This window comes from Carcharhinus amblyrhynchos, chromosome 33 (assembly GCF_965287045.1).
Source record: "Carcharhinus amblyrhynchos chromosome 33, sCarAmb.v2.hapA, whole genome shotgun sequence".
NCBI classification, from domain to species: domain Eukaryota; kingdom Metazoa; phylum Chordata; class Chondrichthyes; order Carcharhiniformes; family Carcharhinidae; genus Carcharhinus; species Carcharhinus amblyrhynchos.
In genome coordinates, this window is record NC_137356.1 from 12,266,675 (window position 1) to 12,410,853 (window position 144,179).

Consider the following 144,179-nt stretch of genomic DNA (forward strand, 5'->3'; position numbering starts at 1 on the left):
TAATAAAAATTACTATGATACTTTATCGTGAAACAGGTTGAAGATTGGAGCATCCCTTCCCAGGGCGTTGAAACTGTTCAGCGTTAACGTGAACTTTTGTTTCTGGTGATACATTTCTAAATTAGTAATTCCCAAAAATCCATAGTAATCAGCTCAGAATTGTAAAGAGCCCTCACAACCCCACCCTGTGACTGAGAACAAGTCCCAATTAAACTCCCAGTCCCGACAGTACAACACAATTAAACTGGCACCAAATTTTGATTTGCCAAGTTCACCAAATCTATGTTATAGTTTAATCAAATACCTTCATAACTCGACAATGTCGCAAGCCAGTAGCAACTGGTCAGTGAGAAATTCAAAATAACCAGCTGCATTCGAGAAAGTGGGAGGGGGAGAGAGAGTGAGAGAGGGGTGGGGGTAGAATCACAGTCACTTTTCCTGTTTATAGCATCCATAGAATCATAGAGCCCCTGCAGTGCAGGAGGAGACCATTCAGCCCATCAAACCTACACCAATAACAATCCCACCCAGGCCCTATCCCCTTAACCACACATATTTGCCCTGCTATTGCCCCTGACACTAGGGACAATCTAGCATGGCCAATCAACCTAAACGCCACATCTTTGGACTGTGGGAGGAAACCCACGCAGACATGGGTAGATTGTGCAGACTCCACACATACAGTTACCCAAGCTGGGAATTGAACCCGGGTCCCTGGCGCTGAGAGGCAGCAGTGCTAACCACTGTGCCAAGGTAGGAGCTTGAATATTCTTCCCCATGCCCCAATCCGCCCAGCTACCACCAACCACTCCTCCTGCAACCTGAGGTAGGAGTGCGGAGGAAAACAACTGAAGAGTTACGTTCTTTGCATTCAAGACATCACCCCTGTTTAGGATTGGAATCAGGAGCTGCAGTGGCAGTGTGGAGATTGGTTCATTAACTGAGCGGGGGGATGATATCAACAGCGAGGGGGTGGGGGGTGGAGAGGGCCAGGGTACCAACAGCGATGGGGGGGGGCAGGCAGTGATACCAACAAGAAGCGGGGGGGCAACAATACCAACAGTGAAGGGGCGGGGGGGGGGGGGGGGGGGCAATTGAACTGTTTGCCACCATTTGCCCTGTCTTTATATATAAACATTCCTGTCACTGCAGCTCCATCAGACCGCCTCCTTGTGGCACCCCTGGAGTTTGCAGGCTCAGTGGCCCCGATTCTGAAGGATCACCAACTCCAGCCAACCCAGCCTGAAAGTCTCGCAACATCAGGTTAAAGTCCACAGATTTATTTGGAATCATGAGCTTTTGGTGCGCTGTACTTTAACCTGGTGTTGAGAGACTTCTTATTGTGCCCACCCCAGTCCAATGATCTCCACATCAAACCAAGTCTTATATCCTAGAATCCGTTTGACTTCTCTCCTCCATATTGGCATTACGAGTGAACCCTTCCAGTACATAAACCTCCCCACCCCCCCCTCCCCCCCCCTCCCCCCCACCAGCCCCCAGGAGCACCGGCCAGCAAAAGAGGCTACTCAAACCACACCAGTCAGAGAGATACAAATTTAAGGCCTCTCCCCTTTTGATCTTTAAGGAAAGGATTGGGATAGGATCCCAGAGCGCTGTTTCCTGAAATCCCACAAAACAAAATAGGATTTCAATTATACAATGGGGCCTAATTCCACCATCCAGCAGGCAGTGATACTGAAAGATACTGTAGATCAGGGGTGAGATTCTCGTGCACTACAATCCCTTGGACATTAAAAAGCAACATATCATAATCAAAACTCATTTCACTCTATACAGGCACCTCCTCACACATAAGGTGTGGGAGCTGAGGTGGGGGGGTGGTGGTGACTTGGGATTAAAAAAAAAGGACAAATGCAGCCCCAGTAATGTGAAAAAGTGACTTTGTTTTCCAATCTTACATTCCAGCCTGCGTTGATAGATTGTCCAGTGACTCCTACACTCGCAGCATCAGTCTGATTCAATTCCCATACCTACATGGTCTTCTGTAGATATTCCCACTCTCCGATTCCGTACCCCAGGGCTTGATTGAGGGATAGAAAGGCCCTCTCAGCAGCTCCAGGGTCAGAGGGGATTGGTCGCAGAAGATATCCGAGGGTCCAGTGGTTTAACTGGTCATTCCCATTCCACCAGCCCCAAAAAAGCAGAAGTGTTTCTTGGACGTATGTCGTGTGGTCGGGAAAGCACCAGTGTTTACTGTGAGGGAGGAGGTGGCGCCAGCCCAAACACTGCAGGCTTTATCGTCTGAATCTTTGCAGCTATGTGTGGGAGGGAGAAAGAGACAGAGAGAGAGACACACAGAGAAAGAGAAAGAGACAGAGACAGAGAGAGGGAAAGTGAAAGAGATAGAGATAGAGAGAGAAAGAGAGAAGGGGAAAAAAAAGAGGGGAGAGAGAAGGGGAAAAAGGAGAGAGAGAGAGAAAGAGAGCAAGAGAAAGAGAGAAAGAGAGCGAGAGAGAGAGAGAGAAAGAGAGCGAGAGAGAGAGAGAGAGAAAGAGAGCAAGAGAGAGAGAGAGAAAGAGAGAAGGGGAAAAAAAAGAGGGGAGAGAGAAGGGGAAAAAGGAGAGAGAGAGAGAAAGAGAGCAAGAGAGAGAGAGAAAGAGAGCGAGAGAGAGAGAGAGAGAAAGAGAGCAAGAGAGAGAGAGAGAAAGAGAGCGAGAGAGACAGAGAGAGAAAGAGAGCGAGAGAGAGAGAGAGAGAAAGAGAGCGAGAGAGAGAGAGAGAGAAAGAGAGCGAGAGAGAGAGAGAGAGAGAGAGAAAGAGAGCGAGAGAGCGAGAGAAGGGGAGAGAACAATTGGGAGAGAGAGAAGAGGCACGAGAAAGAGGGCAAGGAGAGGGTGAGAAAGGATCAGAAAGAGAATGGGTGAGAGAAAGAGACAATTGGGCAGATAGGAAAAAGAGAAAAAAATTATTTTAATGTAACATTGACACCATCATAATACAGTGACCAAAACAAGAACTGTTAACAGCTTTTACTGACGCAACAAAAATCAGACATTATTGAGTAACAGAGAACACACAAAAACCAGACAAGACGGGCAGGCTAATGTGTGGGGTCTGGACTCCATATAACCAATTTAATGAACCCATAAAGTGTTGATGTGCGGACACATGAGAGCAAATAGGAACGTGCGAGTGCACACACACATGTGCGCACGTGCATTTGAATGTGCATGTGTGAGAATGGGTGCATGCACATGTACATGTATGAGTGTATGTGCCTGCGTGTTTGTGCAGTATCTGTCTTGGCGGAAATGCCCTCACAGTGTCTGAATGCTCCATTAACACTCACTGTCTGGATTCATGGTGAAATGTCCTTGTTTAACTCACTGCGGCGCTCCCAGGAAACTGAACTGTCAGTAATTTCAGCAGAGGAGAGAGAGATGAGTGCAACTAGCTAGCTGGTTCTCCATGGCATGCTCATGGATGGTCTACAGCAGAGGTGTGATATTGAAATGTTCAGTAGCTGGGCTGTCTCTTGCATGCTGTTTATAAATCTGGCTGCATATAACTGACCTGTAACTTCTGCACTGTTGTAATGCAGGAACTGCAATAGTTTGTGCCCCACAATCTCCCACAAACAACAATGAGACAACGATCAGTTAGTGTATGTTAATGATGTTGGTTAAAAGGATATAAATTGGCCCAAGATATCAACACAGGAACACTGGAATTAGGGGCAGAAGTAGGCCATTCAGCCCTTCGAGCCTGCTCTGCCATTTAATCAGGTCATGGATGATCTCTCCCTGATCTCCAATCCACCTCCCCACATACTCTTCGGGTCCCCTTATTTATCAGAAATATATCTATTTCCTTCTTGAAACCATTCATTGATTCAGACTCCACTGCGCTGTGGGGCAGCAAGTTCTACAAATTCACCACCCTCTGTGAGAAGTCGTTCCCCCTCATCTCAGTTTTAAATCAACCGCCTCTCAACCTATACCTGTGACCTCTTGTTGTAAATTGCCAAACAAGGGGAACCAATTGGTCTACATTTACAAGGGCAGGACAGTGCCAGGGATTCAGGTTTGATTCCTGGCTTGGGTCACTGTCTGTGTGGAGTCTGCACGTTCTCTCCGTATGCTCCGATTTCCTCCCACAGTCTGAAAGACATGCAGATTAGGTGCATTGGCAAGGCTAAATTTTCCCTCAGTGCACCCGAACAGGTGCTGAAGTGTGGCGACTAGGGAATTTTTACAGTAACTTCATCGCAGTGTTAATGTAAGCCTACTTGTGACTTGTGTAATGTAAGCCTACTTAGTAATGCCTCTTAAAATTTTATATGCTTCAATCGGATCCACTCATCTTTCTAAACTCCAGGGACTAAAAACCCAAACTGTCTAATCTGTCCTCAAACATCAAGAATTGTCCATTCTGCTTTAATATTTTACATCCACACAACAGGGCAAAGATGGGTTTAGAATCTCATCAACACAATGGCACCTCTGACAGTGCAACATTCCCTCAGCATTGTACTAAGATATCAGCCTAGATTCAGTGTTCATTGTGCTGATGGGTGGGCCTTGAACTCTCAACCTTGTGGATGGGTAAGTGACTTTGTCCCGAGACTCTCTTATGTTGGTAACAGACTGTGTAGTGGGCCAAGTATAGACTAAATCACAAGGTTTCCCACGCAGATAAGTGAGTGCTGATCTGTCCCACTTATCCCATACTGAAGAAAGCAGCTCAGAGTTTGTCCTCTTACCTCATCATCCACCAGCTTCCTCTTCAATAATGCTTCTTTTGCCAAGTCCTGCCCAGAAAAGAGAACAAAGCCATTCACAGATGTATCCACTCTCCCTTTCCAGCTACTGATTGTCTTGGTAATACCCAAATTGAGCTATGCCAAAACGGTCCACCCCATTCACTCTAACACTGAGACATACTTGGCAAGATGGCACAGTGGATTAGTGCAGCCGCCTCACAGTGCCAGGGACCCTGGTTCGATTTCCAGCTTGTACACTGTCTGTGCAGAGTCTGCACGTTCTCCCCATGTCTGCGTGGGTTTCCTCCGGGTGTTCTGGTTTCCTCCCACTTGCTGGTTAGGGTGCATTGACCATGCTAAATTGTCCATCAGTGTCAGGGGGACTAGCTAGGGTAAATAGATGGGGCTATAAGGATAGGGCCAGGTGGGATGTGAGGGACACCGAGGGGAGGGAGGAGTGGGTGGGACAGAGCGAGGGACACGGGGGCAGAGGGAATGGGGGGGAAGGCAGGGGATGCAGAGCAAGCAGCAGGTCCAGGTCACGGAGGGATTTAAAAAGGAAGGTTGAGAACGTTTAAATTGAGGTGTTGCCATAAAAAAGGCCCATACAGATCAGCGCTCACAGGGAGTGATGGAGGAACCCAATTTGATCAGAGTTACGGAGACAGGAAACAGGGCTGTGAATACACTCCGGGAACGTTGTTGTTAAAATCGGAATTACAGGTCACTGCTGCGCTTCTCATATTAATTCTCACATTTATCCCATAATTTCACCACTGGAACTGAACCCCAAGCAAGCATAACCCGTCAAAGAAAGGGAATTTCTTCCAACAGAAACCTTATTCTCGGTACATTTCCCAAGCACAATGACCAGATTCCCATCACTTACCCGATTCCCTTCGGTACCTAGTCGCTTAGCTGCGTCTGTGTAATAGTGTACATATCTCTCCAGCTGTGTTACATATTCTGCAAGTAAACAAGAACAAAAATGAAACATAAATAAGTTATATACATGGAGCAAACTGGGGGCCTTGAACACAGATCGAAACATCTGTATTAGCTGGCGCAGGAAAAAGTCCTGTTTGTGAAACTTGCTTCAAACACTCCCAACTGCACAACCCCCAGTGATAGTCCTCCAACACTGGACGAGGCACTTTGTGCTGTTTCAGCAGTGGATTCCTTCAGGAATTCCTTCCGTGGAGACTGAACAACCACTGGCCAGGTCAATTTCAGGAAAACACGGCGCACGCTATCCACCCTGACCTGCAGCGCTGATACAGGAAATCAGGTTAAAGCCCAACAGGTTTATTTGGAATCACGAGCTTGCAGAGTGCTGTTCCTTCATCAGATGAGTGGAGGTTAGTTCACAAACACGGCATATATAGACAAACACACAATTGCAAGATAATTACAGATTAGAATGTGAAGAATGGTTGGAATGTGTTTTTGCCGATATATATTGTGAACTAACCTCCACTCGCCTGATGAAGGAGCAGCTTTCTAAAAGCTTATGATTGCAAATAAACCTGCTGGACTTTAACCTGGCGTTGAGACTTCTTGCTGTGCCCACCCCAGTCCAATGCTGGCAGCTCCACATCACAGAAAATCAGGGATGCAGTTATAACTGGAGAGGAAATATATCAGCAAATGCTGGGAAAACTCAGCAGGTCTGGCAGTATCTGCGGAGAGAGAAACAGAGTTACTGGGTGCGATCTTTCCAGCCTGCCGCATTGCACAATTGGCACAGTGAGCCGGGAAGAGGTTTTTGCGCGAGCAGCTTTAAGTGTCATCATGATTTGGAGCTCCAGGGCACCTGCACAACGGCACCGTGAGCAGTCTGCAGCCGGCTTTCACAGCAAGCTTAGGCTCCAGCCCCTTGTCCCCATACTAGTGTGAAATTCTTGACTGCCAAAAAAAATTGACAAAAGTGCGAAAACAATGCGTGGAGTAGCCTGCTGAAAAAAAGTGAAACTCTCCAGTTTTTAGACTTTATTGGGAAGATCTTGCCCAGCATCTGAAGTCTCTATGACTCTCACAGAATCCCTATACTGCAGACGGAGACCAGTCAATCAAGTCCACACCAACCACAATCCCACCCAGCCCCTATTCCCATAATCCCTATTTACCCTGCCAATCCCCCTGACACTAGGGTCAATTTAGCATGGCCATTCCACCTAACCCGCATCTCTTTGGACTGTGGGTCCAAACACCCAGAGGAAATCCATGCTGGCACGGGGAGAACGTGCAGAATCCTCTCAGACAGTGACTTGAGGCTGGAATCGAACCCTGGTCCCTGGCACTGAGGCAGCAGCGCTAACCACTTTGCCACCGTGCTGCCCTGACTACACCAGTTAGCAGATAAAATCTGACCCAAGGCCCAGGAGGAACAAGGGCCAAAGTTGTCCTTGAGCTGTTTTCTATTTATATAAATATTTTAAAGCATAGCTTTGTCTGGGATATAAATGTCTGGCAAGTTTTGCTGCTGAAACGAGTTCCCAACAATTTGCAGTTTGCCCAGCAAACACAGAGCCAGTGACTTGACTTACTCTGGGCAATCGTCCATCAGTTAGTCATGCAGCAAGGACTGAGAGAGGAAAGGAAAGGGGTGGAGGAGGGGGAGAAATTTCTTTGATTTGATTTATTATTGTCACGTGTTGGAATACAGTGGAAAGTATAGTTTCTTGCACACTATACAAACAAAGCATACCGTTCATAGAGAAGGAAAGGAGCGAGTGAAGAATGTAGTGATAGGGTCATAGCTAGGGTGTAGAGAGAGATCAACTTAGTGCAAGTTAAGTCCATTCAAATGTCTGATAGCAGCAGGGAAGAAGCTGTCCTTGAATCAGTTGGTATGTGACCTCAGACTTTCGTATCTTTTTCCCAAAGGAAGAGGGTGGAAGAGAGAATGTCTGGGGTGCGTGGGATCCTTAATTATGCTGGCAGTTTGGCCGAGGCTTGGGAAGTGTAGACAAGTCAATGGTTGGGAGGCTGGTTTGCGTGATGGATTGGGCTACATTCACAATCTTTTGTAGTTCCTTGCAGTCTTGGGCAGAGCAGGAGCCATATCATACAACCAAAAAAAATGTTTTCTATGGTGCACCTGTAAAAGTTGGAGAGAATCATTGCTGACATGCCAAATCTCCTTAGTCTGCTGAGAAGGTAGAGGAATTCACCAATTCCTACAGACACACCATAGGAAGCATCCTTGCCAGATGTATCGCAGCTTGGTATGGCTCCTGCTCTGCCCAAGACTGCAAGAAATTACAAAGAGTCGTGAATGAAGCCCAGTCATAGAATCATAGAAAGAGGTCACTCAGCCCATCGAGTCTGCACCAACCACAATCCCATCTGGGCCCTATTCTCATAATCCCACACATTTACCCTGTTAATCCCCCGACACTAGAGTCAATTTAGCACGGCCAATCAACCTAATCTGCACATCTTTGGACTGTGGCAGGAAACTGGAGGACCAGGAGGAAAGCCACACAGACACGGGGAGAATGTACAAGCTCCACACAGACAGTGACCCGAGGCTGGAATTGAACCCTGCTCCCAGGCGCGGTGAGGCAGCAGTGCTGACTAGTGCTGGCCGTGCTGTTCCAGTCCAATCCATCCAGTCCAGTCCCATCTATTGACTCTGTTTACACTTCTTGCTGCCTTGGGAAAAGCAGCCAGCATAATCAAGGACCCAACGCACCCCGGACATTCTCTCTTCCATCAGGAAAATAATAGATATCTGAGGCCACGTACCAACTGACTCAAGAACAGCTTCTTCGTGCTGTCATCACATCTTCGAATGGACCTACCTTATATTAAGGTGATCTTTCTCTACACCCTAGCTATGGCTGTAACACTACATTCTGCACCCTCTCCTTTCCTTCTCCCCTATGTACTCTATGAACGGTATGCTTTGTTTGCAGAGCGCGCAAGCAACAATACTTTTCACTGTGTCCCAATACATGCGACAATAATAAATCGAATCTTCCAACATGTTGCACAGTCTCAGCCTGTCACGAAGCATTCTACAATTGAAAAAGAACACCTGGAAACGTATTCACTGTTCTAAAGTAGGAAGCACAGCAGCTAACCTGGAACATAGCAAGCGCGCGCACAAAGCAACACGATAGCGGGCATCAGTGGGATCTGCTTCCCTCACCTTTTAGGACTCCAGGCTCCCTGCGATCCAGCTGTGATTTCTGCCACTGGATGCGCTGAGAGATCTCCCGGTGCTGCTCCAGGAGTTCTTTCGGAGGAGCTTTGTGCTCCTGTTTGTACGCATGGATCTGTAAACATGAACGAGACAACACTGAATCAATTCTCATAGGACTATGCTCCATCTAAATACATCGGTGCAAGTTCATACAACCCATTTGACAGCACAGTGTTCACATGATAGTGGGGACAGAAGCCAGAATTCTACCCCTGTTAAAATGGAATGTCTCTGTTAATCATAGAATAGAATCATAGGATCCCTATAGTGTAGAAGGATCGAGTCCCAGGCCCCATCCTCGTTACCCCATGTATCTACCCTGCCTGTCCCGCTGACACTAAGGGGCAGCTTATCACATCATAGATCCCTACAGTGCAGCAGGAGACCATTTGGGCCATCAAGCCTGTGATGACCACAATCCAACCCAGGCCCCATCCCCATAACCCCGCATATTTAACCTGACAATCCTCCTGACACTATGGTCAATTTAGCATGGCCAATCCACCTAATCAGCACACATATGGGAGGAAACCGGAGCACCCAGAGGAAACCCACATAGACACTGAGAGAACGTGCAGACTCCATATAGTCACCCAAGGCTGGAATTGAATCCAGGTCCCGCGCTAGAGGTAGCAGTGCTAGCAACCTGAACATAGAATAGAATCCATAGAATCAGAGAGGCCTGACAGTGCAGAATAAGGCTGTTCGGCTCATCGAGCCTGTTCCCTCCACAATCCCACCCAGACCCTGTCCCTTAGCCCCATGCATTACCCTGCTAATCCCCTTGACACAAGGGTCAATTTAGCATGGTCAATCAACCTAACCCAAACATCTTTGAGTGCAGGAGGAAACTCACGCAGACATGGGGAGAATGTGCAAACTCTGCACAGATAGTGACCCCAAGCCAGAATCGAACCCAGGTCCCTGGTGCTGTGAGGCAGCAGTGCTAACCAACCGGAACAAAACCTATTAGAATACGTATCAACAGAAAGTTATGAGCATAGAATCCCTACAGTGCAGAAGAAGGCCATTCAGCCCATCAAGTCTGTACCCAATGCTCTGAAAGAAAGTCTTCCCCAAGCCCACATCTTATTAAGGTGGAAAGTCAAGCTGAGAAAGAAGAGGGATATATTGCTCTGTGTCCACCAAGAACGAACTGGACAAGGACGAAATGCATCCAGCCTGCCCCTTTCTCACACAGAGGGCATGAACACAGCATCCCTCACAGGGACCAGATGCTTGCCTTCGAATGGGAGCTGATTAAATTTAACATTACTGCTGGTAAGAATTTGCTGTAAGGAATTGATCCAAACCTAAAAAAGAAAATGCTGGAAAAGCACAGCAGGTCTGGTAGCTTGTTTAAGTTCAAGTTTAAATTTATTTGTGTCACAAGTAAGACTTACATTAACGCTGCAATGAAGTTACTGTGAAAATCCCCTAGTCGCCGCACTCCGGTGCCTGTTCGGGTACATTGAGGGAGAATTTAGCATGGCTAATGAACCCCAACCAGCACGTTTTTCGGACTGTGGGAGGAAACCAGAGCACCCGGAGGAAACCCACACAGTCACAGGAAGAATGTGCAGACTCCACACAGTGACCCAAGCTGGGAATTGAACTCGGATCCCTAGCGCTGTGAAGCAGTGGTGTTAACCACCATGCCATTTGCAGAGAGAGAAACAGTTATGGCTTTGGGCCCGTGTGACTTCTTCAGAGCCACTCAAATAACCATCTCGTGAAGCCCATTCACAAAACCTTCGACAGTGCAGGAGGGTAGGATAAGAAAGGGTCCCTTCTGCTCCCCATCAATAGTTTTACTCCCTTTCTTTCCTGCTTCATATACTGGAGTGTAGCCCCACAGGCCAGGCTGTACTCGGGTACTTTATGTAAGACCAGGGACTGGGAGCAGTGGGCTGTTTGACCACTTGGGGCATCACAGCTGAACTTAACCAATTCCTTGCCCATTATCCTTATACAGAGCAGGACCTTCGCTTTAGAGTATGTTTCGGCCAATAGCCACGAATATCTGTAGGCTCCCCCTCAGCATCTAAATTTGAGGCCCTTTAAGGGATTTTATAATTTCCTAAATCAGTTCCATTTAGGAGTTTGCCGTATCCTCTAGCTTCCAACTGAGTGATGACTTTCAGAAGAATATAATCGTGCTTTGTTTTTAAAGTGATCCAGCCCATAACTCCCTGTTTCGAAATCAGGTTAAAGTCCAACAGGTTCATCTGGAATCACGAGCTTTCGGAGCACTGCTCCTTCATGGATGGACTCACCTGATGGAGGAGGGGCACTCCAAAAGCTTGCGGTTCCAAATAAGCCCGCTGGACTTCAACCTGGGGTTATAAGACTTCTTACTGTGCCCACCCCAGTCCAAAGCTGGCATCTCCACATCATGTTTTGAAATCAGTTGGGGGTTTTTTCAAAATATCATTTGGGAGGAATTTTGGCCCAAGACACGTGGAGAATTCTGTTCTCCATAGAGCCGTTTTGGTTTTTTTTAAATAAACAGTAAGAAGTTTCTCAATTTATGGTCGATTCTGCACACTGGAAGTAATTAATAATTCTGGAGCTAGCAGTGCCTGTTAACTCACTCCAAATGTGAGAAAACCACACTACTTTCAGACTTCACTCACCTTCCTTTCTATCCGCTCTTTGTCAAACTTCAATATGTTGAAGCTGTGAAGAGAGAAGGCCGATTTGCTGCAAATAACAAAAAGAAATACTTTTAAATCGGGTGAACAATTCGAATGTGTAAATAATTACGTATTCACTTAGTTGCCAGTTCAGGGTCACCCTTTACGGTGGCACAATGGGTTAGCACTGCTGCCAACGCCAGGGATCCGGGTTCAATTCCAGCCTTCGGTCACTGTCTGTGTGGAGTTTGCACATTCTCCCCGTGTCTGCGTGTGCTTCCTCTGGGTGCTCTGGTTTCCAAAGGTGTGCAGGTTAGGTGGATTGGCCATGCCGCTTAGTCTCAGGAGGATCAGCAGGTCAAATACTATGGGTTACGGGGATAGGACCTGGGTGGGGTTACGGTCGGTGCAGTCCAGATGGGCTGAATGGCCTCCTTCTGCACTATAGGGATTCTACAGATTCTATGATTTGCTTCCTGGCTGCAATCTCAAAAGTCCCCTGAACGTTAGAGGAAACCGGAAGTGTTCACAATACGAGGGATTTGAGGAAGAGAAGGGAAAAGGGGATGTCAAAAACCTGGGGGAGAAAGGAGGGAAGATTTGGGAGAGAGAGCTTAATTTCTAGTTGAGCAACATCAGTGACCTCAGCAGGCCAGCCTGACAGAGCGACAGGGGAGAGGCAGTGGTGCAGTGGTATTGCCAGTGGACTCAATGCAGAGGCCCAGGACAGGATCCAGGTTCAAATCCCATTCAATAAACGTCTGGAATTAAAAGATAACCGTGAAACGTTGAAAGGAAAACCCATCTGGCTCACTAATTTCCTTTGGGGAAGGGAAACTGCCATCCTCACCTCAGTTGGTAGCGCACCAGATATAGGAGCAGAATTAGGCCATTTGGCCCATCAAGTCTGCACCGCCATTTGATCACGGCTAATAAATTTGTCTACTCCACTTTCCCTCCTTTTCCCTGTAATCTTTGATCCACTTACCAATCAAGAACCTATTGCTCTCTGTCTGAAATACACTCAATGACCTGAACACAGATAGATGGGTTCTTGTGGCAATGAATCCCATAGACTCACCACCCTCCAGCTGAACAAATTCCTCTTCATCTCGGTTCTAAAGATTCTGAGGCTGTGCCCTCGGATCCTAGTCTTTCCTCCTAATGGAAACATCCTTCCCACATCGACTCTATCTGGGCCTCACAGACAGGTCGTGGGTTCGAGCCTCACTCCAGAGATTTGAGGACAAACCCCAGGCTAACACTTTGGTACCACACTGAGGGAGTGCTGCAGTTCTTGAGGTGCTACCTTCAGATGTCTAACTGTTGAACCCACCAACCCGGTCACGTGGATACAAAAGAATCCAGCGCACTCAGAACAGTAGCCATCGCAAAAAAAGCATTTCTGTCTTTTTAATTTTATTGGCTTCTGAGGAGGCAATGAATAAGAATGACAGCAAGGAACAGGCTAACTGACAGAGATCTCAGCGATGCCGCAAAGCCTTGTGCCCAGACCTCCAGTTCAGCTCCGTACCCCCACTGCAGACGCGTTCCTTTTGGATTCTTTCCGGTTGTATTGCAGCTTGGTATGGGCTCCTGCTCTGCCCAAGACCGCAAGAAACTACAAAAGGTCATGAATGTAGCCCAATCCATCACACAAACCAGCCTCCCATCCATTGACTCTGTCTACACTTCCCGCTGCCTCAGAAAAGCAGCCAGCATAATTAAGAGCCCCACACATCCCGGACATTCTCTCTTCCACCTTCTTCTGTCGGGAAAAAGATACAAAAGTCTGAAGCTCCGTACCAACCGACTCAAGAACAGCTTCTTCTGTGTTGCTGTCAGACTTTTGAATGGACCTACCTTGCATTAAGTTGATCTTTCTCTACACGCTAGCTATGACTGTAACACTACATTCTGCACTCTCTTGTTTCCTTCTCTATGAACAGTATGTTTTATCTGTACAGCGTGCAAGAAACAATACTTTTCACTTTATGTTAAGACATGTGACAATAACAAATCAAATCAAATCAAAAACTGGGTGCATTTTAAATAAATCAGCCATGGGCTCGGCAATACACAAACAAACGTTTTATTAAAATCCAAACATACAAAGATTGGCCTAACAACTCCAGTATTTTTACATTAAAATATCAAATTTAAATCAGCGTTAAACAAGTCAGTTATCGAAGTGGTTTAATACAATCTGACTCAGGCTTAGTTGTCAGATTACTGACGATTTACATAGTAACGGCATCTGTTTTCCTGCGTTTTATCCCCACAGAGTCTAACTTAAACTACTGGCTAAAACCACACATTTTTCTTTAAATTTGATGGATTGCGTCTACGGTATAATAAGGGAGGTTAGCGCTACAGACTGAAACACATTCCCTGTTTCAGGCACCCACTGTCTGCAGCATACTAGCCCAGGACAAGTCACAAGATAGACTAGATAGAAGCCCTGGTCTGGGGCAGTGGACCCATACAGACACGCACAACCCAGACCCCTACCCCTCTGTCAGGTACAGACACACACACACACACACACACACACACACACACACACACACACACACTGCCCGAGTCAGGTACAACACGAGTCTCTCAAACACACACACACACCTCCTATAGTCAAGTACAGCATGGGTCTCTCACACACCACACCCAAGTCAGGTACAACACAGGTGTCACACACACACACCACACCCAAGTCAGGTACAGCACGGGTCTCATACACACACTACACGCGAGTCAGGTATAACAGGTCTCTCTCTCTCACACACACAAACACACACACACAGTCCAGTATGGCACAGGTCACCCCACCCATCCCCCCGCCTCACCCCTCCACACCACCAGTCAGACAGGCAGATAGGCGCACGTGTGCACGCACACACCCATCAGAGTCAGGTATAGCACATGTTGGATATGTGGCCAGGTGAAACAAAGATCAAATAAATTGAGAGGCTTTAAAACACATCACAGGTCAGAGTTAAAATGACGATGTTGAAAGCATTATGTTTTAGAACTACAGCTCTTGGTTTGTCAAAGTGAACATGAGCATTTGGGATGGTAACACAGCATTTCAGGTAAATGATGGTCTTACGATGTATGCTAGAGCGTCTGATAGTAAACTCGGAGGTTTCATTGTGAAAGGTCAGCGGGGGGGGGGGGGGGGGGGGGGGGGAGAAAGAGAGAGAGAGAGAGAAAAGAAGGGAGGGAGGGAGGGATTATTTTATTGAAGTGAGGTGCTGGATGTTTACAGCTGGGGACAATGGCAGCTGCTCCTAAATCCACGATCCAGAGACTCTGAGTCTCCCAAAACCCAGAAAGGTGTTATCGCTATCATTGTAAACAGATGCTGCCCCTTCCTCTGGGAGATGAAAAGCAGCAGCGGTGCTCAGAGAGAATTGATTAACACTCAAATGCTTTCTGCTTGCATCCAATCTGAGTGTTTCGATTCTCCTCTCCCTTGCCATGGGGAGGAGGCCAGATTGCAGGTTTCATTATAAACCTCCAGATGGAAGGGCAGTTGCTGTTTTTAGTCATGTATAGCCTGCAGCTGACAGTGGGGTTGGAGAGTAAGAAGGTAGCATAGTACCTTAAGTAGAGAACATGCTCCATAGATACGGGGAGAATGTGCAGGCTCCACACAGACAGTCACCTGAGGCTGGAATTGAACCCGGGTCCCTGACACTGTGAGGCAGCAGTGCTAATCACTGTGCCACCTTGATTTGGTTGTTTATAAAGTGCAAGCTGCCTACAAAATGTCAATCATGTTTAATTAAGAGTATTTTGTCTTTAGTTATTGATAAAGTAAAATGTATTTTCAAACATGCAATCCTAACATGTTTTCTTTCAGTCAAGTTCAGATTTCTCTTTAAATTATTATAGAACCCCTACAATGCAGAGGCAGCCATTCGGCCCATTGAGCCTGCACCAGTTCAAGTCTTACCCAGGCCTATAACTCCATGTATTTACTAGACTAATTCCCCCCAAGTCTACACACCTTTGGACACTAAGAGGCAACTGAGCGTGGCCAATCCACCTAACCTACAGGGTAGGCGGCAGCACGGTGGCACAGTGGTTAGAACTACTGCCTCACAGCACCAGGGTTCGATTTCCGGCTTGGGTCACTGTCTGTGCAGAGTCTGCATTTTCTCCCCCCACCTGTGTGGGTTTTCCTCCGGGTGCTCCTGTTTCCTCCCACAGTCCAAAGATGTGCTGGTTAGGGTGCCTTGGCTGTGCTAAATTCTCCCTCAGCGTACAGGCACTGGAGTGTGATGACTAGGAGATTCCACAGTAACTTACTTGTAGTGTTAACAAAAGCCTACTTGTGACATGAATAAACTTTAAAATAACATCTTTGGACATTGGGGGGTAATTTAGCATGGCCAATCCAATAACACACACATCTTCAGACACTAGGAGCAATTTAAGAACAAAGAAAAGTACAGCACAGAAACAGCCCTACGGTCCTCCAAGTCCGTGCCGATCATGATGGCCTACCAAAAAAACCTTCTGTCTTTATTCGGACCGTATCCCTCTATTCCCTCCCTATTCATGTACCCATCCAGATGCCTCTTAAATGTTGCTAATGTTCCTGCTTCCACCACCTCCTCTGGCAGCACATTCCAGACACCCACCCCTCTGGGTGAAAAACCTCCCCCGCACATCTCCCTTAAACTTTCCCCCTCTCACCTTGAGCCTGTGCCCCCTTGTAATTGACACTTCCACCCTGGGGAAAAAGCCTCTGGCTATCCATCCTGTCTATGACTTAAAATCTTGTAGACCTCTATCTCCCCTCAGCCTCCGTTGTTCCACTGAAAACAATCCTAGTTTATTCAACCTCTCCTCATAGCCAACACCCGCGAGACCAGGTAACATCCTGGTTTGAATATATTTAAGTCACGGGTAGATAGATTTCTGATAGACAAGGGAATTAAGGGTTATGGGGAGAAAGCCGGAAAATGGAACTGATCCACTTCAGATCAGTCATGATCTTACTGAATGGCGGGGCAGGCTTGATGGGCTAGATGGTCTACTCCTGTTCCTATTCCTTATGTTCTTATTATCTTCGGACACTAAGGGGCAATTTAGCATGACCAATCCATCTAACCTGCACATTTTTGGACTGTGGGAGGAAACCAGAGCCTCCAGAAGAAACCCACACAGTCACGGGGAAAATGTGCAGACTCCATACAGACAATGACCTAAGGTGGGAATCGGATCCAGGTCCCTGGCGCTGTGAGGCAGCAGTGCTAACCACTGTGCCACTGTACTCCCTACAGTGCTTATGGATTCAGATACATGACCAGGACAGGTAAAGCACACATTAAAAAAAATGCACACCAGATCCTCTCTGTTGCTTCAGCGGGTGAAGAATGCACTGCCCCAACACACCATGTGTAACTATCTCCTGCATCAACCATCTTAAGGTATGAATATGATATTGGAAATTTGGAGGGGTTTAGTGTGTAGGGATAAGAATACCAGAAGCTAGCTATTAACAGTGATAACATTTTCCACATTTATTTCATCCCTTTGCTGAGTTAAACAAACTTGGAACTCAGATTACAGATCATGGCAACAGGCAATGGTTAAAGCTACAGCCCTGGGCAGCAGAAGCAGACTTGACCCTGGACACATGTGGTACATGGAATTTAAAAAAGAAAAATATCGGGAAATAAAGACAACAGAATTTTTTAATTAGAACCAGTTTTTGGCTTAGCTAGCAAGGGCTATCAGATAACACGTAACTCAAGTCAGTCTGTCTCCAATCAAATCACCGTTCAAAAAAGAGTGATTGGTGGATCTGTGTTTAAGTTTTAAGTTTAAGTTTATTTATTAGTGTCACAATTCGGCTTACATTAATACTGCAATGGAGTTACTGTGAAAACACCCTAGTCGTCACACTCCAGCGCCTGCTCGGGTACACTGAGGGAGTATTTAGCATGGCCAATGCACCCTAACCAGCATATCTTTTGGACTGTGGGAGAAAAGAATCACAGAATCCCCAGAGTGCAGAAGGAGGCCATTCAGCCCATCAAGTCTGCACCGACAACAATCTCACCTAAGCCCTACGCCTGTAACCCCACATATTTACCGCGCTAATCTCTCTAACCTATGCATCCTGGGACAACAAGAGGCAATTTAGCACGGCCAATGCAGCCAACCTGCACATCTTTGGAAACCGGAGCACCCGGAGGAAACCCACACAAACCGTGACCCACATTGGGAATCGAACCTGGGTCCCTGAGGGGCAGTAAGGCTAACCACTGTGCTGTCCCCAGAGGAATCCCATGCAGACACGGGGAGAACATGCAGACTCCACAGACTCCCGAGTCGGGAACCAAATCCAGATCCCTAGCACTGTGAGACAGCAGCACTAACCATTGTGTTTTAGTCCAGAGAGAGAAAAAAATGCAGCCCCATGATCAGCAAGGGCCCAATCACTAGCTACAGATCTCCATTCTGAAAAACACCCTTCCACCGATAATCTGTCTTCTACAACCAAGCCAGCTCTGTATTCATCCAGCCCACCCTGAATCCCATGTGATTTTAGCTTTTGTATCAGTCTGCCACGTGGGACAATGTCAAACATCTTACTAAAGTCCAAATAAACTACATCCACGATGGATTAGCATGGCCAATGCACCCTAACCAGCACGTCTTTGAACTATGGGAAGAAACTGGAGCACCCAGAGGAAACCCACACAGACATGGGGAGAACGTGCAGACTCCGCACAGTCGTGGCCCAAGCCGGGAATTGAACCCACTTCCCAGTGCTGTGAGGCAGCAGTGCCAATCATTGTGCCACTGTACTCCCTGCAGTGCACATGGAATCAGATACATGATCAGGAGAGGTAAAGTATGCATTAAAAAAAAATGCACAGGACAAATCAAAGTGCTTCACAGCCAGCCATGTACATTGTGAAGTGCAGTCACCATTGCAAAGTGCTTGGTCAAAAGAATATTCAACCTTTCTCCCTGCTCATTCTCCTCGTCTTGGTGCTCAGTAACTGGGCGTTAACACTGAGGGTGCGAGGGACTGGGATTAATCTCGAGCTTAGCGGCAAAGCCAAAGCTTGGGAGTCTCCACTGAGCCAAGCAACATTTTCCTTTGTTTTGATTATAAATTAAGCGTGGGCCTCCAGAGCGCATTTGGAACACCGACTGACTAATGCAGTTGGTATGGCTGTGGTCAGAACTGAAGACTCGGGGTTGGGTCCAGCAGTAATGCTGTGAGGGTGGAACACAAGGTACATAGAAGCACAGCAGCTTACGACTTTGTAACTCTCCGACTCCAATTTCTGTTTCAGTTTTTAAAGAGTAAAAGCGCCTAATACTGTGGACTCAAATTGCGAAGAGAGACACGCACAAAAATCAGTAGATTACAAGGCCTATCGAGCCTGCTCCACCATTCAATATGTTTTATTTTGGTCTTGAATTCCCATTTTCCTGCCCGCTCCCCATATCCCTTAATTCTCCAAGACACCAAAATCTGACTATGCCAGCCTTAAACGTACTCAAACAACGGAGCATTCACAACCTGAGGTAGAACGATTTGGCAATTACTCTGGTTACTCTGCCATCTCAATGGAACTCAGAATAATCCATCCCGCCTCCCCCTGTTTACCTCAAGGTCTGCTTTTCTCCTACTTTTTAGTGTCGCTTAGGTTGCTTTTAATTAACCACGATGTAAAAAGATTTACAAGGACGTTACCAGGAGTGGAAGGTTTGAATTACAAAGGAGAAAGCAGCACGGAGGCACAGTGGTTAGCACTACTGCCTCACAGCGCCAGGGACCCAGATTCAATTCCTGATTTGGGTCACTGTCTGTGTGGAGTCTGCACGTTCTCCCCACGTCTGCGTGGATTTCCTCCGGGTGCTCCTGTTTCCTCCCACGGTCTGAAAGATGTGCTGGTTAGGTGCATTGACCCGAACAGGCGCTGGAGTATGGCAACTAGGGGAATTTCATAGTAACTTCATTGCAGTGTTAATGTAAGCCTTACTTGTGACTAATAAATAAACTTTGTTTTTACTTTTTCTCTGCAGTGTAGGAGGACAAGGGGTGACCTTATAGACGTCTATAAAACAAGGAGGGACATTGATCATGTGACTAGCCAAAGTCTTTTACCCAGGGTAGGGGAGTCCAAAACTAGAAGGCATAGGTTTAAGGTGAGAGGGGAAAGATTTAAAAGAGACCCGAGGGACAACTCTTTCACACAGGGGGTGGCGCGTGTATGGAATGAGCTGCCAGAGGAGGTGGTAGAGGTGGGTACATTTAAAAGACATTTGGATGGGGAAGGTTTAGAGGGATATTGGGCCAAACACAAAACGGGACTAGTTTAGTTTAGCAAACCTGGTCGGCATGAGGAGATTGAACAGTTTAGGTCTTTACTCTCTGGAATTTAGAAGAATGAGGGGAGATCAAACTGAGGTATACAAGATGATAAAAGGTATGGATACAGTAGACGTGGAGTGGATGCTTCCTCTTGCGGGACATTCTAGGACGAGGGGTCATTGTCTTAGGATAAGGGGCAGCAAATTTAAAACAGAGTTTAGGAAAAACTACTTCTCCCAAAGGGTTGTGAATCTGTGGAATTCACTACCCCAAAGCGTGCTGGATGCTGGAACAGTGAGTAAATTTGAGCAGGAGTTAGACAGATTTTTAATTGATAATGGGTTGAGGGGTTACAGGGAGAAGGCAGGAAAATGGGAATGAGGAGCATATCAGCCAGGATCGAATGGCGGAGTGGATGGGTTGAAAGGCCCTAATTCTGTTCCTATATCTTATGAACTCGTGGACGAGATGGGCTGAAGGGCCTGTTTCCGTGCTGTATATCTCTATGACTTGCTTCCTTCCCTGATATTATTCTCTTCTGTGAGAACCAAGTGTTAAATACCCTCGCACTGCTTTCTGTTTATTCACTATCCTCTGCTCTCAAGAGTTCCAGCTTGTAATCAACAATCCTCTGATACGTTTGCAGAATACTAGATTACACCCAAGACCTTTTCTATACATTTTCCTACAACAGGGACTATACTTAATCTGCTGTAAAGCACTTTGGGATGTCCCTAGATGGTGAAAAGTGCTTCATCTCAATCCTCCTCTCCTTTGTACATCAGCCCCTGCATCAATCCATAGCATTTTGCTTTCACTGCACCTTGCAACGCAGAGATAAAGTAATAAAAGCAAATTACTGCAGATGCTGGAATCTGAACCAAAAGAAAAAATGCTGGAAAATCTCAGCAGGTCTGGCAGCATCTGTAAGGAGGGAAAACAGCTGGTGTTTCAAGTCCAGATGACCCTATGTGAAAGCTCTGACAAAAGGATACCTCTACTTAAAACACCAGCTCCTTTCCCTTCTTATAGATGCTGCCAGGCAGAGATAAAGTATGCATGAATTGTGGCAAGCTCTATTTTTAAATTCAACGCTTAGACACAACCCAACAACAACCTGTACTTAAGCAGCATCCTGAATGTTGGAGGATGTACTAAGGACATGGTTAGACAGGTTAATTTGGATGAGATGTTAGAAGGACTGAGAGGTGACATGATGAGGTTGAAGGAGATCTTTCTGGACTCGTGACGCAGATAGTGAGAGACTCTGGCTTGGATGTTCCGGTGATGTCCATGATTATTCCCACCACAGGCAGGACTGGAATATCCAAGCCACACTCTTCGTCGTGGACGGGTCTGGAAAAATTTGACAGATGCAATGTCAATTGATTTCAGGATCAGAAAATCCTGGCCTCTGCCATGAAATATTGGGAGTGCAGCGATGGGGAACGGGGTTCTTGCGAGGGATGCAAAAAGAATGCACGTAGAATGGAGTGGGGGGGCGGGGCGAACAGCTGGAGAGGAAAACAAGTAGCATCCTTAGAATGTCCCTTGGTGCTGATAATGGAGTTATACAGTCAGTGGCAGAACCCTTAAGAGTACTGATAGGCAGAGGGATCTGGGTGTACAGGTGCACAGGTCACTGAAAGTGGCAACGCAGGTGGAGATGGTGGGGCAGCACGGTGGCACAGTGGTTAGCACTGCTGTCTCAGTGCCAGGGACCTGGGTTCGGTTCCTGACTTGGGTCACTTTCTGCGCGGAGTCTGCATGTCCTCCCCCTGCCTGCGTGGGTTTCCTCCGGGTGCTCCAGTTTCCTCCCACAGTCTGAAAGACATGATGGTTAGGTGTACTGGCCATGCTAATTCTCGCCCCAAACAGGCGCTGGAGTGTGGCCACTAGGGGATTTTTACAGTAACTTAATCATAGTGTGAAAGCCTACCTGTGACAAATAAACAAACTTTTAACTTTAGTCAAAAAGGCATACAGCCTGAGTTTAAAAATTGGCAAGTCACGTTGCAGCTTTATAGAACCTTAGTTAGGTGCCCTTGGAATATAGTGTTCAATTCGGGTCACCACACCTCCCAGGAGGATGTGGAGACTTTGGAGAGGGTACAGAAAAGATTTACTAGAATGTTGCCTGGTACGGAAGGCCTTAACTCTGAGGAGAGGTTGGAGAAACTCGGTTTGTTCTCACTGGAACGATGGAGGTCGAGGGAGTGATCTGATAGAAGTCTTCAAGAATGTGAGGGGCATGGCCAGAGTGGATAGTCAGAAACTTTTTCCCAGGGTGAAAGAGTCAAATTATTAGGGAGCATAGGCTTAAGCTTTGAGGGGCAAGGTTTAAAAAAGATGTACAAGACAAGTTTTCCTGCAGAGGGTGGTGGGTGCCTGGAACTCACTGCCGGGGGAGGTAGTAGAAGCAGATGTGATAGTGGCTTTTAAGGGGCATCTTGACAAATACACAAATAAGATGAGAATGAGAAATATGGTAGCTGGAAGGGTAGGAGAGGCTTTTAGTTCAGTCGGGGCAGCACGGTTGGTGCAGGCTTGGGGGGGCTGAAGGGCCTGTTCCTGTGCTGTAATTTTCTTTGTTTTATCTTTGAAGTGTAGTTGTTATGGAAGGGGGCATTTCAACCAAATTATACACAGCAGGTCCCACAACCAGCAAGGAGCAGATAATCCGTCTTTCCAGCGATACTGCTTAGAACAATTATTTTTTAATTTGTTCATGGGATGTGGGTGTCGCTGGCGAAGGCAGCACTGATTGCCCATCACTGAGGGCATGTAAGAGTCATTGCTGTGACTCTGGGGTCGCAGGTAGGCCAGGTAAAAATGGCAGATGTCCCCCCTCCCCCACCGACCGATCAACACACACACACACGAGGAATTTGAATTCTTGGAAACAGGAAAGGCAATGGAGATAAAGATAGGGGAGCAATGACCTGGTGTTACAACATACTGCAGCATTTAACAGTTAAATACTTTACAATGTCCCATTCTTCAATTATTAGTTCGGTTTGCTGGAAAACAAGGTGCAGGGATAAGGAGAAACCATCAGGGAGAGAGGGGGGGCAAAGAAATAGTGCAGAATTGATGGGCTGAATGGCTTTCTTCTATATCCGAACTGCTGTAATAAAGTTTCAGCCGGGTGTGCAACCTACTGGTTAGGAAAGACTCTTTCAAGATTAGGGCAGGGTAAGGCAGACGGAGAGTCTGGGGAAGAGGTTATCAGCAGGGGTTAAACATGGTGTTTTGTGGAGGCGGGCTGGCAGAGAGAAGGTGGTTACATAATTGAGGGATAGAGTTGCGCTTCTGATAATATGGAGCAATCACGTGGCTAGATAACTAATCTTAATGTTCTAAGCCTCACGTGACAAAAAGATTCTGGGGAGCAATTCTCAGAGGCTTTTCCCCAGGTGGAAGTGTCAATTACAAGGGGGCACAGGTTCAAGGTGAGAGGGGGGAAGTTTAAGGGAGATGTGTGAGGGAGGGTTTTCATGCAGAAAGTGGTGGGTGCCTGGAACACGCTGCCAGAGGAGATGGTGGAAGCAGGCACATCAGCAACATTTAAGAGCCATCTGGATGAATTAGGGAGGAAACAGAGGAATACAGGCTGAGTAAGGGCAGAAGGGCCTGTGAAAGTGTTGTTTTTTTTGTTCTATTGAATTCAAATCTAGGTACCCAGCTAATAAGTTTAATGAACTAGCAGAATGTAGAAACAGAATGTCTGTAGCACTCAAATCTTTGTTATTTGTGTAGAAAACTAGTATTTTTAAACTAATTTAAAAGGTCCCTGGATCTGCACCTTGAGTGCTGCAAGTTGCAGGACTATGGGTCGGGTGCAGGGAGATGGGATTAGAAAGGGCACCTGGGTATCTTTGGGTTGGCAAGGACAAGATGGACCAAATGGTTCCCTTCTATGCTGTATGATTTCTACGGTTAAACTGGAAACACCACAGTATAAAAATAAAGTATTGCCCAATAAATATTTCTCATGTGTCGGTGCAGATTCAATGGGCTGAAGGGCCTCTTCAGCACTGTATGATCAAATGAATGGTTTTGCCACTGAAGATAGCACCAGGGACTGAACCTGTCACTTTGCTGAACCAGATGGTGAAGTGTTCAGCAGATTTGTGCAGAAATCACAACACATATTACTGAAACACTGTCTAAACTTGCAAATCTTAGCTGTTTGCTAACTACTAATTAAATCATATGCAAACAAGAATAGTAGATAAACGCTTCTATATTTGTAGCTATATCAAAATGACAAATATCTTCATCTTCCATTCTTGCCTGGAAGGTTTATGGCCAGACAAAGCAGTCGCATTGTAAAGGGTAGTAAGGTGGTTAGCATTGCTGCCTCTCAGCGCCAGGGACCCAGGTTCGATTCCCGGCTAGGTTCGCTGTCAGCGTGGAGCCTGCATGTTCTTCCCTTGTGTGCATGGGTTTCCCCCCACAGTCTGAAAGACGTGCTGGTTAGGGTGCATTGGCCATGCTAAATTCTCCCTCAGTTTTCCCGAATAGGAGTGTGGTGGCTAGGCAAGTTGTAACTTCATTGCAGCCTACATGTAAGCCTACTTGTGACACAAGAAAATAAACTTTATACGAAATTATAATTCTCAAATGGCTAACTGTGCTACTGGACCAAAAAAAAACCTTAGGATGCCAAGGAGAGAAGTCACTATTACAGTTGGTAACGGCCAGTGAAGATGATTTTGAGACTTCTGGGCTTTACGTACTTCACTTCAAAAGGGAGATTTTCCTGTCTTCCTTTTCCAGCTCCGATTTGGAGTCTTGAACAGAACCATTAACCTGTATCCTCTCTCTCTCTCCAGAGGCCGGCTGCTCTGCTGCACATGTCCAGGACTTCCTGTTGCAATTTTTCCCCACACCGGTGCAGGTACATGATATGAAATAAATATATAGTACACTTCATTTGGACTACAGAGAGTGTAGTGTCAGGATTTCTGTTCTGTTCTGAGGGATTTCCAGGGTTGAGGAGCTTCCTTCATAGGCCCCAGATTGAAACTTTAAAAAAATATATCAAAGCAATACAAAAATATGTTTTTTGTTAAAGAAAGACACAGGACTTGGTACGGAGGTCTGCAGGACAGCTGGCTCAGGCTTTTGGTTGCATTAAATTAAAGTGCAAATTGAGGATCTGTAAAGGAAATGCAAAATTAAACATGAATAGCCACTGAAGAGCCAAGGATCTAGAGAACTAATAAATAGATAATTTTCTCTTTAACAGCCCAGATTTCCCTCGGGGGCGGGTGGAGGAGGAGGAGGAGGAGGAGGAGGAGGAGGTGGTGGTGGTCTTGGGTAATTGGAATGGTGTCTCTAGAGTGCAGCAATCCTTGAAGAGTGCAAACGGGGTTTATGCAATCAGTGACTTAACACCATTAACTCGGATTCACCCCATTCCCTGAGGCTTTTGAACCACTGTTTACAGTGGAACAAGAGTAAGTGAGTGGGGCGGCACAGTGGTTAGCACTGCTGCCTCACAGCACCAGGGACCAGTTTGAGTGGCTGTGTGGAATGTACAGACTCCCCAAGTCTGCGTGAGCTTTATCTGAGTGCACTGCTTTCTTCCTGCAGTCCAAAAGACATGCTGGCCATACTAAACTCCCTTAATGTCCAAAGACGTGCAGGTTAGGTGGATAGTGTCCAAAGATGTGTAGGTTGGATGGATTGGTTAGGTCAGGTAATGGGGTTAGGACAGGGGACCGGGCCTTTGTGGAATGCTCTTTCAAAGAGTCACTGTAGAATTGGATTGAATGGTCACTTCTGTACTGTAGGGATTCTATGAATCCTTCAGCCCCTAGAACCTGTTGTTAATCAGATCATAGCAGATTTTTTTTAGCTGCAAGCCTTGGTTCTGTAATTGTAGAAACATTTCAGTAGCTATCAGAGTCCTGTCCCCGATTAGGCAAGGGTAATTACGCGAGCATTGGTGTTCTATTAGAGGGGGTATTTTCACAGAATGGGGACTCATCCCCATTCAATAAAAGCAGCAAGAGCAAGTTTATTTTATTGTTGCTCGCCGACAGCCTGGTGATGAAAAGAGCAGGTGGATATTTGATTCTTTATTGTTTTTAAAGATGAAAGACGAAAAATAACAGTTTGAAACACAACAGACCTGGTTTTTGAGAGGTGCTAAGTTTCAATAGGACAGGAAGGAGTGAACTAGACCACTTGTGTGTGGATCTTGTTTTCACTTATTATTGCCATATGGCCATTGGCAGAAACATTAAAACTGACTCCTTACAGATGTCTGAAGGCCTGAGTTTAGTTTTCCAACAGTGAGATGTACGACATTATGTACTGACGCAAATCAGCTCAAAAGGAATGATAATTGTACATCTGACTTTCCATCAAGAAACAAGATTAGTGCCACAGGTCGTGCTTTGCGGTCAGAAGATGATTTTCAGGTAATTTTATGCATTTCGTTCAGACACCGTCACACCTGCACCTACAAAACGTCACTAACTGCACCTGTGACCCATCTCACAAAGATCACCACTCAACAACTAGAACTGGATTTGAACCACAAATTTGGAGATTCTGACTAGCCCCTCAGGCAGCTCGGATACCTAGCTAGCAACAAATGACTTGTCTAGCAGTTGATAAGTTTTTTTCTAAAATTATATCGTAAAATCAGTTAGGGTCTATAATTTGTTAAGGGGTCAGTTTAGCTCTGTTGGCTGGACAGCTGGTTAGCGATGCCAACAATGCGTAAATGACCAGTCCAGGAATTAAGGTTATTCACAAAGGCCTCGCCTTCTCAACCTTGCCCCTCGCCTGAGGTGTGGTGATCATCAGGTTAAAATCACCACCAATCAGCTGGCCCTCCCAAAGGTGGGACAGTATATCAAGCACAGGAACAGGCCCTTCAACCCACAATGTTGTGCCAACATGATGCCAAATTAAACTAATTCCTTTTGCCTGCCCTTGGTCCATATCCTTCTATTCCTTGCTATTCATTTGCTTATCTAAAAGCCCCTTAATCACCCCTATCGTATCTGCCTCCACCACCATCCCTGGCAGTGCGATCTAGACTCCTACCACGCTGTAAAAAAAAAACTTGCTCCTCATCTCCTTTGAACTTTCCCCCCTCTCGCCTTAAGTGCGTGCCCCCTAGTATTAGAATTTGGGGAAAAAGATTCTGTCAACCCTATCTATGCCCCTCATAATTTTAGACTTGTGGGACTTTGGCGACATTACTTTATAATTTGTTAAAAATCATTGCTAAAAGACAGAACGTACATGTTTGCAAGGTAGTATGGAACATAAGGTAATACTGCAAGGTAATATGGAAAGATACAAAACAGAAGAGTCGGCCATTTGGCCCTTCAAACCTGCTCTGCCTGTTATTTTGATCATCAAATTCAATATCCTGATCCCCCCTTCCCCTCCCGTGTCCCTCGATCCCTTTAGCCCCAGGGCTATATCTAATTTCTTCTCGAAATCACACAATGTTTTGGCCTCAGCTACTTTCTGTGGGAGTGAGTTCCACACACTCACCACTTCCTGGGTGAAGAAATTTCTCCTCACCTCAGTCCAGGGGCGGCACGGTGGCACAGTGGTTAGCACTGCTGCCAGGGACCCAGGTTCAATTCCCAGCTTGGGTCACTATCCGTGTGGAGTTTGCACATTCTCCCTACGTCTGCGTGGGTTTTCTCCAGGTGCTCCGGTTTCTTCCCCAGTCCAAACATGTACAGGTCAGGTGAACTGGCCATGCTAAATTCTCCCTCAGTATACCCAAACAGGTGCGAGGGTGTGGTCCCAGCACTGACCCCTGAGGCACTCCACTAGTCACCGGCTGCCATCCTGAGAAAGACCCCTTTATCTCCACTCTCTGCCAGTCAGCCAATCCTCTATCCATGCCAGGATCTTGCCCTTAACACCATGGGCACTTATTTAACAGTCTCCTTGTCAAAGGCCTTCTGGAAATCTAAATAAATCACATCCACTAGTTCTCCTGTATCTAACTTCCTTGTTACCCCCTCAAAGAACTCTTAACAGATTTGTCAGACATGACCTCCCCTTGACAAAGCCGTGCTGACTCAGTCCTACTTTATCATGCGCTTCCAAGTACTCTGCAATCTCATCTTTAATAGGCCATTTAGTCCCTTGAGTTGCTCTGCCATTCAATAAGATCATGGCTGATTTGTTCATGTTTTAATTCCACATTCCCCATGTACCTCCGATAAACTTTAATTCCCTTGCCTAACAAAAATCTGTCCACCTCCACCTTAAAAATATTCAGTGACTTCATCTTTACAGCATCTGAGGCAGAGAGTTCCAAAGTCCTAGCCTGTCCAAGTCCTTCTGCAGCCGCCCTTGCTAGGGCAAATCAGTGCAAGAGTTAAATAAAACATGAGGAATTTTCCCATTGTGTCGATTCTGCCAAGGATGAACCCACTGGTAATAAGTTTACAATCCACGCGGACTCTAAGAGCGTGTGTGTGATTAAGATCTGGCCATTGACTCATCGCTAAAGCTTTAAAACAGCACACTGAAAAGAATAATAAAACCCCTCCAATATCACGGTAGCCCAGTGGTTAGCACTGCTGCTTCACAGCTCCAGCGACCTGGGTTCCATTCCCAGCTCGGGTCACTGTGTGGAGTTTGCACATTCTCGTGTCTGCGTGGGTTTCCTCCGGGTGCTCTGGTTTCCTCCCACAGTCCAAAGATGTGTGGGTTAGGTGAATTGGCCATGCTTAAATTGCTCCTTAGCATCCTGAGAGGTGCAGGTTAGAGGGATTAGTGGATAAATGTGTAGGGATATGGGGTACAGCCTGGATGGGATTGTGGTTGGTACAGACTCAATGGCCTCTTTCTGTACTGTAGGGATTCTATGATTCTATGATCATGAAATACAAAAACAGCTGAAAATACTGCAAACAGTTAGTTAGCTTCATAATTGAGACAGAAAAACCTTGAAGATTTGTCTAGGGCACACTAAGTTCTAAGAAAGATAAACTTGTTTTCTCTTTCAGATGTAGACTGGCCACCTGTGCATCTAATTCGTTTCCTTCCAATATAGACAAGGCTTTGCTGGAAAAAGACACATCCTTTTCACCTTGCACTCAGACCAGGACACTTCACAAGAATATCAACAGTAAAAAAGAACAACAATTTATTCCACACGAGATGTGTGCGCTGACTGGTTGGCAAGCGGACTCTTGGTTGGTTGAGGCATTGCCCTTGGCCCTGCCCAGTTTGAATTTGAACACAAGCTCTGTAGTTAATTGGGGAATCTCAGCAGGTCTGGCAGCATCTGTAAGTCATGATGTGGGTATGCCGGCGTTGGACTGGCGTAAACACAGTAAAAAGTCTGACAACACCAGGTTTTAGTCCAACCTATTTACTTGATAATATACTCGCAAGCTTTCGGGTTAGCCCCTTCGTCAGGTGAATGGAGAGTTCTGGCCTCAGACAGAGCATATAAAGCACAGACAGTTTGTCTGTGCTTTATATGCTCTGTCTGAGGCCAGAACTCTCCATTCACCTGACGAAGGGGCTAACCCGAAAGCTTGCGAGTATATTATCAAATAAATAGGTTGGACTAAAACCTGGTGTTGTCAGACTTTTTACAGCATCTGTAAGGACAGAAAAGAGCTGACGTTTTGAATTCAGGTGACCCTTTGTCAAAGTCTCTGTCAGCTTTGACAAAGGGACGTCTGGACTTGAAACGTCAGCTCTTTTCTCTCCTTACAGACACTGCCAGACCTGCTGAGATTTTCCAGCATTTTCTCTTTTGGTTTCAGATTCCAGCATCCGCAGTGATTTGCTTTTACTTGGTAGTTAACCGTTGCCATGACAAATGCCCCAGGGAACATCTCTTACCCAGAGTCCGTTAGCTGCTTCTTTCTCACGCAGTACCAATTGTAGCTCCCCTTACTACTGGCATTTTTTGCAGACCACCCTGATGAGTGCAAAGCTTTGCCAACATGCCTCTTTTTACCAGCAATATTTAAGCTGTGCACCACAAAGTTTGGAAATACAGTAGGATTTAATCTGGATGGAGGACAAGACTGAAATACTGTTAGAAGGGGAGAGCAGCGAGATTCGTCAGGTTGCTTTATCACACCAGATGATTAATTACTTCACTACTCAAGAAAACAGGATGTTTCCAAGCACCATTGAGTTCCTGAAGCTAGCGGAAGATACACAAGCTCTCTGTGCAGTACTGGCTCAACATACTGCAGATTTTTAGCTTGCAACTCCCAATTACTCCCCTGCTGCACATTTCCCTCTGCTCCAATAAACCATGCTAGCATGAGTGGAGGCTGCACAAATTTGCTGCTAAGGTTTGATGTTTTGTTCCAGCTTCTCAGAGCACACAATCTCGAGGGTCACAAATAAGTTTTTCAAAATGGGACTCCCAAAAGGTCCAGAAATCTCCAAGGCAAAGAGAGAGCGGTTTTCATGCTGTACAGATGCTGTCAGACCTACTGAGATTTTCCAGCATTTTCTGTTTTTGTTTCAGGTTCCAGCGTGCACAGTATTTTGCTTTTATTGGAATGAATCCCATGATAGAAATGCAGTAAGGAACGTTTCAGGAATGGAGGAATTACACTTTAAAAAGATTCGCTGGCACAGTGGTTAGCACTGCTGCCTCACAGCGCCAGGGTTCCAAGTTTGAGTCCCGGCTTGGGTCACTGTCTGTGTGGAGCCTGCACATTCTCCCCACGTCTGCATGGGTTTCCTCCGGGTGCTCCAGTTTCCTCCCACAGTCCGAAAGATGCGCTGGTTAGGTACATTGACAGTGCTAAATTCTCCCTCAGTGTACCCGAACAGATGCCAGAGTGTGGTGACTAGGGGATTTTCACAATAATTTCATTGCAGTGTTAATGTAAGCCTACTTGTGACACTAATAAAATGAACTTTTAAAAAAAAGTATTCTTTCCACTGTTCACAATAAAAGTATAATGTCCTGAGTTGAGAAAAGTATTTGGCCCATCAAGCTTGCCCTAATGACAGCCAAGAGCTTCAAGTTTCTAGGTCAGATTACCAACGACCTGTCCTGGTTCCTCTGTGCTGACACTATAGTTAAGAAAGCCTACCAATGCCTCTACTTTCTCAGAAGACTAAGGAAATTTGGCATGTCAGCTACGACTCTCATCAACTTTTACAGATGCACCAAAGAAAGCATTTTTTCTGTTGTATCACAGCTTGGTATTGCTCCATCTCTAACTAAGATCGCAATAAAATACAAAAGGTTGTAAATATAGCCCAGACCATCATGCAAATCAGTCTCCCATCCACTGACTCGGAAAAGCAGCGGGCATAATCAAGAACCCCATGCACCCTGGACATTCTCTCTTCCACCTTCTTCCTTTGGGAAAAAGTTACAAAAGCCTGAGGTCACGACTCGAGAACAGCTTCTTCCCCACTGCCATCAGACTTTTGAATGAACCGACCTCACATTAAGTTAATCTTTCGCTACACTCTACACTCTGCATCCTCTCTTTTCTTTCTCTATGTAAAATATGCTTTGTCTGTATAGTGCGCAAAAAACAATACTTTTCACTGTATACTAATACATGTGACAATAATAAAATCAAATGAAATGCCAGGATGAATCCTCAGTAATGAGCTTCCTTTCACCAACAATACAACTGGACACTCCTGGCAGCTCAACCCCAGAACAGGTTTCTCAGATGTTTGATTTGACTTCCAGAACCAACGGAAGTGCAAGCCACTTTCACAATAACACATCAGTCTCCACTATGCCAACTCCTTCTGTACTCCCCACCCATCTTTGTTGGTTAGTTGCCATATTTTAGATGATGCGATGCCATCGCTGTCCCCGATTCGCTCCTACACCCCAAGTGTATTAATGTGGCACTGAACTTACCTTCCGCCAACGACCTGCGGAGCATCCCGTCGTTCCTTTGGCTTTGGGACTGCAATCTGAAAGGAAACAAGTTTGGCTTTAATGACCTTTCCCATAGTGAGCCTGCTAACCCCAATCTCTCACACATACACAAATCACACTGTTGGAAAGCTCAGTGATGCCAGTCTAAGCCTGCCGTTCCTCACACGGTATTGAGATGCCATGGTTGGACTGGGGTGGGCACAGTAAGAAGTCTCACCACACCAGGTTAAAGTCCAACAGGTTTATTTGGTAGCAAATGGCACTAGCTTTCGGAGAACTCTCCACTCACCTGACGAAGGAGCAGCACTCTGAAAGCTAGTGGCGTTTACTATCAAATAAACCTGTTGGGCTTTAACCTGGTGTTGAGAGATTTCTCACTGTGTTTACCCCAGTCCAACGCCAACATCTCCACATAATAAAATAGTCTTCCACAGAGTCAGTGCAGACTTGATGAGCCAAAAGATCTCCTTTGCACTGTAGAGATTCTAGATTTTAGTCACAGTAATAAGCATGCATATTTTACTGCCTTGGCATAGGGTTCTCGACCCCAACTTTAAACAGAAGAGGCAGCCAGTTACATTATTCAATCAGCTCGACGCAGGAGTTAAGACGTGCAGTCACATGGTCAACACTGAGCGAGCAATGACACCATCCCCATTCAACATGCAAACCACAGGGCAACAGAAGTCTTCATACATACACTGGAGCATTACTTATACAGATAATCACAGTGCTCCCTCCCTCTACCTCCTCTGCAGGTGGCAACACACATTGGCTGCTACATAGAGCCTTGATGATGCAAACGTCGAGGGGGTGGGAGTGGGGGATTTTCCACTCCTGTTTTCTGCAGAAAACGGTTTATACCCAGATTCCCCATTCCGACTCTCCACAAACCACCCCCCCCCGCAACCTACGACCTACAGGAACCCTGATGTTGAATGAATTTAAAGATCATCATCATCAGGCCTTTATAGCTGATGGTATCTCACCACCCACCTCACCCATTCACCCTACCACCCCCACCGCCATCTTGCCTATACCCACCCCTCCCCTTTCCCTTCCATCCTGTCCAGTCCCTTCCCCCTGTTTTCCCCTTCTCTTCTCCCACCTGGTTCTAACCACCTCACCCCTTTTCCCCCGTCCACTCTCCCTTCCCCCCCCCATCCCACCCTTCCCCCTCCCCACGGCATGTTTCCATCCAGTGCGACACTCCGTTTAAAACATGAGAAACCACCCCCCCCACCCCTCTATGTACATTGCTACCCAGTGGCCCTCAGGGTCAGTTGAAATGAACACGCCACCAGTGTAACTCGCAAACCGTACCACAGGTAAGCTCTGTGGGTCAATGACCAGCCACTTCTCGGTCACTTTCTCCAGCTGCTGGGTGCTCAGTGGCTCTCTGATCTTGACAATCACCTCCAGCCGGCCTCCTGTGGTCTTCCTGCCATCCAAAACCTGGGGAGAATTTAAAATAGGTTTTAAAAACTATTCAACTAGCTACATTAATAAAGATATATTCTGCAACATGCCGGTCTAACATGATGGAGATCAAGAGGTCACAGGTATAGGTTGAGAAGTGGTAGATTTAAAACTGATACGAGAAGGAACAACTCTCACAGAGGGTGGGGAATTTGTGGAACTCACTGCCCCATGGTTTCTTAAGTTTATTTCTTAACGTCACAGGTAGGCTTACATTAACACTGCAGTGAAGTTACTGTGAAAATCCCCGAGTCACCACACTCTGGTGTTTGTTCGGGTACACTAAGGGAGAATTTAGCACGGCCAATGAACTTAACCAGTATGTCTTGTCTTTCGGCCTGTGGGAGAAAACCAGAGCACCCGGAGGAAACCCACGCAGACATTGGGAGAACGTGCAGACTCCGCAAAGACAGTGACCCAATCGACCCAGCGAGAATCGAAGCCGGGTCCCCGGTGCTGTGAGGCAGCAGAGCTAACCACTGTGCTGCCCAGCACGGTGGAGTCTGAATCATCAAATGGTTTTAAGAAGGAGATAGACATATTTCTGATTAGAAAGGAGTTAAAGAGATATGGGAAACAGGTGGGGAGGTGGATTTGAGACTAGGGAGAGATCAGGCATGATCTGGTTGAATGACGGAGCAGGCTTGAAGAGCTGGATTTGCCAACTCCTGACCCTCATTCCTATGTTCCAAACTGATTGCGATGGGATGGGTGATCGCCAGTGAACAAAATTTCAAAGCAGAGTGGAAAACAACTAAATGGTATGGTGGCACAGTAGTTAGCACTGCAGCCTCACAATGCCTGGGATCTGGGTTCAATTCCTGGTTTGGGTCACTGTCTGTGTGGAGTTTGCACGCTCTCCTCATGTCTGCGTGGGTTTCCTCCCACAGACTGGAAAACGCACTAGTTAGGTTGATTGGTCATGCTAAATTCTGCCTGTGTTGGGGAATTAGCGAGGGTAAATGTTTGGGGTTACAGGAATAGACACAGGGTGGAAATGTGGTCAGTACAGACTAGATGAGCCGACTGGCCTCATTCTGTACTGTAGAGGATTCTATGGTAGATCTGGAGGGTGAAGAAAACAGAATCATGAATTTCCACTGAAAACCTCTTCACTTGCCAGGCCAGCATGAATTATTTGGCTGGAGTTATTTGAACAACACTGATGGAAGTGATTTCAGTGCACTGCCAGCAAACACAGTGACGTTGTCCTGTAGTTGGGCTGTAGATCAGCCTGTTCTCTCCCTTAGCCTGCATCTCACTTACCCATCCAAAAAAAAAACCTAATTAATATTCTTTCCTGTCAGTCCACGTGAATGCTTTGGAATATCTTTTGTTTGGACAGCGAATTCCACTGACTGCGATCAGAAACTTGCGGGAAGGGAAGCCGGACAGGGAGGAATGAATTCCAGCCGGCAGGCCAGGAGAGCAGCCTGGTAGCAGCAGGCCAGCTCACTGATTGCCAGCCTGAGGGTACTTCAGTACATACTGCCCCTTGTGAAGGAACACATGTGGTAGCCAGTATTTCATTGCGAAGGTTGCCACATCTAATACCATAGAATCCCTTCACTGCAGAAGGAGGCCATTCAGCCCATGCACCAACAACAATCCCACACAGGCCCTATTCCCGCAACCCCACATATTTACCCTCATCCCTCTAAACTACACATCTCAGGACACTCAACCTAAACTGCACATCCGTGTGTGGTTTACAATGCAGAATCGCTGAGCAGAAAATGGTAGCAAAGTTCTGCACACAAGGATGGCCTCAACTGAGATCCAGGGTTCATGTCACATTATCTGTACCCCTATGCAAATTCTTACTAACTGTCCTGGCTTGAGATAATTCAGTAAGAAGTCTCACAACATCACGTTAAAGTCGAACAGGTTTATTTGGTAGCACAAGCTCCTTCTTCAGGTGAGTGAGGAGTTGTGTTCACAAACAGGGCATATATAGACACAAACTCAAATTTACAGGATAACAATTCACATCTCTTTAACCTGTGCTTAACCCTCTCTCCACTTCCATTGTCTGCACCTGTAAAGACTTGATTACCTGTTAAGACGCACATTCCATACATTAGCTTGTAATTGAGTCTACAGATATGTGAACTCAACTCTCCACTCATCACGAAGGGGCAGCACTCTGAAAGCTTGTGCTACCAAATAAACCTTTAACCTGGTGTTGTGAGACTTCTTACTGTGCCTACCCCAGTCCAACGCCGCCATCTCCACATCATGGCACATCTTTGGATTGTGGGAGGAAACTGGAGCACCCAGAGGAAACCCACACAGACATGGGGAGAACGTGCAAAGTCCACAAAGACAGTGACCCAAGCAGGAAATCGAACCTGGATCCCTGGCGCTGAGAGGCAACAGTGCTAACCACTGTACCACCGTGCCGTCCCTTCTAAGAAGATCTCCCCGAGCTCCAGTCTAATCCCAGTTTCTAACTTGCAATTGACAATGAAACGGAGTCACCTCTCAGCACATCTCCTTCACAAAGTTTCAAACTCTCTCACCTCCAGGATTTCTCGAATCTCGCACTGCGACTCCAGTTTCTCCAGCTTAAGCTGAGCTGTTCCCACAACTCGGTCATTCTTGAAGAGACCCCTGTTAAAGAAAGAAGAACAGTGTTGTTAGTTCTCCTGCTCCCTGTCACTACAAGCAGGCTATCAAGTAAGGAGGCACAGTAAGGCGAGTGCTGGAGTTACAAAAGGGACGTGGACAGAGTAAGTGGACAGTCAAAATGGACAAGTGGAGAACAGCTAGATCATCCAGTCTACATTCATGAATGACAAAAAGGAATCATTTTAATGGCGAGAATTGTGGAGAAGCAAGAGATTTGCATCAGGAGCAGGAATGGGTTACCAAAAAGATAGTGGATAAAGGCAAATTACTGAGGATGCTGGAATCTGAAACCAAAAAGGAAAATGCATCTATAAGGAGAGAAACGAGCTGATGTTTCAGGTCCAGATGACCCTTTGTCAAAGCTTTGATTGTAACACAATATTCTGCACTCTCTCATTTCCTTCTCTATGAATGGTATGTTTTGTCTGTATAGAACGCAAAAGACAATACTTTTCCCAAAGGTAGAGGAGTCTAAAACTAGAGGGCATAGGTTAAGGTGAGAGGGGAGAGATACAAAAGGGTCCAGAAGGGCATTGTTTTCACTCAGAGGGCGGTGAGTGTCTGGAACGAGCTGCCAGAGGTGGTAGTAGAGGCGGGTACAATTCTGTCTTTTAAAAAGCATTTAGATAGTTACATAGGTAAGATGGGTATAGAGGGATATGGGCCAAATGTGGGCAATTGGGATTAGCTTAGGGGTTTTAAACAAAAAGAGCGGCATGGACAAATTGATCCGAAGGGCCTGTTTCCATGCTGTAAACCTCTATGACCTCTATCTATGTATGTTAATACATGTGACAATAAATCAAATCATTCAGGAATGAAATCAGGAAGCTTTTATTCTATGTACACACAGGATCATGAAAACTGCAACTTTCTCATAAGATGATCAATGTGTTCTTGTTAGTGGATGGTATCAAGGGCTATAGATCTGGAATGTAGGAGAGGCTTAATGGCCTACTCCTGGGGCAACACGGTGGCATAGTGGTTAGCATTGCTGCCTCACAGCACCAGGGACCCAGATTGGGTCACTGTTTGTGTAGAGCTTGGACATTCTCCCTGTGTCTGCCTGGGCGTCCTCTGGGTGCTCCAGTTTCCTCCCACAGTCCAAAAGACGTGCTGGTTAGGGTGCATTGGCCACGCTAAATTCTCCCTTAGTGCAACCCAAACAGGTGCTGGAGTGTAGCGATTAGGGGCTTTTCACAGTAACTTCACTGCAGTGTGAATGTAAACTTATTTGTGACACTAATAAATTAGCTCTAAAGTTAAAAGTTGTTCCTATAGCTGGCAGTGCTGCCACTGACAGACAAAGCAATCTTCCCCAGCAGGTTAGTGGGAGGGAGCAACCAAGTGGACACGTCCTCCAATGTTAGTTGTTAAGATGACAGAATAAAAAAAAATCAACTCCACAAATGATGAGGTTCTAATGTTTAAAAACCCACTATGCATATGGTGCCATTCTCAAATGCAGGCAGAATGGTAGGGGCAGAGGAGAAAGGGAGAATGAGGATGAAGCATGTCTCACTTCATATCACTGCTCCCAGCTCCAATTCAACCAGACTTCCCACCTCTCTGGAGCCAAAGTGTACACAAACTTCCGACACGATATGAAAGGACAATGGAGAATTGATTTTCACAGCCTGTAAAAAGTGTCAATATCCACTGCTGTTTGGAATAAAACTTAATGTGAGAGAGGGAAAAAGAGAGAGAGAGAGAGAGACGCGTGAGAGATGGTCTTTCACTGCGTCACAAGAACTGCCCTCCCCTGTGATTGGCCTGGCACCGTAGTAAAGTCTGTTCAAGAGCTGTACCAAACCAACAGGTTAATTCCTAAAACAAAACTCTCCGGGAAAATAGAGCAGTAAATAAGAGAAACTCGTACCCTTTATGGAGTATTTCAAATTTAATTCCTTTGGTCTGTACCACTCGTTTGAATGCACGATGTCCGCGGTTGATGTTCAGCTTGAACTGCTCCTTAAATTCTAGTTAGACAACAAGAAGTGATTATTACAGCACTGCTCGTGGTCACCATTATCTAGACCCTAGTTATATCCTAGCTATGACTGGAACACTATACTCTGCACTCTCTCGTTTCCTTCTCTCTGAATGGAATGTTTCATCTGCATAGCGCACAAGAAACAATAATTTTTACTGTATACCAATATATGTGACAATAATGAATCAAATCATTTGGCAGCAAAATACTCACTCAAGCAAACTGCTGTGTTCCAAATGTCCCTGTCACCACCATTTGCCGTTTTGAAGCAGTTACTCAATTTTATGTACTGCTCACTATCACTGCGTCTCCCCCCCCCGTCTCTGCTCCACCACCACTCAGCTTTGGTGGTTATCCAACCCATCCTCATCAACTCTTGTTCTGAGTCAAGGGCAATAGATACAGTGGTTAGCATTGCTGCCTCACAGCGCCAGGGACCCAGGTTCAATTCCAACCGCGGGTGACTGCCTACATGGATCATAGAAGCCCTATAGTGCAAATAGTAGGCCATTCGGCCCATCAAGTCTACACGACCACAATCCCACCAAAGCCCTATCCCCTTAATCTCCTTGACATTGGGATCAATTTAGCATGGCCAATCAACCTAACCCACAAATCTTTGGACTGTGGGAAGAAACCAAAGCACCTGGAGTAAACCCACATGACACAGAGAACGTGCAGATGCTGCAGACATGGAGTTACACCTTCTCCCCATGTCTGTGTGGGTTTCCCCTGCGTGTGTCAGTTTCCTCCCACACTCCAAAAATGTGCAGTTCAGTTGGATTGGCCATGCTAACTTGCCTCTTACTGTCCCAAGATATGTAGGTTAGGGAGATAAGCCATGGAAAACATGTGGGTCACAGGGTTAAGATACTCTGAGAGAGTCTGTGCAGACCCGATGAGCCAAATGGTCTCCTCCTGCACTGTAGGAATTCTAATGATTCTTCTACAACTTCATTCTAAGGCAAGCTATTTGGCCTACATCCTCCTCCAAATGTTTATTTTTATTCATTCATGGGATATGGGTGTCACTGGCTGGCCAACATTTATTGCCCATCTCTAGCTGCTCTTGTACAGAGAGCATTTGAGAGTCAACCACATTGCTGTGGCTCTGGAGTCACATGTAGGCCAGACTGGGTAAGGATGGCAGATTTCCTTCTCTAAAGGGACATTAGTGAACCAGATGGGTTTTTCTGACAATGGTTTCATGGTCATCAGTAGATTCTCAATTTGATTTTTTTTTATTGAATTCAAATTCGTGGCGAATTCAATACGTGGCGAAAAACTGCAGCAGGCGACGGTGCAGAGGGACCTCGGGGTCCTTGTGCATGAGTCGCAAAAACCCAGCTTGCAGGTGCAGCAGGTAGTCAGGAAGGCGAATGGGATGCTGGCCTTCATAGCGAGGGGGATTGAATATAAAAGTAGGGAGGTCTTGCTGCAGCTGTATAGGGCATTGGTGAGGCCGCAGCTGGAGTACTGTGTGCAGTTTTGGGCGCCGCACCTGCGCAAAGATATTTTGGCCTTGGAGGGAGTGCAGAGGAGGTTTACTAGGCTGATACCGAAGTTGAGGGGGTTGAGCTATGAGGAGAGGCTGAATAAACTAGGCTTGTACTCGTTAGAGTTTAGAAGAATGAGGGGAGATCTCATTGAGACGTACAAGATGATGAATGGGATGGATAGGATAGAGGTGGAGAGACTCTTCCTGCTCAAAAAAGACAGTAGGACTAGGGGGCACAGCCTCAAGATAAAAGGGGGGAGTGGTTTAGAACGGAGTTGAGGAGGAACTTCTTCACTCAAAGGGTGGTGAATCTCTGGAATTCTCTGCCCGTTGAAGTGGTGGAGGCTGCCTCGCTAAATATTTTTAAGAGGCGGGTTGATGGGTTTTTGATAAGAGAGGGGATTAAGGGTTATGGGGAGAGGGCGGGAAAGTGGAACTGCGCCACGACAGATCAGCCATGATCTTATTGAATGGCAGGGCAGGCTCGAAGGGCTAGATGGCCTACTCCTGCTCCTATTTCTTATGTTCTTATGTTCTTAAATTCCACCATCTGCCATGGCGGGATTCAAACCTGTTGGATTTTAATCTGGCGTTGGGAGACTTCTTACAGATTTTTATTGGATTCAAATACAATTCAAACCTAAGTCCTCTATTCTCTGGATTACTAGCCCAGTGACAATACCACTTATTCCATCATCTCCCCACTGATATCTATTGTGGCAGCAGAGACCCCGCCTCCATCACACATCCCAGCAATCTGATCAAAAGGAAAGACATTCCTTTAAGAACCTGGAAACATTCTAAAGCGCTTAATGAAGCACTTCCTGAAATGCCGCCTCTGTTGTAATGTTGGAAATGTGGTATTGCCAGTTTTAACACAGCAAGCTCCCACAAACCATAATATGATAAACAGACCCTCTAATCTAGTGATGTGGGCTGAGGGACACTGGAGAGAACATCCGCAAACTGTGCCACAAATTCTCTCACATCCACTTGACAAGGCAAACAGGACCTTGGTTTAATCTCATCCAAAATCCTGGCTAATGAAATGCTTTCTCAGTGCATCACTCAAGTATCAGCCTAGATTAGTTGCTCAAGTTTCTATAGTTGAGTGTAAACAGAGCTCTCTCACCCATACTGGCGGCACGATGGCACAGTGGTTAGCATTGTTGTCTCAGTAACAATAACCCGGATTTGATACTGGCCACGGGTGACTGTATGGAGTTTGCACATTTATGGAATCCCTTCAGCGCCATTTAGCCCATTGATTCTGCACCGACTCTCTGATACAGCATCTTACCTAGGCCCTATCTCTGTAACCCCACACGTTTACTCTGCTAGTCTCCCTAACCTACAATCTTGGGATGCAAAGGGATAACTTAGCATGGCCAAAGTACCAGGCCAGCACATCTTTCAGAAGCAACTGGAGCACCCAGAGGAAACCAACACAGACACACGGAGAATGTGCAAACTCCACACAGACAGTGACCCAAGCTGGGAATCAAACCCAGGTCCCCAGCGATGTGAGGCAGCAGTGATAATCACTGTGCTACCATTCTCCCAGTGTCTGTGTGGTTTTCCGCTGGGTGCTCCAGTCTCCTCTCACTATTCAGAGATGCAGGTTCGGTGGATTGGCCAGGCTAAATATGCAGGGTTACGGGAATAGGGCGGAGGGGAGGATTGGGATGGGATGCTCTTTCAGAGAGTCGGTGCAGACCCGATGGACTGAATGGCTGCACTGAAGGGATTCTATAAACGTTACCCACTGACTCACGGAACATGATCCAGACTGGTAAACCGGCCACATGACCAACACAAATCAACAAGCAAGTTAGTGCCAGGTTTGAGAGTTCACTTGGCAGCTCTCCTGCCCCACATACCTGGGCAGTTTGTGTTCTTCACCACGTTGGTTTTGTCTTTCTGTGCTTCTTCCTGTGGAACAAAGTAAAACATACACCATAACTTGTAGCAGTGTACAGGGCTCAAGAGAACTAGGGCATAAACTTATTAGAACTGAAGCTGTGACAAGGACTGATAATCCTTTTAGTTTCATAAAAATAAAGCAAAATCCTTTGGCCCAAACCTCACAAACTAAATAAAAGCCAAATGAAGATTAAATTTAAGACAACAGAAGAGGTTTACTAGGATATTGCCTGGCATGGAGGGCATGAGCTATGAGAAGTTGGCGAAACTTGGTTTGTTCTCACTGGAATGACAGAGGTTGAGGGGAGACCTGACAGAAGTCTGCAAGATTAATGAAGGGCATGGACAGAGGGGATAGTCAGAAGCTTTTTCCCAGGGTGGAAGAGTCAATTACTAGGGGGCATAGGTTTAAGGTGCAAGGTTTAAATGAGATGCACAAGGCAAGTTTTTTTTTTACAAAGAGAGAGTGGTGGGTGCCTGGAACTTGCTGCTGGGGGAGGTAGTGGAAGCAGATAGAACAGTGACTTTTAAGGGGCATCTTGACAAATATATGAATAGGATGGGAATAGAAAGATATGGTCCCAGAAGAGACACAGTGGAACAGCATGGTGGCACAGTGATTAGCACTGCTGCCTCACAATGCCAGGGAACCAGGTTCAAATCCAGCCTTGGGTCACTGTCTGTATGGAGTTGCACATTCTCCCTGTGTCCACATGGGTTTCCTCCCTCAAGTCCAAAGTTGTACAGGTTAGGTTGATTGGCCATGCTAAATTGACACTAGTATCAGGAGGATTAGCAGATCAAATATGTGGGGTTATGGGAATAGGGCCTAGGTGGGATTGTGGTTGGTGCAGACTCGATGGGCTGAGTGGCCTCCTTCTGCACTATAGGGGTACTATGAAAAAAAGAGGAGGGGGTTTTAGTTCAAATGGGCAGCATGGGTGGTGCAAGCTTGGAGGGCCAAAGGGTCTGTTACTGTGCTGTAATTTTTTTTGTTCTTGCATTTATATAGTAATTTCAAAATAGTAAAATATTGCAAGATATTTCACTGCAAACACTGAGCACGTATGGACAGGTAACCCTACACAAGGGCACGTACGGACAGGTAACCCTACACGGAGATATTTGCGCAGGGATCCCTACACAGGGAGATATTCAGGCAGGTACCCAACAGCTGGGTCAAACAGCTTTTAAGAATCAACTTAGAGAGAGAGGCACAGAGGTTTGGGAAGAGAATTCTACTGTTTAGGATCTAGGCAACTGAAAGCACGGTGCCAATGCTGGAGCTAAGAAAATTATGTATGCGCCAGAGACCAGAATTGGGAGGGGCACAGAGGTTTGGGAGGATTGTAGGGGCTGGGGAAGGTGGAGTTGCAGAGAAAATAATGTTTTTCTCTTTTCATTCATAGGTTTTAAGTCGGTCCACCTCATGTCCAACGAGGGGCATACACGCGATGGGTCGTACTGGGGCTGCTCTTGGTTGTTCGAGATTGGCCTAGTGCTTCATGTCGTTAGTGTGTGCCTAAACTTGGCAAGACGACAGCTCAGTGACTATCGCTGATTGCTGTGCAGACACATGGATTTGGGGCGGTGTCTGTGGGAGTTTGCGCATTCTCCCTGTGCTTGCGTGGGTTTTCTCCGGGTGCTCCGGTTTCCTCCTGTGAGCAATAGGTAAAGATGTTGTTAACATATATATTTGTAGAGCATAGAGAAATAGCTTGAAGTTAAATAGATTGGATATAGTTAGGCATATTGATAACCCACTTTATGGAAACAACTGTGAGTTTAGTCACAAACATAGGACATAGGGTTCGATGCTGCTAACACAGCAATAATTAGGGATAATAAAAAGACTGCCTGTAATGTAGAGATAACATCAGAGATGTGATGTGCAGTGAAGCATACACCACATCCTGCAGGAATGTAAGAGGCCCATGTTATAAAAAGCAAATGGTCTGCAAGATGTGTTGTTTATACAACTAAGCATAAAAGGGGGAAGGGGTCACTGAGATAGTCGGGACAGCAGTGATTAAGTTGGCAAAGGATTGATTACTGCCAATCTGAACTGGACATGTAACAGTATTGGATAAGATGGATGAGTTTGCTAATGCACTCTTGTGATAACAGGAGACATTGTTAGATGGGATAGGAACTTAGGGCACCTCGAGCCAATAGGAGAATGTCAACACATAGATGGGACAGGGACCACCAATTAGGAGAGAACATCACATTGCAAAGCCATCACAATGCTTGTAAAAAAGGTATAAAATGTGCTGTAAATCTATGTGAGGTGTGCCTATTTCGCTAGACACCCGGTCTTGCAAGAACGTCAAATAAAATCTTGCTCCTTCAGAACTTGACTTGACTAAATTGTTTAACTGTGAGCTGTGTTTCTCACACTTCCCACACCCCAAAGATGTGCTGTTAGGATGATTGGGAGGAATAAATTGTCCCTAAATCAGTTTCCCTCAATCTGGATGGCCATAAAACATTAGACAGGGGTCGTGGGGGGAGAGGGGGACTGGTGGTGTTGAGATGGTGGCGCGGGCTTGTTGGGCCGAAGGGCCTGTTTCCCGGGCTGATTTTGTTCTTTGTTCTTTGTAAAAGAGAGTGGCCATGGAAAAATTTGAAAACTAGGACGAGGACTTTCAAGTTTGACCGTGAACTCACCTCCGTCAGTGAGCACAGGTGGCACAGTTGTTAATGCTGCTGCCTCATAGCGCCAGGGACCCGGGTTTGATTCCCAGCTTGGGTCACTATCTGTGTGGAATCTACACGTTTTCCCCCTGTCTGTGTAGGTTTCCTCCCACAGTCCAAAAGATGTGCTGGTTAGGTGCATTGACCAAGCTAAATTCTCCCTCAGTGTACCCGAATAGGCGCCAGAGTGTGGCGACTAGGGGATTTTCACAGTAACTTCATTGCAACGTTAACCTGAGCCTACTTGTGACACTAATAAATAAACTTTACTTTTAGAAGTCTGCGTCATTAACCTCCTTCTAAAAATACTCTGCTCTTTGTTCATTCCCAGAGCTGCTCTCTATTGTGGCTTGTCTTTCCTTGCTATTTTTCTCAGTGCTCTTTGTGGAAAGCTCTAATGTGATCAGTGAGTGTCTGACATTCAGTTGAACCCTGACACATTACATTGCAACATTAAGCCACAAGCCATGCACCGCAGTGACTGTGTGGAATACACTTTGTGGCGTGGTCCCCCCCCACCCCCCACATCACTAACTAACATGCCTACTACCAACTTATTCTTCTGTGGAGTGAAAAAGTGAAACTGCTTTCTTCAACCTGCACTTCTCCCAAAATTATGCAGAATTCCAAATCAAAATTACCTACCAGCTACACTACTTCCTGATTTACCTTGCCCACTACCCTATGCTGCTCAGTTCAAACGGGAGCCTCTCCCTTGGACTTAGACCTTTCACCCAAGTTGCCAAAAGGGCTGAATTCGTGTAATAAGCTTCTTACCGAGTTTGGGAAGGCAAATTCAAACTTGACAAAGGCATCAAGGTCATGTGCTGCAACACCTAAACAGAACATTAACTGGTCGTTATTTATACAGCAATGGGTCAGTAATGTTAAAAAATAAATTACACCCCCCACCCCCATATCTAGAGGTACTGGTACACACTAGTGCTCAAAACTCATGCATCACTAGTACAGCTGCTGCAAGGAAAACAGTGTTAAAATGAGCTTTTCACTGTGTGTGTGTGTGTGTGTGTGGGGGGAGAGTTGTTACAGAAGTAAATTCCTCCCAGAAACTGCAGCGAATCTGTTCTGGATCGGATTGTAGCATCGCGCACATCACAGCAGAGGCTCACTGCCTTACAGGCCCCACAGACAGTCTTGTTTATGGGTGGCATGGTGGTCAGCACTGCTGCCTCACAGTCCCAGGGTCCCAGGTTTGAGTCCCAGCTTGGGTGAATGTCTGTGTGGAGTCTGCACGTTCTCCCTATGTCTGTGTGGGTTTCCTCTGGGTGCTCCCGCTTCCTCCCACAGTCCAAAAGACATGCTGGTTAGGGTGCACTGGCCATGCTAAACTCTGCTGCAGTGTCCCTGAACAGGTGCTGGAGTGTGGCGACTAGGGAATTTTCACAGTAACTCCATTGCAGTGTGAATGGTAGCCTACTTGTGACTAACAAATAAAAATAAAACTTCTGACAACTGACAATGGTCAATTCATCAGAAGATTTTAATTCCAGATTTTTTTCTGAATTCAAATTTCACCATCTGCTATGGTGGGATTCAAACCCAGGTCCCCAGCATTAGCCTGGTCTCTGGACTCTAGTCTAGTGACAATATTACTACTCGTCCCTGGAAATGTTGGACTCCTGCCTACTACTAACATTGTGCAGCCGACATGGTAGTTTAATCTTACTTGCGGACACTTCTCAGTCTCCTGGCTCAGCAGTGGGCCCTACACTCAGAGCAAGTTATAGAAGTTTAGAGTCAGAGGGTAACAGCATGGAAACAGGCTCTTCGGCCCAACTTGTCCATGCCGTCCAGTTTTTAACTACTAAGCTAGTCCCAATGGCCTGCTTTTGGCCCATATTGCTCTATACCCATCTTGCCCATGTGACTGTCTATAGAGTATTTGAGGGGTTGGAAAATTCTCGGCCTATTTCATTACCTGAAGGAGGCGATAGGTTGATTCCTTTGACGATGTGAAGGATCATGTCACTGTTTGTGAGATTGGGAAAAATCCTGGAATAAAAGAGAAAGGTATTGAATCGTATCAGTGCGTCAGTACAGCTCAGCTACGAGGTTCTGGATGTCTCGATCAGAATCGAGCTGAGGAACTTGGGCAGACCCACAGTGTGGTGATGCTAATGCTCTCATTCAAAAGAAATGTTAGACCAGTGAACTACTGACCCCACCCAGAGGTTTGGGTGGACATTAAAGATTCCATGTGAACACTCTCAGAAAGTCTTGGCCTACATTTTCACCTCTGTCAGTAAAACCTGAAAACACACCTCTGGTCATTCAAACCACTGCGGTTCAGAAACTGAAAGGTACATTGAAGAATTTTGAACTGTTTAATCATTTATTATATCTAGGAATCTTTCTAATATAATAACCCAGCAATCTAGGATATTTTGCTGCAATTGTATAGGGTGCCAGTGAGGCCATACCTGGAGTATTGCGCACAGTTTTGGTGTCCTTATCTGAGGAAGGACGTCCTTGCCATAGAGGGAGCGCAGCGAAGGTTTACCAGGCTGATTCCTGGGATAGCAGGGCTGTCATGTCATATGAGGGACTAAATTGGTTAGGATTATAGTCACTGGAGTATAGAAGAGAGAGAGGGAATGTTGTAGAAACTTATAAAATTATAACAGGATTAGACAGGGTAGATTCAGAAAGAATGTTCCCGATGGTGGAGGAGCCCAGAACTAGGGGTCATAGTCTGAAGATAAGGGGTAAAACCTTTCAGAACTGAGGTGAGGAGAAATTTCTTCACCCAGAGAACGGTGAATGTGTGGAATTCACTCCCACAGGAAGTAGTTGAGGCCAAATTGTTGTGTGATTTCAAGAAGAAATTAGATATGGCTTTTGGGGCTAAAGGGATCAAAGGATATGGGAGAAAGGCAGGATCAAGATATTGAATTCAAAGATCAGCCATGATCAAAATGAATGGCGGAGCAGGCTTGAAGGGCTGAGTGACCTCCTCCTGCTTCTAGCTTCTATGTAATCCAAGCAGTATACTGCATCTGTATTGCTATTAGCATGCAGGTGTAAAAAGTTCACCTACACAACAGGCGAAAATGCAATTCTGCACCCTTACTAAACTCCAGCACATTGCTTAGAATCATAGAACCCTACAGTGCAGGCACCAAGTGGCATATGAGAGGCAATAGACAGGGTGGATAGTCAGAGACTTTGTCCCTAGGGTGGGAGTGCCAATTATAAGGGGCACAGAATCAAAGTGAGGGGGGGAAGTTTAAAGATGCGTGGGAGAAGCTTTTCACGCAGGGAGTGATGGGTGCCTGGAACGTGCTGCCAGAGGTGGTGGTGGAAGCAGGCACATTAGCAACATTTAAGAGGCATCTGGATGGGTACATGAATAGGGAGGGAATAGAGAGATATGGACTGAGTAAGGGCAGAAGGTTTTTTTTTTAAGTTTAGTTAGGGCATTATGATCAGCACAGGCGTGAAGGGCTAAAGGCCTGTTTCTGGGCTGCACTTCATTGATTTCATGGTCTTCAAGTCCACATCAAATCTCCAACAAGAGCATCTTGCTAAGGCCCCATCCCTGTAATCCCAAGTATTTACCCCACTGATCCATTTAACCTACAGATCTTTGGATATTAAAGGGCAATTTAGCACGGCCAATTAATCTAACCTACATACCTTTGGACTGTGGAAGGAAACCGGGGTACCCATGCAGACACAGGGAGAACGTGCAGACTCCACACAGACAGTGACCCAAGCCGGGAATTGAACCTGGGCTCCTGGCACTGTGAGACAGCAGTGCTAACCACTGTGCCACCAAGCTTGTACTACACAAACGTGCTACTATGTTCCCCTTTACGAAGCCTCTTATAGCACTGGTGAGATGGCGCAGCAGGTTTAAAGGCACCAATAGAAAAGGCAGATTTGCAATGCTGGCAATACTTGGTCAGATTTCCGAGAAAGGGGTCACAACCACTCCAAATTTACTCGGTGTCATCACTGCTGAAGACAAACCCAGTACAGCAAGACTCCAACGAGAGAGAGAGAGAGAGAGAGAGAGAGAGAAAGGCAGAGAGAGAGAAATGTGTTAGTAAGAACATAAGAACTAGGAGCAGGAATGAACGACCTGGCCCCTCAAGCCTGCTCTGCCATTCAATAAGATCATGGCTGATCTTTTTGTGGACTCAGCTCCACTTACCTGCCCGCTCACCTTTACTGTTCAAAAATTTAATCTATCCTTGCCTTAAAACCATTCAATGAGGTAGCCTCAGCTGCTTCATTGGGCAGGGAATGCCACAGATTCACAAAGCTTTGTATGAATAAGTTCCTCCTCAACTCATTCCTAAATCTGCTCTCCCTTATTTTGAGGTCATGTCCCCCTTGTTCTAGTTTCACCTGCTAGCGGAAACAATCCCCCTGCTTCTATCTAATCTATTCCCTTCATAATCTTATGTGTGATAATTGATCGGTTTGAGCTGATTTTGTCATGACGAAGAACATTGGAAGGACACCAGGAGGACTGCCTTCTGTTCTTTGTTTTGTGTTGCCTGATATTTAGCATCTTGCTAAACCGCAGAAAGACATGTGTTTGACAGCACACCCGGGATAGTGAAAGTAGATCCCCTCCAGATGGGGAGGTTAGATCAGACTATTTGTCCATGTCCTGGAGCGGAATTCATTTGTTTATACTAATTTAGAATGGTTAAGTCTCCAACTCCCCAAATACTGTTATTTATATGAAATTATACATTGCTGCAAAGTCAGCCTAAGAAAATTTTAAAATTTTTACAAACACGAAATTTAATGATGTCCATGGCTTAACCGAGCCTACTGCACATGTCATCGCTGCTACTCACTTTACTACTTGGAAGGTCCGTTCCTCGTGGTGGTACTTGGGCAGAGGGTAGCCTTGGGCATGCGCCCTCTTCAGAATTTCAATGTTCTTTTTACAATCGTCTGCCATCTTCTCAAATCTTCAATAGCAAGCACACACAATGATTGCTTGATTAAAAACTGCTCAGTCTTTGACATAAATATGGTGTGGAGATGCCAGCGTTGGACTGGGATGGGCACAGTAAGAAGTCTGACAACACTAGATTAAAGTCCAACAGGCTTATTTGGAATCACAAGCTTTCAGCATGCTGCTCCTTCCTCAGGTGAATGCGCACTCACCTGATGAAGGAGCAGCGCTCCAAAAGCTTGTAATACCAAATAAACCTGTTGGACTTTAACTGGTGTTGAGAGGCTTCTTACCTAGCCATAAATGTCCCGTTTATATCAAACTTGCTACACTTGAGCCGCTTCCATTGAATTTTTAAGTTACTCAATCAAGGCAGCATCATGAGGATTCAAAGAGTGGGATTCTCCCCTCACTCAGGTTGGGGGGGGGGGGGGGGGGGGGGGGGGGAAGAGAGAGAGAGAGAGAGAGGGAGAGGGAGGAATGATGCATGCCAAGAATTGGTTTTACGCTGGTGTGAATTTCCCGTGGGATGTTCAGCCAAAGTTGCCCCACGATGCCAGGAAGAGCCATGCCAAACGCCTGCTGGCAAACAATGGCAAGCTGTCTCCAACGTGGGAAAACCCGCTGCGGCAGAACTGGAAAACCCGCACTCCACGTTTCACCCATTGTTCATGGATTGCCACATCGAGTAATATATTTACAACTCACTCCGGATAACAAAGGTTTTAAATCTTACGTAGACAAGAGGTTATCTGCACTCACTTGGTGGTCTCCGATACGCTTCCAAGGTGGGTGTATTGCTTGGAGTACTGCATACACGTCTATCGAAAGATACATAACACAAGACTATTAACAGGCCAAGTGATCAAATGGACGCTTCTCCCAAATACAGGTGACTTGAGTCTCCAGTAAAGTTCCCATTATTGCAGTGAAAGTGGATGTGAACAAAATAGGCTGTACTTCTGATTGAAACATTAAAATACTGTAGTACCTCATCCACTACATTCTAGTAATAATAGAACATTTACAAGTTTGCATGTTATACATATTGCTGCTATAATGCAGAGGGAAGATACTTGTTGAAGCTGCTCTGTATTTCCATCAACAAAAAACAATTCATAGAATCCCTACAGTGCATTCACCTCATTGAGCCTGCGCTAACAAGAATGCCAGCCAAACTCTATCCATCCCCATAACCCCACGTATTTACCCTGCTCAACACTCTGACATTAAGGGGCAATTTAGAATGGCTAATCAGCTTAAACCACACATTTTTGGAGTGTGGGAGGAAACCGGAGCACCCAGAGGAAACTCACGCAGACATGGGGAAAGTGCAGCGTAAATATGTGGGGTTACAGGGATAGGGTTTAAGTGGGATGCTCCATTGCGCAGACTCAATGGGTCAAATGGCCTGCTCAAAGTTTATTTATTAGTATAACAAGTAGGCATACATTCACACTGCAATGGAGTTACCAAGAGAGGCCCCTAGGCACCACAGTCCAGACCTGTTCGGGTACACTGAGGGAGAATTTACCATGGCTAATGCACCTAACCAGCATGTCTTTCGGACTGTGGAAAGAAACCGGAGAACCCGAAGGAAACCCACAGACACGGGGAGAACGTTCAGACTCTGCGCAGTGACCTGAGCTGGGAATTGAACCTGGGTCACTGGCGCTGTGAAGCCGAGTGCTGACCACTGTGCCACCTTCTCTGTAGGTATTCTGTTCTATGGTTCTATCCAATCACTGCCCTGAACGGGGATCATCATCTCTCTCTGCTCCCCTCAATATCTTAAAAACTTCAATCAATTCAATTCGCCAACATTAAGGACATTTAAATGGTCATTGGATAAACATATGGATGATACTGGAATCGTGTAGGTTAGATGGGCTTTAGATTGGTTTCACAGGTTGGCACAACATCGAGGGCTGAAGGGCCTGTGCTATGTTTTAATTCGCTCTGTAAACTCTTCAAGTTCCAAAGAGTACAACACTGGTTTATTTAATCTCTCCTCACAGTTCAACCCTGGGAGTCCAGATAGCATACTGAACACTTCAAAAAATCGCTAAATGAGTCAAAATTCGGGGATTAGTGAGTCAAGTGCTATGTGGATGGATGTGTTTACATGGGTCGTGGCATAATCAAACCAATAAGGAAGTGCTACAGATCATTCCAAAATATGTCAGCTGTACAGGTTAATCTGGACATTTATTAAGAACAGATGGTCTAAGTGCATTTACACAGGGAACAGAGCCCAGGATACATCAGGAAGATTAACAGCTTTTACAGCACTTAAAGGAATGAAAGAGGGAGCCGTATTAACTTCATTTTAGAATCTTTGCCACAAATTCAATTAGAATTGCAGTGTTTCAGGATGGCAGCTCACCACCACCTTCTCAAGGGCAACTAGGGACAGGCAATAAATGCTGGCCAAACCACGTCCCAGGATTGAATAAAGAAAAATAATACTCGCTTACACAATCACCTCTCTCTGCTCAGGTTCCATGCCACAAGAGACTACCATGGACTTCCATGTGTTGGTTCATGGTTATGCCTGATCAGGTACGGAAGCCCTTTGCCTTTGGACTGACTAGGAGACTCCCCTCACACTCTTATCATTTGTCATTGGCTATTGAAAGGATTTGCCTGTTGACAATCTAACAGTATGGGCATGCTATTAACACACCTTCCATGGCTATCAAGCCCCAGAGTTAGACTCTACCTCAGATGGTGACACTACCTCTGCACTGTAAGGTCTTCCCAATATTACCCTATCGTTTTAAAGAGACGTAGCCTTTGCTCAGTGTTGCTGCGCGTGGGGTGGATTTACCTCGTACTGTTGCTTCAGCACTTCCATCAGCTGGCCGTACTGCTCTGCAGTTTTCTGGGGGACATGCACTCCTCGCTGCTGCACCAGCACAAAGTCCTCCTCGTTTGCCGGGGGCGCGGGCACCTAGAAATTCAAGGGGGTGTCACAAACAGTTAAGCATCTCTTGCTTTTCAAGTCATTTTGCCAGCATTGCTGAAAAGTCATCCCAAGTGACATGGCGAGTGCTCAGGCCACTCTGGAAGGGTGGGTCACACCCATTCTCCCTATCCGAATGTAGGCACTGGACATTCACCACATTTGCTGATAATGTGCTTGGCACCAAATTCACGCTGCCAAAAGGCACACTGATAAAGCTAACCAACTTGTTCCGCATTTTCACGCGCTCAACTCCACGGGGAATTTGGTAAGAAGCAGGGAACTTGAGACTTTTCAATTTATGCACCAATACTGATCAGACAGACTGTGCATTGGAGTGTCCAGCGATGCAGAGACACACCATAGAAGGCATCCTTTCCAGATGCATCACAACTTGGTATAGCTCCTTCTTTGACTAAGGCTGCAAGGAACTACAAAAGGTCATGAAGCCCAGTCCACTGCGCAACTTGCCTCCCATCCAATGACTGCAACTACACTGCCCACTGCCTTGGAAAAACAGCCAGCATAATCAAGGTCCCCACACACCCCGGACATTCTCTCTTCCATCGGGAAAAAAATATAAAACTCTGAGGTCATGTACCAACCGACTCAAGACTCTGCTGCCATCAGACCTTTGAATGGACCTACCTTATAATAAATTGATCTTTCTCTACACCCTAGCTATGACCATAACACTACATTCTGCACCCCCTTTCCTTCTAGAACTTCTCCCCTAGATACTCTAATGAACACATGCTTTGTCTGTATAGCGCAAGAAAAACAGTTTTTGCTGTCTCCCAATACATGTGACAATAATAAACAAAGTCAAAAATCTAATCTATTCAAACATAAGACTTCAAATATTATATTCTGGTTGCTGGGATAACAGTCTAATCAAATAGCACCAGCTTTTTAAAAGAATATCCCTTTCTTAATGTCTCTGGTGCATTATAATTGAGGCTGTACAGGAATAATTCTTAAGAAGGGGATGTAGCATGATTAGTATCTGATCTGTCCAAGATCACTGCACTTGATGTACTAAAGATATGGAGCTCTGCAACTCTGCCAAAGCTGTATTAGCCAAGGCTCAGTGGGTAGAACCCTCCCCCGCCCCACAAGAGAGTGTCAGAATGGATCAAAATCCACTTTCGTTGAACAATTCCAAGGAGATAGATATATTTCTGATAAAAAAAGGATATGGGGATCAGGTGGAGAAGTGGATTTGAGACCTGGGAAAGAACAGCCATAACCTGATGACAGAGCAGGTTCAAAGGCTGAATTTGTCTACTTCTGCTCTTTTTCCCCATGAGACCGGAGCACATGGTTCAGGCTGACACGCAGGACATGAGGAAGTGCTGGCCTCTTGGAGGTGCTGCCTTACAGCCAGGATGTTAAAGTCCCTCCACCACCCTTCCATGCAGAAGGTAGAAAGATTCCATGGCACTTTTTCCCCCAAAAGCACCGAGGAGTTTGTCCCAGTGTCTCTTAATCAACAACCCCCTCCCCCCCAGAGAAACATGCAATGCTGTTCAACAGAGCTCCGAGTGTTCAAATTGATCATTGCGTCTCGAAAGTGCCATTGCTCACAAAACACTTTAGGACATCCTGTTACCTTGGTAATATCGACAGGCAGTCCACCCTTGGCAGCCTCGATCATGGGGTCTAGCCCTTTCGCCTGTCGAAGATATAACTTTGCTCCCTCAATATCATTCTTCTGTTTAGTGCGGAGAGCTGCCTGCATGAACTGCTTCTTCCTGTTCTGCAAGAACTCCAACTGCTGTTGAGCTGCAAGGGGGGAAAAAAAAGATGAAAGTGTTCAGCCCAGCTATGTACTACAGCTGCCTCTGAGACAGTCAGAGCCCTTCCAATGACTGCAATCAAAGGCACTGCCCCTGTGTTGTGTTGAGCTATGCAAACCAGAAGGGGCAGCATTCAAACTCCAGTTTGTGCTTCATCCCATACTGACAGTGGGAGGTGGGAGGTGGCAGCTGACAGAGTGCGCACGGACATCAGAATCAGACTTGGGTGAGATGCCCTCCACAGTCACAGAGTAGCCAACATTCAATTAAGTCCACAGGTAAAAGATAGAATGGTGGCATGGTTGCTCAGTGCTTGTTTACGATTTACATAGATGATTTGGAGTTGGGGACCAAGTGTAGTGTGTTCAAATTTACTGATGACACTAAGATGGATGGCTGAGCAAAGTGTGCAGAGGACGCTGAAAGTCTGTAAAGGGATATAGATAGTCTAAGTGAGCGGGCGAAGGTCTGGCAGATGGAGTACAATGTTGGTAAATGTGAGGTCATCCATTTTGGTAGGAATAATAGCAAAATGGACTATTATTTCATTGGTAAAAAATTGCAGCATGCTGCTGTGCAGACAGACCTAGGTGTCCTTGTGCAGGAATCTCAAGGAGTTGGTTTGCAGGTGCAGCAGGTAATTAAGAAGGCAAACGGGATTTTGTCCTTCATTGCTTGAGGGATGAAGTTTAAAAACAGCAAGGTTATGTTGCAGCTGTAAAAGGTGATGGTGAGGTCACACCTGGAGTACTGTGTACAGTTTTGGTCTCCTTACTTGAGAAAAGATATACTGGCACTGGAGAGGGTGCAGAGGAGATTCACTAGGTTGATACTGGAGTTGTGAGGGTTGGCTTATGAGGAGAGACTGGGGCTACACTCATTGGAAATCAGAAGAATGAGGGGAGATCTTATAGAAACATATAAGGTTATGAAGGGAATAGATAAGATAAAAGCAGGGAAGTTGTTTCCACTGACAGGTGAAACTAGAAGTAGGGGGCATAGCCTCAAAATAAGGAAAAGCAGACTTAGGACTGAATTAAGGAGGAACGTCTTTACCCAAAGGGTTGTGAATCTGTGGAGTTCCCTGCCCAGTGAAGCAGCTGAGGATATCTCATTGAATGTTTTTAAGGCAGGGTTGGACAAATTTTTGAACATGAAAAGGCATTAAGGGTTATGGTGAGTGGACGGGTAAGTGGAGCTGAGCCCACAAAAGATCAGCCATGATCTTATTGAATGGCAGAGCAGGCTTGAGGGGCCAGTTGGCCCACTCCTGCTCCTAGTTCTTATGTTCATACGTTCATGTTCTTTAACACTGCTGCCTCACAGCACCAGGGACCCAGGTTCAATTCCAGCCTTGGGTGACTGCCTGTGTGGAGTTTGCACATTCTCCCCGTGTCTGTGTGAGTTTCTCCGAGTGCTCCAGTTTCCTCCCACAGTCTGAAGATTTGCAAGTTAGGCTGTGCAAAATTGATGTGCAGGTTAGGTGGAATGGCCATGCTAAATTGGCCCTTAGTGTCCAAAGGTGTGTAGGTTAGGTGAATTGGCGCAGTGAAGGTTTACCAGGCTGATGCCAGGTCTGTCATATGAGGAGAGACTAACGGTTCGGATTATATTCACTCGTGTTTAGAAGAATAGAGGGGATCTCATAGAAACTTACAAAATTCTAACAGGGTTAGATGGAGTAGATTCAGAAAGAATGTTCCTGATGGAAACCTTTTAGGACTGAGGTGAGGAGAAATTTCTTCACCTAGAGGGTGGCGAATGTGTGGAATTCACTCCCACAGAAAGTAGTTGAGGCCAAAACATAGTGTGATTTCAAGAAGAAATTAGGTATAGCTCTTGGGGCTAAGAGGATTAAGGGATATGCTGGGGGGGCAGGGGGTGGTATCAGGATATTGAATGTGATGATCAGTCACGATCATAATGAATGGTGGAGTAGGCTCGAAGGGCCGACTCCTGATTTTGGTTACGATGTGTTACCTTTGTTTGACAGCTGTTTCGGTGCTGGATTCCCGGTGCTCGCGGGGACAGCCGCTGGTGCTCCTGATGCTGATGTCCTGAGGCGTGCCTGCGGTGCAGGTCTCGGAGCAGGTATCCGCTGTGCTGGCTTCAAGTATCGGGGCGGGGCAAAGGACAGGTGGGGGGAGAAAATCATCTATTAAATCACACTCGGTTCTCACATTTTACAGACTAAAAAGAGTATGTCAAGGCTCAATAAATGCACAAAGAATTCAGTCTCGACAGAAGACAGACGAGGGTTCTACAATTCTGAGGAGTGTTTATGTAAAAACGATAATAAAAGGAATAAATGTCAAACAAAGCTAAACTTTTCCTTAAACTGACAAAGCAATTAAATCTGCCTGTTCTGTTTAGAGGCATCATTTCCAATCTACACTGAGTTGGCAGGAGAAGACTGGATCACTGTTTTTTTGTTGTCCATTGGTGACTCTATCCATTTGTTAAGAAGCAGAGAGCAAGAAAAAAAGTCCAGCTTTTGGTTAATGGGATAGGATGGCAATATTTTTCCAGTTTTCCTTCTTTTAACCCTGTTGCCTCAACGGGATGAAGGTGTCGCTGCCTATAGCATTTGTTACCCATCCTGACTTGCCTCTTGAGCTGAGTATTTTGCTCGGCCACTTCAGAGAGGCAGTTAAGAGTCAACCGTGTTTCTGTGGACCTGCTATCATGTGAAGGCCAGACCAGGTAAGGGTGGCAGATTTCCTTCCCTAAAGGGCATTAATGAATCAGAAACCTTTGCTGGCTTGCCCCACCTCTGCATTCAAGGAGGTGTGGGAGTTCATAGAATAACTACAGTACGGGAGGAGGCCTTTTGGCCCATCGAGTCTGCACTTGTAACCCCACATATTTACCCTTTCTTATAACATAAGCTGCTGTGAGAAAACAAAAGGTCTGTATAAAAATCTTCACTGAAAAGCACCAAGGCCTTTCGTCTGAGAGAATTTATTAAATTAGACATTTGGACCTGGAAGAAGGGAGTGATAGCCACAGACACCAACTGGGGCATCACTGATAACTTATAACAATGATGGATTAAGTCAGCTAACTTGATCAAGTTTTCACGTTGATTGGATATTATAATTAAGCAAACATGAGGTGATTGTGATGGTTTTAATATGAATGATGTCACCTTAATCAATAACTGAGTGAATAGAGATAACTCCTAAAGCTTGATTAGTATATGCTAATTACTTGTAATGGAATTTGAAACTATAACTACTTGTGTATTCCTGAATTTTGGGTCCTGGCTAGTTACCAGCACTGACCTACGACTTGCCAGAGATCTTGTGATAAATTGCATTAAAACAATTGCTTAAGAGAACTGTGACTTGGTTACTTGAAGGTTAAAACTGTGATTAATTAGAAGGCTGAAACCAAAGCCCACAATGGTTATATAAAAAGGAGGACAGAACATTTAATGCTTCAAAAATGATACTCGGGAGTGGTATCCCTTTTGTTTTTGCAACCGTTTATGCAAACTCACCTCATCCTCCTCATTATCGCCTTCGTTCACCTCCTGATTGGCTAGCTTCATTGCATTCTCCAGCACTCCCACAATGGTCTGATCCTGTGCATTGCCCTCTGCTCCCTGAAGTGGTGGGAAACCTGAGGGAGGGATGGAGGAAGAGAGAGAGAGAGAGAGAGAGAGAGAGAGAGAGAGAGAGAGAGAGAGAGAGAAAGAAAGAAAGAGAGAGAGAGAGAGAGAGAGAGAGAATAAGATCACAGTGCAGAGTGTAACCACCTTTTCTGGCACCATCTAGGTTAGTGGGGAAAGACGTCAGCAATTAGGATGAGACATCATGTGAATCATCTTTCAGTGCTTGACCATCTCTCAGAGCAGTTTGTGGATAGATTGTTGCAAGAATAAAGCATGAAATGGACATCAATACTCATGGAGCTTGTAACACAGAAAGAGGCAAAGAAGTCCATGCCAGTGTTTACATTCAGGATGTTCTTCTTCCCACCGCTCTTCATCTAACTCCATCAGTATATAAGCTTTAACTCCTTCCTCCCTCATTATACTCCTCTACCTGCCCATGAATGGCATCTATGATATTTGCCGTAACTATTTCTTGTAACAAGTTCCACATTGTAACCACCGTGCACTTTTCAAAAGTCGGTTCTAAGAAATGTGAATGTCGCTGGTTGAGCCCATCCCTGAGGCAGCACGGTGGCACAGTGGTCAGCACTGCTGCCTCAACGCCAGGGACCCGGGTTCAATTCCCAGCTTGGTCTGTGTGGAGTCTGCACGTTCTCCCCGTGACTGTGTGGGTTTCCTCCCACAGTCCAAAGATTAGGTGGATTGACCATGCTAAATTGCCCCTTAGCTAGGGTAAATGCATGCAGTTATGGGGACAGGGCCTGGGTGGGATTGTGGTCAGTCAGATTTGATGAGCCAAATGACCCCCTTCTGCAACGTCAGATTCTATCAGCCCTTCATTTCAGAGGGCATTTGAGAGTTAACACATTGCTGTGGCTCCAGAGTCCCATGTAGGACAGACTGAATAAGGATGGCAGATTTCCTTCCTGAACCAGGTGGACTTTTACAACATTGGTCACCATTCCAGATTTGTTTTTATTGAATTTGAATTACCGTGGTGGGATGTGAACCCAGATTCCCAGACCTTGCTCTAGATTACCAATCCAGTGACAGTGCCACTACACTACCACCTCCACATGTCTGGGTGAAGGGATTTCTCCTGAAATCTTTATTAGATATATTGGTGGCTAACTTATATTTATGGCCCTAGTTTTGATCTCCCCCAAAAGTGGAAATGGGGGAGGCGATGGCCTAGTGTTATTATCGCTAGATGATTAATCCAGAAACTCGGCTAATGTTCTGGGGACCCAGGTTCAGATCCTGGCCATGGCAGACGGTGGAATTTAAATTCAATAAAAAATTACTTGGAATTAAGAATCTAAATGATGATCTTTGACGATTGTCGGAAAAACCCATCTGGTTCACTAGGGAAGGAAATCAGCAGCACACAGTAGTTAGTACTGCTGCCTCAGCTCCAGGGACCCGGGTTCGATTCCCAACTTGGGTCACTGTCTGTGTGGAGTCTGCACTTTGTGTCTGCATGGGTTTCCTCTGGATGCTCTGATTTCCTCCCACAGTTCGAAAGGTGTGCTGGTTAAGTGCATTGGCCTTGCTAAATTCTCCCTCGGTGTACCCGAACAGGTGCTGGAGCATGGCAATTAGGGGAATTCCACAGTAACTTCATTGCAGTGTTAATGTAAGCCCTATTTGTGACACTAATAAATAAACATCTGCTGTCCTTACCCAGTCTGGCCTACATGTGACTCCAGAGCCACAGCAATGTGGTTGTCTCTTAATTCTCCTTGGGCAGCTAGGGATAGGCAATAAATGCTGGCCAGCCAACAATGCCCATGTCCCAGGAATAAGTAAAAAAACTTCTCTTTGTCAGCCCAGTACCAAAGACCAATACTTCCACGGGCTGTGAGTCATTTATGATTATATCCACGAGGACAAACTTATGTCCAATAGCAATAATCCAATCAGTATGTTGCTGCAGTTTCCAAATAAATGGTAAGAATAAAGCAGGACTCCCCTACCAGGAAATCTTTCACCACAGCCGATTAGATGGAAAAGTAGATTATTATTTTGCCTTCGTGCTCTTCCAATGAGATAACTGTTCTGGAGGTTATATTTCAGTGAATCGAGAGAAACTACATACCATGCAAATAGAAGGTAACAACAGTGGTCACAAAGTGACACCATGTGGGCAAAATAACTCCCTGCATCTCTAGGGCAGCACAGTGGTTAGCACTGCTGGCTCATAGCACCAGGGACCCAGGTTCAATTCTGGCCTCGGGTCACCGTCTGTGTGGAGTCTGCACATTCTCCCCATGTCTCCTCCAGGTGCTCCGGTTTCCTCCCACAATCCAAAGATGTGGAGCTGGGCCAAAAAGTGGCAGATGGAGTTTAACCCTGATAAGTGCGAGGTGATTCATTTTAGTAGGACAAACTTGAGTGCGGATTACGATCAACAGCAGGGTTCGGAGGAAGGTGGAGGAACAGAGAGATCTTGGGGTTCATGTCCACAGATCTTGGAAGGTTGCCACCTTCAGTGGATAGAGCCGTGAAGAAGACTTATAATGTGTTAGTGTTTATTAACAGGAGGTTTGAGTTAAAGAGCCATGGGGTTATGCTGCAACCATACCGGCCGTTGGTGAGGCTGCATTTAGAATATTGTGTTCAGTTCTGGTCACCTCACTATAAGAAGGATGTGGAGACATTGGAGAGAGTACAGAGGAGATTTACTCTGCTTGGTTTAGAGGGTAGGTCTTATGAGGAAAGGTTGAGGGAGCTGGGACTTTTCTCTTTACAGCAGAGGAGAATGAGAGGCGATTTAATAGAGCTTTATAAGATGATGAGGGGGATAGATAGCGTGGATGTGCAGAGATTATTTCCTCAGGTGGCTGTAGCTGTTCTGAGGGGGCATAACTATAAGGTTCATGGTGGGAGATACAGGAGGGACGTCTGAAGTAGAATCTTCACTCAGAGTGGTTGGGGTGTGGAATACACTACCTGCTGTGATAGTGGAGTTGGACACTTTAGGAACTTTCAAGCGGTTATTGGATAGGCACATGGAGCACAGCAGAATGATAGGGAGTGGGATATCTTGATCTTGGTTTGGACATAGCTTGGCACAACATTGAGGGCCGAAGGGCCTGTACTGTGCTGTACTGTTCTGTGTGTGGGTTAGTAGATTGGCCAATGCTAAATTGACTCTAGGTGTCAGGGCAACTAGGAGTGTAAATTTGTGAGGTTACGGGTATAGGGCCTGGGTGGGATTGTTGTCAGTGCAGCTTGATGGGCCAAATGGCCTACTAAACATAAATTCTATGATTCTACGATCTCAATACGGTGATGAAAGGACACACTGCAAAAGGCAAATGGTTAGGTGCATTGGCTGTGCTAAATTCTCCCTCACTGTACCCGAACAGGCGCTGGGGGGGGTGGTGACTAGAGGAATTTCACAGTGACTTCATTGCAGCCTACTTCTGACATGAATAAACTTCAAATAACGTGGTTTCAAAAGATCTTTTTAAACAAAAACACAATAAGACCTGTCCTCACAGGTTACAGCTCAGTAGTTAGCAGTCAGTACTCTTCATATCGGTGACCTCACTGTTCTTTCCAATAATACTGTACGATTAACTCAAACTCCCTTCCTTACCTGGTGGCACTGGGAGTTCACCCAGATTAACGCTCCTTCCTGCTTTGTGGGCTCGAATGGCATCCTGGTATTGCTGAAAGGTTAATGAGAACAGTTGTCATGGCCTGAGAGAGTACAGAACTGTCAGACTGAGGTTCTGCTCCTTCCAGCACCATCATCTCTCTGGTCTACGCTCCCCTTCCAATTAGTGCGAACACAAGAAAGTAGCACATTCACTCATGGGAGAAGCGAGAGCAAGAGAGAGAGAGAGAGCACTGTGGATGCTGGAATCTGAAACAAAAACATGCTGGAAAATCCCAAGCAGGTCTGACAGCACCTAGCGGAGCTCTTACACAGGGGCAACCAGACTCGAAACATCGGCTCTAATCTCTCTCCACAGATACTGTCAGACATTTTCTTGTTTTTATTGGGGGAGAGGGGAGAGAGAAAAAAAGGGGGGAAAAAAAGAAAAAGGAGAAAGGAACACGAGAGAGAGAGAGAGAGAGAGAGAGAGAGAGAGATAGATAGATAGATAGATAGAGAGAGAGAGAGAAAGAGAAAAAAAAAGGAGAGAGAGAGAGAGAAAGAGAAAAAAAGGAGAGAGAAAAAGCAGGGGGGAAGGGGGGAGGGGAGGGGGAAGAGAAAAAAAGGAGAGGGAGAGAGAGAAAAAGAGAAAGAAAAAGTGAGAAAGAATCCATCCACAAAATCAGTTTTGAAATAAAGGCAAAAAAAGACCCTTTTGACATTTTGTAACTTTTAGTGAATGGAGAGGCGCAGAAAGAAGTGAGCACAATAATGTTAGAGAGGACAGTAAGTATCACCGAAGGCAACAGTGGGAGGGAGCAAGGCAGGGAGGACAGATCCCAGTGTGGTGATAGAGGCAGCAGCCTGCTTCCCATCACTTCCAATTTTACTTCGGCTTCTCTTTAACGAGCGGGAGAGATGTAAAACAAGCTGCCGACTCACTCTCACCCATTTTACACTCGCATTAAAAACAAGTGGGAAAGGGAATTGAAATAAAACACAAGGAGCCAATTAATCTCTTAAAACTCAAATGTTAAATCAGGAGAATATCTTAAATTTGAACAGGTTGTTTGGAAGTTGGTTTACTTTGACTATGCGTTCATGCATCCTTGCTTTGCGATCATTCCCTGCGTTCTTGGCCTGTGTAGCAGCAGATTTGTACTTGTCCATTCTCTGTAGAAGGGCCTCCATGATATCTTTAGGGGGAGATGGAACACCTGCAGACACAGAGGGGAAAAATGAGCTTAGTTCTGTGTTTGCATCAGGTCACGTTCAGCTACATTTACAAAAGCTTTGGGATGAATCAAAGCTTCTTCATCATGCACGGTGTGCTAATACTCCAACACTGGGCAGTAAAACACAGAATGTCTATTGCCTGGATCGTGTTGGGGTTCTTCTAGTCAGAGTGAAGATGTGGAGTTGCCGGTGTTGGACTGGGGTAAGCACAGTATGTCATCTCACAATAGCAGGTTAAAGTCCAACAGGTTTACTTGGTAGCACGAGCTTTCGGAGCTCTGCTCCCTCACCTGATGAAGGGGTAATGCTCCAAAAGCTTGTGTTACCAAATAAACCTGTTGGACTTTAACCTGGTGTTGTGAGACTACTTATGGAGTCAGAGTGAAGACAGCGTACAAAGTGAGGAAACCTTTGCTTTCATTAATCACAATATTTTAAGGGCAGCACGGTGGATAGCACTGCTGCCTCACAGCGCCAAGGACCTGGGTTCGATTCCCAGCTTGGGTCACTTCTATATGGAGTTTGCACTTTCTCCTGGTGATGTGTGGGTTTCCTCCTACAGTGGAAAGGCGTGCAGATTAGGTGGACTGGCCATGCTAAATTGTTCTTTAGTATCAGGGGACCTAGTTAGGGTAAATGCATGGGCTTGTGGGGATAGAGCCTGGGTGGGATTGTGGTCAGTGCAGACTCGATGGGCCAAATGGCCTCCTTCTGCACTGTAGGATTCTGCTATCAGTTCCAGGGGGTCAACAAAGAGACTCAAAAGCTGGCTCTTCCTGGATATGGGAACGCAGCAAGTCTGCACGGAAGCAGTCACTCAATAGTTGAGCTTCGAGAACTGGTAGTGCAGATATTCCATTGACCTCAGAAAGTTGCAGGTGATTTAAGGAAGTGCCAAGTCTGCGATAATATAAACAAGGATGTTCCCCAACTGACAGGAAATTTGTGACAAGTCAAAGACTTAAGAACATGAGAAATAGGAGCAGATGGAGAGTAATCGTCTCTTTGAGCTGGTGCCATCATTTCACAGAAATCCTACATTTGGCCCATTCAGCCTGCACTGATCACAATCCCACCCAGGCCCCAAGTCTATAACTCCATGTATTTACATTATAAATCCCCCTGACACTAAGGGGCAATTTAGCATGGCCAATCAACCTGACCCGCTCATCTTTGGACAGCGGGAGGAAACCAGAAGATGCTCACGCAGACATGGGGAGAATGTGCAGACTCCACAAAAACAGTGACCCAAGCCAGGAATCGAACCAGATTCCTGGCGCAGACAGGACAGTAAGTGAGATGTTGCAAGCCCAGGCAAGACATGGGGGGTTACAAATAGTGTGACATGAATCCAAGATCCCAGTTGAGGCCGTCCTCATGTGTGCGGAACTTGGCTATCAGTCTCTGCTTAGCGACTGCGCTGTCATGTGTTGTGAAGGCCGCCATGGAGAATGCTTATCTGAAGACCAGAGGACGAATGCCCATTACTGCTGAAGTGTTTGTTAAAAGGAAGAGAACAGTCTTGCCTGGTGATTGTCAAGCAGTGTTCATTCATCCGTTGTCATAGCGTCTGCATGGTCTCCCCAGTGTACCACGTCTCGGAAGACAATACACATCTCGTTAACCAATGCTTAATGCTATCTCCACTCATGTTATCTACACCTTTAAGACCTTTAAGACTAACTGTAAACTCACATTCTAGTCAGTATTCTATAAACTGAGTGCATGCCTTTATGTGCACTGTTTGTGACGAGAACTCCCCACTCATCTGACGAAGGTGCAGAGCCCCTAAAACTAGTGGCGTTTGTTACCAAATAAACGTATCGGACTTTAACCTGGTGTTGTGAGACTTCTTATGGGGAATGCAGAACGCAAGGGCGCAGACTCAGGAGAAGAACTGGGATGAGGGAAAATTTAATCAGCGTGGCAACTCTTTGAATCCCCCAAGCCAGTTGGATGCACATTTGTTGAATACTTTAAAGGCAAAAATAGGCTTTTGATATCCCAAACCGACACGGGGGCAGCACGTTGAACTGTCGGGTACAAGACCCACCTGATGAAGTCTGTGGCTGTGCCTGAGAGCCCGCTGGGACTGAGGGAACAGTCGGGTGAGGAGGAGGGATTGACAGTCGGTCCTTTGGTAAAAGATCTGGGGGAGAAGAAAAGATCTAAATAAGCAATGGGAGCAGCCAAGTGAATTCTACATTCTCGACTCGATATTCTATACTCCAAATCCCAGATTAAATACAGACTAAGAACAGGTGTCCTCAAAATATTGCAAAAAATCAAGGACAACCTCAATAGACATACAGATGACACAAATGTAGTGCATACCAAAAGGGGGTGGCAGGACACTGAAATCCACGTTCTGTCCTCTATCCAGTGCCTCAAGAACAGGGTCAAATTTCTGGTTCGAACAGGAGAAAAAAAAAGCTGTTAAAGATACAAGATTAACCTGCATTTTCCGCATAGCCTCCAGTTGACCAGAAGTAAAATTCATTTATTAGTGTCACAGGTAGGCTTACATTCACACTGCAATGAAGTTACTGAGAGAACCCCCTGGTCATCACACTCCGGTGCCTGTTTGGGTACACTGAGGGAGAATTTAGCACTGCCAATAAACCTAACCAGCATGTCTTTTGGACTGTGGGAGGAAACCAGAGAACCCGGAGGAAATTCACGCAGACTCAGGCAGAATGTGCAAACACCACAGACAGTGACCCGAGGTCGGAATTGAACCTGGCGCTGTGAGGCCACAGCGCTAACCGCTGTGCCACCGTGCTGAGTAAATCTCAGTGATGAGTGGTACAGTGGTCAGCACTGCTGCCTCACAACGCCAAGCACTCAGGTTCAATCTCCGGCTTGGGTCACTGTGTGGAGTCTGCACTTTCTCCCCGTGTCTGCGCGGGTTTCCTCCGGGTGCTCTGGTTTCCTCCCACAGTCCAAAAGATGTGCTGGTTAGGGTGCATTGGCCATGCTAAATTCTCCCTCAGCGTACTTGGACAGGCACTGGAGTGTGGTGACTAGGGGATTTTCACAGTAACTTCATTGTAGTGCTGATATGAGCCTACTTGCGACACTAGCAAATAAACTTTAAAGAGAAACGGATATAGATTCACCAAATGTACTTCAAACTAATCTAGGCCACAGAACCTATTCCATCAGCACAACGCACTGGCCACTTTATAGACACGAGTTCTCGACACATCAATAACTGGATTCCACAAATTCAGAAAGGGATAGGAAACATCTACAACATGCCTAAACTAAGGCTTTAATCAGGATGCTGTCAGGTCTCCCCAGTACCCACACTGTACATGTAATCCAGATTCTGGCTAAGCTGTTGCTCTCTGCTGGAAACTCCAAGCGCTGTTCCAGTTTGGCATCAGTCTCACCTTACTAATTCGGTAGTATTTTGTTGCCAGCTCAGTTTGGCCGCTGCGTTTGGCATGTAGTGCCGCCAGTTGGTATTCTCTCTGTCTGCTCAGCGCAGTTCCCTTCATGTTCGAATCGGATGATACTAAACAAAAATACAGAATAGAAAAGGCGACAAATTAACAGAGTTGCAGTGCCCCCATATTCATTCAAAAATAATCCAACAACTGCAGCACCAACGAGCTACGGGAAGATAGCCAATTCTCAGTGAATCACACGAGAATTGGTGGCAAAATGATCTGCACAAAGATTTTCCCCTTCTTGTCCACGTTCATTCATGGTCAGCACAGTGGTTAGCACTGCTACCTCACAGAGCCAGGGACCTGGGTCCAATTCTGGCCTCATGTGGCTGTGTAGAATTTGCACGTTCTCCCCCCGTGTCTGTGTGGGTTTCCTCCGGGTGCCCCAGTTTTCTCCAAACAAAAGTGGATTGGACATTCTAAATTGCCCCTTAATGTCCCAAGATGTGTAGGTTAGAGGGATTAGTGGGGTTAATACGTGGGGATGGTGATGGGCCTGAGTAAGATGGTTTGGCAGGGAGTTGGTGAAGACTTGACAGGCCGAATAGCTTCCTTCTGCACCGCAGGGATTCTATAATTCTATTAGAAATCCAGCTTCCGTTCAAGCTTCTCTTAACTTTTAAAGCCTTCAAGCAAAAAAAAAAGGAACCTTCACCCCAGCAGACTATTCCACCAACCTTTCATTGTGGCATCATCCCCAAAATGCAAGATTTGTAATTCTATTTAATATTCAGTGAGGCTAACTGCAGTATCACTTGGCTCAATCACTCTCGCAATAAACAAAAAGCACTCAATTCACTCTAAGAAATGCTTCAAAAGGAAAGCATCGGTTACATCCCTCAGGCTTTAACAAGCGGTTTCTTCGCTGGGTCTCCAGGAGTATTCCTGTAAAAATTCCGTGCTCTCTATAAACCGACGAACGAGCTGCTCTTAAAACATGCAAACCTGGAATTTCTCCCACCACAATAGTTAGGTCTAAAGCTGCTTTCTAGTGCAAAAGCTGGGAAATATAATCCCATGAAACTCACATCAACTTTTAAACAGGAGTTTCATAAAGGAGAGACATTTCTGCCAAAAGCTCCACCATTCATTAACGTAGTTCCACTTCCTTATGCAAAATTCCAGAGTCCACACCCTCCCCCCGACCACACCCTCCCCCACCCCCTGCCACACCCGTTTTGAATAGGTATTACTAAGTTTTTGGGTGCAGCAGTGCACAAGCTATATCGTTGCATCCTGACTTTTGAAGCAACTTTTGCTTAAATTCTTTTCACGGAGACCCATCTGTGTATTTTCAAAAGCATTTTAACAGCATCTGAACAAATTACCTTAAAATCAGAAAAGCTTCCATTATTGCATTTTCTAAAGCACACAATATGCAGCAAGGCCAGCCTGACAGTGTCAAACGCCAAATTTCACAACATGAGAGAGACTTGAAGAGAGACAGAATAGGGTGTAAGCTCCACACATCTCTCAAACTGATTTCTGCTCATCTTGCACCCCAAGATGCAAGGGGAGGCTATGGCCTAACGGTAGTATCACTACACTATTAGCCCGGTTTCTGGATTAGTGTCCTGGGGACCCAGGTTTGAATCCCACCACAGCAGCTGGTGGAATTTGAATTCAATTTTAAAAAATCTGGAATTAAGAATCTACTGATGACCATGAAACTATTGTTGGAAAAATCCACCTGGTTCACTCATGTCCTTTAGGGAAGGAAATCTGCAGTCCTTACCCGGTCTGGCCGACACGTGACTGCAGAGTCACAGTAATGTGGTTGACTCGCGACTGCCCTCAGGTAACTAGGGATGGGCAATAAATACTTGCCAGCGATAACAATGTCCCACGAATGAATAAAAGTTCTGACAGGTGTAATTGAGATCATCAGGAAATGATATCGTAAAGGTGTCAACAGCAAGACCCATGAGGAGCTCGGATCTTGTTTGGAATGTTTGAGGAGCATTCAGTACTTTCTGCTGTATAGGGACTGCCGTAATGTGGTAACTGAAGCACTTAACCCACATGCAGCAAGGTCCCACATACAGGAGTGAGGTAACAGTCAGATAATGATGTTGATTAAAGGATAAACATGGGCCGGGACAGAGAGAACTCCCCTGCTTTTCTTCAAACTGGCAGCTCGGGATCCCCAAGAATCAGAGGTTTATATCATGGAAACAGGCCATTCAGCCCAACTTGTCCGTGCTGCTTTTTTTTTTTAAAATCACTAAGCTGGTCCTAACTGCCCGCGTTTGTCCCATACCCCTCCACATCCATCTTACCTATGTAACTTTAAATGCTTTTTAAAGGACAAAACTGTACCCACCTCTACTACCACCTCTGGCAGCTCATTCCAGCCATTCACCAACCTGTGGAAAAAACTCTCCCCTCTCACCTTAAACCTGTCTCCTCTAGTTTTAGAATCCCCTATTTTTGAGAAAAGATGTTGACTATCTAGCTGATCTACGCTCCCTCATTATTTTATAGACCTTTATAAGATCACCCCTAACTATCTTACGCTCCAGGGAAAAGAGTCCCAGACTATCCAGCCTCTCATAGTTCAAACCACCAACTCCCGGTAGCAAACTAGTAAATCTTCTCTGCACTCTTTCTAGTTTGAGAGAAGAGAGGGTTTAATGGTTCAGCTGAAAGGCAGAGCTTCCAACAGGGCATCACTCTCTCTCTCTCGCATCCCCGGGACTGTCACTCTGGATTTTGAGCTCAAGTCTTTGGAGGTGATCGAGACCACAGCCTGGTGACTGAGGTTGCAGAAAGTCAAATCCAACCCTTCAAAGAAAAATAAAACCCACACCCTAGAGAAACACAAGATCGCTGACAGAAGATGCCATTCTGAATCTACCTGCTCTGATATTGGAAACTGGGACGGACGCCTCCATTTTGGCGGGCACTGGCACTTCCACCTGCGTGCTTGGCCTTTTGACTGATGGAGGTGGGGCGACCTCAGATACAGACATCTTTGGTTTAGGTAGCAAGGGAGGCGGTGCCGGCTGTGTCACTGGAACTGGACGCTCGCTGGGCGCAGCCCAGTCAGACAAGGCTGAAGGGTCTTCAGTTAAAGACATCGAGGTCCCAGAGGTGGGTGGAGCTTGTGTGCTACCACTACTTTTCCCAGAAGCCACAGGGGGCGGGATGTCCTCTTCGTTAATCGGTTTTCCCTTCTTCACAGACATAAGCATGGATTGTAAAGTCTAAAAAAATGAAAGATCCGTGTAGATGTTAGTTATGGAATTAAAGAAAAAAAGTGTTTTCTAGTTATGTCCACCTTGGATCAAAATCTTTGACCATCACCCTGTTTTGGAGGGCATAAGGAGAGGTTGGAGAAACTTCGTTTGTTCTCACTGGAACGATGGAGTTTGAAGGGCAGCCTGATAGAAGTCTACAAGATTATGAGAGGCATGGACAGAGTGGATAGTTAGAAGCTTTTTCCCCCCCAGGGTGGAAGAATCAATTACTAGGGGGCATAGGTTTAAGGTATGAGGGGCAAGGTTTACAGGAGATGTACAAGGCAAGTTTTTTTTTTATACAGAGTACAGATTGTAAGAACAGATGCCCTCAATGTATCACAAAAATCAAAGACCACATCAATAGAGTAACGTGTGCCTGGAACTTGCCGCCGGGGGAGGTACTGGAAGCAGATACAATACTGACTTTTTAGGGGCATCTTGACAAATACATGAATAGGATGGGAATAGAGGGATATGGTCCCTGGGAGGGTAGTGGATTTTAGTTCAGTCGGGCAGCACGGTCAGTGCAGGCTTGGAGGGCCGAAGGGCCTGTTCCTGTGCTGTAATTTTTCCTGGTTCATCAATTTCAAGATCATGAAAGTCTAACAGGCCACCAACTGTCTGGTGGAGTACCATTTAACTTCATCCAGGAGATCTCTCAGACGATTAGTTAACTTTGTTTTAACCTTAAGGCCACGTTCGTATCTCCGGATTTTGGAGCTTTCGCCAGATTGTTTGGCATTGTCGATCGCAGATATGTACATGTCAATCCTCTCCACCAGCATGTTTTCCAGTCCACCAGTGATCCCAAGCATCGGATTGGACTGCGGTTAAAAACAATCAGATTTAAGTTACAGCCAGGCTATCTGTAGATGATTCAGTGCAAAATTAAATAGTTAGTTAATATTACATCCCAAAGCGAAGAAAATAGAAGTTCATATCACACAAGTCACTTGTGACAAATGCTGATTACTATCACACTTTGTTGACTGGCACCCTTACATGGAGAAACAGACCATTCAGTCCATCAAGTCTGCACCAACTCTCCAACAAAGCATACCATCCAGACCCCAACCCTGTAACCCCATGTATTTACCCTGCTAATTCACCCAAACCCCACAGTCTAAAGATGTGCTGGTTAGGTTGATTGGCCATGCTAAATTGCCCCTTAGTGTCCTGGGATGCGTAGAGGGATTAGTGGGTAAAATATATGGGGACGCAGGGATAGGGCCTGGGTGGGATTGTGGTCCGTGCAGACTTGATGGGCCATATGGCCTCTTACTGCACTGTAGGATTCTACGATTCTACATTCTGGGGCACTAAGGGGCAATTCAGCGTGGCCAATCTGCACACCTTTGAAGCATGAGAGGAAACCAACGCAGACACGGGGAGAGCGTGTAAATTCCACAGTCACCCAAGGTGGGAATTGAACCCGCGCCCCCTGGTGCTGTGAGACAGCAGTGCTAACCACTGTGCTACAACCATGTTAGGGGTGGCACAGTGACACACTGGTTAGCATTGCTGCCTCTCAATTCCCAGCCTTGGGTAAGTGCCCGTGTGGAGTTTTCATGTTCTCCCAGTGTCTGTGCGGGTTTCCTCCGGGTGCTCCCAGTTTCTTCCCACAGTTCAAAGGCGTGCAGGTTAGGTGCATTGGCCATGTTAAATTGACCCTTAGTGTCAGGGGGATTAGCAGGTTAAATACATGAGGTTATGGGGATAGAGCTTGGATGGGATTGTCATCAGTGTAGGCTCGATGGGCCAAATGGTCTCTTTCTGCAATGTCAGGATTCTATGATTCTGGAACCTTGTTCTAAATTCAGACTGCCCTCTCCGACAGGAAATAAGGATGCCAGGTAAAATAAATCTAAGCACTCCTTCACTTGGCACATCAAAAATCAAATGTGACATCAAGCTTGGCACAATGCCCATCAATTCAGTCACTCCTTTACAGTCTGCAAAAGACTTGAGGAGGAGGAAGAACTCACTTCTGCAGCAATGAATATATTGTCCAACTGAGAGGGTGGTTACTACTACGCTGGAGCCAAGAAGCCCATCACGCAAACCATCCTCCCATCCATTGACTCTGTCTACACTTCCCGCTGCCTCAGGAAAGCGGCCAGCATAATTAAGGAACCCACACATCCCGGACATTCTCTCTTCCACCTTCTTCCATAGGGAAGAAGGTACAAAAGTCTGAGGGTCACTTATCAACCAAGTCAAGAACAGCTTCTTCCCTGCTGCCAGATTTTTGAATGACCCAACTCACATTAAGCTGATCTTTCTCTACATCCTAGCTATGATTATGAAACTACATTCTGCACTCTCTCCTTTCCTTCTCTATGAACGGTATGTTTTGTCTGTACAGTGCACAAGGAATAATACTTTTCTTTGTATATTAACGCATGCGAAAATAATAAGTCAAATCAAAGCCCTGATCTGAAAATCCATTACGTTTTCTCAGAGAAGCCAACATCTTTAGAACTTAAAAGGAAAGAGGAGTTAGTTTGGCCTCCAGCAAGGTAATATGTTCCGAGCTACTCCGTTCAGGGATTTCCTGATACCTCTATTCAAGCGGTCATCTAACGCTGTCTTAAATGCATTACTGAAATTGTGGGAATGTGTCCTAAAATTAGCCATGCAAAATAAAACTCTTCTTGCTTTTGAACTCATCCTGTTTTGTGTGCTCCATTCCCCGTATGGGAGTCTCGTTACACATACCATTAACTAAATTATCTTAATTTAAGATCATTTAAACATCACGTCAACAACAATTTAAGCAATAATCCTCAGGGATTGGGAAGCCACATCTGGAACGTGTCAAATCCCAGGTGTCTCTACGGGGCAGCATGGTGGCACAGTGGTTCGCACTGCTACCCACAGTGCCAAGGACCTGGGTTTGATTCCCAGCTTGTGTCACTGTCTGTGTGGAAGCTGCACATTCTCCCCCGTGTCTGCGTGGGTTTCCTCCGGGTGCTCCGCTTTCCTCCCACAGTCCAAAGCAGGTTAGGTTGATTGGCCATGCTAAATTGTCCCTCAGTGTCAGGGGATTAGCAGGGTAAATATGTGGGGTTCATGTGCAAGACAAATTATGTTGGCACATCAATTTTGTTCATCCAGGATTTGATGACCAAGGAAGATAAATGTACAATGTAGACAGCATTATTCACGCACTGTGCTAGGCAATAATTAGTCATTCTGGCTGAAATGGTGGTGGGAAGAACCTGCAAAATGCTTCCAACTTGCCAATGGCTGGCAGTAAGGGCAGGAGAGACTCCTGGTCAGCCACATTTGGTGTGGAGTGGCACCCCCTCAAGCTAGAAAGCTCAGGTGATAAGTGACACTCACTATGGAATCAAATGAAAGTCTGTCCTGTGCACCACTAGGTGCAGGAAGAGAAACAGCAACAGGGTGAGGGTGAGGGTGAGGGTGAGGGTGAGGGGTAACAGCAAGAAACAAGCTAAGTTACTTTTTGCTGGGATATTGTGGAGACAAGGTCGCAATTTACCTGTGGAACACAGTTAGAAGCGGGTTTATTCTCTATCGGGGACGGTACATTCTTATTCTCCCTGTCGTCCTCCAGCACTTCATTCAGTTCAGCCTAGGAAAACAACGCCTTCATCAAAACAGTGTCACACAGCTTTGTTAAAGCAGAAACAGAACACTTGCTTAGCAATAGGACTCTGCAACTCATTACAGTATACATGTAAAGGAGCTGCAGTGTGGTGAGAGAGGGCATGGTGGCTAGCTGGGACCCAGGGTGTGCAATTCTAACCTGGCAAGCTTCTCAGTTGAAGGGCAATAATCGGGGTGGGCAATGTGCGGTCTCAACAACACCCATGTGACCTGAAAGAATTTTTAAAAAGGCGACTCAAAGAGCAGTACTCCTCCAGTCCTACACTGTAGTATTAATTAAGTGCACAAGTACATGGCAGCACAATGGTTAGCGTGTTGCCTCACTGTTCCAGGCTTGGGTCACTGTCTGTGAGGAGTCTGCGCATTCTCCCAGTGTCTGTGTGGGTTTCCTCTAGATGCTCCAGTTTCCTCCCACAGTCCAAAAGATGTGCTGGTTAGGGGCACTGGCCGTGCTAAATTCTCCCTCGGTGTAACCGAACAGGCACCGGAGCATGGCAACTAGGGGATTTTCACAGTAACTTCATTGCAGTGTTAATGTAAGCCTACTTATGACACTATTAAATAAAGAAAATGTTATGGTGCAGAAAGACGTCACTCAGCCCATCATGTCTGCAGCAGACAAAAAAATAAAGTAGCCGTTCATTTTATTGCCACTTTCTAGCTGTCTGTTCTGCAGCCACGCAGGGTACAGCACTTCAGATACAGATCCAGCTATCTTGGAAATGAGTTGGGACTAATGAATAAACAAACTAAAAAAGGCTCTGGAGTGGGTCTTGTTCTCCTGGCCCAGCCATGACCTGTAAAAGTCACTGCTGACCACGATTTTGCTTTGGACTATGTCTATGAGATGCCTGGAGCAGTGCTGAAGCAAAAAGTGATCGAGACAAGCAGATAGAGGGTGGAAGTGAAGCGAATGTTCACTGAAGGATCAGGTCAACATTAGTGAGGATCAATGGGAGAGCAGACAGCAGAATGTATACCACTTTAGAGGCGACAGAATGGAAGATTCCAGGTTCAATGGGCATCAAATATGCCTCCGTGTCATGTACAAGACTGTCACACCAATCCTGTTCATCCAACCTTTTCCCATCACCCCAGCGTTAACAGTGCTGTACCTACAGCAGCAGAAGCAAGTCTCTTAATTGGAATCATACTGCGACTCTTGAGTTTAGAAGGGCAAGAGGGGATCTCATAGAAACTTACAAAATTCTAACAGAGTTAGACCGGGTAGATTCAGAAAGAATGCTCCTGATGGTGGGGGTGTCAGGAACTAGGGGGTCATAGTTTGAGGATAACCTTTTAGAACTGAGGCGAGGAGAAATTTCTTCACTTAGAGGGTGGTGAATGTGTGGAATTCACTCCCACAGAAAGTAGTTGAGGCCAAAATGCTGTCTGATTTCAAGAAGAAATTAGATTTCGCTCTTGGGGCTAAAGGGATTGGGGATGTGGGGGGAGGGGGTGGATCAGGATATTGAATTCGATGATCAGCTGTGATCAAAATGAATGGCAGAGCAGGCTCAAAGGGCCAAATGGCCTACTCTTGCTTTTAGTTTCTATGTTTATGTTTACAGCAACTGTTACAAAGACATTTGTCAGCAAGTGTTCAAACACTAGCATAAAGCCTTCCTAATAAATAAGACTAACTATTAAACATGCTTCTGACCACACGAATATGGCAGCTATTGGCACCAACTGAAAGCACTGGAAAGTGGCATGTCTTAAGAAGAAAAATATTGTGCGTGATACTGAGCCAGCCACACCAACAAGGTCTCAGGTTTGGTCTGTAAAGCTTTCATGTGCCAATGTGAAATCAGGTGCACACGATTTAAATGCTAAATGCACAATGGCTTCACTGTATTCTGCAAGCCTTTGCTAACATCACAATGCTATTGGAAAGCACTTGTGGGCACAGTTCACTTCAGATTGAAATGATTGAAGGGGGCAGTTTGTTCAGCTGGCTAGATGGCTAGCCTGTGATGCCAACGATGCGTATTTGAATCTCCGTACCGGGGGTTGGATTCCTGGGGGTTTGCTTCCTCACCATGCTGCAGGTATGGAGTAATCTCCCCCCACAAGCTTTATATATACAACTAACTCTCTCTAATGGAGTGACTTTCCTCCAGTCCTTTGTGATCTATGTCTAATTAGCTAAATGATTAAAGGATTTGATTACAAGACTTTGGATATTTGTTAGATATGGCAAATCCAGAAAGAATGTTCCCCATGGTGGGGGGAAATCAGGAACTAGGGGGTCATAGTTTGAGGATAAGGGGCAAACCTTTTAGGACTGAGGTGAGGAGAAATTTCTTCACCCAGAGGGTGGTGAATGTGTGGAATTCACTCCCACAGAAAGTAGTTGAGGCCAAAACGTTGCATGATTTCAAGAAGAAATTATACACAGCTCTTGAGGCTAAAGGGATCGAGGGATATGGGGACAGGGGAGCTGAAATCAGGATATTGAATTTGATGATCAGTCATCATCATAATGAATAGCAGAGCAGGCTTAAAGGGCTGAATGGCCTACTCCTGCTTCTAGTTTCTATGTCAGTGCCCATAAGGAATGGAATTCAGATTCAGATACCTTTGACAAGGTACCGCATGGTAGATTGTTGCATAAAATTAAATTTCACGGGATCCAGGGTGAGGTATCTAAATGGATACAAAATTGGCTTCTTGAAAGAAGCCAGAGGGTGGTTGTAGAGAGTTGTTTTCAAACTGGAGGAGTGTGACCAGCGGTGTGCCTCAGCGATCCACTGTTGTTTGTCATTAATATCAATGATTTGGATGAGAATAAAGGGGACATGGTTAGTAAGTTTGCAGATGACACCAGGATTGGTGGCATAGCAGATAGTGAAGAAAATTATCTCCAATTGCAACGGGATTTTGATCAATTGGGCCAATGGGCTGACGAATGGCAGATGGAGTTTTAGACAAATGCAAGGTGATGCATTTTGGTAGATTGAACCAGGGCAGGACTTACTCAGTTAATGGTAGGGTTTTGGGGATAGTTACAGGACAAAGAGATCTAGGGGTAGATGTTCATAGCTCCTTGAAAATGGAGTCACAGATGGACAGAGTGGTGAAGAAGGCATTTGGCATGCTTGGTTTCATTGGTCAGAACATCGAATAGAGGAATTGGGATGTCTTGTTGAAGTTGTACAAGACATTCGTAAGGCCACACTTGGAATACTGTGTGCAATTCTGGTCACCCTATTATAGAAAGGATATTGTTAATCTAGAAAGAAAGACTGTAGAAAAGATTTACTAGGATGCCACAGGGACTTGATGGATTGAGTTATAAGAAGAGGCTGAATAGACTGGAACTTTTTTCCCTCTGGAACATAGGAGGCTGAGGGGTGACCTTATAGAGGTCTGTAAAATAATGAGAGGCATAGACAAGGTAAATAGTCAATATCTTTTCCCAAAAGTAAGAGAGTCTAAAACTAGAGGGTATAGGTTTAAGGTGAAAGGGGAGAGATACAAAAGTGTCCAGAGGGACAATTTTTTCACACAGAGGGTGATGGATGTCTGGAACAAGCTGTCAGAGGTAGTAGTGGAGGCGGGTACAATTTTATCTTTTAAAAAGCATTTAGATAGTTGCATGGGTATGATGGGTATAGAGGGATATGGACCAAATGCAAGCAACTGGGATTAGTTTAGGGGCTTAAAAAGGGCAGCATGGACAAGTTGGGCCGAAGGGCCTGTTTCCAAACCGTGAGCCTCTATGACTCTATACCTTAGTTGAAGCAAGGGCTACTCAACAATTTTGCTTTCCATCGAGACCCCAGTTGGAGCACCGAGAAAGTCAAAAGTATTTTCAAAACTATTTACCATCAAATCTTCATCATCTTCATCCAAGTCATCATCCTCAGCTTCTTCATCGAGATCTTTCATGCACAGAGCAGCCATTCTCTCGATGTCTTCCATTGGGAGCGGGGCTATAGAAACAGAGGCCTGGTCAGGACAGGACATGTTGAATAACCTTGTGTATTGGCTTTTTCATTGTGCTGCACTGGAATTCAATCCCTGCATTGCTGGGATCAGCCTGTCTGTTCGCACTTACTGAAATAAATCTGCAATAGCTTCAATTTAATTCCCAACCAGGCAAGCTCCTCTCAATTTCCTACATGTTGACTTACACAAGGACTAGAAGCAGGAGTAGGCCATTCAGCCCCTTGGGAGTGCTTCGCCATTCAATATGATCATGGCTGCCCTTATTTCCACCTTCCAGCCTGATCCCCGTCACCTTTCATCCCTTTACTAATTTAAAAATCTATCCGTCTCCTCAAATTTGTTTAGTGTTCTGGCGTCCACCTCACTCTGGGGTAGAAAATTCCACAGATTCATGACCCTTTGAGTGAAGTAATCCCTCATCGCTTGACCCTATAGCCGAAAACTGTGGCTTCTTGCTCTAGAACGTATAACAAGGAGAAACATTCGCTCTACGCCTACTCTGTCAATTCTCTTTAGCGGCTTATGAAACTCAATTAAATCTCTCATTCTTCCAAACTTCAGCGAGCATAGCCAGAAAGTTTTCAAGACAAGTCCTTCATCCGTGGAATCAATCTCTCTCTCCTTTAAGAGGGTTCTTGAAATCGTTCTTTGAGGAAACATTTGATCATTTGTCTGAATACCTACATATGTAGCTTGGCATCAAATTTTGTTTGATAATGCTCCTGTGAAGGGCCTTGGGACAAATTTATGGAATCGTAGAATCTCAACGCTCTCCCCGTGTCTGCGTGGGTTTCCTCCAGGTACTCTGGTTTCCTCCTACAGTCCAAAAGACGCGCTGGTTAGGTGCATTGGCCATGCTAAATTCTCCCTCAGGTGTACCCAAACAGGGGATTTTCACAGTAACTTCACTGCACTGTTAATGTAGGCCTACTTGTGACTAACAAACTTCCTAAGGCACTGTACAGGAATTCTGAACAAAATTTGATAGCAAGCCAAGAGAGGAGGTAGGTGGAAAAAAACTTCAGTCAAAACTTCGGTGGTGGTGGTGGTGGTTGGGGGAGGGGGTGGTGTGGTGCTATTTACTGTGCTTTCAGTCAAGGGGGAAGTTGTCAGGTCACATACCTTTTCCTTTTGGTTTGCCTCTGTCAGCTGGCCTTTCTCCAGTTATCGCTGCCAGTTCCGCTTCCAAATCAGCATCGTTCTCGTCACCATTCACATCCATCATCATACTATCCGGTGAAAAGTCCACCAGCAATCCAAGCTGAAAAAACACAGAGTTTTTATGAACTTAGTGATTCGTAACACAGAGGGAGAGCACTTCTATGTTATGGCTGAACAGAACCCAACCCTGCTCTGACAAAGAGTTATCCTGACTCGAAACATTAGCTCTAACCTCTCTTCACAGGCCTGCTGAGATTTTCCAGCACTTTCAGAACTTAACCCTGTATGTTTTTTTTTCAATAAAATACCCTAATTGCTATTTTAAACAACTTTTTTTTCCCAAACTGAACAAAGTTAGATGGGTATCCTCCGTCTGAGAGTTGGGTATTGTCCAGGGCAATATCTTGGTGTGTTGGAGGATTTAGAACCATAGAACCCTACAGTGCAGGAGGTAGCCATTTCGCCCATCAAGTCTGCACCAAGCACAATCCCACCCAGACCCTAGCTAGTTCCACTGACACTAAGAGACAATTTAGCGTGGCCAATCCACCTATCTTTAGAATATGGGAGGAAACCAGAGCACCCAGAAGAAGCCCATGCAAATATAGGGAGAATGTGCAAACTCCACACACAGTCACATGAGACCAGAATTGAACCTGAGTCCCTGGTGCTGTGAGGCAGCAGTGCTAACCAGGCCGCCGGGCCACCTGGGGACCAGACAATCCAATTTCAAAGGCAGCTACATCAATTTGCATTTGACAAACCATTAGCCAGCAGAGTTGGAGAATTCATGAAGACAAATCACTTCCTGAACACCATGTTCTCATCGGTAGCATATCTGCCGACCCATAATGGCCGAGACATCATCAGCCTGGAAGACAAAGCCAACTTCCTGGCACTGAATAAACATCCCTTGCTAAAGGTATTGTGGAGAGGTAACATCACATGGACTCAGATTCTGGCTTGTGGAACAGGTTTGTATTGCCTTCCTGAGTCTGCTGTTTAACACCTGACAGGCAGGCCATGCCAAAGCAAGCCCTGGCCAGGCAGGACAACCCTGCTAACAACCCTACACCTCACCTCACTCTGCTGGAAGCTTTGTACCACCAGATTTATTTGTGTGAACTTATTTTGTCTTTTGAACACCACGAGAAGAGCAGACTTATACAATGCCAGATTTCAGATGCTAGCCTCTGTGGAAGAATTCCTCATTGAGATTTGACTCTGAAACTCACATGAAGCAATATTTTATATTTTACGTGGTCTCAGTACTGAAAAACATTTATTCCTCTCTACTGAAACTGTAGAGGAAGAAATTCCATACTCACTTCCTGGTTTCTGAGCTAATCCTATCTGGAGTCCGCTGTGAGTTATTAGTAGAATAGTGATTAGCACTGCTGCCTCAGTGCCAGGGATCCAGGTTCAATTCCAGCCTTGGGTCACAGTCTGTGCAAACTCCACACATTCTCCCCATGTCTCTGGGTGCTCTGGTTTCCTCCCACACTCCAAAGATGCGCGGGTTAGGTGGATTGGCCATGCTAAATTGCCACTTAGTGTCAGGGGGATTAGCAGAGCTAATTACGTGTGGTTAAGAGGATAGGGCCTGGGTGGGATTGTGGTCAGTGCAGGCTCGATGGGCCAAATGGCCTCCTTCTACACTGTAGGGATTCTATGGTTCAAAAAATTGCAGCAGACAAAAACCCAGGATCTGGGAAATATGCCACTGTTTACTAAGGAAAAAAACATTTCAAAGCACCTTCCGTTTACGGATGGGTGTGGGAAGGAAGTTCACTGCTGTTTGAACGGACACTCCCATTCATATCAACATAAAAATTCCAATGAAATTGGTGTTATCTCTCGGCTCATTCACCGTAGCAATAAAAACAGGGGAAAATAAGATCACACTCTGAAATGTGCTGTTCTGCACGTGCTACTCAATTCAGCATCTCAGCCAGACAAACCCACATCACCCCCACTTCCAATAATATAGGGCCATCAGAGGGTGGCACAGTGGTTAGCACTGCTGCCTCACAGCACCAGGGACCAGGGTTCGATTCCGGCCTCGGGTCACTGTCTGAGTGGAGTTTGCACATTCTCCCTGTGTCTGCTTTGGTTTCCCCAGGTGCTCCAGTTTCCTCCCACAGCCATATGATGTGCACGTTAGGTTGATTGGCTGTGCTAAGCCTACCCTCTTGCCAGGGGATTTGTAGGGCAAATACAAATGTAGAGTTATGGGAATAAGGCCTGGATAGGATTGTGGTCGGTGCAGGCTCAATGGGCCAAATGGCCTCCTTCTGCATTATAGGGATTCTATGTGCACAAATACATCATTTACTCAGCCCTGTAGCCAAAATAAAAACACAGCCAATTTAAGGAAATCTCTGGGCAGTTCCTCATCACCCTTGTGTACTTGACAAGATTAGGCTATCCCTCACTACCCCACTCCTGAATCTACAAAGTTCAAAACGCTTTGTTCAGACACACCCAAGATGTTAATGTGGAAAGCTAAATAAGCAAATGTATTTGAAGCTTCAAAAGGCCAAATGGAACTGTGCCTGGGTGGCATAGTGGTTAGCACTGCTGCCTCAGAGCGCCTGGGACCCAGGTTCAATTCCTGGATTTGAGACAGATTGTGGAGTTTGCATGTTCTCTCCGTGTCTGCAGGGGTTTCCTCTGGGTGCTCCAATTTTCTCCCAGTCTGAAAGATGTGCTGGTTAAGGTGCATTGGCCGTGTTAAATTCTCCCTCAGTGTACCCGAACAGGCGCCGGAGTGCGGCAACTAGATTCTCAGAGTAATTTCATTGCGGTGTTAATGTGAGCCTACTTGTGACACTCACAAATAAATTTAAAAGTTTCCAGATGCTGCCAGTCCTCCTGATGTACCGGCTCTGATGTCACATCCATCCACATGCAGCAATCCTAAGTTGCTTTCGACTGATGTCATGCACGTGATCCACTTGTCACAGACAACTCATGCGTGCATGGAATAGCAAACACACTTTACGGATGGTTTAAAAGATGCTGCGTAATAAATGTATGCTAGTGGTGTGCTGCATTGCTCCCCCAGAGCCTAAGTCTGTGTGTAACCACTGTTAACTCTGCAGCTGCGTTCCTGCATACTGTTTCAAAGGACAGAAATGGAAATTACACACAGCCAGTTTTACTGAAATCCCAGCGGCAACCCTGAACAGAAATCGTCCAGATTCTGTGGCATCACAGCTTATGCTCTGTTGCTTGATCATGTTGGTCGCAAACACTACTGCCACAGAACATGCATCCTCCTCGGAGAATATCACCCAATATTAAATGCATTAAAAATTAAGGAAGTTTCACGGTTGGAACAGGGCTGATGAAGTGCACACAGGCTCACTCGCATGGTCTGCTACTGGACTAATAAACCAGTGACATGTTTAAACCCCATGACAACAGCTGAGGAACTGAAACCTAGTGCATTAATTAGTAACAGAGACTACAGAACTACTGGATTGTCATAAAAACACATCTCTTTCACTAATTCAAGACATTACCTGGGGAGACAATGGCCTGTAGTATTATCGCTAGACTATTAATCCAGGAACTTAGCTGATGTTCTGGAGACGCGGGTTCAAATGCCGTCATGGCAGATGGTGAATTTGAATTCCAGAAAAAGTATCTGGAATTAAGAATCTACCGATGACCATGAAACCATTGTTGGAAAAACCCATCTAGTTCACTAAGATCCTCCAGGGAAGGAAATCTGCCATCCTTACCTGGTCTGGCCCACATGTGGCTCCCGAGTCACAGCAATGTGCAGTTGGCTCTCAATTGCCCTCCAAGGGCAACTAGGGATGGGCGAGAATGCTGGCCAGCCAGTGACATCCATGTCTCATGAATGAATGAAAACTTGCTGGCAAACACGATAGGTAGTGTGGATGACATAGTTGCGGGGTCAGAATTTCCTCTCCTCACGTTTTCCCTTTGCTTCAGATTGGTGCTGACTTTCAAAGGAGGCCCCACCATTTTGTACAATTGGGTTGCACTGGGTACAGCGATCATGGACGAGCTTCTCCCAGAGTCAACATCAAAACCCTTCAGAGTCAATATCAAATGATGTTGACTGATGGAGGTTTACAAGGTTATGTCAGGCTTGGATAGAGTGGACAGTCAGAATTTTTTCTCCCCTGGGCAGAAGGGTTAATTACTCGGGGGCATAGTTTGAGAGTGAGGGGGGAAAGTTTAAAAGTGATGTAAGGGGCAAGTTTTTCACAGAGGGTGGTGAATGCCTGGAATGTGCTGCCGGAGGTGGTGGTGGTGGAGCAAGTTCTTTAGGAACATTCAAGAGGCATCTGGATAGATACATGAATAGACGAGGAATTGAGGGATATGGACCACATAGAGGCAAGAAAATATTAGATTAAAGAGCTACTTGTGACAGCACAGACTTGGTGGGCTGAAGGCCTGTTCGTGCTGTACTGTTCTTTGTTCAGAACCCCTCAGTCAACAGCAAACTCTTCAGTGGAGCCTTCAGAGAGAGTCCTGAAGCTCAGAATTACCATAGAGGCAAAGCACAGCAAGCCTTCCTCCCTCAAAAATCCCCACTCTGCACCGATGCAGGGCTAGATCTCAACTCTCTGACTCAACACTATAACAGTATCAACTGTGCTGTCAATAAACTATTAGCTGCCCTCAATCAAACTGCAATCAAAAAAGAAACAAAGCTTGCTGCTGGGTGAAACCTCACCATATTCTCCAAACAGCTTAAAGCGCTTCACAACAAAAACCTTATCATTTGTTTCCTGGTGCAAAATGTGAACTTTATTTATTCACTAGTGTCACAAGTGGGCTTACACTAACACTGCAATGAGATTACTGAGAAAACCTCCTAGTTGCCACGCTCCGGTGCCTATTCGGGTGTACTGAGGGAGAATTTAGCATGGCCAATGCATCTAACCTTGTGGGAGGACCTGGAGGAAACCCACGCAGACACGAGGAGAATGTGCAGACTCCGCATAGACAGTGGTCCAAGCTGGGAATCGAAACCTGGTCCTGGCGCTGCGAGGCAGCAGTGCTAACCACTGTGCCACCATAGCACGCATCTTATGAAATGGCAGAGTAGGTTCAAGGGGCAGTGTGGCCTACTCCTGCTCGCTATGTTCTAACCAACGTATAACAAAGTGTCAAACAATCATACTATTCATAGAATCCCTACAGTACAGGAGGCTGCCATTTAGCCCATCAAGTCTGCACCAACAACAAACCCACCCAAGCCCTAACTCCATAACTCCACGTATTTACCCTGCCAATCTCCCTGACACTAAGGGCCAATCCACCTAACCTGCACATCTTTGGAGTGTGGTAGGAAACCGGAACACCCGGAGGAAACTCACGCAGACACAGGGAGAATGTGCAAACTCCACACAGACGGTGACCCGAGGCTGGAATTGAACCCAGGTCCCTGGTGCTATGAGGCAGCAGTGCTAACTTCCGTGCCACGACTAAAAGTTTTTTGTTACTGCAGCCCAAGCATTTAATTTAGCAGTTAAATTGTACTTTAAACAGCTACAAAAAAAAATACATCATTCAATTTAGCCATTAGAAATAATTAAAAGCCATAAGTGATATTTGACCTTGTGTATATTCTTGTGTTATTCCTGGCAGCAGAGGAAGCCACACAGTCCAACTGTTAATCAATCAGATCAACACAAGGGATTAAAACACACACGATAAATCCCATACCTGACAGTGTGGCAGTGTAGTTAGTTACTGGAGAAGGCAGTAGCCATACTTAAGACAGTACCTTTGAATGCCATGTGATAAACTTCTCACAGGATACCTTTTAATTGTCACGTTGCAGCTTTATAAAGCTTTGCTAAGGCCACATTTAAGAGTATTGAATGGCGGGGCAGGCTCGAGGGGCCAGATGGCCTACTCCTGCTCCTATTTCTTATGTTAATTCTGGTCATCACATTACAGGCTTTGGAGAGGCTGCAGAAGAGGTTCACCAGGATGCTGCCTGGATTAGAGGGTATGCGCTATAAGGAGAGGCTGGACAAACTAGGGTTGTTTTCTCTGGAGCGGCGGAAGCTGAGGGGACACCTAATAAAATCATGAGAGACATAGGTAGGGTTGACAGTCAGAATCTTTTCCCGAGTTGGCATGTCTAATACTAGGGGACAAGGTGAGCGGGGGTTGGGGGCGGGGGGGGGGGACAGTTCAAAGGAGATGTGGGAGGCAATTTTTTTTAAAAACACAGATGGGCAGGTGTCTGGAATACGCTGCCAGGGGTGCTGGTGGAGGAGGCAGATAATGATAGGGATGTTTAAGGGGGTTTTAAATAAGCACATGAATATGCAAGAAATAGTAGGATATGCACCAAGGGTTTTTCGTCTGACAAAGGGCCATCTAGACATGAAACATTGGCTCTATACTCTCCCCATAGATGCTGTCAAGACCTGCTGAGATTTTCCAGCATTTTCTGTTTTTGCTATAAACTTAGGACTCTGTACGCAAGATGATGTACACACTGTGTAATTTGTATACTGCAAAATACTGTATTGATAAAAATGCTATCATGCAAAACACTGCAATGCTTTCCAGAGACTTTTCTAGATACACCAATAGTCAGTCAGAGCTCCATTGGTACCCTCTTGCCTCTGGGTCAGACGGTTGTGGGTTCAAGTCCCAATCCAGGACTTGTGCACAAAAACAAACCCAAGGCTGACACTCCAGTGCAGCACTGAGAGTGCGCCGCACCGTTGGCAATGCCTTTCATCTTACTGGTGAATGAAAAAGACCCCTCAATACTGTTTAAAAAAAGCAGGGGGTGTGCCTGTGGGCACGGGCTGATACTTATCCTTCGATCAACATCCCTAAAAAAAATTAAAATCAAATAATTTCCTGCACTACAATTCAAATAGTACTTAGTCACATCAAAGAAAGAGGCCTTTCAGTCCATCATGTCTATGCTCGCCAACAAGCACCTGTTGCTTCTAACCCCATTTTCCAGTACTTGGTCAGTAGCCTTGTCAGCTACAGCGTTTCAAGTGCTCATCTAAATGCTTTTTAAATGTTGCGAGGATTCCTGCCTTCACCACAGGCAGCGAGTTCCAGATTCTCACCATCTTCTGGGTGCAAAGGTTTTTCTTAAATCCCCTCTCCAAATCTCCTGCCCCTTACCTTACTTTACCTTAAATCTCTGCCCCCTCTATCAAGGGGAAAGATTTTTGCCTATCTCATCCCTCATAATTGTGTATACCCAGACCAGGTTTATCCTCTCTGCTCTGAGCAAATCAACCCGAACCTCTCTTCACAGCTAAACTTTCCCTCCTCCTTCTCACACTCCTGCTCATCAGCTAATCCTAACCCTAGTCCAAAGATGTGCGGGTTTGGTGGCTTGGCCACATCAGGGAGATTAGCAGGGTAAATACGAGGGGAATCAGGGGATAGCGTCTGGATTAGATTATTCTCAGTGTAGGCTTGATGGTGGGCCAAATGGCCTCCTTCTGCACTGCAGAGATTCTATGATTCAAAGTGCTCTGACAAGGACTCAACAGTCCTGAAAAGTGCTATCAGGAATGCAAGTCACCCAGAATAAAAACTGCTGGTGGTGATGCATTGTCAAATTGCTGCTTGTGGGATCTTACTGTGCACAAATTTTGTTTTCTGACCGACTTCTAACTAAAATTTGTTCCCTCCCAGTCCATCATGCAAACCAGCCTCCCATCCATTGACTCTGTCTACACTTCCTCTGCCTCAGCAAAGCAGGCAGCGTAATCAAGGACCCCACACACCCCGGACATTCTCTCTTCCACCTTCTTCCGTTGGGAAAAGGATAAATAAAAATCCACAAACACATACCAACGAACTCAAGAATAACTTCTTTCCTACCGCCATCGGACTTTTCAGAGAATCACAGAATTCCTACTGTGCAGAAAGAGGACATTCAGCCCATCGAGCCTGCACCAGCAACAATCCCACACAGACCCTATCCCTGTAACCCCATGTATTTACCCTGCTAATCCCCCAGATACTAAGAGGGAATTTAGCATGGCTAATCCATCTAATCTGCACAATCTTTGGAGTGTGGAAGGAAACTGAAGCACCCGGATGACACTTACGCAGACACAGGCAGTTTGTTAAGTTTATTTAATAGCGTCACAGGTCACACTAATAAGTAAGACCCCCATCCACTGTGGGCGACAGCTCCCCCTCTGTCCCCTCCCCCCCCAGAGATCGGCACCTGTCCCCTCCCCCCCCCCAGAGATCGACACCTGTCCCCTCCCCCCCCCAGAGATCGACACCTGTCCCCTCCCCCCCCCAGAGATCGACACCTGTCCCCTCCCCCCCCCAGAGATCGACACCTGTCCCCTCCCCCCCCCAGAGATCGACACCTGTCCCCTCCCCCCCCCAGAGATCGACACCTGTCCCCTCCCCCCCCCAGAGATCGACACCTGTCCCCTCCCCCCCCCAGAGATCGACACCTGTCCCCTCCCCCCCCCAGAGATCGACACCTGTCCCCTCCCCCCCCCAGAGATCGACACCTGTCCCCTCCCCCCCCCAGAGATCGACACCTGTCCCCTCCCCCCCCCCCAGAGATCGGCACCTGTCCCCTCCCCCCCCCCCAGAGATCGGCACCTGTCCCCTCCCCCCCCCCAGAGATCGGCACCTGTCCCCTCCCCCCCCCCAGAGATCGGCACCTGTCCCCTCCCCCCCCCCCAGAGATCGGCACCTGTCCCCTCCCCCCCCCCCCAGAGATCGGCACCTGTCCCCTCCCCCCCCCCCCAGAGATCGGCACCTGTCCCCTCCCCCCCCCCCCAGAGATCGGCACCTGTCCCCTCCCCCCCCCCCAGAGATCGGCACCTGTCCCCCCCCCCCCCCAGAGATCGACACCTGTCCCCTCCCCCCCAGAGATCGACACCTGTCCCCTCCCCCCCCCCCAGAGATCGGCACCTGTCCCCTCCCCCCGCCAGAGATCGACACCTGTCCCCTCCCCCCCTCCCCACAGATCGGCACCTGTCCCCTCCCCCCCCCCACCCAGATCGGCACCTGTCCCCTCCCCCCCCCCCCCCAGAGATCGACACCTGTCCCCTCCCCCCCCCCCCAGAGATCGACACCTGTCCCCTCCCCCCCCCAGAGATCGGCACCTGTCCCCTCCCCCCCCCCCCCAGAGATCGGCACCTGTCCCCTCCCCCCCAGTGACTGCCCCTCCCCTCTCCCTTCTTACCTGGCGGGCTTTGGCCGCTCCCCGGCCCCTGGGCTCGGGGGACTTCTTATTCCTGTTCATCTCGGGCAGTGTCCCATGGCCCGGGAGGAGGAGGAGGAAGAAATTTCAATCCTTTTCTCTTGGTATTTTAATGCCGGCGAGGGGGGGAACCAAAGCGCATCCCCCGCGCCTCAGGTGAATCGCGACAGCCGCCTGGCAGGTTTTTAATTCCTCTGGGGGTGTTTTATTTCGCCCCCGACTCGCTCACCTCCTCCTTCACACACAAAAATAAAACTCCGCCTAATACGTTAAATAACAATCAGACGGTTCTGCCCACACTGTCGCAAAGACACAGATTCTATGCGCCGTCGTCCCGTCGCCAAGAGGCGGCTTCGCCAGCACTGTCGTAAAGATTCCCGTGGATTGACCGTACCATCGTAAAGATTATTGATGGAATTGACCTCACAGTCGCAAAGTGGTTTCTGGAGTTGACAGTACTGCCGCAAAGAGGCGGCCGTGCCCGTACGATCGCAAAGATTCCCTTCGACTTGATCGTCCTGCCGTAAAGTGAAGGCCACTTCCGGTTGCCCGTACTGTCGCCCAGCGCCTCGCGCACGTGACCACAGGGTCGTGAAGAGGCGGTTGGACGTGGCGCCCATCCCCCCTCCCCGCGCAGTGCATATCGGCACTATTTGTAGTCTTTAATCTGGGGAGAACTACATTACCCGTGGGGCCAAGCGGTGGCGCGCAGGCGCGCTGCCTCGGCGTGGTCGGGCGGGAAAGGCTGGCGTCGTGTGAGGAAAGAGAGAGAAGAAGAGGGAGGGTGAGGTTCTTCATTCATGAACTCAGCTACCAGCCAGAGTAAACTTATTTATTAGCACTGCAGTGAAGTTACTGTGAAAATCCCCTAGTGGCCACACTCCGGTGCCTGTTCGGCTACACTGAGGGAGAATATAGCGTGGCCGATGAACCCTAACCAGTATGTCTTTCGAACTGTGGGAGGAAACCCACGCAGACACGGGGTGAATGTGCACAGATAGTGACCCAAGCTGTGAATCAAACCTAGGACCTCAGCGCCGTGAGACAACAGTGCTAACTACTATGCCGCTGTCACTGCCCCAAATCTCACACCTGGCGTTGACTTGAAACAAGTTTGTTGGAGGAAAATGATTTGAAAAATAAGGAAATCCTGAATTTCTAAGGGTTGTCGAGCCATTAATTTGGTGGTGGATTGGGGGGGTGCGGTGGGGCAGGGAGGTGGGTGTTCATCCGCCCCTCACTGGGAATCTCTTTACCTTCCAGTTAAAAACCCAAGGACTTGGGCACCAAATTGACCTCCTCTCCCACTGCAGTACCCAAGGAGTGCTACCCCGCCAGAGGTGCCACTTTCTGATCTAATTTTGATATATTATTGTCACATGTATTAACATATAGTGAAAAGCATTGTTTCTTGTGCACTATACAGACAAAGCATACTATTCATAGAGAAGGAAAGAGTGCAGAATGTAGAGTTACAGTCATAGCTAGGGTGTAGAGAAAGATCAACTTAATATAAGGTAAGCCCATTCAAATGTCTGACAGCAGCAGGGAAGAAGCTGTTCTTGGGTCGGTTGGTACGTGATCTAAGACTTTTGTATCTTTTTCCAGACAGAAGAAGGTGGAAGAGACAATGTCCGGGGTGCGTGGGGTTCTTAATTATGCTGGATGCTTTTCTGAGGCAGCGGGAAGTGGAGACTGAATCAGTGGATGGGAGGTAGTTTGAGTGATGGACTGGGTTATGTCCACAAACCTTTGTAGTTTCCTGTGGTTTTGGGCAGAACAGGAGCCATACCAAGCTGTGATACATCCAGAAAGGATGCTTTCTATGGTGCATCTGTAAAAATTTTTGAGAGTTGTAGTGGAGAGAGATGAAAGGGGATATTCTCAGGTGAGATGTCTACCCACCAGCCTTCTCAATGGGCTATGGAAGATCCCAAAGCACTCCTTATGAGTAATTAACAGTATTTATCCCACAAATAATTGCCATTGTCCTTTTACCATTTGTGGGATCTTACTGTGTGCAAATTGGCACCCTGCTTTTCTGCATTGCATCACAAAGTGTGCCACTGGCTGCAGTGATTGCCCATGTTCCTATTGAACAGCAGAGCATGCTAAAGGACCCGAGTGGCCTTCTGCTGCTAATTTGCATACTCCCTCAGGGAGACTCCAGATCTTGCGAAAGTTGTGACAGGAAAGCAAGCTTTCTCGATGCATTTGCAGTATTCCCCCTTGAGTTTCACTGTGTTCGGGTTGTTTTTGTTTTCTGTGTTTTTCCTCATTTGTTGTGGGGTATAATTGAAGGATTATATATCTCTGTGAGCCCTCTAACCATTGTGCTTTGGGGATAAACATGCAGAGTGGATGCGCCATTAAAGGCTGTAATCAACAATAATAATTATACTTTAAAACATCTGGTAGCTTCTTGCCACCAGAAACCATCACAGCAGTGTTGATAGTGTGGAGTGGTAGCAATGTACGGATTTTTGTACATTTACTGAAATCCGCTTCAGAACGCAGATAGCCACTGTAACAAAATAGGGATAGTGTTATGCACTGCAATCCCAGCCTTTAAATTATATGATAAAATGAAGCTTATTCTGTGTGATTTCCTGGATATGGTACATGGAGCGTCTGAAACTGAAGTCAACTAAGGTAGTGGTTAGTGAGATAATTATCACAAGATGTTGTAGCTGCCGAGTTTTTCTATAATTGACCACAGATTATTATTCTCTGATTCGTTTCCCTGTAATAACATCACATGGGGAAAACTTGATATCTGGGAGTATTTACAGGGCACCAATCTCACTCAGATGGTCTTAGAATCCATAGAATTCTACAGTGCAGAAGGAGGCAATTCGGCCCAGGTGAGTCTGTACCGACCACAATCCCAGGCCCTATGCCTGTAACCCTATATAATTACCCTGCTAATCCCTCTAACCTAAACATCCTGGGACACTAAGGGACAACTTAGCATGATCAATGCACCTAACCTACACATCTTTGGACAGTAAGGGGCAATTTAGCATGGCCAATCCACCTAGCACGCACATCTTTCGGACTGTGGAAGGAAACCGGAGCACCCGGAGGAAACCTACGCAGAGACGGGGAGAATGTGCAGACTCTGCACAGACAGTGACCGGAGTCGGGAATTGTACCTGGGTACCTGGCCCTGTGAGGCAGCATTGCTAACCACTGTCTGCCCCCCCCTCCCAATTTCACACCTGGAGTTGACATTAAAGAACTTTTTTGGAGGAAAGTGATTAAAAAATAACAAATCCTGAATTTCCAAGGGTCATTAAGTCATGGAAATTACAAACCCCATTTCTGTTGTTTATAAACTGACACCTAAAATTTGCAAAGAGTCATGTCCCTCTCGTAAAGTTCTGGCTTTGTTCTGATGAACTATAATTCCGTCTACTTGTCCCACACAATTGCATTTTTAGAGATGGCAGCACTGTGGTTAGCACCCAGGTTCAATTCCAGCCTCAGGTCACTGTGTGTGTGGAGTCTACACGTTCACCGCGTGTCTGCGTGGATTTCTTCCGGGTGCTCCAGTTTCCTCCCACAGTCCAAAAGATGTGTAGATTAGGTGGATTGGCCGCGCTAAATTGCCCCTTAGTGTCGGGGGTTGGGGGGTGGGGGGGACAAGCAGAGTAATTATGTGGGGTTACAGGATTAGGGTCTGGGCGGATTGTTACCGGTGCAGGCTTGCTGGGCTGGATGTCCTGCTGCACTGTGGGGATTCTATGATTTACTGTAATAAAATGTCTCGATGTGCGTCACAGGAGAATAATCAAAAAATGGATGGCATTTGCCAAACTGGTCAATGTTAAAGAAGTTTTAGCGAGGGAATTTCTGAGTTTAGGGTGTAGATAGTTGAAGGCATAACCACTTGGGGTTGAGGAAGTCAGGTGCACAAGAGATCTACAATGAATCCACATTCCTGTATAGTCATTATTTGTTCATCTACTTTGCAGTTGGGACAGTTTTTGCATTTCTCAGATCAATATGATAGTGTGATCACCTCCATGAGGTCCACAGGGAATCACTGATTCATCTTCCTGTGGGGCTCGTTGAGTACGAGTTTCCCTGGTAACAGGCAGTGATCTTTGCAGTCTTGTGGAGTCCGTGGAGCACATTTATGTCAAGTGTCTTAGACCGCACTCCCTTTTCAGTTATGTAAACATTTTTCTGTTGCTGTTTTGTTTGCACTTCAGTCCCACGCTGCTCCTGATCTACGGGTACCTAGTGCGGAGGGGAGGTGCAGGGAAGAAAGAGGACCTCGTTGTGAATCTGTTTCTGGGCCTGGGCCTGGCAAAACTTGCCATCAACAGGTCCAGGCAGTGGGCGACCAAGGGGAGACTGTCTGACTCAACTGTCTGCCTCTCTACTGCAGCTATATTCGTGGCCAGGTGTCCCTGGAGAGGGAGCATACAATGTCCACAGGTACCATTGAGGTCTTCCGTGCCTGTAGGCCACTGCAGGGACTGGAGTGTGTTATCAACCCCTTTAATCACCTTTAGGTTTGATATTTTAAATTTCATTTGTGCTTTGTTTTTATTTCAGGAAGTCCCCCTTCAAGAGGCTGCCCTTCTTGCTTTGTCACTTGGTTTATTTAATTTTGTTTAATTGCTTTAACTCAAAAGAGTGGGAGTGGGCAGCAGCCTGCCAGCTTTAACTTTGTAACTGAGCCTTTTGTAAGATGAAGTCAAGGTGTCGGAGAGAGAACACAAAACCTCCTAATAACTCATCCGTGCCACCACTCCCTCCCCACCTCCAAACGCTACCTGCCCTACATCGAGCAGAGATTGTGAATCACACACTGGACTGATTAGCCATCGCAGAACCCATCAAACCAGCTAACTACTGTGCCACCCTGTGTGTTAGTGTGTTGACAAAAGTTTTGTAACCTTTTCACTGCTCATAGTGTACATATGAACAGTTTTGATTTAATGAAGTAGCCGATGATTGGTATGTCACTTATCAGACTTCCAGGCATCCATGATAACTGCACTGCCACCACTTTTAATATGACACTGTTGCAAATATCGGGCATCGAGCATCTCTCATGTCAAGAGGGCTAGAATACAAGAGCAGGGATGTATTTCTGAGGCTGTATAAAGCTCTGGTCATACCTCATTTGGAATATTGTGAGCAGTTTTGGGCCCCATATCTAAGGAAAGATGTGCTGGCCTTGGAAAGGGTCCAGAGGAAGTTCACAAGAATAATCCCTGAAATGAAGAGCTTGTCATATGAGGAATGGTTGAGGACTCTGGGTCTGTACTCATTGGAGTTTAGAAGGGTGAGGGGGGGATCTTATTAAAATGTACAGGATACTGAGAGGCCTGGATAGAGTGGACATGAAGAGGATGTTTCCCTAGTAGGAAAAACTAGAACCAGAGGGACGACGCTTTAAAACAGAGATGAGGAGGAATTTCTTCAGCCAGAGAGTAGTGAATCTGTGGAACTCTTTGCTGCAAAAGGCTGTGGAGGCCCGGTCATTGAGTGTCTTTAAGACAGAGGTAGATAGGTTCTTGATTAATAAGGAGATCAGGGGTTATGGGGAAAAGACAGGAGAATGGGGATGAGAGAAATATTAACCATGATTGGCGGAGTAGACCCGATGGGCTGAGTGGCCTAATTCTGCTCCTATGTCTTATAGTCTTATGTTGCTGAGCTATATGAGCTAGCAGCAAGTATCATAATGCCTGTAAGCACCCTGTAATTAGGGTGCTTCTAGGATGTTTGAAGGCGCTAACTGGGTGTTGCCAGGGCTGCCAAAGATTTCCAACTTGACTTGAAAGTCACTGCTATGAGCTTCTTGCAGACACCATAATTGAAACTGCGCTGTGCTGATTACACAGAGAATGGCAGCTCCAGTTTGAAGAGTAGGGTGTAAATTAAAAAAAGGCTGAACTGATTCAGTAAAATGATCACTTTCTACTTCTCTTGGAAGGTATCAGATTGAATCCATCTCAGCAGGCAAGAAAAACCTGGCAGATTTTAATACCTTAATTTTTTTGACGAGTGCTGTTTGGGATTGGCGATGTATCAGCTGTGGCTTAGCTGGTAGCACTCTTGCCTCTGAGCCAGAGGGTTGTAGATTCAAGTCCCACTCCAGTCCTTGAGCACAAAAATATGTAACACTGAGAGAGTGTTGCAATGCTGAAGATGCCTTTTTTTCAGATGAGGTGCTAAGTTGAGGCCCAGTCAGTTCTCTCAGGTATAGGATAAAAGACACCAAAGAAAGAAGTTGGGGGGGTCAATATTTACCTCTCAATTGGCCTCACAGTAACAGATTATTTGGTTATAGTCACATAATTGTTTATGGGAGCTTGCAGTGTGCAAATTAGCCATTGTAGTTGTGGGAGATCTAGGGTACCAGCAACATGAGGCACTATTAGGTACGATAGTCAAGTTGGATACAAATAGAGCTAAAGACGATGAGTACTCGATCTTAAAAGCTTTAATTACTTGTGCACAAGGAGAAACAGACATGCAGCCCTCTGTAGAGTGTTTCTGAAGTTACAGACAAACAACTTGGCAATTATAGTTAATTACAGCAAATCAGAAACAAGCAATTTCCCTAATCCTTCGTTTGCCGACATTTTCACCAATCATACCCTAGCTTTTCACCCTTTTCTATTCAACGAAAAACTGTCTCCTGCTAATCCTTCATTTGCATAGCATGTCCCCATATCTTGACTTTGGTTTTCTGTTATGGAAAACTTGTGCTTTTTCTCATCCTCTGGTGAAGGCCCGAAAACAGAATGTTTACGGGACTTATGCAGGTGAAGATTAGTCGTTCATGCTAAATACACAAGCAGTCAAGACCTGAATGTTGATAAGCATTTTCCATTGCCTGACAGGGATTTAAGGAATCTTAATTTTAACAATTTAACTTCCACAAGTTACATTTCTGAAAGTACATTTCCAAGGTTCTCATTGGGCATAAAGCGCTTTCCTGGCCATGAAGTGTGCTGTATAAACACAACGGTGCAATCTTACAACCTTGCCCCGCCCCTCTTTCGATGAAGTGAGGTGGTATAATAGGTTGAGAGGTGGAAGATGTGAAACGCACCCGGTTTCTCTCCTCCCCGATCATACTGGCTCTGTTTTGCCGAAGAAATGGGCTTCACGCCCAGAAAGGATGCAAAGATGATTTAAATATTTAGTGAGCCTGGGCCACTACCTTCCAGGCTCGTTTACACTTAACTCCTCACTGGTCGAGTTTCTGAACAGCAAGAACCACAGCTAGTCCCCATCAGCGAAGACCAGATGTGATGGCTTCGCCAGAGAGATCGGAGCCCATTGAGGGCCCCGGGTGGTCAGAGGCAGGGTCGGGCAGTACTCATGGGGCAATGGTAGCCTGGCCCTGCCTGCCTGGCACTGCCCAACAGGCACCCTGGCACTGCCGACCAGGCACCATAACTAAGCGTTGTAAGATTACAATTCACTGTTCACCAAAAAAAATTGGCGCAATTCTCTCCCATTTACTCACTCAAAGAACAAAGAAAATTACAACACAGGAACAGGCACCAACTGAACTAAAACACCCTATGCTTCCGGGGGACATATCCCTCTATTCCCATCCTACCTATGTATTTGTCCAGATGTCCCTTAGAAGTCATGATTGTACCCGCTTCCACTATCTCTCCTGGCAGCAAGTTCCAGGCACCTACCACCCTCTGTGTAAAAAAAACTTGCCTCTTACATCTTTAAACCTTGCCCCTCACACCTTAAACCTATGCCCCCTTATAGTTGTCACTTCAAAGTTTTTTCCCATAAGATTCTTCCCCAAATCTTTCCTTAAAACTGCAGCATTCTTGTGTTCCTTGAGTAGTTCAGCCTGCGTGCTTAAAGATTCTCCAGATGGGGTGCTTATGGGCTTTATATTAGCTTGTACTGAGTGCATTGCTGTTGGGTACAGGTTTTGCACACCATGATGATAAATTCATTGCTGATAAAAACCAACTAATTATCATTATTGCCACAATATGGAGACGGTAATTTTATTTTAACATCTTAGTAAGGTGTGAATTAGTGGGCAAACAGCTGCTTCCGTCGGAAGAAATGGAGCACTTAAGGTGCTGTAACTGTTTTGAAATTTGTGTCAGTGCAAATGATCATTTCATTCAATTTTTAGCACTTAATTCCCACTTTCCTGCACTATTTATGGTGCTTGAATTTATTGAATGGTGCAGTCTATTAATGCAAAAAAAAAGACTGATTTATCAGAATACAACTGTACATATGCCGGTCCAATCTAAAGTGTTAAACCATCTTTAGTTACTTGCATATTCTGCTCTCAACTGTACACTTTGTCACGATATCTGTTATTTATGGATTCTGTTGCTTTGTAGATATTCCTTGAGAAAAGTGACATGAATAAACGGAAGAAGTTTCTCCCTGTGGCTGCAAGTAAGTGTGAGCATCCCCTGTCCCTCCCCAGCTACATCCAGAGAAATATCTGCGACCTTTTTATACCAGTCTTACTGAGAACCATAGCACCCCATTGTATGGGCGGCACAGTGGTTAGCACTGGTGGATCGGCCACACTAAATTGTCCCTTGGTGTCCCAAGATGTGTAGGTTAGAATATTAGCGGGGTAAATATGTGTGGTGACAGGGATAGGGTTTGGGTAATTTGATTTGATTTATTGTTGTCACATGTATTAGTATACAGTGAAAAGTATTTGTGCACTATACAGATAAAGCATACAATTCATAGAGAAGGAAATGAGAAAGTGCAGAATGTAGCGTCACAGTCATAGCTAGGGTGTAGAGAAAGATCAACTTAGTGCAAGGTAAGTCCATTCAGAAGTCTGACAGTGGCAGGGAAGAAGCTGTTCTTGAGTCAGTTGGTATGTGACTTCAGACTTTTGTATATTTTTCCCAATGGAAGAAGGTGGAAGAGAGAATGTCCAGGGTGCGTGGGATCTTTAATTATGCTTTGTCAAGTCAGCGGGAAGCGTAGATAGAATCAGTGGATTGTTTGTGTGATGGACTGGATTCCATTCATGACTTTTTGTAGTTCCTTGCGGTCTTGGGCAGAGCAAGAGCCATTCCAAGCTGTGATACAACCAGAAAGAATGCTTCCTATGGTGCATCTGTAAAAGTTGGTGAGAGTCATAGCTGACATACCAAATTTCCTTAGTCTTCTGAGGAAGTAGAGGCATTGGTGGGTTCTCTTAACTGTAGGAGAGTTGTTGCAGACTCATTGGGCCAAATGGCATCCTTCTGCACTGTGGGGCTTCTATGATATCAATGGTTTGGTTGGATGGGCAGAGAAGTGGCAAACGGAATTCAATCTGGAAAAGTATGAGGTAATGCATTTGGGGAGGTCAAACAAAGCAAGGGAGTACTCAATAAAGGGGAAGATTTTGAGGGGAGTTGAGGGAGTGAGAGATCTTGGAGTGCATGTCCAAGTCCTTGAAGGTGGCAGCACAGGTGGATTAGGTGGTCAAGAAAGCACCTGGAATTATTTCCTTTACTGGATAAGGTGTTGAAAATAAAAGCTGTATAAAAGCGGTTTTTAGGCCATAGCTGGAGGTTTTGTGCATAGTTCTGGCCGCCACATTTGGAGGAAGGATATAACTGCTCTGGAGAGATTGCAGAGGAGATTTACATCAACGTTGCCGGGACTTGAAAATTGCAGCTACGAGGAAAGATTGGATGGGAGTACATTGTCTTCCTTAGAACAGAAGAGACTAAGGGGTAACCTAATTTGATTTATTATTGTCACATGTTCTGTCTTACAGTGAAAAGTATTGTTTCTTGCGCACTATATAGACAAAGCATACCGTTCATAGAGAAGGAAACGAGGGAGCGCAGAATGTCATTGTTAGAGAGTTTAAGAGAGTTAGAATGAAGTTTTAGAAGCACAGAACAAGAGTAAAAATAGAATTAAGAGGTATGTTGGACACAGCTTGCAAGAAATCGCCTTGCTCTGGTGAAAAGTACACAATTATGAGGGGCCTGGACAGGATAGGCGATTGTTTCGGGCCGTTCTCCTTTTTGAGAGCTGCCTCTTTTAATTTATCCCCTTGTTAAATTGAGTTAGATTATTTAGTTTGCCGAAAAGATTGATCTGCAGGAAAACCTTGTTTCCCCCGCAGCTAAGGGGTCAATAACCAGGGCACATAGATATAAGGCAATTAGGAGAAGGATTAGAGGAGGCATGAAGAAAAGCATTTTCACACAGAGGGAAGTAAGCATCAGGAATTCACTGCTTAAGTTGCTAGTTCGGGTTGAAATTCTCAACTCATTTTAGAAGGTAGCTGGATCTGTCTGTGAAGTGCTGTACCCTGCGAGGCTACAGAGCAGGTGCTAGCAAGTGGGAATGAAATGAGTTCTACTTTCTTTTCTGGCTGAATGGCCTCTTTCTGCACTTTTTTTTAGTATAAAAATATGCGTCAGGTCGCAGGTAGGCTTACATTAACAGCGCAATGAAGTTATTGTGAAAATCCCCTAGTCGCCACACTCCGGCACCTGTTCGGGTACACTGAGAGAGAATTTAGCACAGCCAATGCACCTAACCAGCACGTCTATTGGACTGTGGGAGGGAACTGGAGCACCCAGAGGAAACCCACGCAGACACGGGGAGAACGTGCAGACTGCACATAGACAGTGATCCAAGCTGGGAATTGAACCAGGGTCCCTGGCACTGAGAGGCAACAGTGCTTGCCACTGTGGTGAGTTAGCCATGGGAAATGTGTGGGATTACAGGGTTAGGGTGGGGCAGAGGGCCGGGTAAAATATTCTGTCAGAATTGGTGCATATTCAATGGGCTGAATGGCCTCTTCTGCACTGTTGGGATTCTATGAGAATCACGGTATTTTTACAATCAGTGAGTGAGTGTGGTGAGCATCCCCTTCAGAGTAACTTTGTTTTTCACTGATGTAGAAGAGGACGGTGCGTTGTTACCCGTTGTAAAGAAGGTAAGAAAGAAAAATGTGCAGCCTGGCACAGGAGGGAACGTAGGCACAGCAGAGAGCAAGACCCTAACAGAAGAACAAGAAAAGGAGAATATTACAGTGAAAGCTGCTGAGGAGGATGAACCAGCAAGCAAGAACAACAGTGTGGAACACACCGAGGAAAGGTAAAGGAATCTGCTGTATGATCTCGTGTATTGATTTCATGTGGGCAGACACAATGGCAAAAACAAGGGACTAGGAATGGCTTTTCACTGGGACACAGTAAGAAGTCTCACAACACCAGGTTAAAGTCCAACCAGCTTATTTGATAGTAAACCCACAAGCTTTCGGAAACGCTGTTCCTTCATCAGGTGTGTGGAAAGTTCTGATCAAAGAAAGGAATATAAAGGCACACACAGTTGCAGAACACTGATTAGAATGCGAGTCTTTACAGCTAACCTGCTATTCACTGGAACGTCATAGCTATTCTCCTTTGTGACAGAAACAATGCATCTGTATCTGAGGCATGGGTTGATATTTGATCACTGGATAAGGGAACAAAAAGCAACTGCTGTGTAAAAACAGTCTTACTATATAGTATACCACGTCAACTGGTGTCTCCCACCTCAAATACTGTCTTTTGTTTCCATCCTTGAATTGCTAATCCTGAAACAAATGTATTGTTGGTGACGCAGGTTTTAGAGGTTGTCACTCGATTGAGGTAAATGTACAAAAATCCAATTCTTTTGCTCGATAATTAGAAATACAGTGATTTCACAGCTGAGAGACCCTATTCAAGCAGCTTCCAATTATTCCAAATCCCAACCATGTATCGCAAAATTGGGAAAAGCAAATAGACTCAGAGATATAGAGCGCGGAAACAGGCCCTTCGGCCCAATGAGTCCATGCTGAAAAACAGGTTCCCTAAACTAGTCCCATTTGCCTGCATTTGGCCCATTTCCCTCTAAACCTTTCCCATCCATCTACTTGTCCAAATATCTTTTAAATGTTGTAATTGTACCCGCCTCTACCACCTCATTCCATTCACGCACCACCCTCTGTGTGAAAAAGTTGTCCCTCAGGTCCCTTTTAAATCTTTCCCCTCTCACCTGAAACCTATGCCCTGTAGTTTTGGACTCCGCTACACTGGGGAAAAGACCTTGGCTATTTACTTTATCTGTGCCCCTCATGATTTTATAAACCTCTATAAGATCTCCCCTCATCCTTGTGACAACATCTTTTCTCAAAGGGAGTCTAAAACTAGAGGGCATAAGTTTAAGGTGAGAGGGGAGAGATGCAAAAGAACCCAGAGGGGCAATTTTTTTCACACTGAAGGTGGTGAGTGTCTAGAACAAGCTGCCAGAGGTAGAAGTAGTGGTGGGCACAATTTTGTCTTTTAAAAAGCATTTAGACAGTTACTTGGGTAAGATGGGTATAGAGAGATACAGACCAAATTTGGGTGATTGCGACTAGCTTAGTGGTTAAAAACTGGGCGGCATGGATAAGTTGCGCTAAGGAGCGCATTTCCATGCTGTAAATCTCTATCACTGTCCACTACACCACCAATTTTGATGTCTTCTGCAAACTAACTAACCATGCCTTCTATATTCTTGTCCAAATTGATTATATAAATGACAAACAACAGTGGACCCAGCACTAATCCCTGTGGCACTTTGCTGGTCACAGGGCTGCCAGTCTGAAAAACAACCCTCTACCTCTGTCTCCTAGCAGCAAGGCAATTTTGTATCCAATTGGCTAGTTATTGCTGGATCCCATGTGATTGAACCTTACTGACCAGTCTACCATGCGGTACCTTGTTGCAGGCTTTGCTGAAGTCCATGTAGATAACACCTACCGCACTGCCTTCATCTGTTTTCTTGGACACCCCTTCAAAAAAACCTTATCGAGTTTGCAAATGGTTGGTTAGAGTATACTCAATTTCCCATTGCCTCTTGTTAGCTGTGCAATGGTTGGTCCCCTTTCCCACATGTAGAGAAAGAGGAGTGATGCTGGGAACAGACTGGTTCTGTATTACAGTTTCTGCCCGTGTTGTGTGTTTGCCATTTGAATCACATTCACCTCTGCTTTCCTTCTTGCCTTAGAGCTGGTGTGGTTGAACAAGAGGTAGATGGTAAAAGCTGTGGGGCAAATGGATCCCAGGATGGAGAACATTTCTCGTTTCCGCTTTCTCAGGTTTGTTGATGCACCTTATGGGTTCGTGCATAGTATTTTTCACAGGATTTCAATTTGCCTGACTTCACTGGTTTTTGATTTGATTTGATTTATTATTGTCACATGTACAAATAGACAGTGAAAAGTTTTTTCTTGCGCTATACAGACAAAACATACTGTTCATAGAGAAGGAAAGGAGAGAGTGCAGAATGTAGTGTTACAATCATAGCTTGGGTGTAGAGAAAGATCAACTTAATGCAAGGTAAGTCCATTCAAGAGTCTCACAGCAGCAGGGAAGAAGCTGTTCTTAAGTCGGTTGCTACGTGACCTCAAACTTTTGTATCTTTTTCCCAAACAAAGAAGTTGGAAGAGAGAATGTCCTTGATTATGCTGGTGCTTTGCCGAGGCAGTGGGAAGTGTAGACAGAGTCAGTGGATGGGAGGCTGGTTTGTGTGATGGACTGGGTTACATTCATGACCTTTTGTAGTTCCTTGCGGTCTTGGTCAGAGCAGGAGCCACCCCAAGCTGAGATACAACCAGAAAGAATGTTTTCTATGGTGCATCTGTAAAAGTTGGTGAACCCAATATAAAAATCCACCCGTCTAGGGAATTAGAAGGGTTGAATTGTCTTATCTCAGATTAGTCTTGTGATCTAACAGCACGAGACAAGACATTGGATGGCTACTGATCCCAGTAGAATGATAGAATCATTCAATGCAGAAGGAGGCCATTTGGCCCATCCCACCGACCACAATCCCACCCAGGGCCTATCCCCATATCCCCATGCATTTACTCTGGCTAGTCCCCCAACACGAAGAAACAATTTAGCACGGCCACTCTACCTAACCAGCACGTCTTTCAGACTGTGGGAGTAAACCGGAGCATCCACAGGAAACCTATGTGGAAATGGGGAGAATGTGCAAATTTCAAACAGACAATGACCCAAGCTGGGAGTGGAACCTGGGTCTCTGGTGCTGTGAGGCAGCAGTGCTCACCACTGTTGCCACTGTGTTGTCCCAGTGGAACTCAAGAGCATGGTTTTTCCACAATGGTGGGGATCCCATTGTCGGGCTGGTTCCTGGGACAGAAGCACGTACATGTGTAAGGTGAGAGAGAGATCACCACGACACACACACATCCCCCCCCCACCAATATTGCCAGGAGAAGGCAGTGGAGGGCCAGCAGGTGGGAAAGGAAGACAATTAAGAACAGTGAGCAAGCCAATCAGAGGAAGCCTTGGTAGCACCACCAAGAGAGATGACCGGTGCTTGAGAGATTGAGGAGCAGCTGAGGGTTACTCAAAATGGAGGCACACTCAGAGGTGTGAACATGGCTTTATGTTCTCTGATGAAATAAGCAGGAGGTCCTTGAAAACAGACAGGGACCTCCTGCAGTGACAACGCTGGGGACCCCTCTCTGGGACTGGGCTATTTCAATGCTGCCAATATGGCACCAGCCCAGGAATGTTGCCCTTAGTAAGTCCTTATTTATTCAAATTCTCTGCCGGCTCAAGTTCAGCAAGTAGCTAAGCCAGTCCTGCCTCTGGGAAACTTCCCTGGCATTCAGAATGAGTCAGGGAGTCATTCCCACATGGCTCGTGCCTGTTTTCCCAGCTTCCCCAAAAACATGATAAAATTCCACCCCTTTCCCAACAAAGGTGAACACCTTTAGAATGATCTCCTTCGCACTGCAGAGATTCTGTGGAACTTTTGGTGCAGACTTGATGGGCTGAATGGCCTCCTTTGCTCTGTAGGAATTCTAGGTACTCAGGCACTATCAATAGGAAAGGATAGGTTTAGAAAATAAAAAGTTCCAGTGTCATTTTTTGATCACTATTTTGTCTTAGTTTTAGAAAAATAGTTTCCAATAACTAACAGCATAACATTAAGAGGGATTAGTAGTTTACCTCCTACAATAAAATGCCCAATGTGAAATGTAGACTAAACCATGGTCACTGCCCTATAAGAAATGTAGCACTAATGAGACAAAATGTCTTAGCTATAGGAAGAATGGATATACACTTACAACACCATCACCTACCATTTAGTTAGACATGTTTAAGGTTCCACTTAGTTTTAACCATGAGGAACCCTGTTCAGCTGCTGGTTGTTGGAGACTTGACATGTCCAATCCACCTAGCCTGCACATCTTTGGATGCTAAGGTGCTATTTAGCATGGCCAATCCATTCAACCTGTACATCCTTGGAATTAAGGGGCAATTTAGCATGGTCAATCAATCTAACTTGCACATCCTTGGACGCTAAGGGGCAACTTAGCACGGCCAATCCAACGAATCTACACAACATTGGACACTAAGGCGCAATTTAGCATGGCTAATCCATCTAACCTGCACATCTTTGTGGGAGGAAATCACAGCGCCCGGAAGAAACCCATGCAGACACAGGGAGAATGTGCAAACTCCACACACTCAGCCAAGGCTGAAATTGAATCCGGGTCCCTGGTGCTGTGAGGCAGCAGTGCGAACCACTGCGCCACCTTCTTGTTCAGTTCATCACACTTGTACTTCTGGACATTCAACTCAAAGACTGTTTCTGTATTAGGACACTGTAACTTCTGTAAGTAGTTCAGAAGGAAAGCTTTGCTCCATATGTTTAATGGATACAGTCGGGTGTACATTTTGCACTGCAGTGAAGTGGTACTTAGTGACATCAGTATATCAGACATACGGGTTAATTGTAAATTAAATGATTGTTTGGCTGATGTTGTCTGGAATAACATAAAATGTTTCATTGTGTTTAATTTTTAAATCTACCTCTCAAATATTTTATTTTTATCTATCGGGGTGGCACAGTGGTTAGTGCTGCTGCTGCTTCACAGCACCAGGGACCCAGGTTCGATTCCTGGCCTTGGGTCACTCTCTGTGTGGAGTTTGCACGTTCTCCCCTGTCGGCGTGGGTTTCCTCCGGATGCTCCGGTTGCCTCCCACATTTTGAAAGACATGCTGGTTAGGGTGCATTGACCTGAACAAGTGCCGGACTAGGGGAATTTCACAGTAACTTGATTGCAGTGTTAATGTAAGCCTTACTAATAAATAAACTTAAACTTTATTTTTGTACTTTGACCTCATAGAATTCGGTAGGAAAATATGTTCCTGTCTTTCCAAAAGCGAAAAACCGACTTTCCCGGAGTAACCTTGTGAGGCACGAGATGGAATTCACAGACAAAGAGGTAATATGGTGTGTCAGGCTGCTGCAGTACAGTAATTACTATGTTGTCACAAGTATTTTTGCTTTAAAGTATTTTAAAGAAGTACTGCATAAATCAGACTGATGTATATAATTACCTGAGAGGAAATCGGGCCCTTAGTCTCCAACATCCATTAATGCACAGTCTCCGACGAATGTTACAGGATAGCTGTTGGAAAATTTTCCCTCCCTAGCCTGTGGAATATTAGCTAGTAAGCCAATAATAACATGTCTTCCATTGCCTTGGGTTGATATCAGAATTGAGCTGGAACCCCACCTGGTTCACATGGCTTGGCAACATGTCAGGCAGTGTGCCAGTGGAGCACTATTCAATCTTCCAAATGCCCCAGTAATCAGCTATTGCTCCATATCATAGAATCCTCAAAGTGCAGAAGGAGTCCATTTGGCCCGTCAAGTCTGCACCGATTCTTCTTACTCAGGTCCATACGCAGCCATTTATCCATAACCCCGCTAACATTTATCCCGCTAATCCCCCTACAGATCTTTGGGTACTAAGGGTCAATTTAGCATGGCCTATCCTGCCCATCGTTGGAGTGTGGGAGGAAACCGGAGCACCCAGAGGCAACCCACGCAGACACAAGGAGAAAGTGCAAACTCCACACGGACAGTCACCCAAGGCTAGAATTGAACCTGGGCCATGATGCTGTGAAACAGCAGTGCTAACCACAGTGTCACTGTGCTGCATTATCTTGTGTAGATTTAAACAAGTTCTTACTTTTGTTTTTGCATTTCTATTACATAAGAGCTTAAGAAACAGTAAAGTGGAAGGCGACAAAGTACCTCAGAAGTTGGATCTTGAACATTCAGGGTTCTGTCTGCCTGCTGTCAAGCACCGAGTACAGTTATCACAGGGATCACCTGTACAGATTGCCTGTACACCAACATCAAGCCAACCAAATGGAAAGGAGACAGGGAAAGAGCAGAAAGAGACTAGGACAGACGAGGACTGTGTTCAACAGAGGAGCGAGGAGGATGTGTCCCTGTCAGTCACGCAGCCTGTAGGCCCTGAGACACAGGAGTTAACCTGCCATTCAGACCAAAGAGATCCTGACGTTACTGAAATAGAGAGTAAAAGCGGCAAACTCGACTGCCCCCAGTTTGACACGGACGGGCCTTGCAGGACCCCGATTCCAATAGCTCACAGCACTCCGGATGAACAGCTGCTCACTCAGCCAGAGGGTAAAAGAGGGCAGAATTTCTCTGAAGATCAGCCGGACTTTGAGCTTTCACATCATTCTCTTCCCCAGGTAAAGAGCGAAGATTTTGCGCCACTCACTCGTAAGGAAATGACTCTTTGCCGAGGCGTAACAAGTGAATACACGATGGCAGACAGTAAGGATATTGTTGGGAATGGAGAAAGATGTGTTCCTCTACTGGAGGCTTTTGAGAATTCCAACTGCAGAGAGAAGACTCATGACCTTGCAGTAGTAGGTGAAGAGTCAACTGCAGGTGAGGTTAACAGGCAAGAACTGGCTGCCCAAACGAATTTGACCACGGACATATCTACACAGAATGATCTGAAAGGCATAACCTGTTCAAAGCCCACTGACCTCTTATGTTCCAACATGCTTCATCATTCATTGGACAGTAATGCTGAGAATCAGGTAAAGACTTCCCAAATGGATAGACACAAAAATGAGAATGAGGAACTGCAGGAACCACCCGGCTGCAAGGCTGAGTTAAGCGTTGCTATAAGAAATAACACTGTTCTGCAAAAGGTTGGTGCTTGCCAAAAGGATGGCGAGAGGCCCAACATGAGTAGCCCTCATAATTCGGTGACTGAAGTGATTATCAGCAAAATACTCCACCAAGACCCAGATGACCATCAAGTTAAGCCCCAACAACAGCCCAGCCAATGCTTTCCAAAAGATGAAACAATGGACATTGATCTTGAGGCTGTACCTAAGCACCAAGGTGAAATGAGGACAGAAAATCAGAAAAATATCCAGACTCTCTGTAAAGGCTTTTGTGGTCACGGTCACCCCTCCGTTGCTACGGAAGGGTCCAATTCTGCACATTGTAGTGATGTCGGTGAAGAAACAAAGCAATTGATCCAAGAAGTGTCAAATAATAGTCAAGGCAACAGCCCGTCAACGACTGATCTTGCAGACCAGAAACACAGTCCTGCTGCGCACGGTGAGGCTGGAGTCGGAGAACAAGTTCGTAGACCCAGGCAATCTGAGCTTTCAGAAGCTCCGTCACTTACAAAGCTTCCTTACTCCCAGAACAACCTGCTGTCAGCAGACACGGCACTTGACATATCCGAGAGCACAGGGTCTTTTAAGGTCTATAGCAGAAGCAGCTGTACTGCAGAACTTCACCTCGGCTTGCAAAGCGACATTGCTGGATCGCAAAGGATGGGAACCACAGAAAGAGAGCTCCCTGTCGTAAGCCTCAACCCTTCACAACCAACCATCCACCCAAGCAAGAATGAAGACATTCTTTCTACCAAAGTCAATGGTCATTGGGTACTTATTGATAGTAGTTGCAGTCAAAAGGTTATGAAGGACAACAAAGAATTGGACAGCAAGGTGACACATGCCAATGAACTAACATCCAGCATGTTTTCATCGTTAGATCATGTAGATTTCCAAATTGGGAGCAATTGGAGCAACATCACTGAAGAAAACGACAGAGTAGATTTTGGTGGAAGAGAGATTCAATGTAATACTGGTATTAAAAGAACGAAAGAAGATGCTACCATATCTTCACTGTTACTAGGCACTGGAATGGAAGATTCTGTTGGCGGATATCAGCATGAAGATAAAATGAAGACAGCTGGAGGGAGCATATCTACAGGCATAGAATGTGATGGTATGACTATCAGTTATAATCAGGAGTCGGGCATAAATGAGCAGTCTGTCCAGCCTCTAATGAATCGTACTGCAGAGAGAGAAAGTATAAATGGAAGTGGTACTTTTGAGGAAACAGGTTTCACTGTGGAAAAAATGGAAATGAGTCTGGGTTGTGAGATGTCCAGAGATGCTTTACCCAAAGCTGGTCCAAATCAGGCAGCCATTCCAGTCATCCTCCCACAATATCAGTCGCCTGAAGATTTCACAGAGGGCCACGGGTATCTTTCAGTGGCGTTTCCGCCTTCGAGAAATGAAACACCAGGTCATTGTTCTGACGGCAGTGACATTAACACCGGAACTGGTCACTCCGACAAAGTAACAGAATGTCACGGGATAAGTAGCATTCTTGTCGAAGGCAAAGGCACCGGATTTTCAATGGTGGATGAAGGCTCCTCCAGCAAGGAACAGGAGAGTAATAAGATTCAATGTCTACCAACAACTCAGAGCATGATCCGAAGGAACAAAAGCGAACAAAAACCATACCCCGATACAAAATGTAAGGTATGGATATTTTTTATTAATAAGGATTAAAAGCAGTACTACAGGGCAAAAGTTCAATTAAAAAACACTATAAAAATCATTGACAGCCACTTCTAACCAGTACAGTTGCATACACTACCTTCAGGACTTCCCTTCAGGGAAGTAAAATGTACTGGAGAAAGAATTCCTGATCCCAAAGCTAGGACATTGTAAATGTCTTTACGAACGTTTTGCTCTTTATTTCTCCGGACAGCATAAACTTGTTCAAAAAGAGAAGGAAATCTTGCATTTATTTAGAAATGCTGACCAAGAGCAATAGCCATGAGGGTGTTGGCAACGATGCCACACAAACTGACCAGGGTAATTCCTCCCTCAGTATTTAGTGGGGTAAATTTCCTCTAATAGTATGTTGATTCCCAACTCTTAATCTCTGCTTTCAGTGTGATATCATTTTCCTCTGCCAAGTGTCACTGGCTCAGTTGGTAGCACTATTGACCCTGAATACAGACTCTGCTGTGACACATAATTCTAAGAAGGTTGACAATTCAGTGTTGTGCTGCAGATGTATAGCATCATGAATAGCTATTGTACTTCAAACTGAGGCACCTCAGGTGGGGATGAAAGATTCAGGGGGCAATCTTACCAAGAGAATTCTAAATACCGAATGAGCATGAAAACAGGAGAGTTTCAGATCCATTTTTTTCGACAAGGCAACAAATAAAATCTTATGGCACCAAGTGCAAAAAAATCTGAGTCCCGCCAGTAGAGGGAGGACCGGGGCCTAAGCACGCCAGAAAACCAGTGCTCACACTAGAGGACACAATCGGGCACGTGCCGATCTCTCTGTTCTGTACAACAGTGTCAATGGTAGTCATGATGTAGAGATGCTGGTGCTGGACTGGGGTAAACACAGTAAGAAGTCTTGCAACACCAGGTTTAAGTCCAACCTTAAACCTGGTGTTGTAAGACTTCTTACTGTGCAACAGAACAAAGATATCTTATCAGTCAACCCGTCCTGGATCGCCCAGCCGATTGCCTCCCCCTGCCCCCCAAAAACCCAATACCTCCCCTCTCCCACCAACCGGCGTGATGAGTCGGTGAGATCGCCCCCTCAGTTTAAAGAGATGTGAGTTATCCTGACAAATGTTCCTTCCCCAAACAACATTGTAAGGCAGAGTAACTGGTTATTCATTTCATTTCTGTTTTGGGACCCTTCTGTGTATAAAACTGATCGTTGTGTTTATCCTTAACCCAGACAATGTGATTCATTCCACCGTTTCTTGTACGCAACTCTTTTACTCATTGGACATTAACACATCCCTTATAATTCCAGACAGTTTTAATTCTATCCGTATGCTGGTACTGATTACAGCAGGTTGTAACAAAATAACTCCCATCAGCATGTAATATAAATGCTAAACAGTGGCATAGTGGTATCGTCACTGGACTAATAATCTAGAGACCCAGGGTAATGCTCTGAGGACCTGGGTATGAATCCCACCATGGTATATGGTGAAACCTGAATTAAGTAAGAATCTGGGATAAAAAGTTTAATGATAACCTTGAACCTTTGTTGTAAAATCTCCGATAAAAGCAAAATGCTGTTGATGCTGGAATCTGAAACAAAAACAGAAAATGCTGGGAATCTCAGCAGGTCTGATGGCATTTGTGGGGAGAGAACAGAGTCAACTTTTCAAGTCTAAGTGATCCTTCAGCCTGAGCTCTGACTCAAAACGTCGGCTGTATTCTCTCTCCACAGATGCTGTCAGACCTGCTGAGATTTTCCAGCATTTCCTGTCTTCATTGTAAAACCCATCAGGGCCACTAATGTCCTTTAGGGAAGGAAATCTGCTGTCCTTACCCTGTCTGGCCTACATGTGACTCCAGAGCTACAGCAATGTGGTTGACTCTCAACTGCCCTCTGAAATGGGCAAGCAATTCAGTTCAAGAGCAACTAAGGATGGGCAACAAATGCTGGCCCAGTCAGCGACGCCCATATCCCATGAAAGATTTAAAAAAAAGGATCATCATTAAATGTAAAATCCTCAATCTCCCCCATTGTAGCGTTTTCGATGTTTCACTTAGCTTTTAATTTCTCTTGTTTTAGGCCCTGACCAAACTCACTCAGGATCAACCAGGTAATTGAACTCAAAATGTGTTACGTAATAATGTTTAAATGACAGAAATATTTTTTCCACTGTTTAAGTTAAGGATATTTTATTCATCCGTTCTATATCGGTTGCTTTGGTCTATTGTTATCTTTTCTTTTTGGAATCATCATTCTAGAAAGAGCACGTAAGGTTGGGGGAATTGTTCAAAGATGTTGCAGGGGAGTGATTCTCCCAAAAAAACACAAAGTGCGCAAGGGACGGGGAATACAGGAGTTTTTCCTGATTTTTTTGGGTGAGCAGAGTGAAATTAGTCTCCGGGACTCTGTGCATCACAGTGTCCCTAATGCGATTCAGGCTGTTAAGGTGGCAGGGAGGCTGATCCCGCCCAAGACGTCCCGCCCTACTGAGCGGGCCACTGTGCATGTGCCAACCTGTCAATGGGGAGATCGGCACGTGCGCATTGCCCCCCTCCTTCACCTCCCACCCCCTTTCCCCCCAGCCTGGCCTTCCGATGTCATCCCCAAACCCTGATCCAGCCTCCTCGATCCCCATACCTGCACATCCGTCCTGACTCCACCATGGCCAGCCCGATTTCCTCCATAGCAACCCAATCCTCTCCCCACCCCCACCCCCAGTGGCCAGCGTGATTCACTCCCCCCCCACCCCAATGGCCAGTCCTGATCACCCCACCCTCCACCCACCAATCCCTAATACAGAGTATGCAGCAGATCACCCCTGCCGCATTGATTGGCCCTGCGCCCCTCCCCCTTTGGCATGCCTGGTGGGTAGGTAAAGGGGGAAATGGTGCGGATCGCACTACTCACCTCATGCTTGATCAAGTTTCAAGTCAGGCTGGCACTGCCCAAGGCCCCCCCCCCACCCCGGCTTCCCAGTGTGGAGAGGGGTGGGGGTGGTGTCTCCATGGCCAGCAGAGTGATCAGGCCTGGTTTCCCCTGTTTATGGGGACCAGCTAAATCATGTTATACCATCAGTTACTTCTTTAGCAGTCAACCTTAGGTTTGGGGTTGTTTTGAGCCAACTCAGTAAACCCCTTGGCACTGCTCATTGAGGCTTATTGGGATTCAAAGGCCTCTGTTAGTGCTAAACCAGGACTGGTTGCTAGGAGATACTCCAGAGTGCCACATGCTGACCTTCTCACTGACATCCCCTCTTTTTTTCCCCAGTCTGGAAGCATTTCAGCACCATTTGGCCTCTCACTATAAGAGTGTGATAAAATGGAGAATTGGCCGTGTGGAGCATTTTTAGACGCAGATCTCACTTGCTGTTGTACAGTCTGTTCATGTGCTAATTTTAATTTCTCTTTCTCTCCCATGAATAAAGAAAGGGGATGCTTCCTGCCACCTGGTGATTCCTGGAGCTGTATTCTGGAAAAGTTACTATTTGCATTGTCCCTGTGTCGATCTCTGTATTTTGGGTGTAATTTAGCTGATTTATATGTAACTGCTATTTACTACCAAAAGCTAAGACATAAATTCAAATACAGTCCATTGTGAAGAGGCATGCAGGTATATTGTGAAGCCAATCAGTGTAAGGAAACTTGCAGTGTAAGCATTCCCCAGGACGTAACATTCCTAGTCTTTTCCTCCCCTCTTTGTTCTGAAGATCAAATATGGTCTCTTCAGAAAGCTCTGTGAATCAAATCTATTATATCCCGATCCATCTCGATGTTTGGTATTCATCCAGTCACAATTGGGACAAAAATACCACTTTAAAGATATCAGTTCAGTAGGTGGCACAGTGGTTAGCACTGCTGTCTCACAGCGCCAGGGAGTCTGCACATCCATCACCTCCTCTCTCTCTCTCTCCCGTCCTCCTCCTCTTTCTCCTCCTCCTTCCCCTCCTCCTCCTCCTCCCCCCCACCCCATGTCTGCATGGATTTCCTCCAGGAGTTCCGGTTTCCTCCCACAATCCAAAGATCTGCAGGTTAGGTTGAGTGACCATGCTAAGTGTCATCGAGAACAATTTATTTAATTCTAAGATATTTTGTCACAGGGAAACATGATTACAATAGAATCCCCACAGTGCAGAAGGAGGCCATTCAGCCCATCGAGTCTACACCAACAACAATCCCACCCAGGCCCCATCCCCTTAACCCCACCTATTTACCCTAGCTAATCCCCTGACACTAAGGGTCCAATTTTATCATAGCGTTGCAACTGTTTTCGGACACAAAAACTTGGTAAGGTCAGGCCTGAGGCGGGTAGTGCGATCCACACTGACTCCCCCTTTACCAAGGCCAGAAAATGGCCATGATCGGGACAGCGCCTGAAACGGTCGCGACGGCCAATTAAGTGCATTTGAATGCATTTAAATTGATTTAATGGGCTGCACGCCCAACCTTACCAGCACTTTCCTCTTTACCACCGTGGTTCGCCCACCTAGAATCGGCATGAAACAGACATGCTCCACATAAGTCCAATTTGGTCACTCCATCAGTGAGGGTAAGTGCCGAGTGTCCAATGGCTTTCTGCTTGAGATCAGTGGGGGTGTAAGGGTCCGCTGCCACTCTGCCTGTGATCAGTTAGGGGGAAGGAGAGGTGGGGCCTGTGATCGGCCTCAGTGGTGAAGGGAGTGGGGGGGTTAAGGGGGTCAATAATGTTGTGTGGGTGGGGCAATGTCTGTGGGAGCCAGGGGGAGGCATGTGACAGGGGAGCTGCTGCTGCCATTTTTTTTTGCTGCGCACGCTCATTTGGAGGTGCGGATCGGAGCTGCAAAGTTTTGGGTGCTTTAAGCCCATCCTCAGGCTTCTGCAACGTGATTTGGAATTCCTGATATTTTTTCAAGCAGTGTATGTATGGTGGCGCCTGAGAATGGGTCTAAAACCCAGATCTGAAACATCCTCAGTTTCAAGTCCGCCCAGCACTTAGAATCAAAATGGTAAAATTGGGCCCAATTGGACTATTTAGCATGCCCAATCCACCTAATTCACAAATCTTCGGAGTGTGGGGGGGAAACTGGAGCACCCAGAGGAAACCCGCGCTGATATGGGGAGAACCTGCAATCGTCGCACAGTCACCAAAGGCCAGAATTGAACCTGGGTCCCTGGTGCTGAGAGGCAGCAGCGCTAACCACTGTGCCATTGTGCCGTCCTAATAATCTAGGTGCTTCCTCGTAGTGCAGAGTATGAAATGAGAAAAGCTCACCCAAGGGCCACTTCCAATAGGGAATAGACAGAACCGTTGGTAGCACATTGATTGTGTAGATAGACCAGAAAGCAAGGAAAGCAGATTTTAGTACTGACAAACTTCTCTGAAGATATGAGGAGCGTAATACAGTACAGGATATTAGCAAAACTGAAAAGAAAGATCACAATAAATTAAGGAATGGATTGAGATGGCGTGGAATTTAAATGTTTGTAGATTACAGAAAGAAGAGAATACTGAGGAAGGAATAATACCTCAAATGGACAACTACTTTTGGGACATTTTAATATCTGTTGTGTCTGCTATAATCAAGGACTGCTGTACAGTTTAATTTAGTGTTTGTGATTTGCTCCCTAAGATTAGTGCAGAAGGACTCCTTTCAGCCCATTAAGCCTGTACCGACAACAATCCCTCCCAGGCCCTATTCCTGTAACCCCACATTAATCCCCCTGACTCAAAGGGGCAATTTAGCATGGCCAAACCACCTCACCAACAATCTTCCAGACTGTGTAAGGGAACCAGAGCACCCGGAGGGTGGGGACATGGGGGGAATGTGCCGACTCTGCACAGTCACTCGAGGCTGGAATCGAACCCAGGGCCCTGGTGCTGTGAGGCCGTAGTGCTGACCAGTGCGCCACCGTGCTGCTCCTTTGCTGGGAGTTGCTGTTGCGTACCACTCAGTGCACTCCTCAGCAACAATGAGATATCTGTAGTAGGGCTGACCTATAAGATACCACAAAAGGGAGATTCTCAAGACATGGGGAGAGAGATTGAAGGGGAGCCCTTCCTACCATTGCTCCTTCATCTGTCCAACGCCTGCTCTTGAGAACTTGACAAGGTTTTTCCCTTGTCTGGGGACCATGAATTGAATTGAACTGGTTTTTGGTGCAAGCAAGGAGATGGATTAAGGCCTTGCCCCATCCACTCTGCACGTTGGATTAGTAACTATGAGAAAGGAATCAAGTTTAAAAAAAAGTGTCTAGCTGAGATGGAGATTGAAAGAGAAAGATGAGAGTGCTGGAAATTTGATTGCTGGGACAGCATTTAAGCGTGAAGGAAAGGTTGTCATCAGAACTGGAGACTTTCTGGGCTTCATAAAAGATGTCTACAAAACTAAATATTAAAAATGTAATTTTGTTGGAACAATCTTATACCACTTGCCTGTACTGGAGTATTTGTCTATTAGTCACAAGTAGGTTTACAGTAACACTGCAATGAAGTTACTGTGAACTTTCCCTTATCGCCACACTCCAGCACCTGTTCGGGTTTACTGAGGGAGAATTTAGCATGGCCAATTCATTCCACAACTGTTTCTGACTGCAAAGACATTCTATAATAGTTTCTCAGAATATAATTTACAAAAACCTTTAATACATGTTCCCGTGACCCCAGGATGGAATTTTCCTGTCCCGCCTGCCACAGGGTGGGACCTGGATCATGCAGAGGGCTTTGACCTCAGGCAGGATTTTCCAGCCTTGGGGGCAAGTGTGGCTGGGAAATCCCGCCCAAGGTGTGTGGCACATAAATTTCCAGACTCATTGTGATTCCTCGAATTGCAAATGGTTGGAAAGCGTCTGTAATTAGCAATGAAACCAATGAACCTTGTCTCTCTTTCCCTCAGATGATACAGATTGTGAATTACAACTCATTAAACCGAAATTAGAGAACAAGGCCGTGACAGACCTTTCACCACTCACTGCCCCTCAGGAGGACACCACTAATTTTGCATCTGAACTGGAAGACCTTCATTTAAGGTACCATTGGTTATTAATTAAGAAATGTGATACTAAACATTAGATATTGGATGCTGAGACCTTAGAATTATAAAATCGCTACAGTGCAGAAGGAGCCATTTAGCCCACTGAATCTGCACCGACTCTCACTGACAGATCATCCCACCCAGACTCAATCCCTGTAACCCCACATATTTACCCTGCTAGACCCCCTAGCCTACACATCTTGGGACGCTAAGAGGCAATTTAGCACAGCTAATTGACCTGACCTGCACATCACTGGACACTAATGAACAAGTTATCATGGCCAATTCAAGTAATCTGTGTATCTTTGGACGTTAAGGGGCAATTTAGCATGGCCAATCCACCTAATCTACATTTCTTTGGATACCAAGGGGCAATTTAGCACGACCAATCCACCTAATCTCCGTACCTTTGGACACCAAGGGGCAATTCAGCATGGCCAATCCACCTAACCTGCAGATCCTTGGACTGTGGGAGGGAACCGGAGCACCCGGAGGAAACCCATGCAGACCTGAGGAGAACATGCAAATTCCACACAGACAGTGACCCAAAGCCGGAACTGACCCCAGGTCCCCAGCGTTGTGAGGCAGCAGTGCTACCCACTGGACCACCCCAAAACCCCCGGGCTGAGATTATCAGACCCTTTCCATGGGATGTTCCAGTCCTGCCGAAGGCGATGTGGCAAGTTCTCTGGCAGCACGATGCGCGAGGTCCACAAAACCGGTCCTGCCAGCAACCAACGGTGAGCTGCCTCTGCACGTGGGGAGATCGGCAAGCCCCGCCCTCATTTCTGGGACTTGGGTTTAAATCCCATCTAGAACAGAAGGTTATGATGAACGTGAGGTATTTTCAACACAATTCTGAGCTGCCATCGATGTCCAGTACAGAACTGTCACTCGATCTACATTAGTTGGCATAAACTGGAATCTCATTATTGCTACTACTGGACAGCTGGTAGGTTGGGACAAATGGATAATATCACACTGGGAAAGCAAAGCTGGTTGAATTGAGTTTGAACCTGCAGCTGCTGTGAGCTACCTTAGCTGGGAGTGTTCAATAATGCCACGTTACAGATCCAAGGCACTGAAAATATTTCACTGTTCTCCAAATCTCAAAGTGTGTCAAGCTGCGAGCTATTGCAAGGTTCCTGGATTTGTTTCCAATGGATCTGAAGTAATGCCAATTTTAATCATATTTAATACTCAAGTGGGTGGAAAACAGCATTTCAAGAGAGGCCCTGGAGTTAGTTTTAATGTTTATCTATTAGTGTCACAAGTAAGCTGACATTTATTTGTTTATTTGTGTCACAAGTCAGCTTACATTAACATTAATTAATAAAGTTACTGTGAAAATCCCCCAGTCGCCACGCTCTGGCACCTGGTCGGGTACACTGATGGGGAATTTAGCACGGCCAATGCACCCTAACCAGCATGTCTTTTGGACTGTGGGAGGAAACCAGAGCATCCAGAGGAAACCCTCGCAGACGCAGGGGGGAACGTGCAGACTTCGCACAGTGGCCCAAGGCCGGAATCGAACCCGAGTCCCTGGCACTGTGAGAGGCAGCAGTGCCAACTGCTGTGCCATCCCTGGGCTTCATTTTCACAGTAAGAAATCTCACAGCACCAAGTTAAAGTCCAACAGATTTATTTGGTAGCACGAGCTTTTGGAGTGCTGCTCCTTCATCAGGTGACTCACCTGATGAACGGGCAGCGCTCCGAAAGTCTTGTGGCTTGTGCTACCAAATAAACCTGTTGGACTTTAACCTGGCGTTGTGAAACTTCTTACTGTGCTTACCCCAGTCCAACGCTGGCATCTCCACATCATGGCTTCATTTTCACCACAGCATATGAGTTTTGAAGTGAACCTAGTTAAAATTGAGGAGCACAGATGGAATTCAGGCAGGAAATGGGCAGTGAGCGATTGAAAATTACTCCTGACAAATCTTGCCAGATTTTTTTACTATTCATTCAAGTGACATAAGCACCACTGGCATTTATTGTTCATCCCTAGTTTTCCTTGAGGGCAGTTGAGAGTCAGGCACGTTGCTGTGGCTGTGGAGTCACATGTAGGTCAGACCGGGTAAGGATGACAGATTTCCTTCCCTAAAGGATATTAGTGACCTAGATGGGTTTTTTCCGACAATGGTTTCATGATCATCGGTAGATTCTTCTTATTGAAATCAAATTCCACCATCTGCCATGGTGGGATTTGAACCTGGGTCCCCAGAACATTAGCTGTGTTTCTGCATTAATAGTCTAGTGATAATATCAATAGGCCACCACCTCCCCTTTGTTACTGCTACTGTTTGAGTGTTTCCGTAATGATACGGTGTGATGTGACTGTATCCTTTATGTGGTTCCAGTGAATCTGATTGGCAGGCCTTTTCTCCATCAGCAGAAGAGGAGGAAGATGCTACACACATTGTCTGTGGGCTCATTAACGAACTTTCCAAAATAAAGTGAGTAATCTCTCAGCTCCTCAAACCATTTGTGTGCACTGACAAGGGTTTTAGACAGCTGCTTAAAGCAATTTATAGATACTGAGGGAAAAGAAAATAATATAAGTAATATGGTCACAGTGATTGTTTTGCAAGTGAATCATTGCGTGCTTTGTGGACCGTGTTGTGTGGTGACATTTAATGCAGAGGTTGTTGCTGACAACCGCGCACGCAAGTGGCAGAGATACAAATGTGTTGTGTGTTTAGGCCCATCATTTGTACAAAAATGTGACTAACTGGGGAAATATCTGCTCATTACCATTTTACAAATCATGAATGCTGTGGGGAGTATCTGGGCAGTCAGTGCCAGACCAGATGAGTGCATGGAGATGCAAAGTCTAACACGGGCAACTCCGTGACAGAGGGAAGTAGCACTACATCAATATCTTAACAATTACATTGTTTAAGTTTGTTAATGTCAGTTGCATTGTGAGAGTTAAGAAAAACATGTGATGTGTATTAATAAATGAAAGCAAATTATTGCGGATGCTGGAATCTGAAACCAAAAGAAAAAATGCTGGAAAATCTCAGCAGGTCTGGCAGCATCTGTAAGGAGAGAAAGGAGCTGACGTTTCACGTCCAGATGACTCTTTGTCTAGCATTTTCTCTTTTAGATGGGTATTATAGTCTTTGAGCACATAAATAGGTCATGACTGGGGCAATGGATTGAGTGGGAGAGCTGTTGGACTGAACAAGTCAATAAACTTCAACAATAAAGCTATGTCTTCTAGTTTTGGCGTCACTAACCCGCTTAGATCCACTAAATGTGGCCAACTTGTTTTCAGCAGGTTTGTTGGGGAAATGTCAGGGAAGGATGAATTTCTGGGGAACATGTTACTTATTTATTAGTGTCCCAAGTAGGCTTCCATTAACACTGTAATGAAGTTACTGTGAAAATCCCCTAGTCGCCACACTCCAGCGGCCTGTTCCAATACAATGAGGGAGAACTTAGCATGGCCAATACACCTAACCAGCACGGCTTTCAGACTCTGGGAGGAAACCAGAGCACCTGGAGGAGACCCATACAGACACAGGGAGAAAGTGCAGACTCCGCACTGACCCGAGCCAGGAATCGAACCCGGGTCCCTGGCACTATGAGGCAGCAGTGCTAACTGCTATACGACCGTGCCACCCTTGGGAGTTAATTCGCTCGCAAAGGAAATTTGCTATGAGAAAGTGGGAGTCTTCCAGAAAGCCTTTTGTTTGAAGTATTTCTTTATTGAGAACTCAAATTCTCAGTCTTACATATTTCTGTGACGTTTTCTTGTCCAGACGAAGGTCCTCAGTTACTGCCTGGCTGTCTGCTTGACCAACTCTAATTCTGGCAATTGCATGTAACCTCCCAGACAGGCACCATTTTAAACAGCCACGGTCCTTGGTTTTGAGCAGCGTCTAGACCACTGTGTAGCTGTGCAGCCTTGAGAAACCATTATAGGGAATGGGAGACCTGCAACTCTAACTGGTCTACTGGAGCTGGAGGCCTGTTTGAGGTTGAGTCTCTGTCCAAAAATGCTGCCTGTAGTCAATGCCGTTGGACAAGCAGATGTTAGGATGGATCACCTGCTTCCCCACCCCAACTGACCAGTCTGTTAGCCCCTGCACCAACCTGGAACCTGCAGTGATGTCTGGCAGCATCTGTAAGGAGAGAAAAGAGCTGATGTTTTGAGTCCAGTTGACCCTTTGTCAAAGCTACCGAAGAGTCCAGGGTCATCTGACTCAAAACGTCAGCTCTTTTCTCCTCTTACAGATGCTGCCACACCTGCTGAGATTTTCCAGCATTTTCTCTTTTGGTTTCAGATTCCAGCATCTGCAGTCATCTGCTTTTACCTGCAGCAATGGTTTTGCTGGGTTCAGCCTCAGTTGTTTCAGAGTGAGACCTCCACCATCACTGATGAGGACACACTAGCCCAGAGAGCTGCTGGCTAATCTAATTGATTAGCACTGCCGGGATTAGGTCGTGGCAGTCCCTGAGAAAAGGTGTCGTAGATGGCACAGTGGTGCCTCACAGCACTAGGGACCCGGGTTTCATTCAGCCTGTGGTCACTGTCTGTGTGCAGTTTGCATGTTTCCTATATCTGCCTCCAGTATCCTCCCACACTCCAAAGATACGCAGGTTGTGCATTGGCCTTGCTAAAAATTGCCCCCTGGTGTCAGAGGGACTAGTAGGATAAATGCATGGGGTTACGGGGATAGGACCTGGGTGGGATTGCTGTCAGTGTAGGCTTGATGGGCCAAATGGCCTCCTTCTGCACTGTCGGGATTTTATGATTCTATGAGATCCTGGACTTCAGGTAAATCTAGGGAATTTAGACAGGCCTACCTGCCTAATAGACATCTGCAAAGGGAAGGGGGGTAGGTGGGCCCGTGAGTTGTAGGCTGGGTGGGGGAGGCTTACAGGTGGGTACAATCTAGCTTTGGGCACAGAGAGCCCTAAAGCAAGTACCACACCTATAATCTGCTGCTGCCTAGCTTGCTCCTGCCTTCCCCTGCTACACGTAGGATAATGGTGGAGGCAGAATGAGGCCAGTTAAAGGCTTCAGTAGGCCCAAAGATGAGTGATCTTTCTGACTTTCCACTCACAAGTCATAAGGAAGATGTGGGAGAACAGTGGTGTACATGCCACCTATTTTTTTGAGCCTTCGCACCTTCAGAAATGCCAGTGTGAGGGCTATAAAATGAAATTGGAGATTCAAATGCAACCATGCTTAACTTTCCTGCACCAGTGAAAGATCCCTAAATCCACTCTTTGAGGATGTATGTGGGCCATATGTTAATTTACTTTCTAAAGTGGAATTGCTTTTGAAATTGAAAAACAGAATGCATAGGAGAGCAAACGAAACATGGATATTTTATAATAGCAGCAGCTAGTAAACTTGGCCATTTACACATCCCTTATCCCTGACCACCGTGTGGCCACATTCCCTCTGCCAGCAGGGCAAAGGTGGGATGTAGAGCTCTGTGCTGAGTTTGTTTTTCTCCGCATTGGGGCTGGTGTCTTACCCTCTGCAACATGGACCAAACCCCAAGTCTGGAACGGAGAGAGAAACTCCCAGAAAGGATTTGATATTCAATAAATCGCATCCAAAATTGCAGTGACCACTCTGAAGTGAGCGACCGCACAGCAGCCTGTTCCTGAGCAGTGCGGTGAGAGCCAGATGATTTGTTCTTGCTGGTTTTCAGTAAGGTGAGGCAGTGAGAGCACTCTGCCTTTCCTTATCATAACACATAGGAGCAGAATTAGGCTACTTGGGCCCATCGTTTCTGCTCCGCTATTCAACCATGGCTGATATCTTTCTCATCCCCATTCTCCTGCCTTTTCTCCATAACCCCTCATTCCCCCTTATTAATCAAGAATCTATCTGCTCTGGGTCCTTACTGTCCACCTAAACAATCAGAAAGGGTAGCCAGCACTGCTGCCTATGCAGCCCACACACCCCTTCATCACTGCACTGAAGAGTCAACTCCAGCCTCACCAGAGGACTTCAGCCAAAACCGCCTGACTCTAAGGTGAGAGCTGAAGTAGTGAATCATTGATCATGTTATTCTGTAAGGTCCACATTGGTGTGTGCAACACTGTTTAACTGGGCCTTGTTTGATAATCTCCTCAGTCGTGTCATTATGATTACTCATCGGGAACTGGAGAGCATGAGACGTCACAAAAACAGGAGGGTGAAACCGGTCGGCAGGCACGTCCCAAAGGGAGCAACTAATGTAACGTATTCAGTGAAGAGGAAAGATCCATGAAGAATATTACGGCTTGCAAGCTTTACATTGTTAGTGCCCAGAAACAGGCGATGCAGCCCATGAGGTCCAAGCTGGTCTCCACGGCCTCCTTCATTTCCTAATGTCACTCCATCAATATACCCTTTTATTTCTTTCTCCCTCACATGCTTATCTAGATTCCCCTTAAAATGTACCCATGCTAACTGACCTTATTACTCTTGTGGTAGCAATGAGGTTGAGATGCAAGCGTTAGACTGGGGTGGGCACAGTAGGAAGTCTCAAAACATCAGATTAAAGTCCAAAAGATTTATTTGGAATCATGAGCTTTTGGAGCGCTGCTTCTTCATCAGACTCTAACTCTGACTCACCTGATGAAGGAGCAATGCTTCGAAAGCTCGTGATTCCAAATACAGCCATCAGACTTTAACCTGGTGTTGTGAGACTTCTTGTTGTGATTGCAAGTTTCACATCCCAATCAGGTCTGGTACTAGAAGTTTCTCCTGAATTCCTTAGTGGATTTATTAATAAATTGTTTTCCGTTGATGTCTCCCAGATTTGGCCTTACCAGTAAGAAACATTTCCATATATATGCTTATCAAACTATTTCATGATCTTAAATACAGCAAGTCCTCACTTAAAGTTACAGTTGCATTTCTGAAAAGTGAAACTTTTTAAGTGAAAGAAGTTCAAATGAACCAGATTTCTCCCCTAAAACCAGTGTAAAAGCATGGTTGGGTTCTTTAGGACATTTCTCATCAGGTAAAACATTACATATACCTTGCAAGCTGAATTATTTCACTGAATTTCTAAGTTGATAAATTGAATAGCTTCTAAAATAAAATTTAAAAAGTGAACTAACTTTTTGCTTCTCTCCTGCTTGTCACTGATGCTGCTCAGTGAACCTCTCACCTTGCCACCAAAACACACTCCTCCCTCCCATTCCCCCCACCACCACTGACCCTTATTCTCACTGCTGATTCCCTGGTTTGTGTCTCTGACAATCATTGGCTTTCATTCTCACTGTCGACTTCCCGGTTTGTATCTCTAACAATCTCTGATTCTCATTCTCACTGCTGATCTCACTGGTTTGTTTCTCGGACAATCTTTAATTCTTACTCTCACAGCCAATCTCCCCAGTTTGTGTCTCGGACAATCTCTGACTCTCATTCTCACTGCTGATCTCCCTGGCTTGTGTCTCTAACAATCTCCTGACTCATTCTCAATGCCCACTTCCCTGGTTTGCAGTCTCAGACAATCTCTGACTGACATTCTCACTGCCGATATCCCCGGTTTGCGTCTCTGACAATCTCTAACTCTCATTCTGACTGCTGATCTCCCCAGTTTGTGTCTTGGACAATCTCTGACTCTCATTCTCACAACCAGTCTCCCCAGTTTGTATCTCTAACAATCTTTGATTCTAATCCTCACTGCTGATCTCCTTGGTTTGTGTCTTGGACAATCTCTGACTCTCATTCTCACTGCCAATCTCCCCGTTTTGTGTCTCTAATAATCTCTGACTCTCATTCTCACCACTGAACTTCCTATTTGTGCCCTGTGCTGCTTACTTACTGGCTGTCCCGGTTATTAGTGATCCTCCAGTTGTGCACTGTGATGCCCCCAGAATCCTTGCTCTCGCTGCCAGTCCTCTGGTTCGGGAACTCTGCTGTTCTCTGACCTTCTTGACTGGGGGCAACTTTCCCAGAATGCTCAATATAGCGACTGTAGAAAATCTGAATTAGACGTATAGTCAGAGTTTGCTAGTTACATGGCATGTGTTAGAATGTACTCCTGCAATAAATAACTATTTAATAACAGTGCCAACAGCTGACCGATTGGCAAATATTGTCGTAGTCTTGTTATGTTTGAATGCTTGTCACCTGTAATTGAAAATAAAAGTTTATTGAAGCACATTTGCATGTTTGGAACCGTTCTGAAGTTTTGGTTTTGCGGTGCACAGATATTGGACATTAGAGCCTCCTCTCAGCTCACCACGGGAAGGAATCCCTCTGGCTGCTGAGCGTAATAATGCCTTTCATCTCATTGATAAAAGTTTGCCATTTCCAATGAAGTCAGACAGAGCAGAAGAATTCTTGCCCCCTGCTCGTTTTATCTTAGAAGAAAACACAAGATGAAATTTGACAGTCATTTCAGACCTGCAGGGGAGTAAGCACATTACCAGTTCTTTAAGAAATCTCTTATGTGGTTTTACCAGCAGAGTGTTTGATTGGCTGCCACCTTAACCCCTCCCTGCTGATACTAGGAAACTGCAATATAAAAAGAACAGATGTGGATTTTGATTGGTATCATTCAGAGATGTTTCATCGAATGATTTAAACCTCACGGTACCATCATTGGTGATCCATAGAATCCCTATAGAGCAAAAGGAGGCATTCAGCCCATCGAGACTGCACTACTCTTCGACAGAGCATTTTACCCAGGCCCTCAACTCCTACCCCATTCTCATTATGCCATGCATTTTTACCACAGCCAATCCACCTAACCTGCACGTCTTGGGACATTACGGCGCAATTTAGCATAGCCAATCCACCTAACCTGCGCATCTTGGGACACTAAGGGGCAATTTAGCATGGCCAATCCACCTAACCTGCACACATTGGGACACTAAGGTGCAATTTAGCATGGCTAATCCACCTAACCTGCACATCTTGGGACATTATGGCGCAATTTAGCATAGCCAATCCACCTAACCTGCGCGTCTTGGGACACTAAGGGGCAATTTAACACGGCCAATCTATCTAACCTGCACATGTTTGAACTGTGTGAGGAAACTGGAGCACCTGGAGAAAACCAACCCAGACACGGGGAGAACATGCAGACTCCACATAGACAATGACCCAAGGCCAGAATTGAACCCGGGACCCTGGCGCTGTGAGGCAGCAGTGCTAACCACTGTGCTGTCCTACTGGCCGCACAGTCTTGCCATACCAATTGGAAAATAAACAAAAACTCCTCTGTTACCTAATCAAGCCCATTGATCTTTTTCCCATCTCCAATTTTTTGCCCCAAACAAAAGCGTTCAAAGGAAATGTAAAGGGAGACTTTCTTTTAAAAAACCCTACAATTTTTTTTTCCTTTCTCCCCCAAGTTGCTCAGAACAATGTCCTAAAAATTAATCTTTATTCCCTGGGAGAGCCCAATCTGAAGTCTCACAACACCAGGTTGGAGTCCAACCAGTTTATTTGTTAGTTATCCCACAAGCTTTCAGAAACAGTGTTCCTTCGTCGGGTGTGTGGCGACTTGTGACACTTCTTACTTTGTTTACCCCTGTCCAACGCCGGCATCGCTACATCATGAGAGCCCAGTCTAACAGCTCATAGATCTGGGCAAAATCTGAGGAGAATTGTGAATGAGTTATTTAAATAGCTAACTGAAGAAAGACTATTGTGGCAGTGGAAAGTTTCAGCCAGGCCCTGAGAGGAGTAGCAATCAGCCTGAGGACTTGGTGGCACCATTTGTTGATTTTCACAGCAGCCTGTATAAGTTTACCATGTGTCACTTTTGTCACATCACTGTTACTAGCTAACAAAGACATTGTTAAGAACCTCTTTGTTGGATCTGCCTCTGTTTGCATCAATGTGGACGAAGTAGAAATGGTCGAGAGCTTCAGGTTTTTAGGTGTCCAGATCACCAACAGCCTGTCCTGGTCCCTCCACGCTGACACTATAGTTAAGAAAGCCCACCAACGCTTCTACTTCCTCAGAAGACAAAGGAAATTTGATATGTCCACTATGACTGGACATGGTGGCACAGTGGGCCAGGGTTCAATTCCCAGCCTGGGCCACTGTCTGTGTAGGTTTGCACATTCTCCCCTTGTCTGAGTGTGTTTCTTCTGGGTGCTCCAGTTACTTCCCACAGTCCTAAGCTGTATGGGTTAGGTGGATTGGCCATGCTAAATTGTCCCTTAGTGTCAGGAGGACTAGCTAGAGTACATGTGTGGGATTATGGGGATAGGGCCTGGGTGGATTGTGAGTGGTGCAGACTTGATGGGCCGAATGGCCTACCTTCTGCTCAATAGGATTCTATGGCAACCTATCCCGGTCTCCCCATGCCGACACTATAGTTAAAGCCCACCTACACCTCTACTTTCTCAGAAGACAAAGGAAATTTGGCATGTCTGTTACAAATCTCACCAACTTTTACAGGTGCACTGTACAAAGCATTCTTTCTGGTTGTATCACAGCTTGGTATGGCTTCTGTTCTGTCCAAGACCAGGAGAAACTACAAAGGGTTGTGAATGTAGCCCAGTCCATTATTCAAACCAGCTTCCCATCCATTTATTCCGTCTACACTTCCCACTGCCTGGGCAAAGCAGCCAGCATAATAAAGGACCCCACGCACCCCGGACGTCCTCTCTTCCACTTTTTTCCATTGGGAAAAAGATACAAAACTCTGAGGTCACATATCAACCGATTCAAGAATAGCTTCTTCCCTGCTGCTGAACTTTTGAAGTCTTTCAAAGTCTCACACTAAGTTGATCTTTCTCTACACCCTAGCTATGACTGTAACACTACATTCTGCACTCTCTCATTTCCTTCTCTATGAACGGTATCCTTTGTCTGTATAACATGCAAGAAACAATATTTTTCACTGTATACTAACAGATGTAACAATAATAAATCAAAAATCAAATGAAAAGTCCTGCAAGGTGGTTTCACCACACTGACGCTGCAGTGATAAGATAGATTTTATGAGAGGTTTCACCGCACAGTGAAACCTCACGCACAGACTAATGCATATTGGAAAATGCAACTCATTGTGGCTGCAGTATGGTGTGGACTTAGGCTAGCCCTCCAGGACCAACACAGTAGTTTGTGTCCCGAAGGAGCTTCTCAAAACAAAATAACTGAGCTTTGAAGGGACAGAGGTCATAGGCTGTTCTCTCTCATCTCATGAGCTACGTCTTTAGAACCATAGAATCCCAACAGTGCAGAAGGAGGCCATTTGGCCCATCGAGCCACACCAACTCTCCGAAAGAGCATTTTACCCAGGCCCACCCCTCCTGCCCTATCCCCATAACCCCACATATTTATCCTGCTAATCCCTTGACGTTAAGGGGCAATTTAGCGTGGCCAATCCAACTAACCTGCACATCTTTGGACATTAAGGGGTAATTTAACATGGCCAGTCCACCTAACCTGCACATCTTTGGACACTAAGGGGCAATTTAGCAAGGCCAATCCACCTAACCTGCACATTTTTGGACACTAAGGGGCAATTTAACATGGCCAGTCCACCTAACCAGCACGTCTTTCAGACTGTGGGAGGAAACTGGAGCACGCAGAGGAAACCCACACAGACACGGAGAGAACCTGAGACTCCACACATACAGTGACCCGAGGCTGGAATCGAACCCAGGTTCCTGGCGTTGTGAGGCAGCAGTACTAACCACTGTGCCACTCCTAAATAAAAATGTGTGGACAAGTGCAAAAAGAAAAAGAGGATTGGATAGAACTGTGTGATGTTTATGTCAATATGACAACAAAAAACCCTCTGATTTATACGAAAGTTTTTATTCAGAACATTATAACATTTAAACAATTACACGCTAAAGATGCTGAGTTTCCAATGTTCCACCGACCTGCCCTGACAGTGACCTCGAACAAACCTTTACCGTAACAAGCATCCTGACGGAATATGAGGTGTATTGGTCTGTTCTGTTCAGCATTTATATGTCGTATTTGTGAATGCCAGGCCCTTTGCTGCTTTCTTATACATTGACCTATAGTTACCTTGGAGGAGGTGACAGAAGCGCTTGGTGTGTGCATTGTCGCCAGTGGCACCACACAGTGGGCACGTGTACCCCCGCAGGATAGGACACAGCACCTTCTCCCCCTCACCTTTGAGCACGTGCGAGGTGTAGATTTTCTCCGACTCCCCGTTCTGCTTGCAGAAGCTGCAGGCGCCCGAGGGGGGATCTTGGCCGACCCTGCCCATGGATGGTACGGCCGACCTCCTTGCCCCCCTTCTCTCTGGCAGGGCGCGCCCCCAGCAGCTGCGGGTATCAGGGAGCTCGGATCGTTTCCTCTGATCTCCAGAGCCGGCTCTGCATTCAAACAGACATCCCAGCAAGTCAGACTCCTGGCTTTCGCCCGTCCACCTCTGCCCCAGAGCGTCCTTCCCACCGGATTTCCAAGCAGTCGGACCAGCTTGTCTTCCCGTGTTTCTGTCACAATCCAGGGAATCAGTCCCGAGCAAGCAGCGTCTCTCCGTTTCGCCCCTGCGATGCATGTCTTTGATATTAATCGTCAAGTAAAGTCCAGTGCCAATCTCCATGGTTAAACTCGGACTTCTCATGCTGGGATGTATCTGAGGCAGGCAATCCTTCGTATCTCTCTTTCCCACTGGTCCGGTAGGCAATTGCTTTTGCCTTGTCTCCATATTCGAATAAGGCTCCCTGTTCCGGGTCTCTATAATGTTCTCCACCACCTTACTCAATCCCAGATAGTCAGTCCAAATGTCAAAAGCCTTGTTTGCCATCTTCAAGTTCACTTTCTCCCCCCCCCCCCCTTAAAATGTATACAGATATTATTCATAAAATTTGCAAAAAGTACATTTCAAAACATTTCCGACTGAAGTGGGACAGAATCTAACTCTTCCCCACGTTATACCCTTTGAGTTAGCTTGGTTTTAACAAGTGTATGAATCAATCAGATCTTTTTCAGAGGTGGAGTTGGGGGGGTGTGGGAAACTGGCATATTTACCAATTGAAGGACAGATGTTGGGATTGGTTGAAGATTGTTATCAGCTTCTGGTGTGTTGTCAAGGGAGAATTCCTGAAGTGAAAGCTACCAGTAGGTTCCACACTATCACACATAGAATCCCAACAGTGCAGAAGGTGACCATTCAACCCATTGAGTCTGCACCGACCACAATCCCACCCAGGCCCCATTCCCACATATTTACCCTGCTAATCCCCTTGACACTAGGGTTAATTTAGCATGGCTAATCCACACAGGGCAGTGTAGTGGCACTGTGGTTAAGCAATGTAGCTTCACGGCACCAGGCACCTGGGTTTGAGTCACTGCCTGTGTGGAGTTTGCACATTCTCCCCATGTCTGTGTGGTTTCCTGTGGGTGCTCCAGTTTCCTCCCACAGTCCAAAGATGTACAGGTTAGGTTGATTGGCCATGCCAAATTGCCCCTTAGTGTCAGGGGGACTAGCTAGGATAAATAAGGGGGGTTTCAGGAATAGAGCATGGCTGGGATTATGGTCAATGCAGACTTGATGGGCCAAATTGCCTCCTTTGGCATTGTAGTTAGTCTATTCTATCTTTGGACTGTGGGAGAAAACCGGAGCACCCAGAGGAAACCCACATAGAGGCGGGGAGAACGTGCAAACTCTACAAAGACAGTGAACCGAGACCGGGAATCGAACCTGGGTCCCTGGCGCCGTGAGGCAGCAGTGCTAACTGCCTTGCCGCCCATTTTTACAGCCAGCATACATCTGACATCAAGATAGTGTTACAAAGCAAATGGGTCAAAACAATTTACTGTTGTGCCCAGGAGGTTTTTTTGTGTGGTTTCACTGTGAACTGGTCACAATCTATATAAAGATTGCCCAGTAGAGTCCAGCCTCTATTTCCATCACTAAACAGAGTTGGTCTCTGGTGCAGTCGGTTACTGCATTTGACTATTAACCAAAAGAGTTGGTGGTTCGAGCCCACCCAGGGCTGGACTCATGTTTTACAGTTACATGGCTAAGATGAGTATCGAGGGATATAGGCCAAACGCAGGCAATTGGGACTGGCTTAGGGGTTTAAAAAAAGGGCGGCATGGACAAGTTCGGCCGAAGGGCCTGTTCCACGCTATAAACCTCTATCTAAACTCTAGGACTCTTCATTTTGGCTGTCTTTAGATGAATCTAAGGCAGCCAATCCTTCACATCCTGCTCCAGTGGGGTGAGTTGAGAACCAGCTAACTGCTTTTCACTTTTTGGACGCTGATGTCAACTCAATGCCTCCCCCTTTGGCGTCTAGAAGACCGAGAGGGTATCTCACGGAAACTTACAAAATTCTAACAGGGTTAGGTCGGATAGATTCAGAAAGAATGTTCCCGATGGTGGGGGGGAGTCCAGACCTAGGGTTCATAGTTTGAGGATAAGGCTAAACCTTTTAGGACTGAGGTGAGAAGAAATTTCTCCACCCAGTGGGTGGCGAACATGTGGAATTCACTCTCACGGAATATAGCTGAGGCCAAAATGTTGGGAATTTTCCCATCCCGCCTGCCACGGGAATCATAGCTTGTGGGGGTCGTAGGGGACCATGTCAAGCCATTTGGCGTCGGGTGGAATTTCCTGGTTTTGGGGCGAGGGCAGTTGGAAAATCCAGCCCGTTGTGTGATTTCAAGAAGAAATTAATATAGTTTTGGGGACTAAAGGGGTCAAGAGATATGGAGGGGATCAAGATATTGAATTTGATGATCAGCCATGATCAAAATGAACGGTGCAGCAGCCTCAAAGGGCTGAATGGCCTACTCCTGCTATTTTCCCCATATGTCTGCTGCCCTTCCCAGTTTCAGGCCTAGGTTCAGGTTGCTCCTCCCTCTTAGCCATTTGCAGGCTCCTCCCATACACTCTCTCTGCACCCGAGGCAGGCCCTGGACTTCCTCATTCCCAGTCTCCAGCAAGATGATAAGATCAGTCCTGAAAGAAGAGTCAGATGGGACTGGAAGCCGTCAGTCTTGTTTCTCTTTCTGCAGATGCTGCCAGACCTGCTGAGGTTTTCCACAACATTCTGTTTTTCTCCCTCACGTGCTTTTCTAGTTTCCCCTTTAATACACTGACACTATTCGCTTCAAACACTTTGTGTGGTTGGGAGTTCCTCATTCTCACCGCCCTCTGGGTAAAGAGGCCTCATCTGAATTTGACATTTCATAGAATCCTTACAGTGCAGGAAGAGGCCATTCAGCCCATCAAACTCATACCGACAACAATCCGACTCAGTTCCACCCCTCTTGCCCTCCCATATTTACCTGGTAACCCCTTTTTTTTCATTCATGGGATGTGGGGTGTCGCTGGCTGGGCCAGCATTTATTGCCCATCCCTAATTGCCTTTGAACTGAGTGCCTTGCTAGGCCATTTCAGAGGGGCAGTTGAGAGTCAACCACATTTACTGTGGCTTTGGAGTCACATGTAGACCAGACCAGGTAAGGATGGCAGATTTCCTTCCTTAAAGGATATTAGTGAACCAGATTTACAACAATCGACAATGGTTTCATGGTTATCATTTGACTTTTGTATTCCAGATTTATTGAATTAAATTCCACCATCTGGCATGGCGGGATTTGAATCCAGGCCCCCAGAGCATCACCCTGGGGCTCTGGATTATTAGTCCAGTGACAATGCCACTACACACTGCCTCCCTTAGACACTAAGGGGCAATTTAGCATGGCCAGTCTACCTAACCGCACATCTTTAGACAAAGACTTGGCGATAATAATTCAGAGGCATGGCGATGGTTTTAATTATCTATCTGCTATTTTGAGAGAGGATAAAATCACTTGTAACTTTCATCAGGATCTTTACAAAAGTGCAGATGTCAGGCCACGCTATGGCAGCATACTGGTTAGCACTGCTGCCTCACAGCACCAGGGACCAGGGTTCAATTCCCAACCTCGGGTCTCTGTGTGCAGTTTGCACATTGCCAGTGTCTACGTCCATTTCTTCTGGATGCTCTGGCTTCCTCCCACAGTCCAAAGATGTGCAGGTTAGGTGGATTGGCCATGCCAAAATCTCCCTCAGTGTATCTAACTAGGTGCTGGTGTGGCGACTAGGGAATTTCATTGTAGTGTTAATGTAAGCCGACTTGTGACTAATAAATAAACTTCACGCTTATAAAAGGTTAGGTGGATTGGCCGTGATAAATTGCTCCTTAGTGTACAAAAATGTGCAGGTTGGGTGGATTGGCCGTGCTAAATTGCCCCTTTGTGTCCAAAGGTGTGTGGGTTAGGTGGATTGGCCATGGTAAATTGCCCCTTAGCATCCAAAAATGAGCAGGTTAGGGGATTAGCCATCTAAATGTTTGGGATTATGTGCACAGGGGCAGGCCTGGATGGGATGCTCTTTCGGAAGATCGGTACAGACTCGATGGGCCGGATGGGCTCTTCCTGCACTGTAGAGATTCTCTGGTTATTTAGTTTTACAGCAATGATTGCTGAATGGAGCTTGTCTTATCTCAGTATTGTTCTCTCTTACAGTGGGGTTAGAAAAGCCTATGAAACAGCAGATAGACATCAAAAGCACCGGGCACAATTTTGGCCACAGTTCTGAGTGAGTGTGAAGCTAAATTAGTGCAATTTGCTGTCTTTCTTCAGCAAGGTGTAAATGGCATTTAGCACATTGTTAACAGTGACTTACAGTGCCTGAAGCTTCAAGCTCAATGAAGAAATAAACCGAATAATAACTTTTACCTTTAAAGCACCTGCTCCGATGCAGCTGATTCTGAGATGTACATCACTTTGTCAATGCATCGCCATCAAATCCCTACAGTGCAGAAAGAGGCCCACCATGTCTGCACGAACAATCCCACCCAGGCCCTATTCCCGTAACCCCTCATTTTTACCCTGGTAATCCCCCTGACACTGAGGGGCAATTTAGCACGGCCAATCCACCTAAACTGCACATCTTTTAAGTGTGGGAGGAAACCCATGCAGATACAGGGAGAACGTGCAAACTCCAGACAGACAGTGACTTGCAGCCGGGATTGAACCCAGGTCTCTAGCACAGTGAGTCAGCAGTACTAACCACTGTTCCACCCTATCTAATACCTCAAAACTCTTCTCAATTTGGAGACCAATCATGTTTTTCCAATTTATCCAGAGAACAGAAGCCCCTTTAGCCCCAAACCATAGCAAAATGTACCTGCCTTTTTTGCCAAGTGTTTGGTTATCACTCCGGCCACATACATTCACTCCCTCCACCACCAATGCACAATGGCAGTATTGTGTACCTCACCAAGGCTCCTTCAACAGCACCTTCCGACCCTGTGATCGCTACCATCTAGAAGGAGCAGGTACATGGCAATACCACCACCTGGAAGTTCCCCTCCAAGCCACACAGCATCCTGACTTGGAAATATAGAATCTCTACAGTGCAGGAGGCCATTCAGCTTATTGATCCTGCACTGACTCTCTGTCATCTTACCAAGTTTCCCCTCACACCTACAGTCCATGTAGGTTGTATGGATTGCCCATGTTAAATTGCCCCTTAGAGTCCAAAGATGTGCACATTGGGTGGATTGCCCATGCTAAATTGCCTCTTAGTGTCCAAAGATGTGCAGGTTAGGTGGATTGGCCATGATAAATTGCTCCTTAGTGTACAAAGTTGTGCAGGTTGGGTGGATTGGCCATGCTAAATTGTCCCTTATGTCCAATGATGTGCGGGTTAGATGGATTGACCATGCTAAATTGCCCCTTACTGTCCAAAGATGTGCAGGGTAGGTGGATTGGCCATGCTAAATTGCCCCTTCATGTCCAAAGATATGCGAGTTAGGTGGATTGGTCATGCTAAATTACTCTTTAGTGTCCAAAGATGCGCAGGTTAGATGGATTGGCCATGGTAGATTGCTCCTGTGTCCACAGATGTGCAGGTTAGATGGATTGGCTGTGCTAAATATGCAGGGCCATGAGGATAGAGCGGGGAGAGGGTTAATGATGGGCCAAATGGCATCCTTCTACATTGTAGGGTTTTCTATGGATTCAGAGACGATGGGCCGAGTGGCCTCTTTCTCAGGTGGAAGACTTATCTGGTCCTGTGAATATGTGTTGACCTGTGACGGGAGGAATCCTGGGGCATCCTCTCAGATGAAAGATGTTCAATCCGGCCACAGTTCCACTCATTGGTCAGCGAGTTTTCCATAACTCACAACCCACCGACAGCAATGAATGTTGATTGTGGCCTTTACGGGAAAGATGGCCGACTTTACCAGCTAGCAAACGTTTCCACTGGATACAGCACCTCTTGATCCAAAGTCAGATGTCCCAGGGCTCTTCGCTGGAGTGTATTCAAACACAATGAGGAGGTATTGGGGCAGGGACTTGGTCAAAGGTGTAGGTTTTAGCGAGGGGATCGCAGGGGTTGAGTAGCTGAAGGTACAGTTACCAATGACAGTATGAAGGAACTGGGTAAATGAATTCGGTACTACTGCACCTTAAATCTCTAAGATCTAAAAAAAATCTGGAATTAAGAATCTACTGATGACCATGAAGCCATTTTCGAAAAACCCATCTCGTTCCCTTTAGGGAAGGAAATCTGCCATCCTTACCCAGTCTGGCCTACGTGTAGAGAGTAGTAAGAGCGTGGAATGCCCCTGCCTGCAACAGTAGTGGACCCATCATCATTAAGGGCATTTAAATGGTCATTGGATAAACATATGGATGATATTGAAATAGTGTAGGTTAGATGGGCTTTAGATTGGTTTCACAGGTCGGCGCAATATCGAGGGCAGAAGGGCCTGTACTGCGCTGTAATGTTCTGTGTACATGTGGCTCCAGAGCCACTGCAATGTGGTTGACTCTCAACTGGCCTCAGGCAACTAGAGATGGGCAATAAATGCTGGCCCAGCCAGTGACACCCGTGTCCCAGGAATGAATAAAAAAGGCAGATAGGCTTAAAGTTCAGAACCTCACCTGCATTATGTAAAGTAAATTAATATTGCATCTAAGGTCGTTAACAATCCAACTGACAGCCATAATGTAGTGCAATTATGACAAAACACGTTTGGAATCAGCTCCATACCATATGTGGTTCCCATTTTATTGAAGGAGCAGATGGTTAGAGTGCGTTTAGAAGGTCTAGCTGAATCTCAGTTTAGCATTTAGCCAATCTGTCACTGCTGGGAGAGATTGTGTGAATGGGCTGTGTGTTCATTTTAAAAAGAAATGAGCTAGAGGTCTGTTCTCTGTCATCTAGTGCTGTATGTTGCTCCTGGCCATCTCCCAGTGCAATGGAGTAACTAAGAGAGATGGCCAATGTGTTCCCCTTCTCCTGAAAAGGTGTGTAACAGATGGCTTCTTCATGTTAGAATGTAACCAGTGATAACACTGGATCTGTTGTAGTGTGACCAATGAGAACATTACATGTGCAGTGAACAGTGGGGAACCTGTGGATGTGGTGGATCTGGATTTCCAGAAGGCATTCGACAAGGTGCCGCATCGAAGACTGCTACACAAGGTAAAGGTGCGCAGTGTTATGGGTAATATATTAGCATGGATAGAGGATTGGTTAACTAACAGAAAGCAAAGAGTGGGGGTAAATGGTTGTTTTTCTGGTTGGCGATCAGTGACTAGTGGTGTGCCTCATGGATCAGTGTTGAGACCGCAATTGTTTAAGATTTACAGAGATGATTTGGAGTTGGGGACCAAGTGTAGTGTGTCAAAATTCACAGGTGACACTAGGATGAGTGGCAGAGCAAAGTGTGCAGAGGATGCTGAAAGTCTGCAAAGAGATATAGATAGTCTAAGTGAGTGGGCGAAGGTCTGGGAGATGGAGTACAGTGTTGGTAAATGTAAGGTCATCCATTTTGGTAGGAATAATAGCAAAATGGACTCTTATTTAAATGGTAAAAAAATGCAGCTTGCTGCTGTGCAGAGGGACCTGGGTGTCCTTATGCAGGAATCTCAAGGAGTTGGTTTGCAGGTCCAGCAGGTGATTAAGAAGGCAAATGGAATTTTGTCCTTCATTGCTTGAGGGATGGAGTTTAAAAACAGCGAGGTTATGTTGCAGCTGTAAAAGGTGCTGGTGAAACCACACTTGAAATACTGTGTACAGTTTTGGTCTCCTTACTTGAGAAAGGATATACTGGCACTGGAGGGGGTGCAGAGGAGATTCACTAGGTTGATTCTGGAGTTGAAAGGGTTGGCTTATGAGGAGAGACTGAGTAGACTGGGGCTATAATCATTGGAGTTCAGAAGAATGAGGGGAGATCTTATAGAAACATATAAGATTATGAAGGGAATCGATAAGATAGAAGCAAGAAAGTTGTTTCCACTGGCGGGTGAAACTAGAAGTAGGGGGCATGGCCTCAAAATAAGGGGGAGCAGATTTAGGACTGAGTTGAGGAGGAACTTCTTCACCCAAAGGGTTGTGAATCTGTGGAATTTCCTGCCCAGTGAAGCAGTTGAGGCTCGTTGAATGTTTTTAAGGCAAGGATAGATAAATTTTTGAACAGTAAAGGAATTAAGGGTTATGGTGAGTGGGTGGGTAAGTGGAGCTGAGTCCACGAAAAGATCAGCCATGATCTTATTGAACGGCGGAGCAAGCTCGAGGGCCAGGTAGCCTACACCTGCTCCTAGATCTTATGTTCTAACATGCTGTAAGGGTCAGCTGACCCAGTAAACTATATAACCAATGACAAAATGGTGTAGGGAACAGCTGACTCAGAATAAATCAATCAACATGGAGTCAATAAGGTCATAGAATCCCTCGAGTGCAGAAGGAGACCATTCAGCCCATACACTGACCACAATCCCACTGAGGACCTATTCCCATATCCCTTCATATTTACCCTCCTAATCCCCCTTTAGTCAATTTTAACATGGCCAACCAACCTAACCCACACATCTTTGGGCTGTGGTAGGAAACCCATGCAGACACAGGGAGAATGTGCAAACTCCACACAAACAGTGACCCAAAGCCAGAATTGAACCCAGGTCCCTGGAGCTGTGAAGCGGCAGTGCTAACCATTGTGCCACCGTCCCACTGGGGTTTGTGGGACCTTGGAATAGTACAGATTGAGGCCTCAAGTGTTGGAGTAATAGAGTCATAGAGGTTAATAGCATGGAAAGTGGTCCTTCAGCCCAACTTGTCCATGCCGCCTTTTTTTTAACCCCTAAGCTAGTCCCAAATTGCCCATGTTTGGCCCATATCCCTCTATACCCATCTGACCCACATAACTGTCTAAACGCTTTTTAAAAGACAAAATTGTACCCACCTCTACTACTACCTCTGGCAGCTTGTTCCTGACACCACCCTCTGTGTGAAAAAATTGCCCCTCTGGACACTTTTGTATCTCTCCCCTCTCACCCTAAACCTATGCCCTCTAGCTTTACACTCCCCTACCTTTGGGAAAAGATATTGACTATCTAGCTGATCTATGGCCCCCATTATTTTATAGACCCCTATAAGGTCACCTCTCAGTCTCCTACCCTCCACAAAAATAAGTCCCAGTTTATCCAGCCTCTCCTTATAACTCAAACCATCAAGTCCTGGTAGCATCCTAGTAAATTGTTTCTGACTCTTTCTAGCTTAATAATATCCTTTCTATAATAGTGTCCAGAACTGTTTACAATGAAGCTTCTTTATCATAGAACCCTACTGTGCAGAAGGAGGCCATTTGGCTCATGGACCACAAACCCACTCAGGACCTATCCCCACTACTCCATGAATTTACCCCAGCTAGTCCCCCCTGACACTAATGGACAATTTATCATGGCCAATTCACCTAACCCGCACATCTTTGGACTGTGGGAGGAAACCGGAGCACCCGGAGGAAACCCACGCAGACATGGGGAGAACGTGCAAACTCCACACAGACAGTGACCCGAGGCTGGGAATTGAACCTGGGTCACTGGTGCTGTGAGGTAGCAGTGCTAACCACTGTGCCAACGTGCTGCCCCTGGAAAAAGGTTTGTTAAACCTTTTACTTTGATTTATAAGTTGGAGTAAGTTATTGTCCATAGCTAAAGAGTCCCTTCTGCTGTGTCAACACTTCATGGGGCAGAGTTAAACAGTCCCAAATCTAGACCTTTCCCTGCATCCGGAGGTGGATTATCAGTGTGAGAGTGCCCTCATTAACAGTTCCTTGCGGTCTTGGACAGAGCAGGAGCCATACCAAGCTATGATCCAGCCAGAAAGAATGCTTTCCCTGGTGCATCTGTGAAAGTTGGTGAGAGTCATAGCAGACATGCCAAATTTTCTTTGCCCCCTGAGAGAGTAGAGGTGTTGGTATAGCCCCTGCTCTCACTGGAGGGAAACATGCAACAACTGGACAACAACCCCTCCCTGCTCATGAGTGATTAACTTGTTCTAGTTAAAGAAGAATTATACAATCCCTACAGTGTAGAAGAGAGCATGCAATCCATTCAGCCTGCACCGACTCTCTCACAGAGGATCTTACCCAGTCCCTATCCCCATAACCCTACGCATTTACCCTGCTAATCCCCCTAATCTACATCTTTGGACACTAAGGGGCAATTTAGCATGGTCAATCCACCTAACCCACACATCTTTGGACTGTGGGAACCTGGAGGAAACCAACGCAGACATGGGGAGAATGTGCAAACTCCACACAGACAGCGAGGCTGAATTGAACCTGGGACCCTGGTGCTGTGAGGCAGCAGTACTGACCACCGTGCTGCCCGTAGCCAGGGTTTGGAATCGCCTGGCGTTCGACCCTGTCAGGGAAGCTGCTGCTTAACAAAAATAACTCACATAGCGTCCAATCCTAACGCCATAACATGCAGTTATCTGGCCTCCCCCTTCACCGTGTCTGTTCTACTCCTCTCACCTACTCCTGGTCGTTGCGAGTTCCACCTGCTAACCCCTCTCCACAGCAGCCACCGTCCCGACCGCAGGGTACAGTCAACGGTCGATGGTTTATCTGTACGTCCAAACTCACCGACAGCGTTGAATGTTCCCTGAGGAAGTCACTGATCCACAGCGGAGGGCCGGTCGGACATTTTCCAGCGCGTTGCCTCGTTCCGGCCTTCAGTGCTCTGCACGTTCACAATCGTCCTGTTTAAAGTCTTCCATGGCCCTCGCCGCTCTCCCCCACCACCCCATTTCCACCCCCCGCCCCCCCCACCCCACCACCAACCACCTCTGCATTCTCCTCCAGCCCTCTTAACTCCCCATAAACTCTGCATTTCTCTAACGCCGGCCTCTTGTACGTCCCCCACTCCCTGCGTGCACGCCACCATTGGCAGCCCTGTCTTCGGAGGCCTAAGTCCCAATTCCCCAAGCCACCCGCTCCACTCCATTTTTAGCCAACTGTCCTTTCTCAGCACAGTGTCCCTGGAGCTGTGAAGCAGCAGTGCTAACCACTGTGCCACCGTCAGACTTTGTGTCTCATACACTGCGGGTTGTATTCCAGGAAGGCGCTTTACAAATGCAAGTTATTTTTGGCAGCTAAGTAGTCTCCCTCCCAGGGCCGATCCTGAAATGTCGGACTATCTTAGTTCCTCGATGTGGCTAAAGTCAGCTGCTTGTTTCAAACTTGTTGGTGGGATGTGGGCTGAGCCAGCACTTATCATAAAATCATAAGAATAGAATTATAAAATCCTGACAGTGCAGAAGGAGGCCATTCAGCCCATCGAGTCTGCCCTGACCACAATCCCATCTAGGCGAAAAACTGCAGCAGGCGACGGTGCAGAGGGACCTCGGGGTCCTTGTGCATGAGTCGCAAAAACCCAGCTTGCAGGTGCAGCAGGTGGTCAGGAAGGCGAATGGGATGCTGGCCTCCATAGCGAGGGGGATTGAATATAAAAGTAGGGAGGTCTTGCTGCAGCTGTATAGGGCATTGGTGAGGCCGCAACTGGAGTACTGTGTGCATTTTTGGGCGCCGCACCTGCGCAAAGATATTTTGGCCTTGGAGGGAGTGCAGAGGAGGTTTACTAGGCTGATACCGGAGTTGAGGGGGTTGAGCTATGAGGAGAGGCTGAATAAACTGGGCTTGTACTCGTTAGAGTTTAGAAGAATGAGAGGAGATCTCATTGAGACATATAAGATGATGAATGGGATGGATAGGATAGAGGTGGAAAGACTCTTCCCGCTCAAAAAAGACAATAGGACTAGGGGGCACAGCCTCAAGATAAAAGGGGGGCGGTTTAGAACGGAGTTGAGGAGGAACTTCTTCACTCAAAGGGTGGTGAATCTCTGGAATTCTCTGCCTGTTGAAGTGGTGGAGGCTGCCTCGCTAAATATTTTTAAGACGCGGGTTGATGGGTTTTTGATAAGAGAGGGGATTAAGGGTTATGGGGAGAGGGCGGGAATGTGGAACTGAGCAGCGACAGATCAGCCATGATCTTATTGAATGGCGGGGCAGGCTCGAAGGGCTGGATGGCCTACTCCTGCTCCTATTTCCTATGTTCTTATGTTCTTATGTCTTATCCCCGTAATTGCATACTTTTACCCTGCTAATCTCCATGACACCAAGGGACTATTTAGCATTGTCAATGCACCCTAACCAGCACATCTTTGGACTGTGGGAGGAAACCGGAGCACTCGGAGGAAACCCCCGCAGACACGGGGAGAATGTGCAAACTCCACGCAGACAGTGACCCAGGTCGCGAATCGAACCCAGGTCCCTTGCGACGTGAGCCAGCACTGCTAACCACTGTGCCACAAGATCTCATTTATTCTGACTTCCAATTCTCTTCCCACATCTGGTGGCGCACTTAAGGCAGACTTTCATCTATTTCCATAGCGACACAGTGGCACAGTGGTTAGCATTGCTGCCTTGCAGCTCCAGGGACCCGGGTTCAATTCCCGGCTTGGATCACTGTCTGTGTGAAGTTTGCACGTTCTCGCTGTGCCTGCATGGGTTTCCTCCAAAAGTGCGCTGGTCGTGCTAAATTCTGCTCAGTGTAGCCTCAGGCACCGAGTGTGGTGATGAGGGGATTTTCACAGTAACTTCATTGCAGTGTTAATGTGACTAATAAGTAAACCCTTTTTACTTATTAGGGGGAATGAGGAGGGTAAATGTGTGGGTATGGGCTGTGGGATTGATGTCAGTACATACACAATAAGCCAAATGGCCTCCTTCTGCACTGTAGGATTCTATTATTCCTGGAACAGGTTGCTAGTCTGCCGCTTATAGCTTGAGGGGCGCTGTTCCACATCAGTGTGGCTAACCAGGAGTCTCTCCCGCTCTCACCGCCAGCCACTGGTGCATTTGGAAGGACTTTGTGAGGTCGACACTCAACCTGTTTGGCTGCATTAGGAACGCACCTTCCTTGGCCATCAAGTCCTGGGGTGGGACTCGAACCCGGAGCTTCATGGCTCAGAGGCAGGAACACTAACCCACTGCGCCACAAGGCCTCAATCCAGTGTTTATTGCCCATCTCTTATTGTCCATGAACTGAGTGGTTTGAGGGAATTTAAGAGTCAACCAAATTGCTGTGGCTCTGGAGTCACATGTAGGCCAGACCGGGTAAGGATGGCAGATTTCCTTCCCTAAAGGACATTAGTGAACCAGATTGCCAGCAACAATGATTTGGGTGAATTTTCTTGTTGACACAAAGATGGGTAGGAAAGTGAGATGTGAACGTAATATACAGAGTCTGCAGAGGGACACAGATAGGTGAAGTAAACGGACAGAAATTTGGCAGATGGAGTATAATGTGATCATTAGCCTTTGTTCCCTGAATTTCACTGCCGATTCGAACCCCGGATCCCCAGAGTCTCTGGATTGCTTGTCCAGTGAAAGTACCACAGTGCCACCAGCAGGAGATGCTACAATAGAGGTCATGAACCCTTGGGCGAAGCGAGAGTGGGATTGTTGAAAAGGCTCAGGCCCCCACACTCCTGAACAGTGTCCAGTGACTCCCCAAACAAGGGCGTGCAGGCATGGCCATCAGGTGGGGAAGGACAGAGCTCAGTTGCAATGCACGCACTTGGGTGTTTGGGCTGGTGTGAGACACTTGGGTGGAGGGGTGGTGGGTGGGGGGCTGCTGCATTAACCCAGCAGGAATCAGTGCCTCGGGAGAGGAGAGGGAGGGAGGGAAAAAGATTGCATCGAGATTTGTGACAACAATTTTTCCACAATTCATGCTGGGACCATACGATATAGGAGCAGAATTAGGCCACTCAGCCCTTCGAGTCTGCTCCGCCATTCAATCATGGCTGATATCTTTCTCTTTCCCTCATGCTCTTGCCTTTTCCCCGTAACCCCTGATCCTCTTATTGATGAAGAACCTATCTATCTCTGACTTAAAGACACTCAACAACCTGGCCTCCACTGCCCCCTGTGGACGGATTAGCCTCCGATCTGGGAGGGTGACTGCATCACAGTATTGCTGTCGGCAGTGAGTGAGTTACAGCAGCAAGCGGCATCCTGTACCCTGGGAAAAATACAAATAATTTGTGATGATCATACACACAAAGCAACACAGGGCTAAACCCCTTCACAGGCACGTGATGAATCCAACTGCTAAGCTTATTGGCCATGCTAAATTGCCCCTTAATGTCCAAAGATGTGCTAGCTAGGGGAATTAGCAGGATAAATACTTGGGGTTATGAGGATAGAGCCCAGGTTAGATGCTTTGTCAGAGAGTTGTGAAGACCTAATGGACCGAATGGCCTCCTTCTGTCCTGGAGGGATTCTATGAAATTCAATCATACTATGAGGGGAGTGAATCTATGGAATTCTTTCCTGCAGAGGGCTGTAGAGGCTGGGTCATTAGGTATGTTCAAGGCTGAGGCAGATGGAGTTTTACTCAGTAAGGGAATCGAGGGTTATGGGGATAAAGTGGGAAAGTGGAGTTGAGGAGTATCACATAAGATCAGTTATTGAATGCTACAGCAGACTTGATGGGCCGAATGGCCTACTTCTGCTCCTACATCTTATTATGATCACTCTTACCTAGGTCGGGCCTTCACTATGAGGTGTCATATAATCCTGTCTAGTCACAGGAGTTAGTTTGGCCTAATCTCTGAGTGGTGCTAACACCTGCCGCTCCAAGAAACTGTCCCAAAAACACTCTGTGAACTCGCCAGTCGGATTTATTCAGTGGATGCACAGATGGTGAGAGCGGACAGACAGTTCAGCCTCTGGTGGGGCGAGCAACCAGGTGGCCACACTCCCAGCAAGCCAAGCGGCAGTGGTGGGAGCAGGACGCCCCGTTTGACTTTGCGCTCAGTCTCCCAGAGGGTCTGAGCTGCATGAATCAGGCATCAGGAGTCAACTCTTGTCAATTGGAAAGCCAAGCGCTGGCACGATAGGTTGAACAGCCTTGTAGGATTCTAACTTGCCCCTTTGCGGAGAGATATAGCTTACGCTTTGAATAATAATTCTGGACTTGCACTGTGACAGTACTACAGGCCACCACTAGATGGCAGGTCTGTAGCATTTTTCAGCATTGCTGGATAGTAAGTGTACAGAAGGCCCATTTTAATTCTTCCACCCCGCATCTATCCCAAACTCTCTCTCCCACCGTCCCTCTTCATTGTAGCGTCGTAAATAAGCAGTTAGGAAGCCCCACCAAAGCATCTACTTTCTCAGAGGACTAAGGAAATTTGGCATGTCAGCTACGACTCTCACCAACTTTTACAGATGCACCACAGAAAGCATTCCTTCTGGTTTTATCACAGCTTGGTATGGGATCCTGCTGTGCCCAAGATCGCAAGGAACTACAAAAGGGTCGTGAGTGTAGCCCAATCCATCACACAAACCAGCCTCCCATCCATTGACTCTGTCTACACTTCCCACTGCTTCGGGAAAAGCAGCCAGCATAATCAAGGATCCCCATGCACCCCGGACATTCTCTCTTCCACCTTCTTCCGTCGGGATAAAGATACAAAAGTCTGAGGTCGCGTACCGACTGACTCAAGAACAGCTTCTTCCCTGCTGTTGTCAGACTTTTGAATGAACCTACCTCGCACTAAGTTGATCTTTCTGTACACCCTAGCTATGACTGTAACACTATATTCTGCACTCCCTCCTTTCCTTCTCTATGAATGGTATGTTTTGCCTGTGTAGTGCGCAAGAAACAATACTTTTCACTATATGTTAATATAGGTAACAATCATCATTCAAATCAAAATATGATTCCAGAATTTATCCTCTACTTATTCCAGGTTTCACTTTATTTTTTTCCCAATGTGAAACTGGTTCTATTTCAGCTGTTCAATGTAACCTGGATTTACCTTTGCTTGGTTATTTTACACACTGTTGGAGTCCTCTCGAACCTCTCCTCTGCAGACAGAGAGGACCCAGTCTCTCCAACCCATACCCAGAACTCACCTCTATGACTCTCCGTTAGCCTTCAAGCAGCTGCTGTGAGTGTCCACCACAATGCAGAAGGAGGCCATTCAGCCCATCGAGTCTTCACCGACCACAATCCCACCCAAGCCCTACCCTCTATAACCTGACTTATTTACCTTACTAGTCCCCCTGACATTAAGGTCAATTTAGCATGGCTAATCCATTTAACCCGCACATCTTTCGGTCTGTGTGAGGAAACCGGAGCGCCCAGAGGAAACCCACGCAGACACGGGCAGAATGTGCAAACTCCACACAGACAGTGACCCAAGCCAGGAATCGAACCTGGGTCCCTGGCACTGTGAGGCAGCAGCACTAACACTGTGCCACTGTGTTGCCCACTCTCACTGAATGTGGAACAGACTCAACGGGCCGAATAGCTCCAATGCCTTATGGAAGGAGCTTTGGGCTGTTCTTGCAGTGCATCTTGTAGATGGTACACACTGCTGCTACTGAGCATCGGTGGTGGAGGGAGTGGATGTTTGTGGATGGGGTGCCAATCACAGGGCTGCTTTGTCCTGGATGGTGTCGAGCTTCTTGAGTGTTGTTGGAACTGCTCCCATCCAGGCAAGTGGGGAGTATTCCATCACACTCCCGACTTGTGCCTTGTAGATGGTGGAAAGGCTTTCGGGGAGTCAGGAGGTGAGTTACTCGCCGCAGTGTTCCCAGCCTCTGACCTGCTCTTGTAGCCACTGTGTTAATGTGCGACTCCAGTTGAGTTTTGGGTCAATGGTAACCCCAAGGATGTTGACAGCGGGGGATTGGGTGATGGTAACACCATTGAATATCAAGGGGCAGTGGGTTAGAGCGTTTCTTATTGGTGATGGTCATTGCCTGGCATGGAGCGTGAATGTTACTTACCACTTGTCAGCCCAAGCCTGGATGGACAGGCTTTGGGGAGTCAGGAAGTGCGTTACTTGCTGCAGAATCCCAGCCATATTTCTGCTTCCACCACAGGTACACACACTGTGAAACAGACACACCATCTGACTGATATCTATAAGTAAATATGTGAGTTTTTCAAAGCATGATTAAAACACACTTTACATATAGCACTTTTGTATTATGAATCTTATATAATATTATAATATAAATAGGCGGGGGGAGGGGGGTTAGTGGTGCCTATGTTTTTTTTATTCATTTGTGGGACGTGGGTGTCGCTGGCTGGGCCAGCATTAATAGCCCATCCCTAGTTACCTTGGAGGTCAGTTGAGAGTCAACCACACTGCTGTGCCTCTGGAGTCACATGTAGGCCAGACCGGGTAAGGACGGCAGATTTCCTTCCCTAAAGGACATCAGTGAACCAGATGGGTTTTTCCAACAATGGTTTCATGGTCATCAGTAGATTCTTAATTCCAGATGTTTTTTATTGAATTCAAGTTCCACCCACTGCCATGGCAGGATTCGAACCTGGTTCCTCAGAACATTAGCTGAGTTTCTGGATTAATAGTCTGGCCGTCGCCTCCGCTAATCTATTTGATAAGATACTCTTCAACCAGAAAGTTCAAGAAGCACTGTGTTAGTAAATGAGTGGCAAGGGAGAAACAGGGATAAGACGAGGACGGCACAGTGGTTAACACTGCTGCCTCCAGTGCCAGGGACCTGGGTTCGATTCCTTGCTCAGGTCACTGTCTGTGTGGAGTTTGCACATTCTCCCCATGTCTGCATGGGTGCCCTCCAGGTGCTCCAGTTTCCTCCCACAGTTCAGAGATATGCAAATGGATTGGCCATGCTAAATTGTCCCTTAGTGCCCAAAAATATGCAGGTTAGGTGGATTGGCTATTCTAGATTGCCCTTTAGTGTCCAAAGATGAGTAGGGTAGGTAGATTGGCCATGCTTAATTGCCCCTTAGTGTGCAATAATATGCAGGTTAGGTGGATTGGCCATGCTAAATTGTCCCTTAGTGTCCAAAGATGTGTAGGTTAGGTGGATTGGCCATGCTAAATTGCCCCTTAGTGTCCAAAGATGAGTAGGGTAGGTAGATTGGCCATGCTTAATTGCCCCTTAGTGTGCAATAATATGCAGGTTAGGTGGATTGGCCATACTAAATTGCCCCTTAGTGTCCAAAGATGTGTAGGTTAGGTGGATTGGCCATGCTAAATTGCTCCTTCATGTCAGGGGTATTAGCAGGGTAAATATGTGGGGCTAGGGGGATAGAACCTGGGTGGGATTGTTGTCGGTGCAGACTCAATGGGGTGAATGGCCTCCTTCTGCACTGTTAGGATTCAGTGGATAAGCAACAGAAGCAGAATTTATCCTCTTGTCACACTTAATGAAATGGGCCCTCACAAAATATAAAATGAATCACAATAATGAAAGCAAAGCAAACCTGAGAGTGATTCAGTGTGGTTTGAGGGAGAGCAGAGAGAGAGAGGTTGCAGTGTGATAGACAACAGCCTGTCTCAGCGATGTCCGGTCACAGAATAA

At 46.1% G+C, this 144,179-nt stretch overlaps 2 protein-coding genes across 3 annotated transcripts; both read right to left on the reverse strand.

Annotated features, from left to right (window-relative positions):
* Window positions 1-1,499: 1,499 nt before the first annotated feature.
* LOC145360876 (coiled-coil and C2 domain-containing protein 1A-like) lies at window positions 1,500-87,129 on the reverse strand. Of its 2 annotated transcripts, none has more exons than XM_080216376.1 (29): window positions 86,840-87,129; window positions 77,599-77,737; window positions 76,354-76,460; window positions 72,395-72,487; window positions 69,576-69,713; window positions 68,505-68,853; window positions 65,588-65,712; window positions 64,527-64,599; window positions 64,246-64,341; window positions 62,043-62,173; window positions 60,954-61,026; window positions 57,233-57,354; window positions 55,711-55,837; window positions 53,544-53,716; window positions 51,797-51,919; window positions 49,729-49,787; window positions 48,863-48,979; window positions 45,967-46,040; window positions 44,805-44,863; window positions 41,288-41,339; window positions 37,796-37,895; window positions 35,808-35,898; window positions 33,130-33,261; window positions 31,786-31,841; window positions 11,570-11,636; window positions 8,880-9,006; window positions 5,613-5,689; window positions 4,724-4,771; window positions 1,500-2,276 (listed from the first exon to the last, which is right to left on the reverse strand). In XM_080216376.1, exons 1-29 carry the CDS (start codon window positions 86,897-86,899, stop codon window positions 2,256-2,258), a joined length of 3,009 nt encoding a protein of 1,002 aa, XP_080072502.1. In that variant the 5' UTR covers window positions 86,900-87,129; the 3' UTR covers window positions 1,500-2,255. The 2 variants fall into 2 exon arrangements, with proteins under 2 accessions (XP_080072502.1, XP_080072503.1); XM_080216377.1 differs by lacking the exon at window positions 86,840-87,129 and adding an exon at window positions 83,244-83,266.
* Window positions 87,130-125,339: 38,210 nt separating this feature from the next.
* Window positions 125,340-126,619, reverse strand: LOC145361038 (uncharacterized). Its single transcript, XM_080216585.1, has one exon. It carries the CDS (start codon window positions 126,254-126,256, stop codon window positions 125,438-125,440), a length of 819 nt encoding a protein of 272 aa, XP_080072711.1. The 5' UTR covers window positions 126,257-126,619; the 3' UTR covers window positions 125,340-125,437.
* Window positions 126,620-144,179: the final 17,560 nt, after the last annotated feature.

Bases quoted from the DNA above. Each gene is read 5' to 3' on its own strand.
- LOC145361038 (XM_080216585.1), bottom strand. From the start codon at position 126,256: ATGGCAAACAAGGCTTTTGACATTTGGACTGACTATCTGGGATTGAGT.
- LOC145360876 (XM_080216376.1), bottom strand. From the start codon at position 86,899: ATGAACAGGAATAAGAAGTCCCCCGAGCCCAGGGGCCGGGGAGCGGCC. The intron at 49,788-51,796 runs GTAAATCCACCC...ATCTTTCGATAG, and splicing joins TGCTGAAGCAACAGTACGAG to ACGTGTATGCAGTACTCCAA. The intron at 33,262-35,807 runs GTGAGAGAGTTT...AATTCTCCCCAG, and splicing joins AGATTCGAGAAATCCTGGAG to GTTTTGGATGGCAGGAAGAC.